The sequence below is a fragment of the Apteryx mantelli genome, chromosome 2, assembly GCF_036417845.1.
Source record: "Apteryx mantelli isolate bAptMan1 chromosome 2, bAptMan1.hap1, whole genome shotgun sequence".
Taxonomy (NCBI): Eukaryota; Metazoa; Chordata; class Aves; order Apterygiformes; family Apterygidae; genus Apteryx; species Apteryx mantelli.
Genome location: NC_089979.1, coordinates 93315744 through 93438023, shown reverse-complemented (window position 1 = coordinate 93438023; position 122280 = coordinate 93315744). Strand labels below are relative to the sequence as shown.

Sequence of the window (122280 nt, the reverse complement as noted above, 5' to 3'; positions counted from 1 at the left end):
TTTTATTGCATTATGCTGTTTCACTGGGGCTGTGAAGGGCTGTTTAACTCTAGTTGTTGCTTGGAAGAGAGCTCACTCATAAGCTTCGTAATGTGTAGGCAGAAGCAGCAGGTGGGACAGGTTGGTAGTAGGGTTAGCCACATGCAACAATTACCACATTTTAAAAGTGTAAACAGAAGGTAATTGAAGTCAGCTCAAATTGTACCAGACAGTATAATTACTGGTTGGAAATCACTGATTATGTGCTTGTCCATAAAAGGACAGAACAGGTTATCAGCAATACAGACATTACAAAGCCGGTGCCCTTAAAGAATCAGGGACCAGATTTTGCTCAAATTTCTATTACAGTAAAACAAACAAATGATACTGAAGACAAAAGTAAAGCCCAGTTTTACCTCAGCATAGCTAAGCACTTGCCCTCTACTTGCGCTCTTCCTCCTTCCCTCTCCCCACAGTGCAAATGTCTACCGAATTTGGAGAATCAGCATTTACTATCTTCTTTCTAACTCTTTGAAGATGGCTACGCCAACATGAGATTTCTTACTAACCTTCATAAGAATGGGGAGGATACTTCTACATTATCTTTGGCTGAAATGAGAGACTGGAAAAGTGACTGCAAATTCCATGTGTTTAACTATTGATTTAAAGTGTTAGCAGAATAAAGTAAAATATTTCTTTTTAAAATGCATGTCCTTACTTCACAGCTAAGTAACCATAATATGTCATACATATGTGATGTAAAAACTACAATTTGCATTCCTCTTTGGCCTATTGCTGACCTTATAAATATGTATTCATATCTATTAAGCACTCCTGATTAGAATTAATATTAGCACATACTTAGAACTCATTTAATGAGTGGGGGGAAAAAAAAAAGCTATACTCCTACATAGTCAAATTAACTATAGCAAAGATCTCTAAAACTGACTCAGTTGTAAGGTGGAAATGTTTAGGGGCTTGGAGTGGCGACCTGAATCCTGTAGGTATTCTTAGAATTATCTTAATTTGACTGTTAACTATTTTTTCCTGTATCTATACTTTACTTATTACATGTGAAATTATATTTAAAATTCTGATCAAAAATATTTAATGATATTTATCTTCTCATAGTTTCAGAATTTCATTCTTCAGTGAATATATTAAATGGCTAATGTAATGATAAAAGACTAGGTTAGGATACATACTTATTCAAGTGAATACAGTCAGATTGACACCAAACACAAAAGACAGCTGATGAAGCAAGCCAAAAAATAATCTTTCATCCACTTTTATACATTCATAAAATAAGTGAAAAGGTATTTTTGTGCTAACTTAACTAACACAAAGTAAAATCCTAGGCTGCCTGTGATGTGTAGGTATCAGAGAAGTCAGAAGGTCAAGGTACATCGCATTTTGTCTTTATAGACTTTACCTTTTGTGAAACATAGTTACTAATCCAAGGCAAAATCCTTATTATGATTTAAGGCACTACATTGTTAGTTAATGTAAAAGGTCATCCCTCTATTCCATAGAAGCAGGCTTAAATATCATCTTGCCTTAGCTGTTTACGAAGCAAAGGAGAAAGTATGAGGTATACCCTGTATAAGAGAAGAAGCAACAATCCCGTTGCAGCCTTTCAGCTGTGGAGCAATCACATGGTTCATCACTAAATAAATTGCCTAATTCACTTGCTTTTTTGCAAATCATTCCCAGTTAATCAGAACCTATTTCTTAACTTTAAATAAATGCTAAACTATTTGACAAGTAAACTGTGCCCTGTGGAGTTCTTGCGAGTAGTTTGTCATAGCTTTTGGCTAGTCATTACTAATGCTGCAATTACTCATTTAATCGTGTGCTTCTGTTGCTGTAGCCTGATTGGATCACTCAGGCTGCTCAGACTGAAAAGTAAAACGGAGAAAAAAGTGCTGACATTTTAGCAATGAGTGCTAGAATTTCACATGACTTCAGGTTTAAAAAAAAAAAAAAAAAAAAGCTTTTAAAAACACATCCTTAATCATCTCAGTATAGAATGTATCAAATACTATAGCTCCCCAAATAACAGATAGTCACAGCATACAAAATAATCTCTGAATAAAGATGATTTACTATTTAACATCCCCTTAAACTATAATCCCTTATCAATAATACACGTATACATATATACACGCTATATAATACCCATAACTGTTTAGCTATATAACTATTACATGACTGTATGTATGCCACCCTTCTCATCTGCTTGCTGCAAATGGGCTGTAGCAATCTCCTTTAACAAAGTGTTTGGAACCAACCCTCCCACCAAATAATTTTCTCATATGCCCACTCCAATATTAATTTGTGTAGGACAGCTTAGTTAGCGGAGTGCTGTTTACAGGACTATTACAACTGAGTGGTACTCATCACAAAAAAAAAGTCTGAAATTAAGAAACTAGTGTTAAAGAATGAAAACACTAAAAGGCAGCAGGCTTGTAGTCTTTCTTTTAAAAATGATATTGAACAAAGACTGGATATACAAGGGCAGAGTTACACCACTTGATTCACAACTCCTGAGAATCCCAAGAGAACCACCCTGCGTGTGGGCTGGTGTGCGGGGGCGGGTGTGTGGGGGCAGCGGGAAGGGAAGGACAAGCTGCTGCAGGGCACAGCTCCATCCCCTCCCCAGTCTCTCAGCCTGGCCAGGGGCAGCTCAGAGGCACGAGTGAGCCAACGGCAGTGGGGACCCTCCAGCGGGATCTCCCAGCTGACCCAGCGTCACAACACCCCCACAGGGCCAGTCAGAGGAGAAGGGCGGCTGCTGTGAGGGCCTCCCCGGGACAGGGGGATGCGGGGGGGGGGGGGGGGGGGGGGGCTGGGCGTGGCTGTGACACCGCCCCCTACTGCTGAGTGGGACCGTGCGCACAATAGGAGGCAGCCAGGGCACTGGTGAATGTCTCTGGTGGTGGTGGTGGCTGAGCAGGAGCTGTGTCTGTGGCATGAGTGTCCTGAGAGCAGCAAGAGCCTGTGAGCCACACGGTGTAAGAGCCGCTTCCTTCCCTCCTCTGCCCCACACGGACAAAGAGGCTGCAGGGAGCCGGGCTCGGGGCTGCCGGGGCTTCAGCATGGCCCTGCAAACTGGGTGACCAGAGACACTTTGGAGGAGATGAGAAGCGAGGATGCTCTCTGCTCTGTGTGCCAGCAATCGGCTGACTTCCAAGGGGAGGCTCTTCTCTGGGTTTTGGGACCTTCTCCGGGAGCTCCCTCTTACCTTTGGCCAGTCCTTGTGCTTGAGGGCAACGGGGCAAAGTATTTGCTGCCTAAAAGGAGAAGGAGAAAGTGTGCTGGCAGAAGGCCCCCGCTTGGGAGATGCAGAAGAGCTGGCCTTTGTGGGGCTGAGAGCAATCTGCGCTTGCGAGGGCAGGGGATGTCACCAAGGGTGCTATGCAAGCAAAGGAGAGGGTGGGAAGAGTTTTCCTGGGAGCAGGAGTGCCAAAGGGAGGGAGAAGCTGTTGCTGAGGAGGAGGGCTGGGGAACAAGGTAGTTGTTGAGGCCTAGCAGAAGCCAAAGTGTGCCAGTCCCAAAGAGTGGGTGCAAGTGTTTGCAAGAACACCTGGTGCCATGCTTGGCCGGAAGCAGGCTGGAGTTCAGCCTGCTGAGGAGAGGATGGTTGGTGTCTTCCCTGGGGTTGCTGGTGGGAGCTCCGTGTGTTTGGGAGGTGCTGGGAGCTCAGCAACTGCCTCCAGAGCCACCCGAGGGGGAAGCCGGGCAACAGTTTGTGTGCAAGAGGGAGCTGAGGGAAGCTTGTGAGCTGGCTACAAGCTTCTTTCTTGCTGGGCTTGCAGAGGGTGGAAAGCCAAGGGTGGGAGCAGGAAGGAAGGAGCCTTTGCAGAGCTCTTGCTGTTGGAGCCTGCAGCTGCGTCCCTTGGTGGGCAGGTGAGAGCTCTGCTGGGGCTGGGAGCGTGTTGGGCTGCTGCCAAGCGCCGGGTGGGGAAAGCCCTGGGGGCTGCTAGCAGAAGCCCTTTCTGCCCCTGCCCTCCCTAGAGATGCTGAGAGCAGGGACACTTGTCCTGAATCTTCTTGCCGCCTTCCCGCCTCCTGCCTTCTCCTTTCCTATTCCTTGGGCTCCTCCCTCCCCCTCTGCCTCCCTCTTCCCATGCCACTGGCAACACAGGTCCCTCTGCCATGAAGACCCTGGGAGAGGCGGCAGGGAAGTGCTGGATGGGAGTGCCCCTGTGCCTCCCGGCTCCGGTTGCCTCAGCACTGGGGGGCAGTCTGCTGACGGGCATCCCCCCCATGTGCCCCAGGCCGGTGTGCCACCCTCGGTCCCTGTGGACGGCATCCCGAGCACAGGACTAGGCGTCCTTGTGGGAGGGTGTTGGGTGCTGGGGGAGGTGTCCCTCCCCGTGCAGCACCAGCAGCCACAGCGGTGTGCTGGCAGCCCTTTGGCCCCTGTGAGTAAGAGCTCTCCCTGTTTTCACAGCCCACGTGCATCGTCCCCCAACCCACAGTCCCTGCAGGGATTGGAGGAGAGCGGGAGTGCACTGGAGCAGCTCTGCCATGCAGCAGGTAGTGCCTGGGAGGAGGGGAGGCCACCAGAGTGACCCGAGCATCCCCGGGCAGCTCCATGGTGTGCATGAGTGCCTGACTGGCCCTGCAGGAGCCTGGCAGGGGGTGGGCAGACAGAGAGGGCTCCTTTGGAGCTGTGGCTCCTTCCTCAGGCTTGTGCAGCGCATGTGTGCGTGTGTGTGTGTGTGTATTGAGTGGGTGCTGGTCTCTGGGCATGGCTGGGGAGTGCAGGGAGAGGCTTTTTGGGAGAGGCGGCCCTGAGCCCACAATCGCGCCTGCCTCCCTCCCCTGCAGGATGGAGAGGCTGAGGCGGAGGCTGAAGATGAGGACAGCCAAGATGTCCCCATGGCCAGTGGCAGATGCTGTGCAGCCTGCTGCTGGGGGAGGCTGTTGTGGTGAGGGGAGAGCAGAGACTGCAGCTCCCGGTGCTGAGGAGTCCTCGTGCAAGCCCACAAGGCGCTGGGCCAGCAGGCAGATGAGGAAGCAGCAGCCCGCTGAGGCTCGGCGCTGGTGGCAGGCAGTGTGGGGCTGCTTTGCCCGCACACAGAAATGTCAGGAGGCCGGCAGCACCCTGTTGCCACTAGTGTCACCTGCCCTGGCAAGAGGGCCCCAGACTGCCCGCAGCTCAGGGCAGCAGGTGGAGCATTGCCCCATGGGCTTGGGCAGCACCTCCATCCTGCACTCTGCTGCCTCCCCCGGAGGGGAGAGCAACTGCCTGGCCAGCGAGGGATCACAGGTGGTGCTGGTGACCCACATGGTGACCCTTTTGTTTTACACGGCCAGAGACATGTGCTCCCTGTGCAGCTGGGCCAGCTGGGAGAGTGAGAGCTGTTCCGGGGACTGCAGCTGCCCGTCCTGTGCAGATGCGGAGGAGCCAGACCAAAGCCATCACTCCAGCTGTGTCCTGGAGGTAGAGAGCGTGAGCACCTCTGGGTCCTGCAGCGACACAAAGGACCCTGTTGTGAGCCACGCTGGCAGCTCAAGCCCAGACACTGGTGGGGAAAGAAGCTCCCGCCTCCCCAGGGATGGAGAAGAGCAGGACAAGAGCCACAGCGCCAGCCCCGCTGAAGGCACTGGCAGGAAGTGAAGATGCCTACACAAGGAGGATGCAGATGAAGAGGATCATCACCCACCCCTCCAGCTTGGCCAGCGGTGGTGGTGGTGAGCGAAGATCCCTGCCCGGTGAGGAAACAAGCTGCGTGATGTTTGTCTGCGACTCCAGCTCCACCTTTGACACGGGCAGTGAGGAAAAAGTCCCTGGGCAGCTGGGCACAGCAAGAGCAGCATTGGGGACTGTGGCTTCATCTTGCCTGTGACAGGTGGGCATTGCCGCGAGTTACAGCAGAGCAGTCAGGGCCACCCTTGGCTACAGCACCCACGAGCTGGTGGTGTTGAGCATTGTGTGAGGAGGGAGCAAGGCAAAAAGCAGATGGCAGTCCTGGCCTTCAAGAGGGCAGACTTTGGCCTCTTCCGGGACCTGCTGGGCAGAATGCTGTGGGGTAGCCTTCCCTGGAGGGAAGAGGGGTTCAGGAGAGCTGGTTGATGCTCAAGGATCACCTCCTTCAAGCTCAAGAAGGGCCCAGCCCAGCAAGCAGGAAAGCAAGCCAGGAGGCCTGCACGGAGGAGCAAGGAGCTCCTGCCTCAACTCAGGCTGAAGAAGGAAGGCTACAAGAGGTGGCAGCAGGGACAGGTGACCCAAGAGGACTATGGAGACCCTCTGAGAGCATGCAGGGAGGGGCTTAGGAGAGCTAAAGCCCAGCTGGAGTTGAATCTTGCCAAGGGTGTGAAGGGTCACAAGAAAGGCTGCTAGAAGAACATGTGCAGCCAAAGGAAGGCGGGGGAAAATGTGGGCCCGCTGCTCTATCGAATCCCTGCTCTGCCTCAGTCTCGACTGATAAGACCGGCCCCCCTGGAATCCCAGGCCACGGAGACTAGAGAGGAAGCCCGAAGCAAGGAAGACTTGCTGTTGGTGGAGCAGGATCAGGTTGAGGCACCCTTCAGCGACCTGGACAGACCCGCATCCGTGGGCCCTGCTGGAATGCAGTCACGAGTGCTGCAGGAGCTGGCCAATGGCACTGCAAAGCCACTCTCGATGATCTTGGGAAGGGCATGGCGATGGGGAGAGGTCCTGAGGACTGGAGGCGAGCAGCTGTCAGCCCTCTCATGTTCAAGAAGGGCAAGAAGGAGGATGTGGGGAATGATGGCCCGGTGAGCCTCCCCTCGACCCCGGGGAAGGGATGGAGCAACTCATCCTGGAGATGATTTCCAGACACATGACACACCAGAAGGTTCTGGGCACCAGTCAGCATGGGTATATGAAGGGGAATTCATGCTTACCCAACCTGATGGGCTATCTTTTGCCTCTCCTCAGCACTGGTGAGGCTCCACCTGGAGTGCTGCTGTGTCCAGTGCTGGGCTCCCCAGTCCAAGAGAGACGTGGCTTTCCTGGAGCAGGCGCAGTGAAGGGCCGCACCGATGCTTGATGAGCAGGTTGAAGCCTGTGTCCTTCGAGGAGAGGCTGAGCGAGCTGGGGCTGTTCAGCCTGGAGAAGAGAAGGCTCTGGGCAGATCTTAGCAGTGTGCCTCAGTGCCCGAGGGGAGTGTGTCAGGATGCCAGACTCTGCTCACTGGTGCCCAGGCACAGGACAAGAGGCACTGGGCACGCATGGAAAGCCCGGAAATCCCACCTGAGCACAAAAAAGTCACGTCTGTCTTGTCAAACACTGGAGCAGCTTGCCCGGAGAGCTGGTGACATCCCCATGCTTGGAGATAGTCAAAAGCCGACTGGACATGGGCATCTGGGGTAACCTGCTCTAGCTGAGGCCGCTTGAGCAGGGCGGTCGGACCAGGTGGTCTCTGGAGCTCCCTTCCAAGCCCAACAATTCTGTGAGATGTGGAGGGCAGGATTAATGCGGAGTCCTTTGTGGGAAATGAAAGGCAAAGGGCAGAAGAGGACTCTTTCTGGACATGGGTAGGGGAGGCAGTTCTGTTGCTCTTTTCCTGAGTGGGGGGTTGGGTGGGGGGAGTTGTTTATTTGTTCTTCTTTCAACCCTTCTGTATGGCCACTACTGCTTGTTACCGACCAAGCAAGCGAGCAAGCAAACAAATAAAGCAACCATGAGGGGCCATGTCCTTCCGGCCTTGCAGTCCGTCTTGAGTTCACATCTCTTGAGAATGCCAAGAGGAAGCCAAAACACGCCCGTAATCCAAAAGGCAGAGCACAAGCACAGGGTTCCCCCAGGAAGCCAACAGCTGCAGTGTGAGCAACTGGCTCATGCCAAGGAGGATGCTCACCCCATGCAGTGGGTGCTTGCTTTCCTCACCACGAGTGGGCACAGCAAGCCCAGCCACACTATGTAGACAGGGCCTTCTTCCATTGCTCCTTCCTGATCTGTTGGGCAGGCCTGCCTTGCCCTGCAAGGAGGCGTGCGTTTTCCACGGCCTCCTCAAGTATGCCCAAAGACAAGTGAGCAGGACTCCAGTGAGTTCAGGCCCAAGGGCTGCCAGCATTGCATTTCTACTGCTGCTTGCCCAGGCAGGTTCCCCACTGTGTCCCTTCACCCCACAGCGGGACTGCTTTAGCTTTCTCATTTCTCAGGCAAAGCTTGGAGTGGCCAGCTGTGTGGGCACTGAGACAGGGCTCTTTTTCCCTGGCCTGCTTCTCTTGCCTGCTCTCCATGCCCTTCTTCCTTCCCTGGAGAGGCTGGCAATGAAGGAGAAGCCTGTGCCACAGCCTGCCCCGGGGGTCTGCTTATGGCCTGCGGCCAAAGGCATCATGGCAAAGGCCCTGAGTGGCACAAGGCACCCAGCAGACACACACAGCCTGGGGGGTGGTCCTGGAGGACGGACATGGGCCAAGGCAGATCTCGGAGGAGTCATCTGTGTGTCAAACCATGTTGGCACGGTGGGGACCTCAACTCAGAGCATCTCTGAGCAGAGGGCTGAGCCAGGGCTTGACGGCTGGAGAATTCAGGCAGAAAACGAGGTCCAACTTTGGCCTCAGCAGATGCTGGAGCCAAGTGCTGAGGCCACACCTAACCTCTGAGAAGTGTCCAGTGCAGCCGAGTGGGGACAGCACGCTCTGAAGAGCAAGGGGGAAAGAATGCTTGTGATTAAGCTTGGGTGAGTCTTGAGCAGCAAGGCTGGGCTGGGAGTGGCCTCGGGCCTGCCACTTGGGGCTTTCTGGACCCCAGAGAATCCCTGAGGACATGACAAAGTTGGGAGGGGCACAGAGCTCCCCTGTGATTCCCCCCCCAGTTGGGCACTGATGTGGCCCAAGCAAACTAAGGAGCAGAGCTCAGAGAAGCTCTCCCTGCAGGGGAGCCTTGGGAGCACAGCGCCCCTGGTGGAGTTTACTTTGGCTGTTTATATTTACATTTCAACATTTATATGTGACTGTTTATGTTTACATTTGAATGTTTATGTTTACACTTTTGATTTTTACATTTGGCTCTTTATGTTTATGTTCCAATATTTATGATCACACTTCAGTGTTTGCATCCAAATTTTTCTGTTTATGGCCCATGTTTACATTTAGTTGTTTGTGTTTATGTTTCAGTGTTTATGTTTATGGTCCAACGTTTGTGCTTACAGTTCAGTGTTTACATTGGGGTGTTTACATTAATGTTCCAATGTTTACATTTGATCACTTATGTTTACGTTCCAATTTTTTAATTTACATTCCAATGTTTACATTGGGTTGTTTGCATTTACAGTCCAATGTTTATGTTTACAATCAAACATTTACATTGGGTCGTTTATATTCACTTCCCACTGTTTATGTTTCAGTGCTTGCATTCCGCTGTTTTCATTCCAGTGTTTATATTTGGCTGTTTGCATCTGAATGTTTATGTTTCAGTGTTTACATTGGGCTGCCTGTGTTTATGTTCCAGTGTTTATGTTTACAGTCCAATGTTTGTATTTGGTTGTTTATGTTTATGGCCCAATGTTTATGTTTCCATGTTTATATTGTGTTGTTTACATTTGACTAATGTTTATGTTCCAATGTTTACACTGGGTTGTTTGTGTTTATGTTTCGATGATTAGTTCCGATGTTTATATTTGGTTGCTTGCATTCACATTTCAATGTCCACATTGGGTTGTTTACATTTACCGTCCAGTGGTTATGTGGTTATGTTTACGTATCAATATTTACATTTGGTTGCTTGTGTTTATGTTCCAATGTTTACATTTAGTCGCTTGTGTTTGCATTCCAATGCTTACATTTACATCCCAGTGTTTACATTGGGTTGTTTACATTTTGCAGATCCTGGATTAGCTGCCAGTATTAATGCAGCAGTGCAGCAAGTTAAATAGGACGATATTTATGGTTTTGGTCCAATTTTACATTTGGCCAGTTATGTTTCCGTTTCAAGGCTTACATCGTGTTGTTTACATTCCGATGTGTGTGTTTACATGGGTGGGTTTTACAGGTCAATGTTTTCATTTGGTTGTTTACATTGGAATGTTCGTGTTTATGTTCCAATATTTACATTGGGGTTTTTGTTTACATTCCAATGTTTGTGTTTAAGGTCCGATTTTTACATTAGGCTGTTTATGATCCAGTGTTTGTGTTTGCAGTCCAGTGTTTACATTGGGTCGTTTACGTGCACCTACCAATGTTTATGTTTATGGTTCAATGTTTACATTTGGTTGTTTATGTTCCAAAGTTTGTTTGCACTGTAATGTTTACATTGGGTTGCTTACATTCATGGTTCAATATTTATGTTCACTGTCCAATGTTTGCATTTGGTTGTGTTTACATTTCAACATTTATGTTTACATTTCTATGTTTACATTGTGTTGTTTCTGTTTACGTTCCAATGTTTACATTGCATTATGTTTACAGTCCACTCTTTATGTTTACAACCAAATGTTTACATTGGGGTGATTGTGTTTATGTTCCAATGTTCATGTTTACACTGGGTTGTTTAGGTTTGCATTCCAATGTTTATACTGTGTTGTTTGCCTTTACAGTCCAATGTTCATGTTTATGACCAAACAATCAAACATTTACATTAGGTTGTTTATATTTACTTTCCAATGGTTATGTTTACATCTCAATGCTTGCATCCAGCTGTTTTCATTCCAATGATTATATTTGGCTGTTTGCATGTGAATGTTTATGTTTATGTTTCAATGTTTACATTGGGCTGCCTGTGTTTATGTTCCAGTGTTTATGTTTGCAGCCCAATGTTTAGATCTGGTTGTTTATGTTTATGGTTGAATGTTTATATTTACATTCCAATGTTTATGTTTCAATTTTTATATTGGGTTGTTTACATTTGACCATTTATGTTTACATTCCAATGTACGTAGTAGTACTTAGTTATGGTACTTAGTTACTTAGTACTTAGGTACTTAGTAGTACTTAGTTATGGCTGGTTGTAGTTGCTAACCCAGTACTGCCACATTTCTAACACATCTCTGCCTGGGCTACTGTCAGATTATTCATTATCCATTACTCAAGCATTCTGGTAGGACTGTGACTTATCTCATGGTATCAGGAAAATAATATTCACTTTTGAACAAGATGCCCTTAAAACAGAAAAGTGTTCCATGTAGCAAATGACTTTCCCTGCAAATAAAACATTTTCAACACCACTCAGAGAATATCGGAGAAGTAGGTTCAGCTTTTGAGACTGATGGCCAATCTGGATTACATGGTTATTTACAAAGAAATTGTTTAACCTCTGATAGATCTCATTTGGTGTTTCACTGCACATTTTGAAAACTCTAGCATATAGTATGAAGATCATGATGAAGATGTTTAGCTTTACTCCTTTTTTTTTTAAATAGGAAAAGAAATGATAAAAAGAAATCTATTCTGCTCAGAGCCAGAGAACTGGTTGTTCAGAGAGTACATTGATGTAATTTATATATTTATTAGAAATTTGCTTAACATCTAAACTGTAAAATAATTTCTGGTAACAAAGTTTAATAGCAAATGTCATTTACTTCAAGAAATCGAGCAACTGATGTAGTAACACATTTATTGATCACTTTACCAACTATGGATATAATTTTATACAATCAGTCAGCAGTAGTAACATACTTTATGAGAAGCTATGTTTTAAAAAATGGTGTTTATAATATGGATTTCACTACAACTTTTCAAGCCAAGCTTTTACAGTGCTAATCAGACAACTGCTGTACTTGAACTTTTTCTCTAAACATCAAGAGTAAAGTTGTAGAACAAAATAGCTTTTCCATTGTTAATGTGGTTTTAGAATTTAACAAGACAACTTTAAAAGGTTTAAAACATCCATAACATTGTCATTACTTTAACATTCACACTGATAAAGTGATACATTTAATACTTTCTAGCATTAATAAACAGTGTAAAAATATATTGCATATATATATATATATATAAATTTGTTTCCTTTTCCTGAAAAAAACTAGTACAAACTAGTAGTATATGATCCCCTTTCAAGTTTCTTTTATTTATTTTAAAGATTGAATAGTAGTAGTTTTAAATTAACAGAAACAAAGATATGGGAATAGGGACTCACTGTCGTGCTCCCCCATAACCTCTGCCATGGTAACCAAGCACATAAACCCCTTGGCAACGGTGGTTCCATTTTTGCTAAAGCCAGTTAATATTTTAGCACAGTGGGGACAGGATTTTGTCCGGTGCACTTTGCACTGCACAATGTTCGGACCCCTTCATCAAGCGGTTAAAAATCTTTGCTTAGGATGTGTTTAGCTATTAGAGTTAAGATTAAGGAGTGCTATGCTCAAGTTGTTCATTCATAATAATGACAAAAGGTTCAGTGATAAATTAGTAGGAAAAAAAAAGTAAACTTGTAAGGTTAAATGATCTCATAAAGGTTTTGACCACATTAAAAATTTCACAGTGAACACAGTATGCTAGTACAGCTGAATGTTAATGTTTGCAATGTCTGCAATTATAAATATTGCAGGTAATTATTAGCACACAGCAGCTTCCTGGTTTTCTGGACCAAGATGAAAGACAAATCAAATAAGAACAAGAAATTGTAAAATTCACTGAAGCTAGTTATCATGCTGTACAGTGCTCCAAGGAAGACTATGTCAAGACCTATATCACATAAAACTATTTAACAGTTAGATTTTTATTAGTGCTGAAGATAACCAAAGACAAAGCAATTTTGCCTCCACACTTCATGATCAGGTCTTGACGGCATGCACATCCAGGTATGTGCAAATAACAGACCAAAAAATCTAAGCCAGACTAGAAGTGTATGTTGGACAGCATGGACAGATAAACAATCTAGTAAAGGAATAAAGCATAATGTGGATAAATAAATGGTTCATGACTGAAGAAAACCAACCTAGAACATTCAAAAATTGCTCTTCTATATAAATATATATATTTTTTCCTGCAATATTTAAATCTGTGATACTTAAAATCTTGCTAAGAAAAACCTTTAAGCTACTTATCCAATATTGATCATTTCTCTGATTTACAGAATGTAAAGACAAATTACTTGGTATTAGAAGCATTACACAAAAAAATATCTTCCCTGCTGCAGTAGTCTGCCAAAGCTGATATATGCTAAGCCCAGCACAGAGATAAACACAAACACACTCTTTTGTTGCATCCTATAACTTGTTTCTGTCTATGACCTTGTCATTTCATGCAATACGTTGCTAGCAAAAGTAGTGTGTCAACAGGTTTTATACATTACATTAGAGGTTAACTGCCCTTACACAAAGCCTTGGTAAAGAGCGAGTACGTATTAGCACGAATATTACAGAAATACAGCATTTCACAACCGCATTAATATAACTCTATTGAACAGAGCCCAAGCCGCATTATTTCACATTATATAATTACTTTGTTTAAAAATAGCACTTGAGCAAGTACAAGCCTACAGAAACTCAACTGATGTAAACTGGAGCTTACAATAATGCACCACTGTGGGGATACAGATTGCCTTCTTCCTTTCTTTTTCTTTTTTGCTAATCATCCATAACATCGCTCCTGATTAAAATGTAAAGATGGATGAAGTATATGAGCATATTTTTTTAGGGCTATATTTTTTAATTAACTTGAACACAACTTTATTCAAATTTGTGACCTATGCTGAAAAAAGTACAAAGTAATAGAAAAAATCTTGTATAGAGCTAACTGCAGGTAAGTGAGGGTTATCTTTAAGACCTTTAAAAATGCTTAGAGGAATTCAAGCTTAGAACAAAACCCACTTCCTTCAAGTGCCATAACTTTACAGTGATTCAAAAAAAGAGATGTTGTATGAATATATTTGAAAATGAGTTAATTGGCTGATTAGCTACAATGGAATGTGGTAAGTGCTTAGCATTTTTTAAGTCAGTTTAGTCAACTGGGAACTTCAATATCAATTTACAAATCTAATGTAAGAAAAAAAAGCCTCTTTTGTAGTTTTGTCACTCATATATATACTTGCCCCAAAATAGTGTGTGTGTTTGTTCACAAAAGACAAAGGGTTGGTCTTTTTATTAATCATTTCATTATTGCAAATATCTTTCAAGGATGCACAGTCAATATACTGCTTTTTTCTTTTATTTGTTATCAAGATTGCTCTGTTATAGCCAAAGCCTATCCAGAGTGTATGATCAATAACTAGTTTGAATGAAACAAGGCAATCCAAACGTTTTCTGAAAACAAAAAAAACCAGTTATGTCTAACTTCTTTTGAAAACCACCATCTCATTATGGGTTTCAAGCAATACAGCTATGGTAATATACTGAAAAACATGAAAAAAATACCAAGTATATTACAGTTATTTATCCCTGCAAAAACAAATCGCTTGGCTAATTAAGATTTGGAGGTTCAGTCTTTTAGCCTCCTGAAGCCCCATTCTTACCTAGGACATCTTTCAAAGCATTGCTTTTGGGGTTTAATGAACAAGCATGAATGCAACTAAAGGTCTCTCACTAGTTTTAGGATTCTGAAGACTTAAAAAGAACATCCCAGTCCATCTTTTCAAGCTTCTTATATTTAGTCAAGCGGGCACTTGGGTGCACAAAATGAGTAACTGAAGGTCTAAATGCTATTTTAGGGGCAAACACTTCAAATACAGGAGATACACATGTCAAGCTGAGGCACTCCAGATTGTGAGCATTTCACACAAGTCTGATATCTCTCATTATGCTTCAGGTATTTCATTTTGTTGATAAAGGTTTATGCAAGACACAAAGCCATAGGCATTGTAGGACACAAAGACTCTTTTTTTCTGTTCATCCTCCACGTACCATGACTTTGTACTTACCTGACTGATGATGAATTCTGTGTGTGACTGTCAACTTGGTTCACAAAGTTGGGCAAAGAAGTAGATAAGGCCCCCACAGGGCATAATTTTAAATGGTCTCCTGAGAGCACTCTGAGGAGCCGTCGCTTTCCCCCTGGCAGTTCTGCTTCCTCAATAGGAGGAATTCTTCTTGCCATAACAAATCTATATTAGAATCACTGAAGGGCACAATCAGATGCTTCCCTCCAAAAAAATAGGTACAAGGTAGACGTGTAAAAACACTAAAGCTCCTTAGAGCTCTACTGTCATGCTGTGGAGGAGTAGGGCAGCATCCCAACTGGCCAAGCTGAACAGCTCTAGCTGCATCAGGACCAGCGTTTGGCCCTACAGGATTTAAGGTTTGGATCAGCATTTATATGGTTTAAATATTTAGCTGGATCCAAAGATTATGTACACAAACACACGCACGTACGCATCTGTACACATCTTGTGTATTATATTACTTATTAACAACTAATAGAAAAGGCAATTACATAGTATTCACACTACAAACTATACACAAAGGTGTAGGTATTTTGGCACTCACTCAAGGCTAACAGTCATTTTAGAGGGCATGTACTAATAGTGCAACACAGTACTTTTTCTCCCCTGTGAAAATCTGAGTGGTTTGTTTCTTGGCCAGTGCAGACAGAGACCTCTTGTTCAGGGATGCCACAGGCACATGCCCCAAAATACATGCATCACATCACTGTAAGGCAGGGTGCTGCTTTTCAACAGCTGATCCTTATCATACAGGCAGGCACAAAGAATGAAACTATCCTATAACTATAACAAGCCTTGAGGAAAAAGCACTAAGTTTTCAACTGCGTTTGGAGAAAGATACACAATGGTTTTCTCTACAGATGGCTATAGATGGCTGGGATATCTATCACTTGCAAACCAAACCCATAGGAATCATTTACCTCCTAGTTCTGGGTTATCTACAAAATTCTAGCTGCCATAAAGAGTATATCAATTGACCCAACAGAGGAGAAATATGCATAATTGAAATGTTAATTCATTAAGAAAGCTTTCTATAATTCCAAAAAGCTGCTAGAGGAATTTTTAATTTAGGTAAGGTCAGTAAAATACATGGAAAATACATACTTTAATCCAAAATATCTTCAAAGGAGAATCTCTGTGCTGATGAAAAACACAAGTTGTGACATATGAGTTGTTTGGAAATCTTCCCTCCCCTTCTCCAAAGTAAAAGGTAAAAAAGATATTTGTATCATTGATAAGAAATCTTGTGGTTTAAAAAAAGAGTGGCTTGGTCTTGGCCAGACTGCCCAACATTCAACATTGCCTTTGTTTGTTCTTCCAAATATTTGATTAAAATTAATGACAATTGTTCACATAGAATTGTTGAAACAATGTATTTTTTGTCTGTTTTCAGTAAGGTTATTATGACAGCTTTGATAACCGTAAAGAACAGGATAATACTTTTTGTTACTGATATTTCCATATAGATATGATTGTTGGAAAAATCTCAACAAATAATTACAGCATAGAGAGTGATTAGAGGGCATTACTAAACAAGCACTAATAACAAAACCCATTTGACTTCAGCATATTTTATTTAAAACTTACAAATCACTTTTTTAAAAACTAGGATTATTCCTTTGTTTCAGTTAGCATTTTTATTTCTTGTCCTCATCCTGCAAAGGCTTGACAGTCATGGATAGTGCATAAGGTTAAGCCTCTGTGGAGGCATAGGTAAGACTGGGTTTTGTCCCAGTCTTTAAGGGTTTAATTTTAAGTGAACTGTGTAATTTGAGTTTGTTCTTAAAGGCAATTATTGCTGTCAGCTACCTGAACTATCTGATCACATTTGTCTCAATCTGATGCACGTTCAACTATAAGTGAAAGCAAAGACATGAGGAACAATAGTTTTTTTAAAAAAGATGTCTCATAAAAGAGTACTGGGTAGTATAAAATGCTGAAAATCAGATTGGATAGTTAGATGGAATGAGCTTATATGCCCAGGAGAAGGATACAAGCGTAAACCCTTTAGGGAGAGATGTCCTTACTTGGGACATGCCATTAAGGTACAGTCTAGAGCAATGGTGCATGAGAAGAGGATATCCTCTAAAATGCTTCAGAGGGCAAAACGGGTCTCCTCCTACACCTCCTCAGCTACACCCTTCCCATCATCTCTGAGAGAACAGCAGGGCTTGCTGTCCTCAGAGTACAGGAAATGGCAGACAAACAAACAACAAAATGATGGTTACACCACTTTGCGTAGCTCTCCCACAGACCTGAAATGTTAAGCGTGGCTAAAATTCAAGCTTGTACTTCGGCTTTTAACTTCCCACAGATATTAATGGGAAAGTAGGACCTTCGTTGGTGGCTGAAGCCTTAATACATGGCTGCATGTGATGCTTTCATTCCATAGCACATATCCCCCAAGCCAAATGTAGTAAAAAGTAAAAAATCTTTCCAAAGTACTATCTTTCCAGCCACAGCTTCCCTTCTTCACTCTCATATCAGAATGACTTCTTTTCATGCCTCCATTTAATTGGGTTTTAAAACTTTCTAACTGAAGAAAAGAAGAAGGAACAAAGTGTATTCCTTGCAATAAAATACTGCTATCTAAAGGATATTCTGAGGTCTTGATCCAAAGCTTACTTTGTTACCGAAAAACCTTTGCATCAATCAGGTCCATACAAAGTGCTTTGGTTCTAGCAGGGATTTCATATTGTCCAAGTAATGCAAAATAGACTCTGGCAGAACCCCAACTAGTGCCATCAATCTCTTTGTGTCAGCTTGGACCAGTCCCCAATCCCAGCTTTGTTGTATGCCTTCCATCTTACGAGTGTGCTGGTCTCTCCCATACCCTGCACTAGCCACCTGAAAAGTAGTTAAACTTTAAAACCTTCTTCCTGTGTGTGTGTGACTCCCCCCATGTAGCAACAGAGACACTCAGTATTTGGGTACATCAGAAAGCCTGTCACTTGTGCACCTTGGCTTAAGTATCTCCTGATGTGCCAACCAAAGCAGCTGGATCGCAACAAACAGCAAGGTGAACACAGCGTTGAAAGGGTTCTGCAGGATCCCGAATTTAGCCCCTCATTTGGGCTGCGCCCAGATCTTTTCAAATACCAGTGAGCTATGAGTCAAGTCTTAAAGTCAATGGGAAGAATAGGGACATTAGCTTTGCCTGTAACTTAGTTAAGGATTTGTCAAGGATTAGAAGCTTAGCCTTTTTATTCATAAAAATCAGGACCATTCTGGAGCCCCTTCCAGGTGCCCAGGCATCTGGGACAGAGCAAAAAGGAGCAAATTCTCTACAGCCAGCCAGTTCCTTTCCCTTCCACCACGAGGCTGGAATAATTCAGCCATCCCTTGTATCACAGTGCGCTATTTTCTGCATTTGAAAGTGTGACAGGTCACCAGTGCAACACAGAAGTGGATAACCCTTCCTTCCCTGGAAATTTTTCTTCAAGAACAACAGGTAACTCATGCAAAGGCTTCGCAAACCTGAAAGCTTCTCACCCTGAGCATCCTCACATACATCAAAACTCTTCCCAGGTAACCAGAGCCACCCATGGGAAAAAACAGCCATTTAAATCCTTATAAGAACATGTGCTGAGTTTTGGCAAACTTCTCTTCCTCCTCAAAACAAAAACCAAAACAAATTATAAACAAACAAAAAATCTCCAAGTCTATGAGGAAGTCCTTGCCTTTGTTTGTTATTGTTGTTTTGGTTTCAGGCTGATCTACGGGCTCACAGGGTCATTAGAGGCAAAGTTACAAGAAAGGCTCCCATTCAATGTCAGAAAAACAAAACATGAACTGTTCAAGCCAGTTCTCTGTCTCTAGACGTGAGCCAAATACAAGCTGCTGACCTGCATGGCACATGACAGCACATGCAACTCACCAAACACTGATTTTGTGCACTCTAAGTGTGAGGCTGATAAGGGCGGGGGGGGGAGAGCAACAAAGTTATTAACCTTTATCCAGAGTTGAGCATTAAAATCAGTACATGAGCTCGTTTTGAAAGAAAGTAAAGTAGAACTGCTGGCAGCTGTTTTTAAATACTCAAATCCTATCTTTCATAATTTTATAGAAGCAGTGTAATATATTAGGGTGCTTGTTCTGCTCTCTTGAAAATCTGGATCAGCTTTTTCTTTCCTTATAACTAAAAATGAGTGATTTTTATTCCTATTAGCCTGTTTTGGCATTCTGTGCCCCATGCAGGTCATGCTCAGCTGCCTGTACCTTAACTCTATGGAGCTGGTTCTCCTCCTACAGCAGTGGAAAGCCATTCCCATCAATACTCTGAAGTAATTCCAATTACTCTGGAGTCAGGCAGCATAAGTGAAAGGAGAATCGAGTCCCTTGGCTTCAGAAAAAAACTACCAGGCCATGCAGTCCAACTTTAGCAGTATAATTTGGGGGGCAAGTCACACCTAATTACATGGATATTAATTTTAAGTGTCCTTATTCCAAGGAGCCATAAACTTTCGTTACACCTACTATACGTTAAAGGGAATATGTTCCAATGTATGTGCATAAGTGTGCATAAGGACATTCACCTAACAATAGCAATCTGACTGGCAGTGTTTAGTCATAATTAATATTTTAAAGCATTATCTTAATGCCCCCTTCATTTCAAATGTGAGGCAGTGCAAACTTGAAAACACACTAAAAAAGGTTTTACAGACTTTCTTAGATATGTCTTGTGCCTCGTCTCCCAGGTTAGTACATAAGCTCCACCCAAATCCAGCCAGTCAGAACCATGCTACAGTACACACAGTAACTAGCAAGAAGTATAGACAGGAGGGAAATAACGGCTGGTATTTTCCACATCCTTCTGCTGACATAAATACATTAGAACCTAAATTGTCTCAGAAGGAGCGCTTTTTTTTCCGTTGTTCATAAATGGTATATGAAATGTACAGGATAGCACCTGTATATTACAACCACTTACTCCCCAATAGTACATTGTTGAATCTTTTAGGGGAGTGCCAGATCCCCTATAAAACATTGAAAAAAACTCCAAACAGTAGTCAATTTAAACGCCATAAATAAAAGGATGCTTTTCAGAAAGGCTGCTATAGAAAGACCCTCTTTTCAAGAGGTTCTCTTCTACATCTTCAGGGCAGCTGGACACTTAGGAATGTTTGAAATCTTTCCTTAGAATTGACAAAGTGTGGTATAACAGCTCTTGGCTTTGGGGTTTTTGTCTAAAGCTCAACAGAATGGTGGGGTTTTTTGTATTGATACGTTTATTTTTGCCAATATATGCATGAGGAATGTAATGAAGTGGTGTTGTACTGCAAGTAGCTCAGCAGATGTTGAAATCAGTTCCAGTTCCTGAAAACAACTTCTTGACAACATAGTCTTAGCATTCACAATAACTGAAACATGTGGGATTCACCTACATCATTCTTACAAATATATTCTCTCTCCCCCTCTTTTTTTCCCTCTGTATTGTAAACCCTCAGCCTTACTTGCTTCCTTGGACTTTATGATCGTATGTGCCTGCATGCTTATAGCCAGATACATATCCTGAAGCATCCACCAGATCTTCTCGACCCGCTTTGCCTTTTCCTTTCCCACTGGGATCAAACCTCTCTTTGTGAGAACCTGTGAATTTTGATGTATCTGTAAGGCGTGATACAGTTGGAGATGAAATGGCTTTCTATTGGAAGAAAGAAAAGACACACAAAAAAGCACATCAGAAAACAATTACTATTAACAATATAGACATTTGTACATGCTACTGACAATTTAAATCTTTGCTGCTGATGGAGAGCATGTAAATGTCTACTCAGTTCCAGCAAGAAGAAACAAGAAATGCTCGTTTCTTACCATTACATGCAATGACAATGATCATTATATAGCCAAGAACAAAATGGTGCAAGTTACATCAAAAAAGTTTAGAAGAGATTTTCAGTATCAAATATTTCAGATCAATAATCGAGTTCTAACTTTCAAAGATATGAAGAAGCCACAGGGAACAGACATGTTCAAAACCTCTTAACTCATCCAAGCATAAAAGCCAGGCTCCACTAATACAGAACAAACAAACCAATACATCTAGAATTCCTTGCTTTAAGAGACTGAAATTTATTCTAAAATCTAGGAGTCATGAGAGAAGTTACAAACTAGCTGGACTGAAAGTTATTTTCAGTGTTAGCAAATTAGCAGTCTGTGCAAAGCCAAGACTTTCTCCTACATTGTTTCACTAAGTCATAGCAGGCTACTCAAAATCAAGGTTTTGCTATAAGTGAGACAAAGAAAATTTGACTACACAAACAGAATGAAAAATACACTTCACAGAACAATATAGGAGTACACTAACTTGTGTGCTTGGACTGGGAGCAGTCTCTTTGATATTTTTTAATTTACATTTTAAAATCTGAAGAGAAAGGGCACTAAAGGACAAAGAAAAACACATAAAAGATTTTTATATTGTAGTGGAAATGGTCTTAAGATGAACAAAGACTAGTAAAATTTGGTTCTCTTTCTTACATGCATCACCCTATTTTAGCGTGTATTTTGGAGACCAAAGTGCCACTGTTCTCCTTGTGCCAAAGTAAATGCTTTGGTAAACTTGTCCTTCATCAAAAACCTCATTCCCCCTCTACCTATCCTCATCCCAAATGAGAAATGCTCATTAACCAGATCTAACAAACAGGTTTTCAAAATAACACATTGTATAAACAATTGGCAAGTAATTCTTCCATATGACAACATAGCTTGAACGTGTTTTAATGCCGGACATTAAAAGGTCAGAGACCTTGAAAAGATGCTTGCATCTGTACCAAAAGGAACAACATGCTTGGATTCAATTAGACCAAAACTAGTAATGAGCTCTATAATTGACACTTATCCACCATGGAAGCCACATGTCCTTTGCACCATTTAAATAAAGGCTCTTCTGAAGGGATTTTTCGATCCACGTACATAACTACTTAATGAGACTCCCAAGTTATAAGCTTCTCCTCCTCTCCCTCCAAACAAGCCCAAAACATGCTACATACAATAAGAAGTTCTGCAATTTTGCCTTCAGGCTGGGTCTTGAGGGGAAAGCAATTCATGGGCAAGGATTTGGTTACTAGCTGGAAGAACATGACTGTTGGAGCCTTCATTTCTCAAAATAACATTGCGGAAAGTCCTTTGGGAACCTTTTGCTCTGCAGTGTTATTTTTCTAGACTGAAAAACAGAAATGAAGATGATGTCTAGGAAGTAGCAGTCCTTCTTAATAAAAACATGCATTTTTCTTGTCCACTTTGGCTTACTAGCACCTTATAACCAGGAAACCTGTAATCACAGCAGAACTAATTTTAAAAATACACCCTTTGATCAGCAATTGTGTTAGCAGCCCAGCTAGATAAAACAAAAACACAGTAAGAATGTATAAACTGAGACATCATAAGCAGCAGAGTAAACTCCTGGCCTGGTGCCCAACCAGGAACTTATTCTGTCTGTTCTTCAGAGCATTAGTAAATCAAACAGGTTGTACACAAAGTCACATAACAGAACTAACAGATCATCTGGCCACCTGACATTGCTCTGAGATCTCAGGAAAAAAAAAATCACTCCTCCATGCAAGAGTACAGGTCACACACCTCCAGGGAGACAAGGCCCAGCACAACTATTCATTTCACTTTGGGCACAGGCACTAGTAACTCCATGCTGTATTAACTCTTAATTGTGAACTACTATTTTGTTTGGCAAGTGAAGGGAAACATGGGGGCTTGTACCTTTAACAAAAATTCTGGCACAAACCAATTGGAAGAAGCTTTCATACTGTGTAGTGTTTCATATTATGCAGTGTTCATCAAGAACAACTCAGCTGCTACACGAAGACAAGCTGTCAGACTGCTTGACTGAACAAGAGCATCTTCCAACAGCCAAGGACATGCAGTTTGGACAAAGCATCTACAGCAGTGGGCACTGTAGGTGTCTCACCTAACTTGTATAAATACAGGGGTTCTCCATTTCATTTTCATTTTAAAACCTCAATAGGTCACAACAGCTGCAGAAGTGTACTAGCAAAGGCTGACTGTAGGACAAAGTACATATGGGGAAAGTTCTTTATGCTTGATTACAACTAGATCCTCCTCTCTCCAAAAGGACATAGGATGTTTCTTACTGAAAGCATGTTCTTGACTATTAGCACACCACTTCTTCTTTGTTCTTAACATACGTATTAAGAACATCAGGTTTCTGTAAGTGTGCATACACTCTGCATTCTCACACGCAGAGAAAAGTCTCAGGAACTCGAGTGGGCTTCCTTTTCCTTTAGCAAATTCATTTGCAGGACAGACTGCTATTTTGATAAGTTGTAATGGTAAATCTAATTCAACTGGTTGGAAAAAGAAGGGCAAAGATCCATTTGTTTAAAAAGGGGTGGCATGATCAGTATGAAATTCACCTCCATATCCAAATTACAGTGAAGGTAAATAAGAATTTTGGTACAGTAGGGATTGGTAGCAAAAGTACTAAGACATGTATGAATGCAACCTGAATGTAAATGCATGGGTATGAAAACAACAGCAGAAAGAGCAAAACAAGGATTAACAGAATGGCCTGTGTTGTAACAAAGGATGTTCTCAGGACACTGTTCCCAGGACAGCATTCCCAGTGGCAAAATTGAGGAATGTGTTGTTTATGTCTAGACCAGAAGGCCCGCACTCTGATAAGACCACAACACAGATGACTTATCAGCAAGAGACCCTGCATCCTAACAAGAAGACTGTAGTGACAAGGTTGCAGCACACCACACGTGCCTTTCCTTTTCCTGTTGATCTACCAGGAAAAACAGAGATATTTCAAACCAACACAGGAAAGCAGAGGCTGCACAGCAACCTGGCCTACAATTTATGGCAACTGAACTAAGCAAGATGCTAAAGCAAAGGATGAAACTGTAACAACTATTGACTCTTAAAGCCTATATAAAACATCTATCCAAAAAACTAGTTTCTCAGTGTAAATCATGAAGATCCTAGGAGACATAGTGAGGACTCGATAGTCAGCACCTGTTGTCCTCTGTGTCCCACCTAGGTGATCCTGGCCAGACCACTTTTGCACACAAATCTTGGTGCTTGGGTGCAAGAGGGTGAGTGAATGAAGTCTATGAGAAAATGGATACATGTAGGTGAAAACTGACTGACTTAGAGATTTCATAAATAAATTTCACCTTCCTCTTCTATAAGGTCCTGCACTGAGGTTTTTTACACTAATTTCCTATGGTACTTCTTAACTTGAGTTTACTAGTCATCTGGCTAGAGACTTTTGCCATCCACTACTTTATCCAGGTTTCTATTTTGTAATGCTGTTACTTCCTCAGGAGGAGATTAATGCTAGGACTAACATGAAAGTGTTCTTTTATAACCCATTCTTTATCTGCTGGAGTCAAACCTGTTCCCAATGCAACAGCAATACAGCAAATGGTTGAAATGTGATAAAACAGCTCTATAGTTCAGCACCCCTTTCACATACCTTAAAAAAAAAGGATCACTTATTTAGCAGACAGCTGGGAGTATGGTTCAGATCTTTGGCATTCATATCTACTAATTGAAAGCTTTAAGCTCTGATGGGGGGGGGGGGGAAACAAAGTTCCAAATAAAGGCAATTAACACCACAGCGGGGAAAAAAAATCTGTTTTTCATCCTGAAAAACAGTAAAACAAAATGGAAAGCCCCAGCACAATGAACATCACAAATCCAGAGCAACAAAAACAGTAATCCCACATCATGTGCTCCTTCAGCCCAGGATGGGTCAGAATGCTATCAGCATCACAGGAGTCACAGTATATGGAATAAACAAAAAAGCAGTAGCTGTAAAGCTGAAATAATGAATATATGAATAGATTTTCAAACACCAAATGAACCAATCAAGTGCACTGTCCAAAGTATCAGGATTGCTCTGTCTCCAGGACTGCCCATTCTTCCCTTCACTCAGTTATCTTCATTAACACAAGCTAGCAGCTGTAATTTCAGGGTCTTTGCCTCCCCCAAAAGAGGAGATCTCTGCCCAAACACCTGTTCATTCACCAAGCTTGTATTTTTCACAGATATTTTGCTGGACCAATTTGCTCCCCCAAATCTCAAAGACAGGGAGCTTCACATAATTAAATGGTTGTTCACTGTGGGACTCCAAACCAAAGAGGTGGTTACACAACCTGTGCGCTGGTGGCAATGGCTCTCATGGGTCAGGAAAGGTATGTACATCCCTCTCTTACAAACAATCCTTCTCTCACACCAAAACCTCACTGAGAAGATCAGAAGAGGCTACAGTTTCTGAAGAAGCTAGGAGAGGTAAGAAAGAATTTTCTTTAGGTCATCCTAATTTGCTAATTTAAAATGATAATGTATTTTTTGTTAGTGGTTCAATATTTTTTCCCTTTTTGTCAGTGTGTTCAGAGAAGGGCCGCTAAGGTATTCAGGAGCCCAGAGCACAGGACATACAAAGAGAGGCTGAGGGAAGGGGACCTGTTCAGCCTCAGAAGAGAAGACAAAGGGGGGAGGTAAATCTTATACCAAAAGAGGGGTTACAGAGAAGACAAAGCCAGTTCAGAAGTGCATAGCAAAAAACCACAAACCAGTGAACACAAGTTGGGACATGGGAAAATCCAACTAGACATAAGTGAAAAAATTCTTCACCCCTGAGGCTGGCTAAGCACAGGAGCAGGTTGCTCAGAGAGAGTAGGGATTCTCCACCCAAGAAGACTTTCAAAACTTAGAATTACAAAAATCACATAACAATTAAGGTTGGCAGGAACCTTTGCATATGAGTCTGTACCCAGGGTAAACCCCTGCTCAGGGCAGGTCTCAAAGCAGGGTGCTCAGGGACTTCTCCAGGCAAGCCTTGAACGCCTCCAAGGACAGAGATTCTACAACCTCTCTCCGCAACTTCTTCCAGTATTTGACAACTCACAGGGAAAAAACCCAAACAACTACAACAAATCCTTACATCTCATCTGAATCACTCATGTGCCAACTTCGGTCTGTTGTCTCCCATCCGATCGCTCTGCACTTCCAAGAACAGTCTGGCTCCATCTTCCTCATGTCTTCCGGGCAGGTAGCTGGGGGCAGCAATAAGGTCTCCCCTTCGCCTTCTCTTCGCCAGCCTTCTCTTCTCCAGCCTCTTCTCCCTGCACGTCACATGCTCCAGCCTCCTGAGTGTCCTGGTGGCCTTGCACCTTGCTGCAGTATGTCAAGACCTTTCTGGCACTGGGGAGCCCCAGACTGGACACAGTACTTGGATGTGGTCTCACAACTGCCAAAGAGAAGGGAAAGATCACATCCATGGACCTGCTGCATTGGCCTTCCTTGCTGCAAGGGCACACTGCTAACTCACATTCAACTTCTTGTCCTCCGCAATTCCCAGGTCCTTTGGGACAGAGCTGCTTCCTAGACAGTCAGACACCAGCCTGTAGGGTTATCCCATCCCAGATCCAAGACTCTGCAGTTTCTTTGGTTGAACTTCATGAGGTTCCTGTCAGCCCCTTTTTCCAGCCTGTACAGCTCCCTCCGAATAGCAGCCACCGTCCTCCAGACTATTCCCCCTCAGGTTGCTGTCATCTGCAAACTTGCTGAGAGAGCACTCCGTCCCATCTTCCAGGTCATTAAGGAAGACATTCAATTGTACTGGTCCCACTACTGATCCCCAAGAGACGCCTCTACTTACTGGCTGCCAGCTGGACTTTGCACCACTGATCGCAACTCCAAGCACAGCAGTCCAGCTCATTTTCCACCTGTCTTAGGGTCTACTTAGGCAGCCCAAATCTCACCAATTTGGCAATAAGGAGACTATGGGAGACTAGCTCCAAGGCTTGCTAAAGGCAAGGTATACTAACTACATCCACTGCCTACCACCCCTTGTCTACAGGGCCAGTCACTTCATCAGAGAAAGTAATGAAGTCGCTCAGGCATGACTTGCCCGTGGGAAATCCATGCTGGCTGCTCCAAACCACCTTCTTGTCCTTCGTGTGTTCAGAAATGGCTTCCAAGACAATTCGCTTCACAGCCTTCCCAGCAACTGAGGTTATGCTGACTGGCCTGGATCCTCCCTCTTTGCCCTTCTTGAAGATGAAGGTGATGGTTGCCTTCTTCCAGTCATCAGTCATTTTTCCTCCAACTGCCATGACCTTTGGAAGATGCTGTTGGCCAGCTCCTTCAGCACACTTGGATGCATCTTCTCTGGTCCCATGGGTTCGTGTACGTCTAAATGGCTTAAGTGAGCCCTAACTCTGTCTTCCCCTACTGTGGGTACTGCTTTACTCGTGGGACAGACTCTGCTAGCAGGCTCGGGGACCTGGGAGCCCTGAGGGCAAGTCCTGCTAGGAAAAAAAAGAGGCAAAATATCTCAGCCTTTTCCATGTCCCTTCTCACTAGGCCCCCTGCCCCACTGACCAAGGGGACCACGCTCTCCATAGCCTTCCTTTTGCTACCAAGGTACTTACAGAAACCTTCCTTGTTCTTCTTCACCTCAAGACTTGCTACTCTCAGCTCCAGATGAACATTGGCTTACCTAACTCCGCTCCGTCATGCGCGGGCAACACTCCTCCCATGCAGCCTCTCCCTGCTCCCACCTTCTGGCTACTTTCTTTGTGCACTGGAGCTCAGCCAGAAGCCCCAGGTTCATCCAGGCTGGCCTGCTGCCATGCTTGCTCGACTTTCTGTACATTGCAGTGGACTGTTCTTGTGCTCTGAGGCGGCTGTCTTGGATTACCAACCAGCTCTCCCGGGCTCCTTTGCCCTCCAGGGCAGTTTCCCAGGGGATCCTGCCAAGCAGGGGACCCTGAACAAGCCAAACTCTGCTCTTCTCAACTCCAGGGTTGTAATTCTGCTGTTTGCCTTGCTCACTCCTCTCAGGATCTTGAACTCTACAGTCTCCTGGTTGCCCTCAGCCTTCACCTCTTTAACCAGTTCTTCCTTTTGTTTATGAATAGCATGTCCAACAGAGCATCTCATCTAGTTGATTCAGCCATCATCTTCATCAAGAAATTGTCTTCTGAATTGTCTACTCCCAGCCACTTTGACTGTCCAGCAGATTTTGGGATGGTTAAAGTCACCCATGAGTACCAAGGCCTGGGATTGTGAGGCTTTGCCCAGCTGCTGGGTACCAGGTCTGTATTAGGTACCTGCTACAACATGACCTGTGCTGGTCTGTCCTCTGCTCCTTACCTACAAGCTCTCTACTGGTTCATTACCTGCCCCAAGGCAAAACTCCATACATTCAAGCTATGCCTTTGCATAGAGTGCAACCCTTCTACACTGCCTTCCCACCCTGTCTTTCCTGGAGAACCTGCATCCGTCCACTGCAGCACTCCAGTCAGGAGAGCTATCCCACCACGTCTCTGTAATCCCTACGAGGTCATAGTTCTGCAACATGCACAGTCTTCTAATTCCTCCTGCTTGTTCCCCATGTTATGTGCATTTGGGTACAAGCATTTGAGATGGGTCCCAAGCTGTCCTCCATTTACAGAGGAAGAGTGAGATCCTCTGCTCTCAAGCTATTACCCAGGCACATCTGCTCTGCACTTTATGCCCTTTGTTCTCTTTGAGTTATGGTAACCCTCCACCTTCCATCCCTAGTTTAAAGCCCTCCTCACTAGGTTAGCAACCCTAGTTTGCAAAGACACTTTTGCAGCACCTTGTTAGATGTATCCCATCCCTCCTCAGCAGCTCCTCAAAGAGGGTCCCACGGTCATAGAAGCCAAAGCCCTGCCTGCAACACAAGCCATACAGACAGGTGTTGACCTGCTGGATGAGTCCATTTCTACTCAAGCCTTTCCTCCTCACTCGAAAGACTGAGAGGACATGGCCTGGGCCTCCATGTCCTTCACCCTCATCCCAGAGCTCTATAGTCACTCCAGGTTACCTCTGGAATGGTTGTTGGTACTATTGACACCCACAAGGAAGAGCAGCAAGGGGTCCATGTTAGAGGGCTGGACAAACCTTGGCAGTGTGTCTGCAACATCCCAGATCCTGCCACCTGGCAAGCCACAAACCTTCTGAGACATCAGGTCAGGTCAGAAGATAGGTCCTCTGCAGGATGGAGTCTCCAGTAACTCTCACTTGCCCTTTCCCCTTTTTGTGGGCACTAGGTTCAGGCTCAGCTGGCTCCAGTGAATCCCTGACAGTTCTTTTTTGTCCTCACCAGTACCCACAGATTCTGAAGCTGCAGATCTGCAGGTGGAGCAGATCTCCAACTCCTTCCGGCTGCCAGAAGTTACAAGCTTCCAGCCTTTTCCATCTTGACAGAATCCCTTTGCTATGGTCTCCAGCTGTCGCTCCTTCCTTGCCTTGCGTGGCTTGAACTTTCCACAAATATCATGTCAGTCCCCTCTTCACCTTCCCTGATGGTGCACAGCCTGCTGACCTCTTCCACCTTCACCTGGCACCTCAGCGTCTTGACCAGACAACATCTCCCACAGAAGAGGCCACTATTGCCCCCAGCTCCAGAGGTAGCAGGTGCTCTCCACAGCACAAAACCTGGACAGAGTGGGATCCTTCCTCTGGAGTTCCGTCTGGGTCAAGGCCTCTGATGGGCCAAGGGTGTTGGCACCAGTCTTTGAAGCAGGAGGTTGAATGAGATGATCCCAGGTCCCTTCCAACCTAAATTATTCTACAATTCGGTGTCAAGAATCCTGCTGCATATACACTGACATTCAAATGGTTTCATTTTAAGAAGCAGCAAATGTCCAAAGTGAATATCTTTCCACAGGAGGTGCAGGGTACACAGTTACAGCATTTGATACAGGGAAAGAGAGAAACTCAGTCCTGCGGCTCCTTTATGTTGGAGTGAGGGCAACTAAAAGGGCTGAGACCAGGTTTAGATGTCTGATTGTAGTCCTTAAATATGAGGAAATGACTGCCAAAGAAACATGACTTGCACTGTATATTCTACAGCCAGATCATTCCCACATGAGCTCCTAAAGCTATGGCTTAATTAACCCCCATTCCTTGCATGTTGTTTTTCTTCCTGTGTACCCAAGGCAACCATACACCTTCCATTGCAGATAAGAAATGAGCCCAAAATTTTACTCAGTCTCAGTGTCTGGCTGCTGAGCCTTCTCAATCACTTCAAACACAAGCAGTGTTTTTTGTATTTCCACAAAATTCTGAAGAAGAAGAAGAAGAAAAAAAAAGAGAAAGATAAAATCTTTTATCACAGCATACTCTATAGTCTTCACTGCCTTATGTCAAAATAAAGACTTTCAGACCATCATGCTAAAGCAGTGGCTTCCCCAAGCAGTCATTCAGCATAGACATATCCCCTCCCAACAGAGTCCAGCCAAGACCACACATAAGAAGATAAGGTACGAAAACCTCCAAATATTGCTAAAGCCTACTTATCCACAAGTCTCACTTCATCATGCTCTCCACTCCCGTCCAGACATATTAGTGTGTCAGTAATCTCAGTAAAACTTTCTGGCTGAAACCTGACCCACACCTATGTGACCTACAGGAGAGAGCTATACAGAGCAAGGCACGTACTACACAGAATGACTGACTTATCCTAGAAGAGCTTAAGAAAAGCTTCATATAACTCTGCCTAATCATGTAGAAAGCAGTGACTGTCCAAATTAAAATTTTCAGTTCATAGGCTTCCCAAAGCAAACAAATCATTAGAATACTTTTTGTAAGACAAATCTGTGAGTATGTATATAGATTTCATATCTGCATTACTGGGTTGCTGGTTTTTTTAATTTTTGTTTCTGTTTTTTACTTTGATGCCTGTAATATCCAAGTGTTAAGGTCATTTTTACCATCCAGGAACTAAATTAGCATGATAAACCCAAAATATTATTTGCTTTTTTCCCCTGCACTTCAGCCTGCAATCTGCCTGCATGAATGCATTTAAGCCCTGCCTCCTGCCCCTTTCCTTGCCAGTGGGCAGGAGAGAATACTGTGACTTGCACCATTTCTTCACATTTAAGAGCTCCCTCCATTTTTGGAAACTTCATTTCATCTCCACCCCTCCTCAGGACTGTTCATGAGCTTGAAGATTCACTGCAGACTACAGGCAAGACTCAGACTGCTGGCGCATATTCCTCCTCCCTTCCTCTCCCCCTGCTGCTGGTGCACTTCTATAGATACTTAGCACTTACATAACACTAGCCTGCATTCACAAAGCCCTCTCAGCACCTTGTCATTCATCTACAAAGAGCCTGTGCTTCTCTTAGCAGCCACTGATCAATCATTTCAGCAACTGACTGCTGAAATATCGAAAAGGAAAAGGAGTCTGGAGTCAGGCCAAAATGAATATGCACAAGTCAAAGGGAGAATCCCTGGATGGATGAACAAGTTATTCAAACTCACTAAAATAAGTGAAGGAGAAAAAAAAAATGCTCTGTATCAAAACTACCACTTGTTCCAAATGGGAGCACAGAGTAGCAGAGTCAAATCTTGTAAAAATCTGACAAATTGCACAACTCAGAAGAGATGTCTCCAGTTGACATTTCCACTGTTCATTTGTGCAGAACCAAATTCTGGAAAGATTACGTACAAGCAAATTTTCATTCACAGCTCTACGTTTAAATTCAGGGAGACAGCAAATTTTAAGCAGATGAACTGAATTGACAGGACCATTCAACTTCATGGTACACACTCCAGCATCTCCTGAATTACAGAGCAAAAGATTGCCCAACCCGAGCTTTTAAAAAGACAACCAAGGAATAAAATAAATCAAACCTATCTACACTATGCTTTATAAAATTTCTTTTCCATATATAAAGTTTAATGACACCCTGTCAATATTAAAAACAAAAATGAACAATATTACAGTTCCATCAGACATGGAACAAACCAAAACCAAACACCAGACCACAGAAAACTGGTATTTTTTCCTGATGTTCTGGGGTCCACATGGGGTATTAGATGTATTTTAAGTTGTCTTTACTTTAGTCTTTGGGTACTTTACACCAAAGTCTTAGAGCTTCTAAATTTAAATTCCCCTCCCCTACTCTTTTTGATTTGCATACACCTCTCTTCATGAACTTTCTGTGTTTTGACCGCATGCGAAAGCGCTCCTTTGATGGCTCTGATGACCTTGGTGGGTTCCTAGCAGAAGCAATGACAGCGTTGCACAGGATTGCACAGCAGTGCAGTACTCCAGGGGCTGCATAAGCTTTGCTTCCACTTCTAGTTCAGCACAGGCATTTCTTCCAGGCCCCCCAAGACACACTGCTTTGACTTGGGGTTTGCAAAAGGAAACAGGTAAGCACAGCAACATGGGGACAGAAGGTGGACAACAGTTAAAACATTCCAGCCATGAAAACAGTAACATACCGTTACTCCAGATATAATTGGGACTTTGCCTTCAATTAGTTTATGTATTTCTTGAACTGCTTCCTCATCGCTCTTGTCTTTAAACCGCTTCTTGGAGAGTTCCTGAAGAGCTTCCTTAAATTGCTCAAAAGTGATAGTTCTGGAAGACTTTCCCCTGATGAAACACACAGAAATTGAAAGAAATGACAAGAGAGCACAACAACCATTCCAAGAATAGCAGAGCGCTTTCAGTTTACAATGGAAACCCATAACAGAAAAGGAAGAGCCGCTGAGCCTATTTGGGGTGCCAAATAAAACAGCTCCCAGGGACATTGCATTCCTTATGCACATCACTCGGGCAGTGCTTTAGAAACTTTATTTCTCCATCTTCACTAAGGACAGGGGAATGAGAGGGAACTGGCCTGCTATGAGAAGACCTGCAGCTCATCACAGCCCCACAGGCTCACCGCACTGATTACCTGTGAAGCCTGCAGGCGTAAAAGACAGGAATTGAAGCAACTTAGGTGAGTTTAGTTACTGAACAGTTTTTATTCCTCTTTGAATAACTAGTTATGACATACAATTTGTAGGTCACTTTATTCATGTGTTCATAAGTAAATTAAGGAACAATCCTGTTGGATAAAGCAAATCATTAAAAAAAGTCACTAAAATTTGAAATTCCTCCTCCTTTGCTGAACACCGGTAAATTTTAAATGATAAATTTAAATTCAATAGCCATTTCCTCCTTAGACCATTGCCTTCATAAAACATTCACAGGTTTTTGAAAAACACAGTTTAACAATCTGATAAAATCATAAAAGCCCCAAAAATTCAGATCTGAAGACTTCTTTGTCCTTTCAAAACTAATAGGAAGCCCCTGTTCCCACACTGATGGATAGGTTATGTTTACTTCCAGTGGAGAAGCTTTTGCTATAGCAGTGCACAGTGGGAAGCCTGGGAAGCAGAGTGGGAATCAACAGTTTACAAACCACCTCTATTTACAGTCACTCCTGCAGAGGTTTTACACCTGTCAGGCCAGCGGGCTCAACTGATAAAGCACTTACAAATAAACTCAATATTTATTGCAAAGATGTGTTTAGCCAAAAGGAGATTCATGCAAGTCTGTTTTCTAGCATTTAAAAATATTCACTTTAGACAGGAGAGAATGTAGCAGAGCACACAGTTCCTTTCTTTTACCCAATATTAAACTATTTTCAGTGTTCCTCATTTTAAAATTGAGGTACAAGGCCACAGCAGCAGTGAGATTGCCGCACCATAAATACACACACATACACTATATATATGTATGTATAATTTATTTTGGTTGCTATGAATTATATCAAACACAAAACACACGTTTTTTTGTTTGTTAAATTACACATTCCCTGATGCTTAGAAGAAAAGATTTGCCATATGTTTTAAACTAAAATTTAGCAGATCAGATAGAAATGTTTCAAAAAGATGTTCTGATATTTACGCTGCTGTAGCCTTAAATAGTACCATCTTTAATAGCAAAAGATGTTTTCAATTGCTTACGACATTAGGAAACTCTCAAAGTCAAAGAAATATTTGAGGGTCCATGTTGCTGGGAAACATGCTACTACATCAGTTTTGTTTGCAGCCTAAGCATTTCTTTTTATGCCAATTTAGAGTGTGTCTCAAGCAAATTAGCAAAAAAACCCAGACCAGTCCTTTCACCAGTGACAGCTGTTTATACAGGAATAAACGATAGACTGCAAGGACAGAGAAAGTGTGCACTGGCAACAGAGAGATCAGGCTGGAAAAACTATGCATGGAAATCTCATTTGACTTTACTAACCAAGGGCCACAAAGAGCAACTCATCCACCTCTCTTCAGCTCCTATCTCACACACCTTCAGGAGTCAAATCACCCTGTCCTGCCTCCACTAGCAAAACAGGCAAGTAAGATTTCTCACTTTTAGATAGCAACAATTAGGGAGCAAATCCCAGTTTTTTATACCATAGTGAAATTGGTTATTCATAAGAAAACTCAGCACTAATGTAACACTTTTTATATGGTTCATTTGCATTATCTTTTACTCCAAGACAGCCCAACATGTAGCAAATTCCTATACCCTTCACATTCCCAATTTTAGACAGAAATAAACTTTATTTGTTTTTTTAACCAAACTTTGCTGCTTGCAACTACTTGCCTGCTTTAGGTGAAGCATGTGCTGGAATAGCTCATGGAATTAGCTAGTAGAAGACTACAGTGACAGCAGAAATGAAGAATATAATCCAATAATTCATTAATTAGAGACACATGAAACATACTGCAATTAACTACTTGGAATTTGTCCAGGACTCTCATTAATAGGATTAACATCCCTCTTTGGATGAAGCACACTTGAAGACTTTTACCTAACTCAAGAGATCAGAACTGCATTTTGTTTTGCTTCTCATTAAAAACAAAAAAACAAACAAAAAAAAGAAGCAGCCTGCACTGGCAATCACTGCAGAACTTTAGCATAAGGCCCCACCAAGACCCTTGGTCATTAGAGACTCGCAGCCAAGTCTGACACACAGACCTTTCAAATGCAATTTCAGGTAGGAAACAGGCTACTTGGAAGCCTCCAATCAGGTTTGCTACTGTTTAGCTTGGAGCATCAGTCAGGATCCCAGTGGGAATGGGAATGACCACAGAGAACTAGCAAAACCTGTGGTAGTTCATGCTGACTCCTTTCCAAAGGCTTTACATTCAGGCTTAGCTTCTTTTTTTGCTTTGCCTTTTTCTCCCCCCCCCCCTTTTTTCTTCTTTTTTAACATACATAGAATTCTTACTCCTGCATTTATCAGGTAAAAGATCAAAACATTTTTTTTTTCTGTATTGAAAGAAAAATACATATTAAGGATGGCAAGAGAGAAAAAGAACATCTCTTTCTGGTCAGAGACATGGCCATTCCCACCTCTCAGATTTGATCTGTTCCCTGCCACACTGATGTGGGAAAAGGGAAAGACATTTTTTTCCTGTCCAACTTAAGGTACAACCACAAACTGGATTATGTATGCACATAAAGCAATGTAGTATTGCTGCTGCAGCCAACAGAAAAAAGAAACATGCATCATGCTGCCATGATGCTATTCTACACCAGCAAACACCAGTCATTGGAGTGACAAGGGAAACAGGACTGGGGATGAAAGGAATTTTTGGAGATATACTCCAAATATAAATACCCCAAATGAAACAGCTTTCCTTCTGAAATACATTAACCTTTTCTACACTCCAAAAACTTCCTTCTGTATTACAATATTACCAAAGTCATTTGAAAAGTAGCATAATTCACTAAAAAATTCTACAACTACAATGAATATCAAGTCTCACAGCAAGACTAACTATAACATTGGAAAGCTACAGGAACATAGCACTCAGCTCCCAACATCTGTGGGCACTTGTGGACTGTATGCCAGGTAGCAGAGTACCTGACTCACCATGTAGTGATGCTGCTATCCTGCTGGTGCCTGGCGGCAGCTCTCGCAATCCCTCCAGCAGCTGCCCTCCTTGCGGCTGCCCCGCAGCACAGCACAGGCCGGCCTTCTGCTCTGCCTGTGCACTCACGGGCTCAACGTGGAGCAACCAACAGACCAAGCAGGTAAAATACAAACACTGCATGCTATGCAAGGCAGATACGCCCTCCGCTTATTCCTGCCATTTTTCTTAATGCCGTGTTCACATTAAAGATGAAGCCATTTCCTGACACCAGCCCACCAGGTCATGAAGTTAAACTAAAAAGAAAAAAAAAAAAAACTTCTCTTTAGTAACTGCTACAAAGAATCAGCCTCTTTGTGTATGTTTGTAGCTTGTTTTTAGAAGCTCATTATAAATAACTTGTTTCCATGGGAATAACAAAACAAATGTATTAACTTTCATTTTCCAAGTGTTACAAGTTCAAATGGTCTGACTCCAATTAAGTATGCCAAGGATGATGTCTCAGCTATTAGCACTCTTCCCTTAGACTTACTGCTCCAGAGAGTTAATGGAAACCTAGGAAGAAGATAAAATACTGTATATATTATATGTATAAAAAACCCCAAGAGGAATACAATAGTAGGAATGCGTGAACAGCTAAAGAAACACAATGACTAAATCAGATAGTGGAAATGCAGATTAAAACTCTCTGACCAGGGAATAAGACAAAACACAAAATGGTAACAACAGAGGGGAGGTGGAAAAAAAGGCTTTTACAAAAACACAGACAGAGTAAGGGTAGCTACCTCAATGAAAACAGCAAAATATCTGTAAGATGGACATTAATGATACAATTTTTAAAAGCTCTGTGCTTGCTTATGGCATGAAGGAACCTTTACATTTAGGAAAAATACATTCTTATGTGCCATTCTAATTTAAGCTCTGCTTCTTACAACAAGCAGAACCACTCTGATGCATCATCCTTGGGGGGAGGAAACTGTGTACTCATGATACACTCAAGAAATTTTGCTTCTGTTCCTACATTTGAGAAGAGACTGAATACATTCAGAAGAATTTTAGGAAGCTTTCCATCATCTCCCCTCTTTGATGGGGCTCTCCACACACCTGCTACAGGTGGAGAGATTCTGAACAGAAGTTTTAATTCCTCAGTTTGCTCTGTGGAGCCCAAGTTCACCTATGTAAAAGCCACAGTTTTGAGCTCGGACATCAACATACTGAACATAAAGTGTAAAGGATGAAGCACTGGCCCAGACTGGACTGTAACTGGAAATGCTGCAGTATTCATTTGCTAATATTCGTACTAACAGGGCATGGTGTTCACACGATGTGAACAATGCAACATGGAAGCTTACTCTTGCAACTTAATCCTTGTATACTAGCTGGACCCTTAAATCATCTCTGACAGCAAATTTTAACGGTTTTCCACAATTTTAGCTGAAAAGAAGAGAGAAGCTAGACAAACACAGTCCACGTATCCCATACACAAAATCCTTTGTCAGTATTAGAAATGTACATCTCTGTGGCCCTTGCGCAGTTCTGTGTAACACAGCTTCCACTTTAAGAGTCTTCCATCTTAACCTCTGAGCTCCCAAAAATCATCCTTTACCAACGCTCGCTTTTCCATTTAATTTTCTTAGATTGAAGAAGGGAAAGAAGATGCAAACACAGCCAGAAAAGCTCCCAATTTCTACTCCTGCTATTCACCTCCTCTCCTACCCACTGGGGCACTGGTGTCAGGGAGGATGACAGCAGCATGCACTGGCCAGGGCTCCCCGGCAGTGGGAGCAGTCCTCTGCCCCCAAGCTTGGCTCTGAGAAGTACAGCAAGCCTGGCAATGGCCTGCAGAAAGCACAACTAGAGGAGGGTGCTCAACATGTTTTTGCATAAACTTTTGCACAAGGAGTTTTGTTTGTAAGGTTTACATAGTCTAATTTCACCACTGGGCATCTCAGTTCACCCAGGAATTGCTTAAAACTTGACTGCACTCTCTCATGTGAATCACAGCAATGAGGACCGAGTACTCCCTATATTTACCCTCTTCCCAGAGAGAGAGAAGTATGTTTTTTTCTTAAACATATTTTATTTATTTTCCTTAACTTAAAAAACAGCTGGATCTTGCTTAACCTGTCTGGAAATTTTCATTTCTGAGGAGCAGTCTGCCAGACTGAGAACTCGCTACCACTGAAACTTTTCATTTTCATACAAATAGAATTTTCTGCTTTACAGCTTTAATAATAGCAGCACCTCTATCATCGTTACTGTACTGTTTCCCAAAGTACTGATTCCTGTTCATTTAGCAGCACTAACCTGCCATCTTTTCTTACTACTTGTGCTAAAACGCCAGGCCTTCTTGAGGCACTCTGTGAACACAACGTACATTAGCAGCAGTGCTTAGTAGTACTTGCATTGTACCAGATGGCTGCGAAAAGGTACCAGACAACTTCCTAGAAGCGACAAAGGTTTGTACTGGCCTCTGAAAAACACAGGCACTCATCTAACAGCTGTTTTACTTTTTCCAAGGATGTCTGCACATTACCAGCACAAAGCCCAAAATTAACATGTTTCACCAAGAAGCAGATTACACCATGCCTCATAGTTTCTTTTTTTCTTTCTGGTAGTTTGGTGGGTTTTTTTCCTTTCACTTTCAGCTCTTTTGGGGGTAAATAGCTCAGCATTTGCACAGGCCATCAACCCCACAACTAACAGTAGTCCCAAACTGAAGTGGGATCCTTGGGTAGATAAACCGGGCCGCTGGAGCCCAACAACACTAATGGAATATTGACATATCCTGTGCAGATCCATTTCTTGCCTTTCTTCGGTCAAGAATGAAGCTCCAAAAGTTAGACATTAAATGCAGAAGACTTCCAAATGAGGAGAACAATACACTTCCTGGATAAAATCTGAAGAGTGCACGACTAACCACAAGTGGGGATGTCAGTAGAAGTTTAACAAATATAACTGAAGAGAGAATGAGGAAAAAAGGAAAGATAGCGCAATACAACCCTTTTGGGTTCTTTCATTGCACTGCGTTATCTAATAGCCCTAAAGAAAGGCGCCAGTAATCAATAAAGAAAACAGATCCCAAGGTGTTGTCCTGCATCAGGAACTCCTGCCCCATTAATGGGGCAGAGCTGGGATGCTGAAATCAGACACCTGGATGTTGGTGTAAGCAGGAGATGACTGGCAAACAGCCTTAAGAAAGGAAGGAGGGCACCCTGAAGATATCCTTGGCAAAACGATCCTAGGAAGAAGCTTGTGTTCATAAAGTTCCAAGCAGAGATCTTTGGATAAGGCAGGGAGTGCTTCAGGAGTGCAAGAAGGAGTACCTGCGAGGGCATGGCTCTTCACCCACAGTCCCTTCCCTTGAGGGAAAGATTAGGACCAAACAAACAAGAAATCCAGATGGCCTTCATAATTACTCTATGAACATGCCTGGTTCCAGCACCTTGGCCAAATCAGGCATAAGGAGCTAAACCAAATGGCTTCGTTTACCCCACGATTGCTGGGCAATGCCACCACCAGCTTCCCCAGCACTGCAGGAGAGCAGAGCAACCGGAGCAGCACAGGCAGGAGAGCACAGGAGCAATGGGAGCCTTACTGACGGTGTGGACCCTTATCAGCACCAGAACTTAAATTGCCCATGTTCTCTCTGTACCAGAGTGATAGCTGTAAGAATTATTTTAGGTTCATCTCATGAAAACTTTCTTCTTTTATATTTTGAAGTTAACCATTCTTCTCCTCTTGGCTTCATTTTTGTAGCATTTCCTTCCTGTGTACTTCATTCATATTGAAAATTCATTTCCATTAAAATAAAATCTGATGTTAAAAAAAGCCAACCAAAACACATGAGCCAATCAGAAATATAATTAGGAAGGGAATGAAGAGGGAGACTGGAGAAAGAAAATAACTTGGCAATAACATTTAGTCACTAAAGGCTTCCAAAGGGGGAAAATAAAAAAGAAATAAAACAGAATGAGTTAAAGAGAATAAAAGAGATTAATGGGATTTAGGGAGGACAAGGAAAAGAAGAAAGTCCAGGCAAAAGGTAGGTCTGGTAGGTCCTTTATGCCAAAGGAGTTTGCTAATGCGTTTCCCATGCCAGGCATGTACCTGAGCCCAACAAGTTTGGAAACAGAGCGAGAAATGTGCACTCAGCAGCTGCCCAGCAGTACCAGGCAGTCTGGGAGCACTTCAATGTCTCCTTGTTAACTGGTGGCATCCAAAGAAAAGAGACATTTGTGGATTGACCTGATTGTGGATTTTCTGGACTCGACACAATGAATGGAGTAACTGCACATGCACAAAGCAATAGACAAGTCTCAAAGATATCAAATTTATCACAGGCACATTGCTGTTATGCACAGAGAGCTGTCTAGAGACTGGGAAAGAATCCAGGCCATGACATGCAACTTGCTGCCCACATCGTTCAGGAACACAAAAACCTGTCGTTGGGAGGTCTGGCACTACTTGTCAGCACCACTCAGACAAAGTTATTCCTCAGGGGATGCGGCTTGGGTGAGCGACAGCAACAAGGAAGTTTGTCCAGATGCAGAAAGGTGCAGGAAACGGACAGAAAAGAGGGGCTGGAGGCAGGTCTTGGACAATATGGGCAAGCACAGGCCAGTGCTGCAGCAGGAAGACAGAGCCTGAGAATCGGGCTTCTGCAGACACAGTTCTTCTTCTTCTTCAGAGGGTTCAGCTTATCTGCAGTTCTCTTTGGTTCCTGCTGTATTAATGACAGGTTGGGAACACACACACAGACCACAGGGGAAGCGAGCAAAAACTTGGAAAACCACATGCAATTGCATAGACCTAACAGCCTGATACAGTTGGCAGCTGCCACGGACGCTGCCAAGCACATCCAAAACATGAAAATCCACACGGATGACGTCATGGTGCTCATCAAGTCTGCTCCATACCACTAATACAGGGATGGCTGAAGATTTACAACCAGTCTTCAATAGCTAACATTTTATTTACCAGTCTGCCCTAGGCTGTGACTGGCTTACACAAGCTAGTGTTAAGAAACCCCTTTCTTATAATAATACTTAGCATTTAAATAGCACTTTACCTTTCAAAGTGCTAAAGAAGCTGATAGAGCCACAAAGGCTCTTCCTGCCGACAGAGGCTTATGGCAAAAGGAATTGCAGCTGAAAGGACAGGGTAAAGCATCAATATCACCTGTACTTTTTCTGCCAGTTCAGTAGTGCACATGTCCTTGTTCCTACATAACACAGGGAAATAAAGGTGGAAACTACAAATAAGGCATCTCTCTAGAGCTTACCAACAAGTCCATATGAGCTGACAAATCTCATCCCTGTCACAGATGCATAACGGCAGCTAAATTTATTTTGCTTCTCTCCCCAGCAGTGTGAAAATGTTTGTTTAAAAAGGAGACCAATCTAGATACACTGAAAATATGCTCAGTACAAACACTGCTGAAAGGCAGCTCCAGTACTGTCACATGCTGGATACGGCCAGCGCAGCACAGCCAAACAAGCCCTAAGCAGGAGGGAGCGCATTTGACCCCAAGCATGCAAACCACAGAAAACTGCTGGTGAGTATATGAATGAAAAAAATTCTCAAGGACAGCTTTCAGATAATTTTTTATTTTTCAGGACTTCTGTTATTAATCTTAATTTGTATAAATACATGACAATTGGAGAAAAAAAAAAAAAAGAGTCCTAACCCAATGAACATCAGAGGTGAACTTCACACCCAGCCCTCTCATCCAGCTTTTGGCAGCCAGTCACCTTGCTCACTGCTGTCCCTCCAATACAGTATCTATGTTTTGACTGCGTTGACATTAAAGTAAGGCAAGTCACCTATTTTGACGAGACCAGTTAACCAATTCCAAGAAAAGTACATGGGATTTCAGAAAGGAGAGAAAAATCAAATGTCCACAGTGGAAATCAAACAGTGCTATTTTAATTAATGAGACCCAGAACAGAAAAGCTCAGTACATCACTTAGGACGACTAGATATTATATGGTTATATGATATGACATCTTACATGATTTAGACAAAATTCAAACAGAACTATAGGCAGTCAGACTCAAAAAAAGAACAATAGCATTATTAAATAGGACCTGCCCTAGTAAGATCTTAACTATTTAAGTCTTAAGATATTAAAGCTTAATCCCCAGGTAGGATCTTCACATCCACCAAATGACCATTGCAGGTATGTTGGGCCACTCCACATTAAAGGGGTGTGAAAAGAGCAATGCACAATGGTTGCAAAGGGAAGAGTGTGTGCGCGCATGCATGTGTGTACGCATGTGTGTGTGTGTTGGGGGGCAGATTCTTAAATCACTACTGAGCCAAGTAAAACTACAAGTGCAATTCGAATATTTTGTTTGTTCCTATAGGGAAGAGTAATTGGTACACTTGGTTCCAGTGGGGCCTTTGACAAAAACTCCAGTTCTAGCTCAGAAGTTACATAGTTTAGTATTTAAAAAAAAAAAAAAAAAATCACTGACTGAAGACAAAAAATAATGAAGGGAAAGGGAGGGAAAAAGCAACCTTTAATTCACATACAGCATATTCACTGCTGCAGGCACTGCAGCTGTTTGTTAATGAAATACTGCCAACACACAGTGAGTTTATTCATATTTCACAGCCTAGAAATTTAGAAAGCCCTAGCTGAGAGCTCAGGTACCCAGCTCCCCTCCTGCTCCACAGGACATTTCCCCCTCCTCTCCAAGGGAATATTCCCACTTAGAGATAGGTTTGGGGCTTTTTTTTTTTTTTTTTTTTTTTGAAAGAGAGAGAGAGAGAGAGAGAGAGAGAGAAAGAGAGGGAGAGAGATGTATAATATCATTTAATACCATGCATAAACGTCCCTTGGCACAGTCATTTCTGAAACAACGCAAACAAAGCAACGCAGCTTGACGTATTTGGAGACTGTGATGGCAGTTCATTGCTTACAAAAGTGCTACTGTGGAAACGAGAGCATCAATCTGCTCTAATCCAAGGTGAGATTTTCCTTTAGGGTTTAGTGACACAAAACTGAAAACCAACAGACCTTTATCAGACTGGTCCAAATTGCTAATGCAAGAAAACATCATTATCAGATGGTTTTACACCAGCAACATTCTAATTTTTCCACAGGATTCTACAGAGTTGGAAGGTTCTCATTATTTTTTACATCAAATCATATACAAGCACAAAAGCAATTTCTAAACCCAGTGACAGTTCGATGAGAGTGAACCCTCCTGAGAGGTCAGATCGATTCAGGTAAGGAAAAAAAGTGTGTGTGTGGGGGGAGCGGGGAATGGAAAGACAGGCAGACCGCGGTCAAAAACAAGTCTCTCCAATGATTTACAATGACAGCAGGAGAATATTTTAAGAGAGATCCAACACGAAATCACCTGCAGCCAGCTGGATTATTTAAAAAAGGAAAACAGGAAACCTATTGTGTTTTGATGTGCAAAGCATTCCTCCTAATCTTAGGCCACAATTGAAGAAAAAAAAAAAACACACAGAAAAAAAGATAGGTTTTACACATATTTGAGATGTAGGCAATTAAAATTTCAACACTTTAAAATATGTTCTCACTTTGGGTGATCCACCTGAGCAGATAAAGCAATGTTCGATCAGCTACAAACTTGCAGAAATATCAAGGTGCTTCAACCAGGAACAAAGCCAGTTAGTCCACTCAAAAACTAAATGCACAAAAATTTGCGGAAAAAGTATTTTTCTAGCATTCAGAATGAGGGTGGGCCCCTCTCCCCCAGGAAACCTATGAGTACAACCTAAGTTTTGCTGATATAAAAAAATCAGGAAGCAAGCTGGATTTACACAAGTGTTGTAGGATTTTTTTTTTTAAAAGGCAAGTCTTGCATGATTTTATTCCCAGTCAAGTATTTTATTCAATCTTCTTCTTATGACAAAACAAACTAAAACCCAAGTGTACCCTGGTTCCAAGTTTTCCCAAGTAGTCTCTAAATTTGCTCTTACAACTTCACTTCTGCTTATTTGGCAGACAGCATGCTTTTTAGTTCAGATTATACACAAGTCAGCTAGAATAGTATGCACATAAATCCAGGCTTTGGAACAACAAAATTTTAATTTGCTGAACTCAGTATTCTGAAGAGCACATATGCAAAATTGCAAACAGCTAAGAATTTGTGCTGAAAATTGACTCTCGGGGAGGGGGAGGGTCTCAGAGAAATGTCAGAAGGCAAAGTCTATGTCAAGAGCACAAGCTTGTTCAGCTCACCTTTCACTATAGCTTTGATGTGTCCTTACCACAGAGAATGAATAGGGGAATGCAAAACACACTGGAATATAACAAAAGGCCCTCAAATTAACCTGAAACTGAAACATAGTGAAAAACAGCTCAATGCAAACAAACAGGCAGATATTTTTCAGAGAGGTGAAGCTGGAATCAGGTGACAAGAAAACAAAAAACCCAACAAACCAAAACCATAAATAACCATAAACCAAGGCTGCTTCCATTCAAATCAAAGAATAATGTAAGATAATTGCCATGACAACTGGTCCTTACTTAAGCACGGTCCTTTAACTTTTCTGTGTGGATCCAAAGAAGTTAATTTGGCTTTGGGTGGTTTAACTTCATACATATCCTGCACTCTTGGAAAAAGCTCAGTTGCAACACTACCATGAAACAACAAGGCATATATGTATTACAGAATTTTCTTCTCTCTGCTCACTCAAGCATCACTGTGGTTTCCAGAAAAATCTTTTTGTTATTTCGCTGTGAAATAACCTCTGTAAGAGAATACAGAGTGCTGAGTATTTACTGAGTACTGGAAAGTGCACGATTTTTCATGTAGAAGATGAAAGGGCCACTATTTTGCAAACACCTGTAGCTGGTCTTAAAACTTTACTGTCATGTGTGCCATGAAGATAAACACAAAGCAAGAGGGAAAGAGTGGCTTTTCTGCCACTGGTGCCTTCCGGTCAAGTACCAGTTCTCACCTGTTCCCCCCCTTATTAATTCCTCCTGTACCAAATTTCTTTCCTACATACTGAATTGAGGTTAGGCGAAGTTGTCAATGCAGATGGGAAGAAGTCACCAAGCTAAATTGTATAGCAGCAAAAGCTATCTAATACTTGAATATGAGAAAGGTAGAGTCTTATTTCCCCTATAGATGCCCAGAAGCCTAAAGACAATTTCATGTGTATGCTACTGCCAATGTAGAGAATATTCTTTAAGAAGCTCCTCTGCAATGTCGCTATCATTTCTCCTCATTGCAAGTGCCTTGTGCAGATATCCACCTTTGCACAGCTTAGGGGAAAAAAAGCTAATGCATCTGCCTACTTACATATTCCATATATCTCAAGAACCAGCTGGTTCATCTTTATGTGATTCTCAACCCTCACACAAAGCCGCAGTAAGCAATCGGCAAGGCCACCATCAATCTAAATGAATCCTGCAAGTCATAACAAGGAATTTCTTCAGGAAGCACAATGTACCTTGCAAGCCATAAACGCAGGCCCTTGAGCTCTGAGACCAAAACAGTTCAACACAGGAAAAGCAGAGATTGAAAAGAAAGAAACGGAGGGTTTACAAAAAACAGAGTTGTATCCGTTTCCTGATACATTGAGGGCAAACTCTGATGGAATGGATGTAGTTGAAAACCCTAACCTAACCCTAGCAGAGAAAATCTGCCATACAAGCAGATACAATAAAACGAACCCTAAATTTAGCTTCAAAAATAATCCATTCAGGTTCTTATACAGTCCTCAGGGTGATTTTGTATTTTTTTTTTTTTTTCTAAAAGGAGAGATCGATCTTCTCTATCTGCCCAAAGAGGGAAACATGTTCTGGTACTGGAAGTCTCCGTTGTACCAGGGATGCTGCAGAACCATCCATGCCAGCAATGTCTTGGCACTTTGTGAAAGTTATAAACCAACAGTGAACAAATTCTGCATGGAAGAGTATCTCTTCCCCTGGATTAAGAACTTGTTTACCGGTCTTTATGGTGCTGAGTGATGTGCATCTGAAGCTAAACCAATCCAAAAGAATTGCAGAAGATTATGACAGTTAACAGCAACACACATATTCTTTCATTTATGTCACAGTCCTCTCAATTCAGAATGAAAGTTTACAGAAAGGTTTACAGTTTTACAAAATGTTTACAGTAAATGGAGGTTTACCCACAAAATTATCCATCTTGAGGACATCACCACCATGAACCAAAATGACAAGAAACACTTGGGAATCCTCCAAGATGATGCTGGAATGAATAGTGAAAGCAGAGAGGAGACTACGAAAGAGCAAGTGTACATTCTTCTGGAAATCTGTGACTTATTTAGATCATCAGCTCCTGAAGGAAGGTATTGAGCCAGTGCTGGGACAGATTCCAACAATTTTTGAGATGTCTGACATAACTTGAGTGAGTGAACTAAGGAAGCAGCTAGAGTTACTGAACTATTAGGAGAAACTTCTGCCAAATTTAGCCTCTTACATCTGCTGCAAAATCTACTGAGGACAAGACCCCCCTTCATGCCAGGATGAAACAGAAGCTGTCTTTAGAAGAGTCCAGTTGAACAATGTTGTTGTGATCAGACACACCTAAATAATTAATAGCATTTAATAAGCTCGAAACTCATTAGAAGTCTTTCTTTCCAAAACAACTCACACAACATAACAAGCCATAGCCATTCCACACATCAAAAACCTTCCTGAAGTGGAAACAAACTCCCTTTCAAGCCTTCTCTTTTTCCCTCTCTGCAAGGCCACATCTCTCCAGCTTTTGAATGCAAACTGCTATATATGTGCTGCCCTCTCTACCTGTGCTCTGTACAAAGGGCACTTTGTTTGATTTCCAAACAGAAATATCATTAGCAATACCTAGCAGTTCTTGGATCCTCATTTGCAAAATTCAGAAACAAAGGCTTCACTTTTTTTTTTTTTTTAATTGTCTCAGCTATGAAGACTGGCATTTTCCTCAAGGCCACTGATTTTATCAGCTAAAGCAAGAAAGCCAAGTATTTCTCCAAACTGTCACTTGCTATTATTTATATGAAAATGTGGTATTTTATAGTGAGAAGGATGTTCAACACGGTACTACCTATTCTTGTAATGCACTAAACCAAAGCACATTGCCATCACAGCTGTTATTAACTCAAATTCCTTAAAAAAAAAAAACAAAGTGATCTTACATATTCAATGAGATATGTTTTTTAAAAAGTTCACTGCCAGGACACATACTGCAAACAGAACGTCAAACCAGACTCAAGGCCAGCAGTAGAAAGTCCACAGAACAACAAAAAGAAAAGAGAAGAAAAGATCATTCAAAATAATAATGCTATTACCTAGGTTCAGAGTAAAAAGATCCATTGCATAAAGGACCACAACAACAGTGGTTTATTTTCCAGAGCAGAGTGTAAAAGCCAATGAACTTCTGTGCAAGAACACTAAGATATAACAGCGTTCTACATGCATCCTCCCTATTTCCTCGAAGGCACAGAATCAGGTGTGTAACAATCACTTCCTAATGTGCCTTCAGGAATTACTAAAAATTAGGTTTGGGTCTTTTATGGATGACATAAAAGTTAAAAATACATCAAAGAAAATATCTCCTTATCATCCAAGATGCCAAATTTACTCTTCCAGTGTGAGCATGTATTCAGGTGTAACACTTACTGACCTGATGCCTCTATGCATGCAAATAAAAACCTTTACCATCCTCATGTCCTAAACTGAACTTTGCAGGAGGTAATCCTGGTAAACAAAAAACAGTCACTTCAAAATTCTGAATCCAAGCACTTTTATCTTTTCTGTGGAAATTAACTGTGATTTAAATGCTACACTGGAAAATAGGTTTCTAGCTTTGCAAACTAAACCAATTTCAACAGGCCATAAAGTCTACAGCTGTCTTATGTTCCAATGATAATTTAAGACCAAGACCACCTTTGATGAATTTTACAATTAAAACAAAATGCAATGGCCAAGTAATACAAGGGTTAAGGACAGTTCGTATGGGAAAGAAAATTAGAAATGGTGGTACCGAAGAATACAGATTCACAACTGAGCAAAACAAGATTAAGCCAAGTTCCCAATATAAATGGTACAAGCCTGCAAAGTAACTTTTTGCAGGGAAGCATGGCACTGGGATTCAGTTCAATAGGAGGAATCAGTACAAGACAGTGCCAATATGTTTTCATAATTACAGTAAAACACATTACCTAATCAATAATTACTTTATATTGGATTGCAATGACTCCTGGATTCTCTCAGACTGTCAGTGTCAGCCAGCACGATCTCCAAAAGGAAAAGCCCCCCCTCAGCCCAGCTGACAGCTCCTGTGCCTGCACAGCCATCACATGTGGTCTTGCTGGCACAAATCATGCCTGTTGACTCTCCAGTAAACCATCAGGAAGATCAGAAAGATTTATTTGGGTTAAAAACCCAGGGAGGGGAAGACCTGATGTCAGCTTTATGCTGGTTAAAGCCATTTGCAGAACTACAGTGTTACTTGAATTCTCCATTTTAAGTCTGCAGGTGAGCAATTTTCTAACTTGCGGCCAGTTAATGCTGTAGGTAGTGCTGTAATTCTGTGCTCTTATTCCAGGGCATATGTCAGCAGAATATGGCCTGATGTACCAGATCCTTATATAGCTATTCATTTGGAACATTTGAGTGATAACTGATGGCTTTCTATGGAAGCCTGATTCAACATCCCAGCTCTCATACTCCACTAGTACTGGCTGTAAGGTAGATTGCTATTTTAGAAGCAAGTTGAAAATATCCTCATAGTCTATGTAGCAAAAGTGCAAAATGACTGCTGCAGGAAAACAATACAACATAAAAATAACAGATTAACACAACATCATGTACATAAACACTGTTAAACTCAGCGTGCTGTGCAGCACATACCAGCCTGTGCAGGTCTAGTGTGGGAACCTCCCGTAACAAGCAGTGGACAAACATCTTTCCAAGGCCACGTGCCAGTCATTTTTATCACAAAGCCTCTATTTGAGGTATGTTTATACTACTAGTTAAAGTAAAACTAGTTTGAGGATTTGACGCAATTATTTCTAGTTGAATTAACTTCTCACAGTAGTGATAGCAAAGCCAGGAGGAGCTCAGCAGCAACTGCTTCAGGCCAGCGCTCTGCTTTAGCTGCTACACCAAGACTAGAGTCAGACACAGCTAAAGCAAGCTCCATGCACTGCTAAACACCTTGTCCTACACCTTTTAGCCCCAAAGGTCAACATAGCTCTGTGTGACCACAGCTATAAATACGAAAATGTGCCTTTCTACCCTGCAACATAGGTTGGGTGTCCACCTATTCAGAGGCATCTGAAGTCAAATCTGCTCAGTCTTCACAGTTCCAAGAAGTCTGACCAAAGGAAGAAGGCTCACAAAAGGAGCTCTACAAAGACGATGAACAGAAATGTCAGCCAGAATTTTTCTGAGTGGGCAAATCAGGCACATTTTATTCACTTTATTTCCTTTAACGACAACTTCTGGCAATAAAGGCAAACTCAACAAAGCTGTTGACAGGGTAGTCAACACTACACTTCCTTGAAAAGTCACCATGTATGCAGGAGATGCGGTGTTGGCCAGTAAATGATTTTTTTCAAAGATTAAGAGGTAGGACTTGCAACAAGCACATATAGGGATCTGATCAACATTTGGCATAAATCATTTAGATAACTGTCTCCAGACAATACATGTTGTCATCTTCTTTATCTCAATGCTTTGACAAACCAAGTTGAAGCACTTCCAAAAAGTGCAAATATCATGGCAGATAACATCAAGCCAAACTTACTTCAGTGTCTCTAACATTAAAGAAATCCAGTTCTCTATAAGCAGTCCCCAAGTCAGACAGCCCTTCATGTACTTATATGATTTTCACTGAAGCACCCCCAGCAAACTTCAGGTTACTGTTTCATGTTAGATGGTCCAGCTCCCCTATGCCTTTCCAGAGTTATTACTGAGTGTCCCTAGAACTTGAGGAAAGCCAAAGACTGAGACACTTTGTAGCAGCTAAAAGGGGAAATCTCCCTTGCACACAAGTACAGTATTGAGGGCCTCAGAACACAGGACCAAATCAGAAAAGAAATGATTAAAGCCAGACCATATTGATTGAAGCTATAGCCAGGTAGATTTGGAGGTCAAACTCAGAAACAGTACAATACTATTAAATCAGCAAACAGACTTCATGTTATCAGTACAGCAGGATGAAAACAAAACAACTTATTTAACTGACTGCTTAGCATCCCTTTAGAAGAAAGTTCTACACACTTTCTTAATTTGGCTGGAAGAGAGACAAGCCACAGTCTGTTGTCTTGACAGAAAAGAAGATCAAGCTAGTTCTGTTCATTTTCTTTCAACTACTTTCCCAGCTACTTCATCCACTTCAGCATAATGAATAGCTTTTCCATTATTCCCATTTGTGGAGAAGTGATGAAAGAAAAGCAACATGCCTGAAAGAGGATACCACAATTCCAGCTTTTCTTCAAAACTAAGTAATTTCTGTTGCAAAAAAATCAATTCATTTTTACTATAAAAGCTTAGAAAACCAACAATGCTATTTGTGGTTATGTTGATAAAGGATGACCTTATATACTATATATATACGCTTTTATATATGTACATATACACACACATATGCACAAAAATATAAATATACATATAAAAAATAATATCAAATAAAGGAACACAGGGCAAATGTATTGGTTCTCTCAATAAAGAATTAACAAACTGAATACTCCTCATTGTTCATTTTCAGCTAGTACCAGCACTTACTGGGAACAAAAATGTTTAATCAGATTATGGTCATTACCCTCAGATTTGCATGTACACCACTCATTATGCTTAATTATTAGAGTAAAAGTGTCCTAGACTCAAATCACAGACACTCTATTACCATATTCATCCAACATCTATTTTTAGTACAATGTTGAAAAAGTTTCAGTGTTCTTGACTTTTGGATACACGTTAAGAATACCATCTAATAGATTGGCTATTAGCTACCATATAGGATATATATTTTCTTTCATCGTAGCTACCTTTCAGTACCTTCTCCTTCCAGTCCAACTGTAATTATTGTTTTCTTAGATTTGAAACTCTACCAACTTACAAAGCACTTCCGATAAAAAAAGTAAGACTCCTGAAATGCCAAGTCACTCCCTTTTTTACTTCCCCACCTATAATTTCTTTAAAGAACATCAATTCATCTGCTAACTTCTTATTAGCCACATATTGCAAAACAAAACAAAAGAGTACAGCTAACAGAGGCAGCAAACAGATGCAGCGGTTTGCGCAGCAGTTTGCACAGAAGGGCGCAAGAAGGCACCTTCGTTTCCAAACCTAGTAGTGTACCCTTCCTCAGATATGGTCATGACATGCCACAGAGCACATTCCCCAGTAGCTGTTGGAGTTGCTGCATCAGCTGCGTCAGAGGCTTGGACCCAGACAGACCCTCTGACAGCAGATGCAGCTCTACAGGTCTCAGGCTGCAGGGAGCACCTGGGGCCTTTCTGTGAGGCCTGGGCTGACAGTCAGCTCTCCTGCAGAAGGTGTGCTGTTGTTGGTAAGTTGTGTTGTCAGGTAAGGGAGTTACAGGAGGAGATCAGTAGGCTGCGTAGCATCCAAGAGGATGAGCAAGAGATAGACGGGGTATTCTCAGAGACCATACAACTCTGGGAGTCCCAACCTCCCACAGCAATGGAGTTGCCGGAGGGCTCTGTGCCATGTGAAACGGTACATCATAACACTGTAGAAGAAGGCTGGAAACTGGTCACTTCTTGTAGGAGGAGAAAGGCTCTTACTCCTCCTGAAGGCTTGCAGTTGAGGAACAGGTTTAGTGCCCTCCAGGATGAGGAGGAACTGGGCATGGCTTCAAGGGAAACAACTGGGCTGACAGACCCTGTGCCATGTGGGAACACCCGGAAGAAGCGGCAAGTGATTGTCATGGGTGACTCCCTGCTGCAGGGGAAGGAGGCACCTATCTGCCGACCTGACCCCTTGTCTAGAGAGGTTTGTTGCTTACCAGGGGCTTGAATACGAGATGTCATACAAAGACTGCCAAGGCTTGTCCACGCATCTGACTATTACTCTCTGCTGCTCTTCCACGTGGGCACTAATGATACCAAGGGCAAACTGGAAACCATCAAACAGGATCTCAGAACTCTGGGGATGGTGATCAAAGGTCTGGGAGCCCAGGTCATTTTCTTCTCAATCCTGCCAGTGAGGGGGAAGAATGGGAGGAGCAGGAGACGGATTTTCCAAGTTAACAACTGGCTGTGCTGCTGGTGTTGGCAACAGGGTTTTTGTTTCTATGACCATAGGACCCTGCTTGAAGATCAACAACTGATGGGGGGAGATGGGATCCACCTCACTAAGTGGGGCACCCGTGTCTTTGCCAGCAGGTTGGCCAGCCTGGTAAGGAGGGCTTTAAACTAGGAAAGATGCAGGAAGGGGGGAAGTTATACAGACAGTGCAGTCAGCAAAATGTGGCTCAAGTTGGGATGCCACCAGCGGGTGCATGCAGCCAGGGAAGTGCGCACAGGACATGACTATGGAGGATCCTCTTGCACCCCTCCTGGGAAACCTGCATGCTTGATTACCTCTCTGAAGCACCTGTACACCAATGCATGCAACATGGGGAATAAACAGGAAGAACTAGAGATCTGTGTGCAGTCGCAGGGCCATGATCTCATTGCAGTTACAGAGACATGGTGGGATAGCTCGCATGACTGGAGTGCTGTCATGGATGGCTACATGTTTTTTTAGGAAAGACAGGCCAGGAAGGTGAGGTGGTGGAGTTGCTCTTTACGTGAGAGCGCAACTGGAATGTATCAAGCTCTGCCTAGGGGTGGATGAAGAGCAAGTTGAGAGCTTATGGGGAAGGATTAAAGGGCAGGCTAGCATGGGGGACACTGTTGTGGGTGTTTACTACAGGCCACCTGATCAGGAAGAGGAAGTTGATGAGGCCTTCTACAGACAGCTGGAAGTAGCCTCACAATCACAGGCCCTGGTTCTCATGGGGGACTTCAGCCATTCTGATATCTGCTGGAGAGACAACACAACTAGGCACAAACAGTCCCAGAGGTTCCTGCAGAGCACTGATGATAACTTCTTGACACAGGTGGTGGAGGAGCCAACAAGGAGAGGTGTGCTGTTGGACCTTGTACTAACAAACAAAGAAGGACTGGTGGAAGATGTGAAGGTTCAGGGCAGCCTTGTCTGCAGTAACCATGAGATGGTGGAGTTCAGGATCCTGCAAGGAGGAGGCAGGGCACTAAGTAGGATCGCAACCCTGGATTTCAGGAGAGCAAACTTTGGCCTCTTCAGGGACCTACTTGGAGGAATTCCATGGGGTAGGGCCCTAGAAGGAAGGGGGGTCCAAGAGAGCTGGTTAATATTCAAGCATCACTTCCTCCAAGTTCAAGAGCGGTGCATCCCTATCAGCAAGAACTCAAGCAAAGGAGGCAGGAGACCTGCATGGATGAGCAAGGAGCTCCTGGCAAAACTCAAACAGAAGGAGGAAGTATACAGAATGTGGAAGAAGGGACAGGCCACTTGGGAGGAATATAGGAACGTTGTCAGAGTATGCAGAGATGCGACGAGGAAGGCCAAGACCCATTTGGCATTAAATCTGGCAAGGGATGTCAAGGACAGCAAGAAGGGCTTCTTCAAATACATCAGTAGCAAGAGGAAGACTAGGGAACGTGTGGGCCCGCTGCTGAACGGGGTGGGTGCCCTGGTGACGAAGGATGCAGAGAAGGCAGAGTTACTGAATGCCTTCTTTGCTTCAGTCTTTACTGGTAAGGCCAGCCCTCAGGAATCCCAGACCCTGGAGGCAAGAGAGAAAGTCTGGAGAAAGGAAGACTTTCCCTTGGTCGAGGAGGATCAGGTTAGAGATCACTTAAGCAAGTTTGATACCCATAAATCCATGGGCCCCAAAGGGATGCACCCACGAGTGCTGAGGGAGCTGGTGGACATTATTGCTAAGCCACTCTCCATCTTTGAAAGGTTATGGAGAACAGGAGAGGTGCCTGAAGACTGGAAGAAAGCCAGTATCACCCCAGTCTTCAAAAAGGGCAAGAAGGAGCAGCCAGGGAACTCCAGGCCAGTCAGCCGCACCTCTAACCCTGGAAAGGTGATGGAGCAGCTCATCCTGGAGGCCATCTTCAAGCATGTGGAGGAAAAGAAGGTGATCAGGAGTAGTCAGCATGGCTTCACCAAGGGGAAATCATGCTTAACCAATCTGATAGCCTTCTATGATGAAAGGACTGCCTGGGGAGATGAGGGGAGAGCAGTGGATGTTGTCTAACTTGACTTCAGCAAGGCTTTCGACACTGTCTCCCATAACATCCTCATAGAGAAGCATATAAGAAGTGTGGGCTAGATGAGTGGACAGTGAGGTGGATTAGGAACTGGCTGAATGGCAGAGCTCAGAGGGTTATGATCAGTGGTGCAAGGTCTAGGTGGAGGCCTGTAGCTAGCAGTGTCCCCCAGGGGTCAATACTGGGTCCAGTATTGTTCAACATCTTCATCAGTGACCTGGATGAAGGCACAGAGTGCACCCTCTGCAAGTTTGCTGACCATACAAAACTGGGAGGAGTGGCTGATACACCAGAGGGTTGTGCTGCCATTCAGAGGGACCTGGACAGGCTGGAGAGGTGGGCAGAGAGGAACCTCATGAAGTTCAACAAAGGCAAGTGCAGGATCCTGCATCTAGGGAGGAATAACCCCAGGCACCAGTGCAGGTTGGGGGCTGACCTGCTGGAAAGCAGCTCTGCAGAAAAGGACCTGGGAGTCCTGGTGGACAACAAGTTAACCATGAGCCAGCAATGTGCCCTTGTGGCCAAGAAGGCCAATGGTATCCTGGGGTGCATTAGGAAGAGGGTCACCAGCAGGTCGAGGGAGGTGATCCTCCCCCTCTACTCAGCGCTGGTGAGGCCACATCTGGAGTACTGTGTCCAGTTCTGGGCTTCCCAGTACAAGAGACATGGAGCTACTGGAGTGAATCCAGCAAAGGGCTACGAAGATGATTAGGGGACTGGAGCATCCCCCCTATGAGGAAAGGCTGAGAGAGCTGGACCTGTTTAGCCTGGAGAAGAGAAGAGTGGCCGGGGGGGGAGGGGGAAATCTTATCAATGTATACAAATATCTGAAGGGAAGGTGTCAAGAGGATGGGGCCAGACTCTTTTCAGTGGTGCTCAGCAACAGGACGCGAAGCAACGGGCACAAACTGAAACACAGGAAGTTCCATCTGAATATGAGGAAAAACTTCTTCACTCTGAGGGTGACAGAGCACTGAAACAGGTTGCCCAGAGAGGTTGTGGAGTCTCCTTCTCTGGAAATATTCAAAACTCGCCTGGATGCAATCCTGCGCAATGTACTCTAGCTGACTCTGCTTGATCAGGGGGGTTGGACTAGATGATCTCCAGAGGTCCCTTCCAACCTCAACCATTCTGTGAACACAGAGGTATGCTTCAGATGGCTGTAGACATGTATTTGGAGTCACCTACAACTTTCTCCCAAGATGCCCATGTAGAGCTGCAAACATTAATCAGTGCATCCCATCTGCAAGTCGGCCAAACCTTCCACTGAAATCATGCCAGCTGAGAACGCTGCGATACATGCTGTTTTGCCCAAAAGAGCACATGGATCCCCACCTACATTACAAGTGCCCCAGGCATCTGTTTCTATACAGCATCCATCTTAGTGAGAAAATGTAAATAGCTCATGTCCAGGAGAAAGGTTGACACTATCTGCTCCAAATGAAGACACAATGAAGAGCAGGAGCATCAAAAGGATAAGCATAAGGAGCGTCAAAATGGGATTCATTACGTTCCCCCAGTGTCACAAACTAGCCTGGCATGCAACAGCTAGTACTATACAAGGGGAGGTGATTGGACAGGGCGGTAAACAGTGCAGTCACCACCTTTCCATCTCATACCACAGAGCCTCATTCTTGCAGAAGGGAGCACACCCCACCTTTTTGTGAAATACAGACTGCAGGTGACAATGACCCTGCAGCAGCCCATTGCACTCCTGGCAAGAGCTGCCTACCTGCCAGGAATCCTCACTTCTGCAGCCTCTCATATCACTCTCATCCTGGTCTGAGTCAGAGTCAGCTAAACCCTCCATTCTCAGCACTATCAATGCCATTAACAGACAACAGCCCAACTGGAGTAGCAAATACCTTCAAATGTAACAAAGCAGACAAGCCCTGGACTAACTGGGATTGCACTGGGAATTATAATGAATATATCTGGAGATCTTGTGTAACTGAGTTAGATTCCAATCATTAAGCACAGACCTACCACACTTTTTCATACTGATTTTTCAATTGTGGTGTAATAAGCTACTGCCATGTTACAGAATCACTGTGCAGCTTTTCTGTTCTTAGCTGGAAAAAACAAAACAAACAAAAAAAGCTTGTTCTTGTACACTCTTTGATGATGATACAAAAGCCATGAGCTGTATCTTTTGCATAGCCTAAGAAAAATACAGCCACTATTGCACAGCAACTGCTCCTCTCATTAGCTTACTTTCTTTTTTTAAACAAGATTTGCAACTGTAGGGCACAGAATAAAGATACGAGACATCTGGGCAGTGAAGCAAGTGCTGTCATGTGTCATGGGAGTCACCGCCTAGTGCCAAGAATCACCACTGCTCTGCAGCTGCTGGTACTCATGACCACAAATGGCACTAAGTAACACAAAGCTAGCTGTCTCAGCAGGGACAAAGGGATGAACAGGTCTACAGGATTCACTTCTCCCACCACATGATGGTGGCTCATCCTCTTCTGTAGGGCCTCATACTTTTAGGGCTGCTGCAGCCCTAAAGGGCTGCAGGAACCTTTTGGAAGCACACACATCCACAGATAATAATGAGAAAGTTTCTTCTGGCTTCTTCAGAGTACAGAGACTTTCCTGGGCTTAGGGTACTCAGGTTAATAGACTGCCTCATCATTCTTCTCACTGTTTCATCTGCTAGAAGAAGGCCCACTCAGAGAACCTCGCTAACAGTTCTCAGCAGACTTCCATTTTCCTTGGAACAGAAACAGCCCTCAGACCAAAGACAGGAAGTAAAAGCTGTAGTTTTTTAAACACAGATACACTTCATAACAGCGCAACATGCTTCCCTCTTTCTTTCTTATGAAAGTTTTCTCTGAGAATGCTGGCAAATCTTGCCTTCTCCCTCAAGACAACAGACACATCGGAGAAGAGAGGTTAACAGAGCAAGGAGAACTGAGAAGGGCCAAACATCCTGTTTCTGCAGTCTTGAGAATTATTTCTAATGAGCTATGGAAATCACTACCAATTCTTATACAACAGTAAGGAAGTATAGTTAAAAGGCAATGAGGGCATAGAAATCAAGAACACACATTCCCCCAATACTACTGCAGAAGAACATAGGAGTTTGATGAAGAAAAAAATGCATCCACTGAAAGCCATGCACTTTCACCGGTTTGGCCTGTTTGCAGCAGAAAACTTGGCCTGTTTGCAACAGAAAAACTGCATCAGTGTAGTTAAGTGAACGTGAATTTTCCGGATTCAACAGGACCTCTATGTCAACTTTGGCATCAAAGGCTTAGAAGCATCCTAAAAAATTTGTATCACAATCTTGCAAGTCGAGTAACGGTGCAAGACTAAAAGATCAGAACAAGGCACCATACCCCAAAGGATCTCCAGAATCAATTAATGGGAATTAATTGCAGCAAGAAAAGCTACTGGACTTCAGTAATATTACACATTCGAAACAAATGAGGTGAAATAGTTTTCACAGTGAACTCATCTCACCACTGAAACAACTTATTTGACAATATTTTCTACTGCTTGCCATCATTGACAAAGATATTCAGATTTGATTTAAAGCTGTTCAACAGCTTAAATAGAAACTTACTGGCTTGATGCAAAACATTGCAATAAGTTTTTTTGGCCTGAGTTACAAAGAAGGTCAAGACAGTACTGTAACATGCCTTTCCTGCCTTAGTTATTGTGTCTTTTTAGTAACAATGAGCCAAATGAAATATTGGAGGCAAGCATTACTCGACAAAATGGCAGACTGAACACTGCTTGTCCTCCCTGCCTTAAATATATATATATAAATAAATAAAATAATAAATTAAAAAATAATAATAATAAAAAAAGCATCTTTTTCCAACTCGCGCTAAATGATACTAGTGATAGGAAAATTATCAAAATTACTCAAGATGCACTACTCAATGGCTACTCAAGATACGGGTATTACTCCTCACAATCACTAGTAGCCCAGTAACTGTAGTTCTATGTAGGGAAGCAGCAGCAGCATGCTGGGAACAGTTGCGCTGCTGAAAACGCTGCAATGATGGGCATTAGACAAAGTGATGACAGCATTCCTTACCAGAACAGTATATGTTTTAACCATGGTATTCCTGGTTACAATCCATCAATTTTAATCATCTTTCCTTAATTCTTCATTTAAATGTTTTCTGTATGTGCTCCCTTTACACTTTAGCATCTAATATTATTTACTCCCAGAAAAGGTTGTCATAAAGATTTGCATATATAATCAAAATGTTCTGGGAGCCTTCAGAATCAGCAGTGTTAGCAATCTTAGCACGTTTCTTAAAATTATTTATTTGATGATAATATCCAGAACCTTAATAAAAAATGAAAGCCTAAAACCAACTATTAAATGAGATTTTTTTTTTCTCCTCAAAGGAAATTCTATTTCTTTTTTCTTTGATTATATCAGGACTCCACATCAAAACAATTTCTTTTAAATTCATGGACATACAGGCACATACCTAAAAACATTGCAGAAAGTCAGGAACAGAGATCAAACTTAAAAGAAACATCTAGATTTCATTCATGTTTCTTCAGCTTAGCACAAAACAGAACAAAATTTGGAAGTGGTAACTCCAATCTAATAAAGTCAGGGTGATGACTTTCAAAGGAATAGTTTCTAGTAACATCAACTTGGGTGTTTTAACACTGCAAGCCCTAACTCTATATATAGCACCCAAACCTTCTCACTGATTAGTAGTCACACTGGAGCATGATCAAAATACATTGAGAAGGTGCTTTCTATCTGACATCGCTTCCAGTAACAAGTTCAAATTAGTAAGTTAAACAGTGCCTGATTGGCCTAGGTCTAACACCATCAAGACAAGATCACGTAGTGCCCAACTTTAAGGGGCAGATCATGTGTTGCACACTTAGCATTTACAAATGACCCTTTCCATTCCTCCTCTGTAATATCAGCCCCAGGCTCCAGCTCCCTCGCATGCCAAGCTCCAAGCAACCACAAATCATGGCATCTAGTAGACTGATTAACATGACCTTTCATAAAGTTGAAGATAATATGCCAACACTTCTCTAAGGAAGAGTTCTACATTCATATTGGTGATGAAACAAAATGGGGAAGATGTACAGTACAAATTCCCTAGCTTTTTTTAAGTTGGAGTTTTGGTGAGTCCTTCTTCTACATAATGTTACCAGAACTCTTTGATGAAAGTTGTTCTGATTCAGTTGTAAAGTAGTCCTCTCAAAGCCCTAGATAATATGAAGAGCACAAGAATCAGCAAACTGGTTTAAAAAAAAAAAAAATCCACAAGAAGTTGAAAGAAGATGACAAACTACCTCAAATTCTGTGTCCTTCTATTTACCAGCATCACACTTTCCATTGACCTAAGTGGACCACATCTTAATTCTTTTAGCAGCTTTATGCACACAGGCATCTTAAATACATCTTAATTTCAGCATTAATGCTTTATTAATCTTCTTTAAGAGATGGATAATTTCTAGTCAATGTCCTTATTCTGTGAGTCAAAACACTGTACATACACACACACACACACTTTGTTCCTATAAAGTGTCCCCTCTAACTTCAGAATAGAACTTAATTATGGTTCTATATATAGGAACAGGACGAAACATGCATATTTTTGGCTGTCACAAGCACTCTTACATATAGTACCATATGGCTGCAAACTGTGTTGTTTAGCAATGTTTTTCTCAGGGTCGTTCAGAATAAATACAAGTGCAAAAGGTAGTCTATCAGTAATAATAATAAATCCTAGATCAATAATCACATGTAGCCTATCCACATTTATGATCACTGCCAGTAACACTCTAGTCAACAGTTCAAAAGTGACATGAATTCAAGCTTTTTTTCCTTCTCTAAACATAAAAATCACAGTCATGCTTAGCAATAGAACAGCAATTACTACTTTTGACAAGAAGTGGTCACAGAGAACAAAAATAATAAATGAGAGAGGCAAGCTACCTGCTCAGAGTCAGTCCTAGTAGATTCTATACTCATACACTAATGTCTGTCAAGTTCTTTACAACACAGTCAACACTGATTTATTTAGAACCATAAAAGTCATGTAACAATTAAGGTTGGCAGGAACCTTTGCATATGAGTCTGTACCCAGGGTAAACCCCTGCTCAGGGCAGGTCTCAAAGCAGGGTGCTCAGGGACTTCTCCAGGCAAGCCTTGAACGCCTCCAAGGACAGAGATTCTACAACCTCTCTCCGCAACTTCTTCCAGTATTTGACAACTCACAGGGAAAAAACCCAAACAACTACAACAAATCCTTACATCTCATCTGAATCACTCATGTGCCAACTTCGGTCTGTTGTCTCCCATCCGATCGCTCTGCACTTCCAAGAACAGTCTGGCTCCATCTTCCTCATGTCTTCCGGGCAGGTAGCTGGGGGCAGCAATAAGGTCTCCCCTTCGCCTTCTCTTCGCCAGCCTTCTCTTCTCCAGCCTCTTCTCCCTGCACGTCACATGCTCCAGCCTCCTGAGTGTCCTGGTGGCCTTGCACCTTGCTGCAGTATGTCAAGACCTTTCTGGCACTGGGGAGCCCCAGACTGGACACAGTACTTGGATGTGGTCTCACAACTGCCAAAGAGAAGGGAAAGATCACATCCATGGACCTGCTGCATTGGCCTTCCTTGCTGCAAGGGCACACTGCTAACTCACATTCAACTTCTTGTCCTCCGCAATTCCCAGGTCCTTTGGGACAGAGCTGCTTCCTAGACAGTCAGACACCAGCCTGTAGGGTTATCCCATCCCAGATCCAAGACTCTGCAGTTTCTTTGGTTGAACTTCATGAGGTTCCTGTCAGCCCCTTTTTCCAGCCTGTACAGCTCCCTCCGAATAGCAGCCACCGTCCTCCAGACTATTCCCCCTCAGGTTGCTGTCATCTGCAAACTTGCTGAGAGAGCACTCCGTCCCATCTTCCAGGTCATTAAGGAAGACATTCAATTGTACTGGTCCCACTACTGATCCCCAAGAGACGCCTCTACTTACTGGCTGCCAGCTGGACTTTGCACCACTGATCGCAACTCCAAGCACAGCAGTCCAGCTCATTTTCCACCTGTCTTAGGGTCTACTTAGGCAGCCCAAATCTCACCAATTTGGCAATAAGGAGACTATGGGAGACTAGCTCCAAGGCTTGCTAAAGGCAAGGTATACTAACTACATCCACTGCCTACCACCCCTTGTCTACAGGGCCAGTCACTTCATCAGAGAAAGTAATGAAGTCGCTCAGGCATGACTTGCCCGTGGGAAATCCATGCTGGCTGCTCCAAACCACCTTCTTGTCCTTCGTGTGTTCAGAAATGGCTTCCAAGACAATTCGCTTCACAGCCTTCCCAGCAACTGAGGTTATGCTGACTGGCCTGGATCCTCCCTCTTTGCCCTTCTTGAAGATGAAGGTGATGGTTGCCTTCTTCCAGTCATCAGTCATTTTTCCTCCAACTGCCATGACCTTTGGAAGATGCTGTTGGCCAGCTCCTTCAGCACACTTGGATGCATCTTCTCTGGTCCCATGGGTTCGTGTACGTCTAAATGGCTTAAGTGAGCCCTAACTCTGTCTTCCCCTACTGTGGGTACTGCTTTACTCGTGGGACAGACTCTGCTAGCAGGCTCGGGGACCTGGGAGCCCTGAGGGCAAGTCCTGCTAGGAAAAAAAAGAGGCAAAATATCTCAGCCTTTTCCATGTCCCTTCTCACTAGGCCCCCTGCCCCACTGACCAAGGGGACCACGCTCTCCATAGCCTTCCTTTTGCTACCAAGGTACTTACAGAAACCTTCCTTGTTCTTCTTCACCTCAAGACTTGCTACTCTCAGCTCCAGATGAACATTGGCTTACCTAACTCCGCTCCGTCATGCGCGGGCAACACTCCTCCCATGCAGCCTCTCCCTGCTCCCACCTTCTGGCTACTTTCTTTGTGCACTGGAGCTCAGCCAGAAGCCCCAGGTTCATCCAGGCTGGCCTGCTGCCATGCTTGCTCGACTTTCTGTACATTGCAGTGGACTGTTCTTGTGCTCTGAGGCGGCTGTCTTGGATTACCAACCAGCTCTCCCGGGCTCCTTTGCCCTCCAGGGCAGTTTCCCAGGGGATCCTGCCAAGCAGGGGACCCTGAACAAGCCAAACTCTGCTCTTCTCAACTCCAGGGTTGTAATTCTGCTGTTTGCCTTGCTCACTCCTCTCAGGATCTTGAACTCTACAGTCTCCTGGTTGCTGCAGCCAAGGCTGCCCTCAGCCTTTACATTTTCAATCATCTTCTACCTTAATTCATACAAAATGAGGAACAAAGTCTATATTCATGGTCAACAATCTTGCTTGTTATTCAGTAAAACATTTAACTTTGTAAATAACACAGATTTTACATAACTTCTTTTACAGACACGTAACAGGCAATTGCAAATGATGGTGCAGTTATATGAGTAAACTAGGCTGACTTGCAGGAAAAAAAAACCCATGAGGCAAGATCTCATACCAGAGCCCTACTTCTACTCTAAACCAGTAAGTCCTTGTTGCCCACCACTAGCATATGTGACAAATTGTAGCAGATTCCAAGTGAGCTGGTATATGATACTGTGTACAGTATCATATAGCATCCCAAACTGACTGGGAAACAAAACACCTGCCAGTGTATCTCTAGGTTTTAATGTGCATATGTTTAAACACAAAAAGGTGTTAAAAATCTGCAGCAACATACAGCACTTTGGTGTGACTGTTCGCTTGCTCAGGGTTTGGGCCTAACAGACAGCTCATGCTAAAGCCAGATGTATGCTGGGAGCAGCACCACTGGGCTAACGCAAAAGCAACATGTACACTGGATACTCAAGGACACAAAGAACAAGGCCTCCTGTCCTTGTGGTTTTATAAGTAACTGCTTGTTAATACCTGATAAGACCGAAACTCTTTGGAATTCAGTAGTGTACTGTAAATTTGAGAGATCACAATGAACTGTGATACTTTGGGCAGAGAACTTATCAATTTTACATGCACAAAACAAGCCTGCACAGCAGCAATTGAATCCAAACCCATCTCTTTCTTTTCAAGCGATCACTGTTATACTTTTAGAAGTTAGGTCACTTGGCAGGAAGGGGAGAAGGGCTGCTTTGTTTTTACTCATAAAGAATCTCTTCAAGGCTAAACCACAAAAAGCAACCTTACTGTTTGCTTCTTGGACAAGAAAGGAAATTGGATGCTAATTTCAATTAAAATAAAGCATAGATGGTATGGTAAAGAAGAAAATGTTCCTTGTTGTAACTTACCTACCTTGTCATCTATAACTGCACTGCTTTGAAATCTGCTGGAAGTGAGAGAGTTATTAGCACAGATTATGCCCTTGCATACTGTTCTGTACCTACGTAACACTTATTTCCTGACACAGACATACTAAAGTACCCAAGTTAACTGTTCTGTCTACTTCATGCATAACAAAGGATTATACAAGCCACATTCTGGGCCACTATTAAAAGAATCCCTCCAGTAGGGAAGTAAAATACAACTTAAGACTATACTATGCTTCATATATTTATAAACACCAATTCATACATCACACTGCATCATGAAATGTACTTAAAAATTTTAAAAGGGACCTCAGTAAAGCATCTATTAAACAGAAGACGCTTCAGAGCAACTTCATGGGCAGATACCTGTTCTGAATGAGCTCAGGTTTCAAAGTACAAGTCCTTTCCAATACACAAAGAAAGGAAGAAGTATCGTTATCATTCAATATAATAAAAAGACAACAATTGTATTACAGCTGGCAAATAGCAAAAGCGTATACTCATTCTTGCCAATAGTTATCTTGCCAGCTGCTCAGTGCAAATATCATCTGTTTTAATTCTTCCACAGTCATACAGCAGTGGTGCGCTGCTACTGAATTAAGACATGGCCGGTCTCAGCCAGAGGCATCGCTGCAGCAACCTGCCTCGTCCTGACTGTGGGAACTAGGTAGACCGCTGGCTGTCAAGATGTCCTCAGAACAGAAAACGGGTGGCTCCCTACAGGAGTCAGGGCACAATACAGTGTGTTGTGAGGATTCTCCATGGAAACAAGAACTTCCTTTCTTAAAAAGATGGAGGTAAGTTTTCCGGACTTTCAAACACATGGCTTCCTCAGCAACAAGGAAACATGTCAAAGCAACATAAGAAACTATTACTGGAATTTAAGGGGACAATTATGCTTTCACTTGATCTTTTCCCAAAAATATTTTTAGAGGGTAGGGAGTAAGGTATATTTACAGAGCTTCTGTAGATTAACTAGTCTTCAATAACAATCCAGTATAGAACCACAAAAATTTGTCTAAAATTTAACACATAGTAACATCAAAACAAACAAATGTTTCCATGGAGACAACTACCTAAATAAATGCTCACAATGGATCCAAGGCGTGACATCACCCAGGCCTGCCTGCAACCATAGCAACGTGCCAGTATAAACAGAAATATTTTGATTTTTCAATCTAATAATGTCATAGAATTAGCAGTTTTATGGCAGTGCTTAAACCATTTTCTTGCAGTGCTGAGTGGTCACACTTCTAAAATAAGAGCAGAGGTATTTATATCAGGGATATTACTATTACCCTATTAACTGCATCCAACAAGTGGAGTATGTGCATGGCATAGCTAACATATCAAATTGCCCAGAGCAGTTGTTGACCCCAATAAACAAAGAAATTTATGTTCCTAAAGCAACACGCCAATATGCTGGTCAGAGATCAGTAACATCTATTCTTCTCGGATATTCTGCTTTCCTTAATACAAAAAAATCAAGTTTTTAGATCGATGTGTTGTGTCTCACTGTCTTGCTGGATTAACAAGAAGAATGCAGCCACATGTTGCTTTTCATACCAAACTCAGAACATTTCTGCGCCCTTCTCCTGTGTCACCAGTGAGCTTGCTTTCTGCAAGGCAACAAGATTCACTAAACCCATATTATACTCTGCAAGCGCACTGCAAGACGCACAGCCTCCAAACTTGTACAACTCTGCCATTAGCAATGGAGGAGCAATATAAAAGGAGCAGTCAGTTAATGAGGAAAATTAGTAAGGAGGAAGGCAACTGCTTCAGCTACGAAAAAGATGCCCACAGAATCCCCAGTCCCATGAAAAATACCCATTTCCAAATGCTGCTGCAGGTCTGCAAGTTATATGTCTCTATATTCAGCATGTTCAGATTGAATTACCACTCTTAATATGCCAAATACAAAAGAAAGATGTCTATATAAAGTTCAGCTAGTATATGAAAAAGGAATGCTTTGAGAGAGCTAATATTACCAAGATATTTATATCAAAACCCTGTGTTTTAGCAGAAGCCTGAACTACAAGGAATAATGGAGTTGTTACAGTTACAAAAATGGTGAAATACTATTTTTGTTTCATGAAAATTTCACATCTAATAATCTGTGAAATGTTTCCTTCTCCTAGAGCATGACTGCGACTTCAACCTGTCTTCAGGTACGGCACCAAATGCACTGAGAAATTAGGGACCAGTTAAAAAAACTACTTTCCACAAAGTATTTTCAACCTTCTTTTCTTACCTATGGTATGAGCAGATTTCTCAGAGGAGAGGTTTGCTTCATTTTTGCCACATTAAGGAGAGAAAGCTATCTTGACAGGAATTAGCAAAAAAGATTTTTACATAACTTTAAGCAAGGAGCTAGCTTTGAAATGAAAATGTACCCCACAACCATTCTGTTACTGTTGTATGCAATCCAATGAGGATATGAAGAAAAGAGTCTAACATTTCAAGTTTTGACTGTGAAACTATAAAACACAACTAGGAAAGCTTACTATATAATTGCATTTACAACCATATAAATTTTTGTTGGTTTCAATGCGTTTTTTAATAGATTTAATTCCATAAGACACTGTAAAGCTTTATAATTCACTAATCAAAATTTCTTTTGCTTTTCCAGATGCAATATGCATAGAAAGGTAATGATATTGTGTAGGGTATCTTTATATGTTCTTATGACATACCTAAAAAAAATTTTACTTTTCTATTTGTTATATATTTGCCAGTCTATCCCAACGTTATTAAGTTAACCCAATTATTTGACATAAATATAGGTGGTTTTCCTCTGAACAGAGGAACTTATACAAAAAGCAACTTATACAAAAATATTCATCAATGTGGCCACTCTCTAAACCGCACTTCAGCTGTTCATTTCAAGTAATTCCAGTGCAAAATTCACTGCTGCTTAATTTTTTTTTATATTTTCTTAGCTGACAATATAAAGCATTTTAAATAGAAAAACAACAAATATGCAGAAAATGACACATCCATTAAATGAAATTTTAATATAGCAATAGCTTTAATAGCAATATGTATTAAAATCCATCAAATTGTTAGGGGTTGTGAACACTTTTCTTAAGAACCTCCAAATCACTGTTGAACAGAAATACTTGGGGGGGGGGGGGGAAAATCACACAATTCACTTCTTTTCTTACCAAAGAACACTTCCAGCAATTCTTCTATTGTGCCTACTACTGTGCATTCTTTTCATTAGACCATTTCCTTGCTCTTATCCTAAAGTACATAAAAATGTCATACTTATATGAAGACTTTCAGTGAATCTTTTATGCAAGATGAACAGACAAATCACACTTCAGTCTGATCTCATGAAGAGGAAAAACAGCATACTACAGCTATTTTCTTATTTGTAGCAAAGCTACATCAGTATTTCCTCAAACTTTATAACAGCATAAACTTAACCTTAATTGAACTAAGGGCTGAAAGACAGACACACACTTCCAGCTTTACACAAATACCATGGGCTAGTCATAACTTTCAGAAGTTTAGTTCACCTATTCCAGAGGGATTTTGCATCTGGAAAAGTGTTCATTATTTCTCAGGACTGAACTGATAAACTCTCTTCTGTAGCAGAAAAAGCTATCAATCAATGAATTAAAACCATCTTTTAGGAGCTCTTGAGTAAATGTATCAGTTGCTAATTTCCAGAAACCAATCTTGGCCCTATCAGCAACACAGTTCCTGCCTAGCGTTTTGATAGGATCTGTAGCAGATCAATGCATGAAACCAGGGGAGGTTAGTAAGATGACAAAGAGAGGCTTTACACATAGACATAATTCATAAATCCAAAGAACAATTTTACAAGATTAATTATTTTCTAATGTTCAAACCACATGTTCCATTCTCATAAACAACAAGTACAGCTGGCCAGCAAACAAGCCCTGCCAAACATGCTGGTTTCACAGAGAAAGACCAACTGAAAACCTGTTTGGAAAGTCTACCACCATCCTAGATGACAACTGTAATTTGGGTATGACAAACATCTCTTCTGATCTAGGGGCTGTGTTCCCTGACCAGACTACAACTCCCAAGATCCACCACAATCCCATCACTGAACCATCATGACTGTAAGAATCCCAGGCCAAAGTCCATCCTGCAAGATGGACTTTGAAGTCTATCTGAAGAACCTAAAAACAGCAATGAAGAATAGAGCTGTAAGATACCCATAAGCATAACTCATACTGAGGCGAGGAAGCACCATTCTGCTAAACAGGATTTTTTTGCTGGGGTGTTAGAGATTCTTTTACAGAGTTTAATTAATGTTCTTCATGTAATACAGACAGTGAAAAACTTGGGTTGTCAAGAAACTCTAGTGTTCTGCTAGGAGAAAGCTGCTTGTGAAACGGAAACATGTAAGAGTTCATTTTGTGAGTAGGCCTTTCTTGATGCATCACCAAATTATCCTTATCCTATAGCTTTGAGTTAAATGTGAAGCAAAACAGAAAAAAAGGAAATGCAGTTGTTTGAATATACTCTAGAAACCCCCTATACTCAGCTTATACGGAAGCCTTCTAGGATGTGGCATATCACCAATGCTTGAACAACCGAACCCATTAAATCTTTCCTTGATAAAACTTAAAATACTATATGTGAAATCAATGTGATTTGGGGTAGAAAGAAGAATTGCTAACATATGCTCTTGAAAACAAAATCCTAAAATACACTTAAGAAAATCTGGAAATATATCTATTGAAAGCATGAACACAAAAACCAGACGCTCCTAATAAAGTGTGAGATAGCAAACCTCAGCTGTTGACAATTTACCTGTCAAACACTGAAGTGTTATTAATTAAAAAAGAACTTAAAAAGAGAAGAATGTAAAATACATGCTACATGTGCAGGTAAGAAAGAGACAAGTAATTATTAAACAATACATTAAAATAACTTAATCAAATGCAAAATTATTTTTGTCTTCCAACCATTAAATATTGGATGGAGAGAGGAAAAGATAACATGCTTCTTCAGACAGAAATGACAGAACTTTCCAACCATCAGGAAACAAAGTGCTAAGAAAGCATCACGCCTGCTGTACAGACATGGCCCCAAAGAGGCAGAGACAAGGACCCTGAGCTACACAAACATTGCAAATATTACAATGGAGACCCTATATGCTGATGTTCCCCTTTGGCCACAGGTCCCCAACACTTCCCAGCTCACTCTTGTAGAACAGAGCTGGATTCATTCTGTACCAGAAGGCATCGAAATGGACACTGCTTTAAATCTGCTTGCACATTTTATGCCATACCATGGGGCTGCTGTATTACTAACTTGCCCAGAACCTACTATGACAAAGTAGCTCCGAGATTTGTTATTTCCTGTGATGACAGAAACAGAGAAATATTTAAGTTGATGAAAACCATAGAATATTTGAAAATAAATGCTGACATCTTCCATCACAAGTCAACAAAGAATCAAATAACCCTACAACCTACACATCCCATTCAAATGAGCTAGTTCACTGACAGTATGCTTAGCTCTGGCGATACAACTTTCAAAAAAATATCAGTAGACACTCAAAGGAAAAAGAGACTAATCCAAGAACAAGAGTGTTGGACTGCGCACATGTAGTGTTGTCAATGGCCTAGATAAGATCCTGAGGAAAAAGAAAGAATGAAACAGCTGTGAAAAGTAACATACTTGCCACAAACACCACATTTTTTGGCTCCAGAGATGACAAATGTTAGGAAAAAATTACGGATGAGGTTGTTATAAACAATGTAGTCATTACCAAATCAATTAAGTAATGTCCTGCTAACCATGCATGTTACTTTGGACAATTTGTGAAGGTCAAGGGCCTTTTCTTCTTTGCCTTTCTATGCCTTGATGCACTCTAAAGGGTCAGTACTTGTAGCAGGTTTTCCTAACAACTCTTGTAAGCAATTCTGTTTGCAAGCCCTCTCCTCAGCATTACACCACAAGGATTGAGAGCACAAGCCAAATAAGTTTTCCTACAAGATGCAAATACAATTAAGAAGAAGCATGCCTCTAAATACAATGAGGCATGGAACAATTTAAATAGTTACTGTGGTAATAAAAAGCAGAAAAGGCAAGGCTACCAGATCAGTTACAGGGTGGGGTGTGGGGGGGTGAAAATGATCCCGTCATATAAAGTGAGAACAGAAAATGATTTGGGGTTTCATACAGAATACACTGAAATAGCTGAATGTCTTCCCTTTGACTTGAGTACTTTCTGGATCAAGTCCTGCCTAGGTTTTCAACTTGGACAGAAAGTTTCACTAAAGCTCCAGCCTACATGCAAGAATATGCTGGGACCACTAAAACAATACTAACCAATGAATCACAGCCATGGGGGTATGCATCCCAACCTCACCATCAGTTTGGTGTCCCTGGTACCTTCTACTTCAAACCTGGGCAGGTGTTGTGCTGGACATCAGGACTGTGCTTGGAACTCAGGCCTTAGTACATATCCAACCTTAGCCTCAGCCTTTTGAGGCTGAGTTTTGGAAGGACATAAGACTACAGCCTGACTTGCTTCAGATACCCTTCAGCAAACATTCACAGCATTTACTGCAGTCAAAAAAAGCATGTGTCTCAGAATAACATGCATTTGTCTTGATCATATGAAACCTCTCTCCACACCTTAACACCTGCAACACTGAAGTCAGTTTAAGATATCAGGACAGAAGCTGAAAGGTGTATCTTCAGGTGAAGCAACACAATTTCAGAAAGGAACATGAAAGACAGATTGTGACAAAGGCATACAGTGCACAGCACAACATCTGTGAGCAAAAGAAGATAAATTTAGATGACGTCTACAAAACATGTGGGAGGACATAAGAAAATGATTGCAGAAAGGAACTTACTTGATTTTACTGAAGACAATATCAACATCTGTGATTGTCACATTCTTCCCATCTATCACATGACAGTCCTTGCATAGCTTTGACCAGTTCTTCCCATGCATTTCTTTTCCTGTGGCTCTTGTATCGCCATGGATGGCAAATTTTCTAAAAGCCTCTTCCAGAGCACTTATTTCTCCTGCCACAGCTCCCTCATGGGAGCTGTTTGAGTCATATGATAATCGTTTTGCTGCTCTCTCCTTTGCTGGATCTGAAGGAGACTTTGGAGGAGTCTTATTCGCAGGTTTGATCGACTTTGCTTTATTGTCAGCCATTGTGCTACAAAGAAGAGGGAAAACTCATTACATTAATTAGCACTAGTTTACCTTTTACTAAGCTGTCTTTGAGAACAGGACAGGCTACAGTCCATGTCACAACATATGAAAAATAATTAGACTATAAAGTTAGCAAGAACTTAGTGCCCTCCACCATCCAACAACAATTATAGCTATACACAGAACTACATGTAACTTTCTGCCCATCTAGACAAATATTCCAGTATAAAAAAAATTGACCAGGAAACATCTGACATTCCAAAATAAGGCACAAATCTACTTTCACCACCATTTTACATCAGTCAATAAGAGAACACTTACCAGCTGTGGGGTTTTTCTGTTTTTTTTTTTTAGGATGGCAAGCTGAATTCACTACAGTTCAGATACTATCCACCATGGCACCCTAGTGGCTTGAGTAGAAGTTTGCCTTTTACGCAGTATATATTACAATCTAGGTTTATTTTCCAAGGGAAAATAAACAACCCTTTATTTTCTGGACTGTGAGTTTTTAACAACTATTTATTGAAAATGGAAGTTGCAGTGAAAACATTAATGTTTCAAAGGGCTAACAAGTAAGGAAATTCTCAGAAATTCTTGGACAAAACTCTCTTGTTAGCAAAACCAGTTGTTTCTCAAATTTACACCCACAGAACTGTAGCTTCAGTCCCTTGGAATGAACACCTCCAGAATGAAGTAGCACTAAGAAGGGATGTCACTACTGCAGAGAACAAACTTCAGATTACCTCATGTTCATATTGGATAGGTTTGCCCTTTAAAAGAAATCTTAAACCAAGGAACAGAATGCTAACACCTATTTTCAGGTGACATCATAAAATGCAGGAAAAAAAGGAAGACTGAAAAAGAGGAAGACAATTTCGTACTCTTCCTTCATTCATTCATCCATGGAAGTCACTGTCTGCAGAAGAAGAAATGTACAATTCCACCAGAGCTGAACACTCTTCACATGAAGCAGTGATGCCCAAAGGACATACTACAGCCCACAAACATGCCATGAGAGCACCAGCAGCATGCCACAGAAGCCTATGCATTCTGCCCATCCACTCACAGAATGGCTGAGGTTGGAAGGGACCTCTGGAGATCATCTAGTCCAATCCCCCTGATCAAGCAGAGTCAGCTAGAGTACATTGCGCAGGATTGCATCCAGGCGAGTTTTGAATATTTCCAGAGAAGGAGACTCCACAACCTCTCTGGGCAACCTGTTTCAGTGCTCTGTCACCCTCAGAGTGAAGAAGTTTTTCCTCATATTCAGATGGAACTTCCTGTGTTTCAGTTTGTGCCCGTTGCTTCGCGTCCTGTTGCTGAGCACCACTGAAAAGAGTCTGGCCCCATCCTCTTGACACCTTCCCTTCAGATATTTGTATACATTGATAAGATTTCCCCCTCCCCCCCCGGCCACTCTTCTCTTCTCCAGGCTAAACAGGTCCAGCTCTCTCAGCCTTTCCTCATAGGGGGGATGCTCCAGTCCCCTAATCATCTTCGTAGCCCTTTGCTGGATTCACTCCAGTAGCTCCATGTCTCTTGTACTGGGAAGCCCAGAACTGGACACAGTACTCCAGATGTGGCCTCACCAGCGCTGAGTAGAGGGGGAGGATCACCTCCCTCGACCTGCTGGTGACCCTCTTCCTAATGCACCCCAGGATACCATTGGCCTTCTTGGCCACAAGGGCACATTGCTGCCTCATGCTTAACTTGTTGTCCACCAGGACTCCCAGGTCCTTTTCTGCAGAGCTGCTTTCCAGCAGGTCAGCCCCCAACCTGCACTGGTGCCTGGGGTTATTCCTCCCTAGATGCAGGATCCTGCACTTGCCTTTGTTGAACTTCATGAGGTTCCTCTCTGCCCACCTCTCCAGGTCCCTCTGAATGGCAGCACAACCCTCTGGTGTATCAGCCACTCCTCCCAGTTTTGGATCATCAGCAAACTTGCAGAGGGTGCATTCTGTCCCTTCATCCAGGGCATTGAAGAATAAGTTACTCTTAGCCTGGCAGAAGTAAGAGGCCCTGGAAGGCCTAGGTATAGGGTCCATGGTGTGCCTGCCCCAGCAACTAGATGCAGGCTTTTACCAATTTTACTACATAAAGAGGTGCTCCAGGTATCACAAGCTTGGCAAACACTGGCATAAAGGCTGGAAAGTCCACTGTACTACCTCATACACCCTTCTGAAATCACAAATGTCTCTTTAGCACACAGTCTGTGGTTAATATATGCAAAGATTGGCATGTACTTCTAGTTAACATTTTATTTCTGCATCAGATGGGAAGTTCTTTTGATTTATATACTGTACTTTGATAGAAGTTCCACAACTATGGAAACAATTCTCAACTTCTACCCCCTCTGATTTTGCTTAACCTCTATTACTTGAACAGCCAAGACATACTCCTTTCTTCTTCTATTCAGTCCTGCATGCTGCAAAAGAACTAGCCATTCTGCATCCACCAACTACTGCTTGCTATGCAACAGTTATTGCTAAGCTTGAAGCCCTGAACATGGAGAGACCTCTCCTTTGTGATCTTTGACTGTAACATGAAATGGTTGGACCACACGAGAATACATGATCAACACCAAAGCATCACACTACTAGCTAGAGTCTTCTATCTTAAGCAAATGAAAACAGAACTCAATTTTGGAACAATAACTCCACCCCCTTCCTTTAGACTTATTGCTATTTTTCCCAGAATATAACACTGAAATCATGTTTTTTTGAACAGTCTGTCTTAATTCAATTCCCAGCCAACAATCACTATGTCATCTCCAATTTGACAGTGGAATATTCTACTTTTTAAGAACATGTACTTAAAATAAAGCACTGGCACTGGACCAGATGAATTCCTAGGAGCTCCGCTATTATCTTGGCATCATTAACAACAACCATAAACCCATACTTGAAGTATTATAATCTACTTGTACTGAAAAGAGAAACTCTGGTGAAAATAGGAGTGACAACAGTCTGAATTTCCTGAAATGAGATTTACAGTCCATAACTAGAAACACCTTTTAATAAAAGTTACTTCAGTAAAGGACCTTTGTCCTTTACACTTGAGCAAATGCAGCACAGCCAAAGCAGTACTGCATATTTTGAAAATGTTTAAGTAAATGCTTAAAAAGCTAGTAACATATTAAGCCTGGGGATTCTTCCATCTTGTTTATATATTCAGCACAAGTTCTGGCCAAAAAACTGAAATTCCAATTTAAAATGACAGGAATTTACTAACTGTACCCTGAGAGTTATATGTGCACCTATAAAATAATAAGAAAAGCACAGAATCAGATTGAATAGTTAAAACTCACTAAAAAGCTAAAAACTTAACCAGTTCCTACTTCCCTTACCTTTTCACCCTGTCTGCACTTGGAACAACTAAAATATTTTTTGCTGAATGTCTCCCAGCACTGAAATTCTAAGATAATAAGCACCTCCTGGGTAAACTGTAAGCTGGTACAAGCATTACATTACATACAGATGTATACTTTAAATATATATATATATATATATATATTTTTTTTTATATATATATATATATAGTGTCTAGACCAGCCTAAACTTTCTGATTCAAATGGCTACACACATTCTTTTGCTACCAGAACAGGTCATAAGATAATGTGCAAAGAAAACAAAAACACTGCTGATATAAGTTATGCAAAAGAAATTACATTAAAAATCAGATCATAAGACCTATAAACTACCTCTGTCCTGTGGAAAGCAGGACTCCAAAAGCAGAAGTCTCTTCAAAGCATACACCATTTCAAATCCATAGGAGCTGGAAACTAAAACAGAAAGCCTCCAGGCTAACCTAACTGGCTAGACAAAGGAAGAGAGCAAGCATCTGCAAAAAGTCTGTATTTTAATGTCTGTATAGGATTTTAAAAAACAAAGTTAACTCCATAAGCAAATAAGAGGACAAGAGAAAGTAGAGGTCTGCTATAGTAAGTAGTCATATCAGTTAGCAAACTCACTGTGCATCAAATAAACCTTTCAAGAGATTTTCAGGTGAAGCCTCCTCTTGCTTCCAGCAATCCAGTCTAGAAGCCATGCTCAGCATCAATACACTCAAAAGGTAACAATTGTATAGTTTACAAACTATAAGCGAGAAAACCTCCATGCCACTGCAAATATCTGAAACATATTTTTTCAAAAGCATCTAGTGATTTCAAATAATCAGATGAAACACTTGAAAGGGTTCCGATTTTCTGAACCAAATGTAATTTCTAAATCAGCTACTTTTTCTCTGCCTGTACTACTGTCTTATACTGTCTGCAGTATGATAGCTACATCTATTTAAAAGCTTTTTTACTCGTTTTCAGTTGCTGCCTTTTCCCATGCCCATTTCCCACACCTCGAGACACCTACCCCTTAAATTAGATGTCTAAGCAAGCAACATGAATTTCCCCATAGCATTAAGCATACATAAGAGATCAAGCTCATACAACTCTGTAAATCCCTGCTTAGCCCAGCCCCCAAATTTCACGTACCAAACAACTTCTGCAACTATTAAAAAAATTGTGTTTTCAAACTTGCTAGCACATCATAGACAAATATAGAACTAAGAAAATTAAAAGCTTATAAACTTGGTATAGGAAAATGCTTAAAGGAGCATATTTGGCCTTGAGAAAGTTCCCTTCTAGAATTAGTTCTCTCAGCCACCAATAAACCAACTTCATATGAGTGTGTTGTGAGGAGTTCAGGGTGGGGGGCAGTACCCTGTAGAGAAGGCTTCAGTTTTGACTGGTGAAATCTGATATGCAAAACAGAGTCATTTCAAAGAAACCCTCACTACCTAAAGCAGAAGTTAAAGGCTAGATTCACCAGGGTTCTGCTCTTCCCCTGCAGCTGGCAAAGATTGTTACAGATGCTCTTTGTTTTGTTGGACCATAGTTACAGTTTGTCTGTTAAAGATCCCAGTAATGGGATGGACTAGATGATCTGCAGAGATCCCTTCCACCCTCAACCATTCTGTGTTTCTGGGAAGAGGTATGAACAGATGATAAGAACTCAGGAGGCTCTGTCCCAACTAACTGAGTTCCAGAAATCCCAGAACAGTCAGGGAACTGGAAGATGTTATGTTATGAACTGCTGTGCATAGTCTGTACCTATAATACTCCTTTATTCATATCATAAACCAACAGTTTTTGTCCCTTCTCTCACTCTGCAATAGGTGAATACTACAGCACATTATACAGAGAGAGACATAAAGCTAGGGATCTATCTGATGGAAGTCATGCTAAAACTAGACTGAAAGTGCATATCTCTGTTCTTAGGTGCACCTCCATGCCACTAGAAAAAGTTTCCTCATATCACTGAGCTTCCTTTCAGCCAGAGACTGCAATATCTACTCATCTGCAGACGGACAGCTGGGCAGAAAACTCCCCTAGATTAAGCCATGCACTAATCTAGAGTCCTTCAAAAATCAGGGGACCAGCAGCTATTGCTTCTGTGAATTCCCGTTTGCCAGTTCTCAATAGCTGTATCCACACAAGGAGCATAAATAGGCCAGAGCCTCAGTACTGATAAACAGTCAGCTCTATAAAAGGATTTACATCAGTTTACATTCTTTCACTTTATCCACATCTTCTCCAGGTGGCAACATGTTGTGGGAATGGCTTTGTTTTAGATTTGGGGGAACTGCTCTTGGAAAAAATTCATCCCTCTCAGTACCAACAAGGAAGATCTGAAGACTTTGTAAAACCCAAAGTTTCTTTGCCAACAGTTTCAGTAGCTTACACACCCTAAAATATCCATGGAGTTAACTTGGTCTTCAGATTTTACTGCAGTTTCTGCCCTGCCCAGTCCATGACTGTATGGAGTGCTTAGAAGACCAATGCTCGTAGTACAAGTTCATTGACTCTACGGACGCAAAATAGTCTCACTAACTGGCAAGGTATTACCCCAGTTTATGATCTCCAGACCAAACAATGCTTTTCTAAAAATTAACAGGGAACCCTCCCAAAAGTCAGGGTGCCTAGGTTTTTGGGGTGTGCCATGTACTTTCTCATCTGCTTTGTCTAGCTAGCCTCCAGCCTGCTGGGAACATGCTGCCCATTCAGTAAGCTGAACTGCTTTCACTTGCAGCATGTGTTACAAAACCAGTTTTTAATGGAAGCCCTGTTGCATTATTAACTGCTACAGAAACAAGTAAGAGTGCATTCTTCTCCAACAGCACAAAGGACTAGAATAAAACAACTTATCTGTTCTGCTAGCACTACAATAGAAACTTATTAAAGCCTCAGACATAATCCAATCAATAGAAAAGGTGGCAAATTTTAAAACCAGGTGTTCTTTAGAATATTTACGAACATAACCAATTGGCTAAGATGATGTCAAAAGTCCTGTGAACTAAGCAAAACCTTCAGTTCAAATTTTATAAAGAAAGAAAGAAAATTTTAAAACAAATATAAAAACATACAAGCATCAAACAGACTCTATTCAGGAGACTGCTGAGATTGACAAAATTAAGGAAAAGATTCAATAGCACAATGGCAAAGTTGCAACGCAATAGTGGTATTACTAACATCTACTCCTTCCTATAATGCTGGCTTTTGCATATGCCAGCCTTATTTCTCACCTGCAACACCTAGGTCCATTGAAACTTGCAACACTGCTCCACTGGTTCCCATAGCCACATTTATGCTGAGCATCACGGTCACCCTCAAGCAGCTCATCCTGGACACCATTTCCAAGCATATGAAGGATAAGAAAGTGATCAGGAGTAGTCAGCATGGCTTCACCAAGGGGAAATCATGCTTAACCAATCTGAGAGCCTTCTCTGATGGAAAGACTGGCTGGGTAGATGAGGGGAGAGCAGTGGATGTTGTCTACCTTGACTTCAGCAAGGCTTTTGACCTTTGCTAGTCTGGAGCCAAGAATCACCATGAGGCTCTTCAGACTCTGTAACAGGTATTCAGAGCAAAAAAATTCCCTAGTTCATGCAGAAATTTCACCTGACTGATCCTCCTTGCATCCTCATCTTCCAAAGGCAAGGTAAGAGATTGACATAGACCTGCAAAAGCACCTGTATATCTATTTAGTTGGCCAAGAAAAATAGCATTCTACATTCAGTCAGGTGGCATGCTTGTAACATGCATGTAATCATGTCTAACATTTGAGTGAATGTTCAAGAAATCAGTAGCCATAAATCTGCTGACTTTGTCAAGAACCAGAAAATACAGTAGGGTGAGAGGAGAGAGATGGCTGATCCCTGGCAATGCAGTTAGCAGAGCCAGAAAGTTGAAATAAATCTGTAATTACCATAAAAATTCAAAGCACTGTTGGTTGCTAACATTAATAATTCTACTTTCATTTTAACCTCATAGTAAGATTGCTCTTTCTGCTTGATCCTCCTATCATAAATGCATCAACCTCTACCTCTCCACACCTACATTCTCATCTTCTGGGCCTAGCTGAACTATAAGCATTCATATTTCTTAGATGGTCTTAAACCTTAAAGGTCATTTACCTTTAAAAAACAGGTAAATCACAAAGAACTCTGCCCACAGGCACACAGCCTAGTGGTTTTATGTTAACTGTTACCTGTTTTTACCTTCCATTCTCCTTCTAATCCTTCCCTCCTATCAAGTGTTGGTAAGGATGTAGTTGCTTAAGGTTCACTTTTTAATCAGAATCTGTTTCTGCATACTTGACGAAACCATTTCGAACGCACCAAAAATAGGTACTATCCAATATGTCTAAGATCTGCCATTCAATCCAAGTGGAAACCAAGGTGACAACTTTTCAAAGAGCATGAGAGGTACTACTTTTGTATGAGTGAACTGGATTCATAAACATTAGCAAACTGCAAAAGGCATTACACTTTAAGTGTATCTGTTTTATTTTAGTACTTGATCTATGTTTTAGATCAAATTTTTAAAAGTGTTAAAGAATTAAAGGGAATTCTCATTTATTTTCTGTACATAATTATTTATGCCAAATAACAACAGCAGAGACAAAGCACAGCAGATGGAATCTTTTTCCCACATTTTTGCATAAACATTCAAGCTGAGGAACAGAATAAACAGCTGGAGAAATGCAACTTCCTCCTAATAAGATGTAATGCTTTAGACAATGCTCGTAAAGCTTCCCTTAAACTTTCTGCACAGCTATCAGTAGGAATCAGAGTTAAGGTGCTCCTTTTTTGAGTTCTGCTCTGGGCACATTTCTCTGTGTGTGGTGTTCAAGTGAATGAGAACCACGCATCCTCCCTAGCACATAACACAGAAGGAAAAAGAGCAGTGGACACTGCAGACCAAGCAAAGCTATCAAAATTTTATCCAAATCTACTTATCTATATTTATTTATACAAAATCAAATCCTTTCACAGGCCTTTTGAGGAACTGCATGGCTAAATCATTTAAGAGTTCTCTTAACAACATGCTTGTATCTAGCACTATGGACAGGGCAAGGCTGCCTAGATTATAGAGCTGCATTAAGACTTTCACCTGGATACACACACAGTTACAATAAAGCTGGTTACTCAAGTTGCCCAATGTTTTTCTTCAGCCAACAGTATTTCAGACTCTGATGAAGTTACATATGTCATTAAAGGAACAACCTTGGAAAAGACATTGTCACGCACAGATTATTTTGACTATTGACAACAAGCGGCTCCTACCTTTTTATTATAAAAGTTGTTGCTATTCACCTATATAGTCAATGCTACAAGATCACTGACCCACAAAAACTAAGTTTATTTCTTAGTAAATTACACTCCTCCTCTCCAAAAGACTACTTCATAAAAATCATCTCTTTATGTATGCATAATTGATGCACCTATACACACATGCACAGACCATTAAGAGCAACAGTTCCATTAGAATATATTTTTAAAAACATGCTTTCACCCACCAACACTTACAAACAAACAAAAATTCTTTCTACACCTGAATAACTCTTAATTAGCTCTATAATACGCTGTAATACCAGCACATCCCTTACATAAGGTTTTAACTATGATGACAGCAGCATCAACACATGCATCCATCAGGAATGATGTACTGGCGAACTCTATCCTGTTGTTGTGGTTTTTTTTTTTTTCTTTCTTTCTTTCTTTCTCCCCATTATGTAGCCCTATACCATTTGAGGATCCCACTTGCTAGGTATTTATTCCCAGCTCTGCTGGGCTACCATCTTTGTCAGATGAAGAAATAAGCAGGTCCCAAAGATTCTGCTGTTCCACACACTGGCAAGGATACAAGCCAGTGTCCAGAACAGTCCTCAGAGAAGAAAGTGAATGTGGCACTTTTGAAAAGGAAGAAGAAGAACTTCACACTGATTAAAGCAAAACACAAGAGAGGCCTCAACTGCTTAGACAAGATATTTTCTCATGGCCTATCAAGAAAAGACTGGGCAATCAGATGTACAGTAGGGAGATCTCCTCAAACACCAGTAAGACAGGGAGCCATTGAATAGCACCTGCAACTAAACATATCAAGAGAACCAAGCTGATGCCATTGGCAGAGAGAAAATTTGATCAGAGGAAAATTGAGTTTACAGACACTTACAGGGACTGAAAGCACCCTGAGACTTAATACTCACAGCTGACCACAGCTCCTAGACACTAATGCAACACAAATGATGAGCAAACTGTCTTCTTTTAACCAGCTGGCAGAGGCACCTAAAAGCATTTACGCCCAGGCTCAGCACATAGCACAAGCCTGAACTGAGGGGAGAACAAGTAAGTCTTAAGTCCAAAGAGAGCTTCCACTGCTGAGAAAAGGGGAAATACAAGAATATAACAGTACTAATACTTAACCACAGCTGGGCTACAGTTTAATAGTGCTATAGTCCCCACTATAGTTCTATTAAAACAAATGTTAAATGTAAGTAGCTGAGAATTGGTAATTCACAACAAGCACAAGGGATCTTAGTTACTTCTTTAAGCCTCTAAAATGGAATAGTCACACCAGTATGACAGAGAAACACTGGGGATGAGAATTACACACCTGCATTTAATTTCAGTCAGGCACTCCAAAGAAAATGGCTTTGGAGAGAAAAAATACCCCTGTAATTGCTTGCCGAAAATCAAGAGTCTGTTTCACTTATATAGGGCAGCAAGCAGCAGTTTTGCACTAATAAAAAGGACAATACATTAACAAGTGACTACCTCACAGGAAAGAGTGTTCTTGCTACTTCTTCAATGCAATGACACAGTCTTGCAGATACAGTCACGTCCTCACGCTGAAGACTTATATAATCCAAGCATGCAATGAAACAAAAATATTTGATGGATTATTTTAACTTATATCTTAGTCTATTATCTAAGAGCAAGCTAGCAAGTTGAAACATTAAATGGTTCATCCTCTAATGAACTCCTAGATACGATATTAAGTAAAATTGGCTGTCTCTACATGCACTCAGAATATATTTATATTAACATAAATAAACAAAGCTGCCTGCCTCCCTCCTTCCTTCTTAAAAGAGCCTTCTTTTCTAATTAAGCTCAAGCTTCAAGTAAAACAATTTCTATCATACAGCTGCCTACATAGAGAATAACTGGAATGAATCTATCTATCATTTAAAAAAAACAAAAAACAAAAAAAACCCCACTATTTTTCAGCACAGTCAATCCACAGTTTAAATCAGGCACAGAAACAACTGCTAGATGTATATTTCCATTTATAAAGACCTTTTCTCACATTTACAAGGGTCAAGTGAAATCACTGCAGGAGATTCCTATGCGAACTTTATCTGCAATTTGATTCTTGCAAGGCATGCTGTCCAAGCATTACGCTGTGCTATGATTTAACACTGGACATACACTTCAGCAGTTACAAACGACAGGCTATTTGCAGGCATATGACTGTTACGCAGAGAGGCACAAAAGCATTCAGTACAGCTTTCTGGTTTTTGGGGGTGAGGGGAGAGGTCATGGGGGGGAAGGATCTGTAAAAATCTTAATTAAAAATCTTAATCTTTTCTTAATAAATATAAGGATATGCAAGCCTCTGTCAAAACAATAAGAATTTCCCCCACAATCCTGCCCATGCAGACCATGCAAAACATCAATAGGAAAATCGCTTTGTCAGCTGGCAATCAACTGCGAGATTCAAAACTGTCAATGTTTAAGACACATGTTCCACATGTGTATTCAGCGTCTTACAGTACATCCCCAGCTTGATCGAGGAAGAATTGCACCCAGGTACAATAGTTTTCACCCAGGATTGAAGGAATATTTACAACTACTGCTGATTTGCTTTTTTTTTTTTAATTTGTTTTCAAACTAGGCAGCTGCGGTTGGGGAGAGCAGATTAATTCACAGGATTTTATCTTCCGTTTTCCACCCTAGAACATGGTGTGTGGCTTTACACCTGCAGAGCTCACACTGCAGTCCCTAAACCACCTCCCACACCAGATGCTGGCTTGCATGGAGGACGCCATCAGGAGCGCTTCGGGGTGGCAAAGTCCCTTGGACTAACACTGCGGGTTTTTTTGTTTTTTTGTTTTTTAAGGCAAATCGTCTTTACCCATCGATCTCCCTAAAAGGGGACCGCTGGCTCCGCACAGAAGGGGAGCGGGGGGGCATGGTTTGGGCGGCGGCCGGGCCGGGCCGAGCCCCGAGCCTCCCTCCTGCCCGACCCGAGGGCCGCGGGGATGGCAGAAGCGCCTCCGGAGTCGCGGGTGGGGGGAGGGCGAGAGGCAGGCGTCGAGCCCGCAGAAAGCAGCAGCCCCCGCCCGCCGCCCCCCGCGGGCGTTATATAACGGGCGCGCCGGGCGCGGCGCATCTGCCTCCGCGGCGGGGAGAGCCTGTCGGGGCGCACCGATGCGCGCAGGTGGCGGCAGCGCCTCCAGCACGCCCGCCCCCTCCCCTCCCCTGGCGCCTCAGTTAGCCGCGGGGGCATTAATTAGCATTAATTAGCCACTCCGCAAAAAAAAGAGGGGGGGAGAAGCGTCCCCACCACCCCAGAAAAAAAAAAAAAAACAACCACGAGAGAGGGACTCAGCCTACCTCTCCCTGCCTCACCCACCCGGCGAGAGGCGCCCACTTACCCTCGGCTCTCCGCGGGGCGGCGACTCCTGCAGCCCGACCTGACCTGGCTCGGGCTGCAGCGCAACTGCCAGCCGCTGTCAGCCCGGCTTGGCTCGGCGCGGCACGGCGCGGCGCGGCGCGGCGGCCCCACCAGCGCCCGCCCCCCCGCGCCGCCATTGGCCGGCGCCCGCCCTCTCCCAGCCGCCTCCTACCCCCATAGGCCGCCCGGCCCGTCCGGCCACCGCCGCGCCCGCCTCCCGCGGCGGGGGGAGCGAGCGCCGCCGCCGCCGCCGCCGCCGCACATGGCTGGCTGCGGCGGGCCTCCCCGCTCCCTGCTCCGCGGCAGGTACCGCACACAGGTGGGGCAAAGCGCGGAGCCGCCCTGCCCGGCAGCCGGCCCCCCGGCCTGCCCCTCCGATACTGAAGCCATTGAAACAAAATAATTTTCAAAAAAGGACTTGCCCGCGCAGGACGTTAGGACCGCCGCAACCCCCGCGTCCCCGCCCGCCTAGGACCGCGCTGGGGATGCGGGCAGCAGAGGAGCACCGTCCGGCCGAGCTCCTCGTGCCCCCACACCACGTCAGGGGCCGGCGGCATCTTCACGGTCACATTCACAGCCGGGCTGCAGCGGCCAAGCAGGGCTCGGCGGAGCACAACGTGGGAGCTGCTGCACTAAAATGCTGGAATCGAGCTAAAACAAACCACCTACAGAGGTGGGAAAAGAAAAAGACTGATCCAGTTAGTGTGTGGTGGATTCTCAGTTTTTCAAATGTGCAATAGGTATATACTGACTTTTAAAAAATAATCATATGCATATATTCTCCCTAAGATCCTGGAGTAACAGTAACTGGCATAACCCAAAACTTCATAAATGCTCTAAGGGCCCTTTCATGGTTGGATGCACTAAAGACAAAGGTTTTATGGTAGCGTATGGCAAACACTTGTGATCTCTCTTGAGAGCTCAATAAAAAATCACTCTGTGCTTTTATTCCAAACCTTCTCCTTCACTTGGAGGTCACAAGGAACCCATCCTTTGTGAAGCTCGAGCTAGCCTGAAGTCAGGAGAAGTCCCTACCACCCAACTGAAAAACAGATTAGGAGAGGTACAGCTTTAAATCAGAGAACAATTTTGAAGATAAAATGGACGTCATACGGATTAGCAGGAAACAGGGTATGGTTAGTAGCCCAACAGAAAGCCCTCTCCTAATGCTTAATATGAGGCAGGTCCTACACTATTTTCAACTATTTCCCTTACCCCACACAGTTTGGAATCTGATTTTCTGTTTCTCTAATAGGATTTTCCCTCCCATACCACACCAAGACCTTTTTGTAGGATCAGTCTGAGAAAAACATGCAGGATCAGAATTAGCTGAATTTGATTCTGTGATAGAATTTTGACCGCTTTTACAATTTAATCACTCTTTATTAAAAAAAAAAAAGTAAACAAACTTGTTAGGGGTTGCCAAATCCCAAAGCCCGATGGAGGTGAGGCTGCTGTAGCTCCATGCCCCCACATCCAACCAGGAGTGAGGCTGAACATGTATTCCCAGTAGGAGCACACACAAACACACATGTGCAACACATATACATATACACACAGCCAGCTAAACAGATCAGCACCAGCTGAAACACTCAGCATTCACACAGACAGCATCTCTTTGGGTGATCAGGAAGAAGGTCCGTTGGTGGGAAGCATATACATAAATACAATGTGGATCCCTCCAGCAGCTGGACTTAGACACTCAGCCTATCCAGTAGCTGTGCCTGGATCCCCAGTCTCCCCTGTTGCTGGCACCTGGGCATGCCAATCCCAAAGCCCACAGCCCCATGGCAGCTGCTGGTACAGCTCCCCTTGCACGCACCCGCATGCACACACGTGCACAGAGGTGCATGCACTGTGAATCCCGCCAGCAGCTGGGCTTGGGCATGCAGTTTCTCTAGTAGCTGATCTTGGATCCTTGCTGCCCTGCAAGGAGATGCACCTGCAAATGGGTCTCTCAGCCAACCTCCAGACCTTTCGGGCTCTCCAGCAGTTGGTCTGGCTGGAGCCAGCCAGTAGCTGCCAAGTCCCACCAGTAGCCAGCTCCTCTAGCGGTGTCATTCCCAGAGAAGCATCTGGTTCCCAAGCCACTTGACCTACTCACTGGCTAGTCTGGCTTGATATTCATACCCTCACTTGCTCCAGCAGCTGGCACCACAGACACAGAGTTCCCTACAGCCGGTGGTCTAAACATCAGTTGCTGGCCCTCAGACCTCCATACACACACATAAACACAGAATAGAGAGCCCCCTCACCCAGGAAAAGAATTAGAAATGAAGTTTAAAGAGAAGACAGGAGAGACTGCACTGGTGAGGCACAGGGCATGGCCAGACAAGCATGCTGACCAGCCACTTGTTCACATCTCACCAGTCCCTTTTATCCCCTTATCCCTCTATTTTCCCACACTTGTACCTCCCCACTTCGATTCCTCTCCTGAGTGTCCCATAATGTCTTGTGCAATCCCAAGATGCTCTTCCCCTGCATCCCAAAGTGTGTCCCAGACCCCAAGGCAGTGTCACCCCCAGCCTGGAAGGTGCTCCAGACATCCATTCCCCCAGCTCACCTGGCGGCTTTCACACCGCGACCACGGGGCTCATGGCTCTCCCCATCCTGGGAGGCGCTGGGCCAGGGACTCCCTTTCTCTGAGCAGGAACTTAGGGATTTAGTTCCTAGGACTAAAATGTCGAATGTGCACTACTGGAAAATGTGCCATCATCCAGTTTTGGTAAAGACAAATGCCTTACAAAAATAAGTCAAGGATACCTCAGGGCAAGCATGTTCTGCCAGCCTAATCCTTGCTGGCCTCTATTCTGCATTTCAGTTTGTAGCCAGGTAGCTCACCCTCCAGGGACTAGGGTGGGGTGGGGTAAGGGAATCTATGGGAAGAAGAGCTTAATTTCCTTCTTTGCCTGAAGTTTGTTATTCAGGACCCTTGTCTTTTACAGCTCTCAAACTAATTTTAGAAAAGTCTAGCATAAAAACCTGCCAAATCCATTTTTTAGGGTTATCACACTACCTCAATAATGTAACTTTGGGTTCATTTTAATCCTTCGTGTAAATTAACCCCTCCCATACTTGAAAGCAGGAGAGCAGACATTTGCATTTATTTTCATTTGTAGCTCATGCTACCATCAAATGCTGTGTGCCTTGGACATATCTTCAGAAAACTAAAATAATGTAAATGCCACTTAACATCTATTTTGTGGATTTCTGCAGTGCTCAGTGCACTCACATTACATGAAAAAATTACATCAGTATAGAGAATTCCCTAAAGCTCCCAGAAGTCTTCTTTCCTCCCTTCACAAAGAATGAGTTTTCTCCAAATAATAATCTCTTCAGTTTTACACTGATAATAGCAGAAATGCTCTGTCACAGAAAAGGAACTTGCAGCAAACCCTGAAAATAGTCCAACCCTTGATTAGTCTCATCTCTGCTGGAAGTCCATTCATTAAAAAAAAATAAAAAAATAAAAAAATCCTCAACCAGAAAAACATGATCTTCAGATCTCGCCACCTCATCCTAAGATTAGCTGCATTTCCTCAGGGGGTTAGTACAGCTGTGTTTGTAGGCTGTAGTTGGGTTATACTTCCTTTTTTCTAAGCACAGGTCCCTGTGTAAGTTCAGTTGTGACCTGACCTGAAAATTCACTGGTGTGACCTAACATTTTAAATCTTCTTTTCCTCTTGTAAATAAACATTTGCAAATATGACTGATGCAATGTCATTTCCTCTCACAAACTCTGGCTGTACATTCCCAAGCTATTGCGGCGGGAGCTCATTCCCTTAGAAACTGAGCAGAGTGCAGACACCAGCCATACCCCAGGTCTTGCAGGGCTCTCCGAATGCAGAATTCCTTTTCAATACTCCTTTCTACAAGCTGTGATTTAAGGATGGTCTGTCTGGCCTCTGGGCTGATGGCTACAGAGGCTGGGAAACCTGGCCTGCAGTTTCCCTCTTCAGATTTTCGCAATAAGGAAAACACAGCCAGATTTCATGCTAAATTCCAGAATATTATTGATCACACCAATCTATGCAAAATAAACTGGACAGACATTTTCCTGCATCATTCTCCCCACCAGCTAACATGCTAGCTCTTCTTTCACCTCAAGACAAAGTCTTCTGAGAGTGCTGCAGACCTGCTTCCAGCACTTGGCACAGCTTCTCTTCAAAGCCATGGAGCTGTCTTTGGTCATACTTTCCAGTATGAAATATTATGAGCAGTTCCATTTATATGACATTATATTACTATTATATGATATTATATGAACGGCTCCATCACTTCCTTTTACCTTCACCTTTCCTCAAAGCAATGTTTTGCTTCCTGCTTCAAGTTGCAATGCTTCTCACCTGTCACTGTTATTTCTGTAGTGTTTATCCTCATATGAATTCTTTTTGAAGGTTTTGTTATTTTCAGTGTCTTTTGACCTTTTCCTCCTTCCTTCTGTAGTCCTCTATAAGAAGAGGATTGTCTTTATTGTTCAGACAGCTCCTTTACTAATGTGCAAAGCTGTTGCCACCGGAGGAGGAGACTTCTATGGCCAACATTAATCCCTGGATCGAGGGAGATGAGCTGCAGCTCTGACAAACACGGCACAGGTCATAAACACTGAGCGTTCAATGAGCCAGCATCATCATAACTTGAACCAGCATCAAGAAAGAGTAAATAAAAAGCTTTTGCAAGTCATCACCTGGGTAGTAAGATGTATCATCGAGATTGCACTATTTTTATGAAAGGTTACTTTCTACTTGCAATTTTCAAAAGTGACAAATTTTAGTCAGAAACTTCCATGAAAATGTCAAAATCCTTTTTAAATGCCCCATTCCACTGAGAGTCACTCCACTGAGAAAACCTGTTGTTGTTTTTTTAACCACTTCTTGGAATAGTTACAGAAACTAAAAGTTTGTCAAGAGTCTGCCCCAGCATTCTTTCACTGGGTGAAAATCAAATACAATTTTCCAAGCTATATAAACAGTCATATATATATAATCATTTGTATATATACAGTATAGATATTGTCAATATGTTACACATAGCCAATATACGTACAGCTACATATATAGTCACAGTCATTTACAGGAGGGCAAAAGTGACTTGAACCTGCCAGAGCTCCACTAGCAATACAAATACGTTTTCATAGATAAAATTGCAAGGAATATTTAGCTGTATAAAAAACACGGCAGCACTTCAAATGGGTGGGCAAACCAAGCGTAAAGGGCCAGTTTCATGCGCGGGAGGTTGGGCTCAGCATGTTCTGCATTTTGCAGTGTGCTGTTCTGTAACTTGGTATAGCAGCTAATGCAACTGTGTTTATGGCACCAGCGCTGCTCAACAGTTTTACTGAAATACAAATTAATAATAAACTGATGCAAATATAGGAGCCAGAGCTCCGAAGATGTGCACATGCATTAATGGAATAACTTAACAGCACTAACAATGCAGGGCACAATCCTGCAAATGGCTGGCCATGAGGGAGTTCCTGAGTTATTTGTCAAAGCTCTTGTGAGAAAACAACATTAATCACAATTTGAGCTGGAATCAAAGACCTCAGAATTTCAAAACCCACCAAGTTAAACCCAGCCTATATTACTGACTCTTGTGTTACACAGAGAGTCTTTTGGGGAGTACCTTATTACATGCTCTTTCTTTCATATGGGATGTTATTCTAATTCACATTGTGTCCCCCACCCCAAGAAAGAGTGGAAAGGAAGGAAATAGGGCAATGTAAAACAGTTTTAGAAAGGACAGGCTTCTGCAACTAGTAAATCTGATCAGGGTTTAAGAAGTCTAGATTCCAGCAATGCATTTGGTATAGCAATGAGCAAAATGCTAAATCTCCCTCTGCTTCTGTTTTGTGGTATAAATTAGAGATAATCCACTTTAACAGTAAAGATATCTGAGAGGCACACAGAGATTGCAGCACAAAACCATTACTTAAAAGGAAAAAAATCTTTATCAGGGAAGCAAATTCAGTGATGTGAAGCCAGATCTTAGCTCTACATGAAGTAAACAGCCTGTGACTTAAAGAATGCACATTCAATTTCAGAAGCCCACAATTCTAAATATCGATAGTCTGTATCATAAAGATTAAAGTAGTTGCTGCAACATTATCCATTTTCTGATTTTTTTGCTGTTAACAATTGAAAAATATTTTGTTGTGGCTTTGTCATAGTTTATTCTATTTGGTGCATGTACTCCCAACTTCACTTTATCCTTGCTAACTCAACATTTCTGATTTTCAGAGCCTGAAATACTCTCAAGAGGAGACTTAAATCACCCTTTTCTTTCGGCTGCTAGGAGGGGAAGTGGCCAAGAAGCAAACACCAAAACTGCAGAGAGACTAAGCATCAGTGAAGCCCAAAACCACAGATTTCAGCATTGCAGTTAAGAATAAACAAAACCTGACAGTATTCATATGGAAATGGATACACCAACCTATTTTCTTAGTGGGGGATTTTTTCAGCACTGGTGATCTGCATTCTCAGATGCTTCAGGGAGAGGTGGGGAAGTCAAAAGTTAAAAACCTTACCAAGATTTCCCACAGAACAGAAGAGGCGCTTCAGGTCCTCTGCAGCAACTAGCTGCTCAAATCTGGGAAGCTGGTGCCTGTTTGCTCAGTTTAACTTAAATTACTTGTTTCAGCAGCTATGAGAATATTAGAAGCATTTCTTAAGCTCACCAGCTTGTTCATCTCAAATCTTGCTAGCTGCCCTTGGCACTAAATTCCGCAGCTTGTGTGAAAGTAAGAATTCTTTTATTGTTATATTCAATAGCACACTACTGCTACCAGGCATTCATTGATTAGGAAATGAAGTGATAGGGATGCAGATTTCTGTTAAAACTAAGTGATTGTAATCCAGGCAACTACCACGTGTCATTTCTTTTTCTTAGCTAGAGATAATAAGGTAAGCCTAGCTAACAGTGTTAGTTGTGATACTTTCTTTTTCCAGCATGTTAAGACAAACAGAGCTTTGCTAGGGCTCACCGTATCGGCATGAATATCCACTGGTGCAGCAAGTGGGCCTGCTGTCATTCAGTCTAGATTCGGTGCATGATGGTCTAGCCCCACTGAAATTAAGAAGAGTTTTACCATTAACATGAAAGGAGTTAGCACCCCATTTGCAATATCCACCCTTCCCTTACTTCCCTGTGTACTGTTACTAAATAAAGCCAGAGAAAAGCTGGGTAAAAACCAAACCAAACCAAACCAAACCAACCTGATGCCTCCCACCCCCCATCTATGCTGTGCTGTTAGGAAGCATGTGGTTCCCCATAACAAGAAGCAAAGAGCCTTACACAATGAAGTATTGCTAAAGGTTCTAGTTTTAATGCCATATTTCACCACTTCATGCTGATTCTGTAGAAGTATTTGAATAGCTGAGGCCCCCTCTTTATCTGGGGCTTCATAGATCACACACAAAAGCCAAGCAACTACAAAATACAATGCAAACAGTCAGCTACAGTCAGAGCAAGCAAACAGGAGAGCAATTTGGAAACAGGGCCTGAAATGCTCTGGGATGCTGTAGGGTGGTTGGACAACCATAGCAAAAGAACAATGCACCTTTGAACAAGGGCAGTGGCAGACTTAGAGATACCTATTTCAAGGCAGAATTAGTGTGTCTAAAAGTTATTGGCATGACTTCATAAAGGAAAAACAAAAATAAAATACCTTGCATGCACTGCAGTGCTCCACTGTCCCAGCTGTTTGCTTATGTGCAAAAATAAAGGTTTAGATGAGTTAAATAGGAAAGAAAATTACTTTCAGGTCAATAATGAGAGCTAATGAAAAGTTTTTTGCCTCCCAATGGAGTTAAACATTGTTCCTTTCACAATAAAAGGCACAGACATACCCTCTGTCAAATTATGCTGAAGCTGGTCAAGATATCCTTAGACTTCTGCTACTGTTACCACCACTGTAAGAGCGTGACAGAGCAGAACATTCATCCACAGCTCAAACACCCACTTTCATACTGTCATATGTCAAAGTGCTGCTGAAGGCAGGTACATTTGTGCCAGGCTATTTCATACCTGAGGCACGGAAACATGCACTGCAGCTTGCACCCAGGGAGTGGAAAACTGCAGGTGGGTGTAAGGAGGAAAAGAAATCAGGCATTAAACTGCCCCCATCACGAATTCCTAAAGGACCTTCAAAGCCTCAAATCTGGGTGTCTTCTGTGTCACTACTTTTTTTGGTGTTTTTGTGTGTGGTTAGAGCAGCCATACAAGCCCTGTCTCACAAACAGTTAATAAGGCTAGACCTTTTACGTTACCAGTCTCCAGTATGGGATCAGGCTTTTCCTAAAATAGTCTCAGATCACATTTAAATGATAATGGTTAAACTGGATTTATACTGGATTTAGGCATTATAAGGATAAATACCGTATTTAGGCATTATTGGATTTCTCATTGTATAAACTCAATCTGGATCAGATGTGAGCATAAAAATCACATTTGAATTGAATTGCTTAGAGCAAACAGTACATACTTTGTCAGCTTTGTGTTTTTATGTTGGATATATATATATCATCTAGGAGAAAAACAATAACTAGTGCTCTGATAGAGATATGAAGATGGATAATACTTGATGTGCTATAAAAAAATGCAGTACTAAATTATGAAATCAAAAAATGTTTGAACATTAGAAATCTGTTTGATAAGCCCCCACAATCATTAGGATGATCCTTCATTACAGCAGCAGAACTTCTCATGGGAGCCAGAAAAAGGGATTAGTCTCATAAAGCAGGAGGTGTAAGAATAACTGGAATCAGGGCTAGATGAGTGTAATGCACTCTGGACTGAGAGTTAACAGTTATCTTCCCAAGCACAAAGCTATGTTGTTCAGTCTAAAAAGCTCTGGCACTGTGGATTGTTACACTGCCCTGTATGACCATGATTTATAAATAATTGGCTTGATATAATATTACTTTGGCTTAATAAGTACAAGTGGAGAATACTGAAAAAGAGCACAGTTGATCCACCAGTTGGATAAAGCAGAAAAGTGTTAAACAAAAAACAAAATAAAATTTAAGAGTTAAAAAAGAGCAGCATGCATTATAGAGAGATTTACTGTGAAAAATATTCGACAAAGTGTAACGTACAACACAAACTACTTTGTTTCAAAAAAAAAAAGTCAGTATGAGCAATTCAAGCCACTCTATTTTGCACTGTCATTCTTTATACATTGCACTACACTCAGAAGCATCCAAAAAAATCAGATTATATAATGACTGCCTCAGAACACTTCTGCCGATTACCCATGTCTAATACAGTCTTTTACAGTAATAAATCAGAGAGCACTATGTTTCAGGGCCACCAGCCTGAAAATCCAATCTTGTGCTTCTTCTGATAGCAAGAGTGGAAGATGGGGTGCACTGACTGGTGCAGCTCTGTATTTTGGGTTTTAGTGGTATTTTAACTAAAGAGACAGAGCTCTAGCTTCAGAATTACATATTTTAAATAAAGCCTCTCAGAGAATAAACCCTTATTACTGTGTATCTTTTTCTGAGTTGATGGGAATAAAAGCATTGTGTGAAAGAGAGAGAATTTCACCCTGTCTTTCCTGAAGCAGCACCTGAATGCAGCATTACAGATATTTGTAATAGAAACATCAAGGCTGGTATGAATTAAACATGAATGAATTGTATGATAGTGCTTCTGAGTATGTAAGTATGAAAGAATGGGTATGAAAGAATGAGTTACATGTATGAGACTGAGCATGAGTGAAATGAGCTTTAAAATAAAAGTCACCCTCCCTTCCTATATGCTCTTGCATAGAGTTTTCTTATAGTAGTTGCAACATCAGTTGGTCCTGCACTGAACATTGCTAGTGAAGATGCAACAATCTATAACAAACAGTGGCAAATATCCCCAGCTAGACGTCTGTGTCCTTTCCTGGTGTGGTTTATCATAGGAAGCCAGGTCTAACTGTGCTGTACACGGCAGAGCATTGTGCAACCAAGAATATCTGAACAATCGCATCCATGTTGTTTCAGTGACAAGTGTCCACCTTAGCCTCCACACATCTGTGCCCGAACTTCTCCATACACCTATAGTTTTGTTTTGTTTTTTTCAAAAAGTTCCTAGACAAAGTACTTTAAAAGAGGAGGTGGATCTTATTTTAGAGATAGATAATAAAGAGAAGGGGAAAAAAAGAGAGAAATGGTTTCTTCAAGATCACACAACAACAACAACAACAACAGAAACAAAAACATTTTATTTCCTGCTCTGCCCTTTAATTAGACCCTTACAGATGGTGTTCCTCTAAGCTGGGTTTTTGAGTTGCCATGTTTAGTAACTGAGGCCCAAGAAGTGGGAGTGTCCATGTGAAAAGACGAAGTTGAGAGACATCATCAATTTAGAGGAGGATGATATAAAACAATAAAACCAGATGACTGAGAACTACAGTAACAGGATACAAATGGACAGTACAAAATATGAGAACTCCAGGCGGGCACTAACTGAAGAAAAACTGAAAATGATTTGGGAGCCAAAGAAAGACAGATATTAGCTGTCAGTAGACCAAAAACATAGCAAGACTATTGAAAAGGCAAATACATCCTAAAACTGTGTTAAAATAATGTTTTGCAGCAAAGACTGTAAAGTATTCATAGCCATTCCTGCTTATTATTGAAACAAAAAGTGAACCCAAATAGAAGAGAGAGAAAGAAGGACTACTGCGATGCTCAGGGGAATGGAGAGCTTGTCTCACAAGAGTATTAGAAAAACATGGCTGGGTTAGTCCACTGAAGCTGTGCATCTGACTGCTTCCCCTCCACAAACATAGAGTAATGCATCTGAGATAGAGAAGAGCTCTTTAATGTCACACACTGGCACAAGATCAGGCAGAAACTGATCATGAAAAAAATTAGGTAGATGTTAGAAAAAGGTTTCCAACCAGAGAGCTGACAACTGGGTACAGCCTTCTGATGGGAGCAGAGGGGATGTGCCCTACCTGCACAGCAGCCCCCACTAACACCAAGACTATGGACTGGGAAGAGCAGGAAAAGCACACGTGTGGGTCTGAATGGTCGAGCTGGCCTGATCAATGCTGTTGCTGAGCCATGAGGGCACATCTGCCTTATGTTGCCAGTGCTCACTGCCCCAGCCCCACACACTGGGTTCAAGCTGGCTCTTCATTCTCGTGTGATGCTGTGCCTGACCGCATGCTTGTTCCTACGCTGCAGTGCGCTGGGAGAGCACAATGCAGACGTCTCAGCGCTTCTCTGGAAAGGCAGCCCCAGCCAAACTGTGGATTCCACAGTTGGAATGGACCAGAGCTGACTATGTGGAGCCTCCATGGTATCTTTGCACCGTGCCTCCACTCAGCACCCCTCACTCCAGGAACACCTTGTAGAAAGGCAGAGGGCTTCCCCTTCACAGATTCTACTTACATCTGACAAGGATTAGTTTGTGAAAGTGTCTGTCTTAATTACTGACCCAAGCAGACTTAAGAAGCAGCGTAGCCACATTTGGGCCACACAGTGTGTGAATATCTGTATTTACAGCACATTTAATCTGCAGCTCAGAGAAACTGTGCTCCGATAACCGAGAGCTAATTTTAAAATGGGGCTGAGTCAGTTTGTCACAGGGATTATGTGACAAGAGCAGGAGACTGGAATCCATGTGCCATCCTGGTCTGTGCTCTTGTCTCCTTACACCATGCTAGTGTCCTGGCTGCGCAACTGAGCTGTCCTCCAGCCACACCTATAGGAAGTCTATACAGGATTTTGTTGGGAGCATACAGGCAAACATATGCACACCTCTAGTACATCTGTGCTCTGCTTTCCCTTCACTTACTTCTGCAAGGCCATCAAGGGTAGTTCTTCTTAATATTTCAACAAAATGAATTAAAGAGAACAGCTTAAAGAGAGCACTGGTAGAGATTTGCCTTCTCTTTACCCACAGACCGGTTCCTGTGGGCATCAGATCACAGCACCATACTACACTTCCTTGACACCTTACTACAACATGGAAAATGTAAGGCCTATGGTCCAGTGTGCGTAACATGGAGACTTCCCTGCATGAAGGAAGACTGTCTGCTACTGGCAATGCTGCTTAGCCCCACTCCCTCCCCTGTTCTGCTGTACTAGGTAGTACTTTCTCCAGTTTATAAGGATTCAAATGGCAGAATAAGTACTCTCCACTCAGCTACGCAGAGAACAATTCAAGTTATTGTTTATTTGTTTGTATCCATGACATAGCATGGTTCTAGAGCCAAACAGCTTTGGCTAATATTTCCCCTTTAAAAAAAAAAAAAAAAAGCAAAGAGTTTCCAGGGGCTTGTTTTAGCAACCTATCTACCAGTGAGAACACTTTCTTCCTTGCAAAATTCCTTTTTCTTTCCCCGCATGAAATCTCCTGCCTGAGTTACTACCTAACCTCAGCATCAAAGATTAGGGAACTCTACTGCAGCAGTTTACTGCTCTACACTATCCTAGTCCTTCATGCTAACAGGAATTGGACTCTGACCCCTGAGTCAAGAGACAGCTCCATATACATTAACCTATCACACTGCAGAAGAACTGCAACCTACCTGCAGAAATTTCATTGTGCTCAGCCTCTGTTCTTCCCAGGTTTCATTGTCTTTCCACCAGCTTCAGCTCTTTCTTCAAGTCAAAAGACTTGAATGTCCCTGTCTCACACCCCCAGGGTGCCAACATGAAGAGAGGAGGGAGAACTAAATATATAAGAACAAGCCTCCTTGTCGTGGCAGTTAGCACAGCAGGATTCCAAGCGCTCAGAGAGAGGCTAGTTTAGCCCCTGTAGCTTGGGAACATCTTTCAATCTTCAGTTTCAAGCTTTAGCAAGTCTTCCAAGCATGCAGAAACAGATGTGTTATCAATGGGCAAAAGTCCTCTAGCATCAGCAAAACATACTACTCTAGTATCGGGGAAACTACCCTTCTCTCCCATTTCCCCAAACAGAAAAGCACTGACAAATGCAATCTTACAAAGAAAAAACTATAAAATGAATATAACATGGGCAAGTGACATCTCTCCTTTAATCTTAGGAACACACAAACTCTTTTACTGGATTCTCCCTATGAAGGATTGGTATCAGTAACCGATATATATTTCATACAAGATTTCAGTCTGCATGATTTTACAGAGTCACAAGCTATTGAAAGCCCAGTGTTGTTATGGAAAGTGCTGTGCAGGCTACAGTTGCTGCTTATTACAGCCAAGGCATGTGTAACCTCCTCACAGTCATAAAACAGAACTGGAAAGAGAGTTCACATCTCCTGACTGGAAGCTCCTATGGATACATGATGGGTCATTTTGTCTTCCTCTGAAGAAGCAGTCTGTGCATGCTGCCCTAGGAAAGAAATAAGAGTGTGATCAATACAAGATTAGCTAATTCTGTCCCTTTGATTTCCTTAGCTGTCCACACACATGCAGTACATTAACTCTGGAAAATGAAATTACATTATGCTTTTCTCTACAACACATAAATGCAGGTTCTTACATGGGACTTCAAATATTTATGGTGACCAGAAAGACAAATGGGGGGCATCTATGTTTATTGTTTATTGTTTCCATCCCAATTCATTTCTGTGAGGCAAAACTCCTACATAAGAAGTTAAAAATCTTCACCCAGCAAAGTCTGGCAAAGAACCTCTTCCAAACACAGACGACAAAGCAAATAAAGAAATGAAAAAGAAGGTGGAGAAAGGTCTAAGGGTTAAACTGTACTATCTGAGAAATAATTAACATGGAAACTCTCTGCCTTTAGTGACCTTTTTCCATCAATTGATTGCGCACCTCCTAGCAACGAGCATATACACTGTAATTACATTGGTCTAAACCAGAAGATTTAAGTGATGCAACCAGTGGTGTTTCTATCCTGGATGAAGATAAGTTATGTCATTCCAAGAACCATTACAGAATAAAACTGTGCTGTAAGACGACTGTGCTCCTGTAAATAGGTTGATTTCTAAGACAGATCTAACTATAAAAAGCTGACAATGTATGAAGTCATCTTAAAGGTTTGAGTAGTGCAACTATCAGAGGGAAAGTGGCATCTTTCCATTGCTCCAAATTCTACTCCTCCAGTTAAAGTGATCCACAGAATTAATGCTAGCTGCCACCGAACTGCTTAGACAGTAGCTCACTTAGTCAAGTGGTAGGAAGTTGCATGCTTAGCTGTACTGGCAAACGTGTGAACGGTGAAGCTACTTCCAAATCTGTAGAGCACAATCATTACTTCTTCCTTCCCTCAGGTGCTCTGTCTCTGCAATTTCCAAGGAATTATCCATACAGATCACTGTCTTGGTGTGTCAAAGGGAGCAGGATTTGCATTCCCTGTGCATGGGGCACATGACTGCTTAACCATTACCCCACACAGAGCTGGCTTAAACTCAAAGCTTCTGTTAAAGTTGACTGGTTGGAGCCTGGGTGCTTCGGCCACAGAGGAAGAGGAGCTAGGGCAGATGAGTCCTGGAAAGCTATACCTGCTGTTCCTACTATACCAGGAAGATGGCCTTCTCCTCTCACAACCTGATTCTTTTCTGAATAGAAGTGATAAACAGCAAAAGCTGGCACTACCCCCCTCAGTTTGACTGACTGTGCCAGAGTTGTGGCATGCGGCAAATCGCAAGGCACGAGCCATTTTGCCATCATGGTAATCTGCTAAGCAAATGCCCGTTTTGCACGTGTCAAAGCAGACCTGTTGGTCTATTGCCTTTAGTGTGACTTGCTCTTCCTCATTAAGCCACTATGAGTGAGATCCTCAAAAGCTTTTGGTCACTTGGGCACAGGAGAAGTTCATATGCAGATCTATCTTTCTCCGGCTGTCCCGTTAACCATTACAAAATAAAAACAAACACTGGTCAAGATGTGCTACAAAATGGCCTAAAGCTATGGAAAAATTCTCAGATTTAGATTAGCCAGTTCTGAATCTATAGCACAGTGCTATTTTGTGCACTCCCAAGAAAGCCAGTTGCTTAGAGGGAACTCTGAATTATTGTGTTTTCCATCTTTCTAGTTTTGTATGGCCATCCTTCCATTCCTTAATCATAGTAGCACAAATTAAAACCAGAACAAAGTTTTGGGCTTTGACAGTCTTAATCTAGTTCTCTTCCTAATAAAACAAAAAACACTGCAACTAGAAGACACACTATAGGATATCAAAATCTATACCTAAAACATAGACCTTAACATCTGAAAAGAACTCCTGCATAAATATTAAAGAAGATCAATGTGTTTGGATATATTTTTGAAAGATTTGGGGTAAAATGAATCTGCACTCAATTTTGACACCTATAACATTTTATTTAGGAATATCTACTAGCAGCAAACAAACAGATCATAAATATTGTCAAATAACTCCAATAAGTAATCATTTGGACACATGGCTTTTCACTCTTCTCCTCTCGCTATTGCATAACTTGTTCTTCTCAAATTACATAGTATTCACACATAAAAGCCAAAACATTTTATACATGTTACAGGGACAAAGCTAACAAAAGCTATTCTTTCAAAGAAGAGATAAAACTTCTCCAGCTATAATGTTTAGACACACAAAACATTGTGAAGATACACAGCCATTCAAAATAAGCCATGGGAAGTCTGAAAAAGACATTTTCCATGGTATAGGTCCTTACTTTCTCTAATTTGTTCAGGAAGCTAGTCAATGAAATATAACTTGATTAAGCAGCAAGGGTATAATGAAGGCATACACAGGAATACAGCAATAAAGAAAAATTTTAAAAGAAAATCTACTAGCTACTATAGCTGCCATTAGCATTAATTAGGTTGGGGGGGAGTTTATACACTACAATCAGATTGGTAAAAAATTCTAAAATAGGACATTGAAATCTTGTGCAAGATCAAATAGAGCAAAAGACATTTTAAAGCAGGTAACTCAACTGGTACAGGAGTGATAAATGGAATACTTAAGAATATAAAATTCCAGTATTCCACTTCTGATACCTAAACTAATTAGAACAGATAATAAAATGAAAAAGGTGTAAAAAAAATTCAGTCTGGTCCCTTGTTCTCTTACATACTAATGAACATGCAATACAAGCCCACTCATTTTAATTCTTTGCATCTTTAAACAGTAATGTTCTCAATGGTCAACTGAGAAGACTGCTAAAATTATTGTTCCCAATAACATAAATTAAATTTCCCTTGAGAAAGGGTGTATTCACATCAGTCATAAAATTATTTAGGCTGGAAGGGACTTCCTGAGGTCATCTCATTCAACACTCATGACAAAAGTAGGACTAAGCTCAGTGTTAGATCAGGTTGCTCAGGGCTTGGTTCAGTCAAGTTCTCCACTATCTCCAAAGGCAGAACCTCTCTGCAGAACCTGCTGCAGGGCTTAGCCACTCTCACCCTCACTCATAAAGTTAAAGTATAGTTACAACTATTACTTTATCAAACAATGAAAATGCATAAAGGAAGGTAAAGGCAAAATTTCAGTTATGGTGAACCCTTAACACTGACCAAAAAAGAGTAGTGACACATACATGATTCCCATGCTGGTCAGGAGTATGCCTGGCAATTCTAGGGAACAGGGCAGATGGGAAATCCCAAGCAATCCCTGCATGACACCACCTTCACTATTCTGCTGGAACAAGTCACCTGAACGTCTCATGTGAGCCATAACAAATTTATTTCTCTTTTAAATGCATAAACAACCCCCGATAGCAACAAAGAAGAACTGCACTTACATGTGGCCAGAGTTTGCCTGGTGTGTACAGCCATATTCACACTCTTGTCTCATCTACTACTGAATTTTATTCTTGCCAAAGCCAGTCAGCCTCCCCACCATCTCTCACTTCCCTCCTTTGGATGGAATGGGGATATAACAGGGTACAAAACAATGCTGCAGCTTTGAGGTGAATTTTTGAGAGAAATTGAAGCTGCAACCAGCACACCAAGTCCACATAATACCAGATATCACAGCCTGAAACGAGGATGGAAAATGCTGTGGACATCAGTACTTCCCTAAAAGCCTCTTAGCTTCATGTGAGGACAGAGAATGGCCAAGAGTTCCATTCTTGAAAACACTGTTTCCTGATGCAGTGCCATCTACCTTCAGAAAATCTATGCTACTTTCTCATATGAGGTTGATTTTAAGTTGATTGACAGTGAAATACAGAGACAGTGAGAAACTATGGCTTGAGAAATGTCCAATGTATCAGATACGGGGAAACTAGTATCTATTTCTGATCACTTTGACATCAAAAGCATTGGTCAGTTTGGAAGTATTTATCCTCCGTAAGCCCCACGTCCATTTTAACCAGCTCCTTTTCCAGCATCCTGAGCAGTACCTGTAACTAAAGGGCATTCTTTATAGAGCCACAGCACCTTCAAACCATAAGCATGTAGCAACTTATCACTTACCTGGTAGGAGAACCAGGCCTGTTCCTCTGACCTTTAGCAGCTTGCCTCTGTAAGAGACCCCTGTCTTCCGTCTCTGCACAGGACACTTAAAGAAGTTTCCACAGTAGCAACCATTATATTGCTCTCAGCCCAACAAAGGAAGCTAACTGTCATGTTCTAGCTCAAAGCTATCAAGAAAACACAAGAAGGTGGATCCAGCTGTCTGTATACAGCCTATAACCCACACAACATACCAACAGATAAAGCAGACTCAAGACGATATGTTGTGAAAGCAGTCTTTAAATCCTCCCTCAGTTCATCCATGACTGTCAAAAACTGTACTTATCAGGTATGATGACAAGTATGTCAAACTCTTTATATGATCTGTTAAGGCAAATACCAGTCCAAAGAACATAGTAGAAAATAGAAATATTAAGATCTACCAGGAAGGGAAGACAATGACCAGGAAGTTCAGCACAGCTTGAAACCTCACAGATGCATGACAGTGTAGTATCTTTCCTGAAAGTCTCAGACCTGTGAGCAATCTGACAGAGGAGGTCACTCAAAAAAGAGTGATAACAGTACAAGCAGTTTTTGCAGCTCAAAGACAACCAACTCCAACTGTTCTCTAGACAAAAGACTTCAAGTTGGCTAAACACAGAAAGTCTGTGGGAGTGAGGGTACCTCTACAGACCAAGGTGGGAAGAAGTCAGTGTCATCTGCTCATCTTCATGTCTTGTGTCAATGGACAACACACCAACCAAAACGCAGTGAAAGGTTACAATAATAGTTATAGCTCACTAAGCAAGCCAGCTATTGTCCAGCAACTGCTCCTTTTAACACTGTTTCTACACACTCCCAGAGCTGATGCTCTTCTAAAGCATTATGATAGCAGCAAAACAATTTGGGAGTCTCAGTTTTGCTGACAAAAAGGGTCAAAGCATCTCCGGCAACTTCCTTTACACTAAAGATTAATTTCAGGAGAACAAAAAAAAAGTTAAGCTTTATTACCTTAGATACCACCTAGCTCTGTCAGCACATGTACCAGGTGCTGCTAAGGTGGTATGTGCCACATTTATCAGGAATATGTAATATTCACACTTTTCATTTAACAGGGAGAGTCATTGGCCTGCTCACCAAAAACAAGAAGTATAGCCAGCTCCTAGACTGCCACTCAAGTCATTTATGCAGATCCAGGTTCATCTTGTAGCGGATAATGAGCCTTTGCAGAGCTGGGATGCTGGCCTGCATGTCTGCTGGAAATGTTGAATATGTAGAAGATCACTGCCCTTCTCACAGTGGGATTTTCAGGGGTCTTCTCAAGCTGAACCCTATTGATTCCAATGCTTTTGACTGACTCAAGACCACTGGACAATATTTTAAATCTTCAGCTACCTTTAACTGCTATATGATTGTTATATAAATGCAGTTGAGATGTTCAAAGCATTCTGAGAGATTTGGACGTTCTTCTGCTACATTCATATGAGGAAGTGTCTAAATCTTCTAATTTGCTTTGAAACTACTCAGTTTCTTATGTGGTTCCAGGAAAATGAAATCCAGACTGGTGTTAAATATATACATAGGTAGATAGGCCAGAACAAAATATGATCATATTTGGTTAATTGTTGGCAGAACACGAGGGAGAAACAGGGGACCAAGACAAAACCCTGACTGCTGAGTTTGCAATCAAAGAAAAATAATGCAGTAGGTGTCAGGTTTTTCATAGCTTCTCCCATTAATCCACAACAATCAGCTCTGTTTACATTATAGCAGCAATGCTGTTCAGCTGTGACAGTCTAAGGATGTAAGAGAAGCAAGGCTTATAAGGAGAGATATTATCTCATCAGATTACTTGGTTCACTTACAGAAAGTACACACACTTTCAGAGCTGAGTCTGTTCCTCAGGTCTGCAGCTGATCTAATGAAAATATAATATCCTTCCTGACAAGTCTTGTCACATTTCTTACAGCCTGGCTAGCACAGTGAAAGACACCAAAATGTCAGCACTGCAGAGGACTGTGCCTGAACAGGAAGAGCCCAGAGGCTGAAAGGTGCATCTCAAGTCCCCTCACCAACTTGGTGACCCTCAGCTGGACTCTTTGTGGTTAATCAACATCTCTCTTGTACTTGCAAGCTCCAGAACTGGACAAAGTACTCCAACTCTGGCCTCGCAAGTGTCAAGTGGAAGGACACAATTATTTCCCTCGCCTTGCCGGCTATTGTCTGGCTGATGCACCCCAGGAAGCAGCTAGGCTTCATTGCTGCAAGGGGTAAGAACCGATCCTCCATGGCAGGAGAAAGCTCCATGAAACTCTGACAAGAAGGATAATTTCTGCCTTTGGGCAGCTCCCTCTGTGTGGTGAAAGCCGCACAGAGGTTATTTACCCTGGTTTTCCTGGTACAGTGAGAGTCAGAGTGAGGAAGCAGCTGGCCAGGTTAGGGAGCAATCAGGCTGGTGGTAGCATCAGACTTTGACACCAAGCTCTTCGAGAAAAGAGGTGGGGTAAGGAGACTGGAGCTAGCAAGCAGGAAATTTGTACTTAGATAAGCAAGCAAAGGGTTAAAACACGCGGTCAAAACTTAGCAAGAAAGCTGAAAGCTGTTTTACAGAAGAACCAGCAAAATACAAAGCACCTCCCTGGCATTTCTCACAGGAAATCAATTTCTATAACTCTTTTGCTTTTAAAGTCACGGGGAATCTATTTACAAATATTCAATTAAATAATGCTGCATTATGCACAGAAGAATTAAATCCTTTCTAGCACAGTTTCTCAGTTACTCACCTACACTCCAATTATTCACAAGACTGAGCTTATAAATAAAGTAAAATGCAGTTATAGGTGACAACAGTAAGGGTTAGAGAGCCTGTCCTGGAGCCAGCATCAAAGTGCACTTCAAATAGCAAGGGGAATCCTCTCACTCCGTATGTTCATATATTTGTACTGAATGGAAAACCAAAAGCGAGGCCCCACCTGTGCTAAGTGTGTAGGCCACAGAGTCCCCCAACAGCCTGACAGGCAGGCAAATCTCTCGTCTCCCAAAGGAATGCTCTGGTCTTTCCTTTGACCCAGCCCAGAAATGGTTCACGAGCACATTATGTCATGCTGTAAAGCTGCTGCTCCAACGAGCTGTGTTTGGCTGCCAGGCGGTGACAGCCTGAGTCCTTCCCAAAGGCGACAGGGCAGAGAATATAATCTACCACACCATGCCCTCAGCGTACTAATGTTCAGTAGTAAAATAAACATACAAATGCATGCATTATTTCCCCACAGAACTCATCTTAAGCTAAAATATTGAAAAAAGCCAAAAAAAGACAACACTGAGTGCAAAAAGAAGCCAATATTTTTTTTTCCTGTAATAGTTTGAGGGGGATTGAGGGAACTCAGCAAGGTTTTCTATCATTTTAAAGCAAAAGAAGTCAGCAGGATGCCAGGCAGCACGGCACAGATTCAGGACACTGCTGGCAAAGACAGTGTGAGCGCAGGCTGAAATGAAAAAGGGACAGGGGAAAGAAGTGCCTCACATTTGGAAAAAATACTGTGTTTTTTCACAAAGGTATTTACTTAATTAAGAGCTTTTTAGGGCTTGGGAAGCTTCTACTGATTTGTACAGTTCCTTAGGGAGCATCCCCATCCTGGTAGATGTTAATGAAGAAACAGTTCTTATAAAACTCTTTGTGTTCTTCCCAACAAACCCTAGAAGGATGGCCATGAATGTTCCTATAATATCCTTTTAAAAAGGGGGGTGAGGGAGGAGGAAGGGAAAGCAAAAGAAAGTGAATTGCTATTTTCAGGATTGCTCAGATTTTAATTTCAAGAAAACAGCAAAATGAATGTGATATGCTTACTTTTCAACCTGATATAAATTCTCCCCTTGTTTATCTGATTAAATGTTGGTGTGAAATAACTCCAACTTCCTCCTTCCTTTAAAATACAGCTAGATAAAGTTTTGGACATTATTTGAAGAAAGAACATATCTCTTGGCTGTTTACATGCCATTTTGGGGCTGTGAATTTGTTCCAAGACCCAATATACAGGGACACTGTATTGCCATCTTCTTGCTAAAGTTAGGAAAAACATTAGGAAAAGCTTCCCCTAGGAGGGGTTGTGCAGCATTGGAACAGGTTGCCCACAGACGTTTGATATCTGCATCCTTGGAGGTTTCCAAGACTAAGCTGGGCAAAATCTACTGACCAGACCGACTGACCTCCAGAGATCCAGCATTTCTATCATTCTATGTAAAGGGGAATCTGTTGCAAACAACAATGAAAACAGGAAGAAAATTAGACTACAGGCACTGGAAGAGAAAACCTCACTGGCAACCCAAGCAATTTCAACAGAACTCCCACAATGACACCTCGATCTGTCCAAAAATAAAGTTAAAGATTCTCTCACATCTTGGTTTCAGCTTGTTTGACAAACAAATGCCTGTTAAGATTAAGAACTGATAACATTGTCAGCTGTTTTCAGCCACATCAGTGCAGACAAGAGGTCTTTTGGAACTGAACTGCGTTACCTGCTACCTTTGTTGCCTCGGGATTAGACATAGGACTGCTCATCAGGAAGTGGATGCACCTCTAGGAACTTAAATCTTCAATACCTTTCTTGCAGAAATGCTTCATTTCTGATGGTGGTTCTTGAGCTCTCTTGTTTCAGAGGAGTATTTTTAAAAGATTAATAAATATTTGAACTTTAACAGTGGTTAGAGCATTGATCTGGTAGGGCACTGAATTTGGCACTCTTTCATACTCTTCAGTTAAATCCTATCGAACAAGGCAATGGTTCTCTTGGACTAAAATTCTGCTCCCACTGGTCATTTACATTTCAACTTTATCTTCATATTCCAGTATGGTTATAATTCATATGAGTGAATGTTTCAAGCTAGGAACTTAAATCTTCAATGCCAAGGAGGTATAATAGTGAAATAGTCAAATAGTCAAATGATTCTTAACAGCCATTTCCTGACCAGTGACTACAGATGTAAAAACCAAAAATAATCCCGAGATTGCTTTGTCACAAACCAGAAATTTGGGGCCAATAGGCAATACGGGGCCCGGAACAGAGGAACCATCACAAGATAACTGAAAGGTCAGAATCTCCTTTTTAAGACAGCATCTTTCAAAGATGGCTCATTTTTTAATGAAAATTCCTTATACCACTGCATTCATGCAATGAAAAATTGAGAAACACATTAAAGCATTTTTAAATCTAAATCTCCCATCTATAGCATATTTTTAAAAGAATGTTTTGTATGGATATTTCTCAGCTTTGTAAAACACCCAGACTTGGCATTTCAAGATAGAAAGTACTGTGCACGTCACCACACTGAGCAATTGTAACAAGCCAGTGTATTTGCATCCTAGTATAACAAGTTGGATTTCTATGAGAGTTTAAAGCCCTGTGAGCCGTTCTGGTCCTGACTGCTGGTAGCAAAAGTAAGAGCAGGATCTTGAAAGCAACTTAGCAGTCAGCTAGCTTAGAATACAGCCAAAAGCTAAACTAATTGGGTCAAGAGAGGATTGATTCAAGTCATGAACAAACAAGTTTTACAGTGAAGACATGGGACCAAAATTACTAAGTAGAGAAAAACAGAAGATAAAAAGGGCATCTTGGTAACTCACAAACATTAATAAACTCCAATCCCTTGTGTTAGTCTGCTACCTTCTTCTTTTTTGTTGTTTTTTTTTAATCTTTTTTCAAGCGCAGAGAGTAGAGATTTTTCAAGAAAGAAATCCTGCCTTCTGTCTTTGTGCAGCTCCTAGAATGTGTTTTGACACCAGCTAATCAGTACCGAAGATATGTTTTGAGTTAGCTGAGAAAGGGCAGTCTTCTACAATCTCCAAGCACAGCTGAAGGCAATGAGATGTATGACGTGCTTGTCCAGTGACTAGGTGGTTAAATGACTGTTTCTTTTAAGGGCCAGCCTTGTCCGGAAGTATAAAAACTTGCCTTTCTTATGAAGACATTGTGCCTACAACAGCAAGTAAGAAGATATCACATTGAAGGACATTTTCCTTAATTGGAGTCAATAAAGTGCATATAAACAAGGCAGGTCTTTATGATCCCCCTGAGATAGGTGATAATTTGTTACATCAACTCGGGAAGTGATTTTATGATGAAACTAGGCGCTAAGCACGGGCTATCAACTCGTGAAGTGATTTTACCATGAAACTAGGCGCTAAGTACGGGCTATCACCACAATGATTGTACTGAGCCAGCAGAGCGATATTGCATTGTGAAATGTATGCACGCGACCTGAAGGGCACCACGCACAACGCAGAGGAAGACCCCAGCCTTCATCCCGACCCCCCCCCCCCCCCAGCAACAGCCGGCGCAACCACAGAAGTTACAGGCATATAAGGGGACTGTGAGCGGGGGATTGCGCGCGTCGTTTGGTGGAGCAGGAGACTCCCCGGCCGCCCAGCGCTGTTTTGCTTACTTGTGACTTGCTCAATTACTCTATTAAATTGGAATTTATGCAACCCGGCCCGAGTGGTTGTCAATTTGTCGCGTTTACCTATAACACCCCTGCTGTAAGGCCTTCACAGATTAAACAGCTGAGTTATGGACTCCAACATCCCAACTAGATTTAATAAGTTGTGAAATGGTTACATGGACTGCATAAGATATTTTCTCCTAGCTTTCATTTTCAGAGCCAGTGCTAATCAGATAACTGATGAGGGTATAGTCTTTAACCTTGTTGTCAAGAACAGCAAAGACATGTAAACCGTAACCATGGGACTGGGTTATACTGTGATATCAAACACCCTAGCAACTGAGATCTTCAAACAGCAGCTGGAAAACACATTATTATTTCACTGAATTATTTGTTTTTACATGGAAAATACTGCATTCATTTACAGGGATTTTTCTCCTTCCCCCCCCCCATGTAAACAATTCTCATTACAAAGCTCATAAAACAAATATTTCAGATAGAGATGGGGAATTTAGTCCTGGAGAGCTGCCCCGTACAGATGTAACAGAACACAAGGCCTTATCTCTGTCGGATAAGGAATGATGTCAACAGTAGCTATGTTAACAAAGAGGTCAATAATGACCAGTAAACATAACCCAAACAATTGAGTAAGTGAAGGGTACACCATGAGGGGTTGAAGAGAAGAGAAGCTCATGCTTTTAAAAGGCCTTTAGAAAAAGAAATCTGCATTGCTTTTGTTGGGAAAATACAAAGCAGGAATGATCAGTTTGAGTCAGCTGGATTCTTTCTTTAACCATCATAGAGAAATCTTAATTCTCTTTACACATATCCCACAGCAACCCACTTCCAGACACTACTAACCCCGAGCAGTCATCAGAAAAGGTGGTCTGACTGGCATCTGAGATTGCATCATGGATGTACAAACATCCCCAGGAGGACTTTGTGAGAGACAGTATGGGGGAACACACATGAGAGGAAATTAATAGAAAGAGCCAGCAAGGATGGCAGTGAAAATACAGAAAAACACTGTGATCTCAATAGGTCACAATATAGAGTAGCAACAGACAGTTCAGGCAAGAAAGAAACTTTATCTTCATTCTCTGATCAACCTTGGACAGTTTTTGAAAAATCTGTTGGCTTCCCATTCCTGAGCTCGCTGATTTTATTTCTTTTTCTTCATCTACTTCTTTATTTCAACAATTCTTCCTTCTAAGCACCTTCTCAGTCTACACTTATGGTCCCAGAGGGTACCTGGGCAAGAGAGTACTTTTAAGAAAAATGCTAATAAATATCTCATCATTATCCTGCCTTGCAGCCTCCATCTGTAGGCTATGTGAGCTGTGCATACTAAACAGCAGTGGGTTGAACAGCAAACAGATGATTCTATGATGCATTTACTTGAGCTACTGCCAGAAACCCACACCTTGCACTAATGCAGGGCACCCAGTACTTGGGGAAAAACAAACAAACAAAACCTAAACCAAACCCAATATCAAAAAGAAACGCACCAAAAATCTCACCAAACAAAATTTCATTCTATATTGGATGTTGAAAAGATAGACTTTGGGAATTCTTATAAAAAGTACTTAAAGGGGAAAAAAAAGTTAGGAAACAAAGAAAGTTACATTGGTTTATTTATTCTTTCAAGTTCTTTCCTGTGTAAAATGTTTCCTGAGTCCTTGCAAATATAAAACAAACTCACTGAACTCAGACATGTACTTCAGCAGTCATATGTAAAGTATGTAAATTCAGACCTGAACTCCTGAAAGCATCACCATTCAGGAAACCCCCTAACTCCAAGTGCCTACAGCTAAGTGTAAACCAAAAGGCCCATCTGGGATTACACACTTGAAGTGCTTTTCTCAGCTGAAGCCTTAAATGACCATAAAAAGTGTCACTGAGACCCCTGGTGGCAGTTACTCCCGTGTTACATACACCTGCCATCAAAATTTAAGTATGATCAAAATAGCCTTAATCCAGTTTAACACTTATTTTACAACATGTTTCATTTTTAACTAGAAAGGACACAGCCAAATGCCCAGGAGCTTTTAGACTAATCTCACCAGACACCACATTAAGTGTTGTGGTTAGCCAACTATGTTTACAACAAATACCTGTATAATTAAACAAACATTGACAACCATGTTCGATTCAGCGAACGTCCCAGCCCGTTAGGCTCTTTGCAGGATGCCTTGTGAACACAGCAAATGCTATGACTGTGGAAAGAAAATTGATTGATTGATTTGAAAAGTGAGTGACTGATGACACGTGATGCTTAGCAGAAACCACTAAAAATTTTCAAATGTATTTGTGTCTGCTCAGAGGAGTTACCTGTTAAATATCAATGATCCAAGTATGCATCCATTTTAGAGGTGGTGGTGGGCATGTGTTGGTGCACACATGCAAAGTGTGTCACAACACCCTCTGGACAGAAATGGGGAAGGCCAGGATGGTTATCTTGTGCAGTAACCCAGGCTGCAAAAACAAGTTTGGCAACTTCTTTACCTAGATACTTGCAATCTGCTGGGGAGACAGTGTCCCCCTCCTCACAAGCCACACGCTCTAGGTGAGCAAAACTGTGTTGAACCACAGTGAAGGCTATAAAAGAAAGGAATAACCACAATCTGTCTCAAGCTTTTGTTAGCCCTTGTGAAAATACCTATACAAGCACTCAAGCCCTGCAGCCTTCAGGTTAAGAGTAACACATCCTGGAGGGAAGAGCATTTATAGAATACCATTTTGCAGTTTCCAGAATTAAGTAACTTCGCATATAAATATTCTTAATCTTGAATCAAAGGTCTGGAGAAAAGAGAATGCACCTGCTCCTTCAGCTTCATTTGTTGAAAGAGGATGCAGAACCTGTAATAAATCCACAGATTAAGAAAAACATTTTTTTTTAATACTAGCAAGAAAGTACAGCGTTTTCACAGGATGCTAGCAGTTTATAAGCTTTTGTCCAAGATGTTTATGAAAGCTTAGCATCTAATGTTGCCAGTGTTTTGCCACTGTCTGTATGGAAAGCCTCTCTGTAATGGTCATTACTTACTTTTCATTTTAAAATAACTGTCCTTTTCTGTTTGTCCTGGCTTTGGCGAGATGTGGGGAGAAAAAAAGGGGGGAAAAAAAAAGGGCACACAATTGCGCTCTCAGAAAAAATAACTCACTCATGAAACATGCCTTCAGTTTAACAAGGAAACTTTCAAACAGTTGCCAGTAGCCCCAGGCAGAATAAAGAATTTAGCAAACAAATCTGGGCCTCTCAGATCTTCAGCGGATGGTGCAATGTAAGCAACAAAGATCAGAAAGATTGTCGTGTTGGAAAACCACTGCCTTGTGCACACATACATGTGAAACACACACTACCAGCTTGATTCACAGTTTCGGAAGACCCCTGTGCAGTTCAGTTGCCTGCCATTGCCCACCACCACTGTCTCTTAACTCTTCTGCTGTATGAAGTGGTTTCTTTAAGCTGAGAAGCCCATGGAGATCTCTTGCATGAGCTAAAAAAGTGTTTCCAAGCTTTGCTGAAAAAGTGTTTTGAGGACCAGCCAAATCTTTTCCGGAAAACCAAAATGCACCAATGCTTTTTTCTGCAGTGTTGCCACTGTTTTTTTTCTACTGACAGTAATATGAAACTTAAGCTGAATTTTGAACACTCTTTTCTGAATTTTTTTCCTACTCTCTTTCACCTGAGTACAAGAATGCTTTTGTACGGTATTTAATATTTCTTCCCCTCCTCCTCTTCCCAAGCAATGGGTACCATTTTTTCAAATATTTCTGCCCACAAGTTACAGTGTTCTGCATTTGTGGGAACAAGAGAGAATTCAGGGAGAAAGATAAGGGGGCACACGGGAAAAACAGTACGTGGCAGCCAAAGCACACCACCCTTTTGCAACATGAGTAACGAACTAGCTGGTGAAGGCCAGACAGTTTGTTCCAGCTGCACGGCAGAGGTGGGAGCGATATGGAGGTATCACGGTCCACCCCTGACCACAAAGGGTTGCATCCCAAAAAATAATTGCTGCTCACAGACTAACTGTTGACCTATAGTACCCCTACATTTCCATTAATACCTAGATTCTTTCCATGTGGCTTTTACCCTTTACAGAGGGTATTTAAGTAGAGATATGAGCATAGCGTGACAGCTTCAAACCTAAGTTTTATCACAGAAAACTACTGGACATTATGTCTGTCCAGTTTCCTTTGCAGCTGTAGGCTTCTTGGAATTTTTCCCCAAATGATGCAAAACCCTTTTGAAAGTAAATCCGTTCTTTTGACCAAAATATGGGCACATGTCATAAAAATAAATCAAAAGACTTCTCTATTTAATTGGCCTTCATTTAATGAGAACAGGTAACAAGATATGTCTGCCCATGATGTCAGCCCTATTCCCACAGCCTCTCTGAATCTCCTGGGAGCTGGCTGGAGGCTTCTCAGCAGTACAGGCAAGGCTGGCACAAGACAGGGCCAAGCGGCTTCTGCCACAACAGGCTGGGCAGGAGGTGAAGACGCAGGCAGGGCCTGGAAGGCTTGGCTGAGCCTTCTCCTGCTGCTTGGCAGAGATGGAAGCTGGGAGAGGTGCTAACAACTCACTGCTTGTCCCCCCTCCCTTGCCATGATCAATCCTACAGCACAGACCTCACCATACCTGCAGACAAACTCCCATCCCAGCAGCCCCGGGGTCTCCACTGTAAGCCAAGCAAGTAGCAGGACCATGACTGACTGACCATGACCAAGAGTCACCTGCTGACAAACAGCGCTGTTGGCTCGTTTCCTCACCTTTTTAACACAAGTGGCAGATTTAACTTTGTCAAAGATATTGCTTCACTAACTTCCTCTCTTTGTAAAACTGAAAGTAGTTTTGGTGTGTAAAGAGGTTTGAATGCCTTCCCCCGCCCCCATACAGGCTCACCCGCTCTCTTGCCCTTCAACAAGGAGCTGAAGCATCCTAGGCACTAGATCCAGAAAAGGCAACTAATTTATTAAAACATGAACGTTGAATGATAACAAGCCAGGATGTCACGTCCAGGCCATAGGAGGCTTTTGTTCTGATTTTTGGATTGCTTCCACAGCAGGAAGTTGCTTCAGTTGTTGCTTTAAAGTTTTCTCAGAATCACGATAGCAATGGAAAAAAACCTAAGCACAATTAAGCTTTCTGATTTTATTATAAATACTCACTGCTTTATTGTTTTGTACAATGACCACAAAGTTACTATGAGATCATGTACATGTTTCCAGCTAGATTCTTTCCAAACTGCTGCATCAGTCTGCGTAAAAAAAAACCCTCTTTCCCTGTGCTGTGCATCAAAAAAGTCACACTAAAAAGGAAAAAGCTAAGCTTCATACATTTATTCAGGTGTTGAAAAATAATCATTCTTGTCTTAGTAAAATCTGCTGTAGATCATATCTACTAAAATATAGTGCCAGATTACAGAAATTATAAGAGTTAGCACTTCAAAAAAAAAAAAATCTACCTCTCCTATCAGAAAAACAACTCATTCCCCATCAGCTGCTTCAGGCAATAAATAGGTTACATGTTGTCTGAAAGTTAAACCTTGGCTGAGCTGAGAATTTCAGGGGGATGAGAAGGGAGGTATATTTGCTTAAAAGAGTGGAATTTCATTCATTCTGTTTAATGGAGAAGAGAGTACCAATTCATAAAATCTGAACTTTGTTTTAAACTTACATTTCTATTTAAATATCAAGTGAAAACCTTAATATTATCTAAAATAAAGCTAAATATTTTTGTTTTAAGTCAAATAACGTTTCTTGGTTGATCTAAGACTTTGCTTTTCCACTTTCCAGAGAAAACTTAAAGAAAAGACTCCCTAAACCCATGTGGTTTTAGTAGATTTTAAAACTTCCTCTTCCCCTTTCATTTTCAAATGTCGAAATCTCTCTTTCACTCAAGGATAAGTGAAGCACTGTGCTAACAAATCGCCATACATATGCTTTTATCACCTATATCTTTTTTCATTAAAAATGCTACTTTAGAACCTGTAATCACACATTTGTGAGATTTTTATCTTCCATCATGATTTTTTGTTGCATAGTTTGATTGTCTGGTTTAGTGTTTTGCTATTTTGCAGCTGAGGATTTTCCTGAGAAGTTGTCCGCACTAGCCCCAGATACAGCTAGCAATGCCACAAGAAAGGCCTTAATGAGCTTTCAAATGCTCCTATACTGCAAAATCGGCAAAAATTAACAGCAGCTAAAGATCTTCCTCAGTTCTGTCAGTGCACCAGAATGGAGTACGATAAGAGGGTTCTAAAGAAAACTGATCCAATATATGCTACTTCCCAAAAGACAAATTAATTGAAAGCTAGCTTTCCTTCAAGAATATCTAATTCACAGATAGGAATTCAAATTGAGAAGAGGATTTCTTTTTCTTTTTAATACCAATAAAAAAAATCTAGAACTGAAAATGATGGCAAGGAATCCTTACAACACAGAAGATCATAACAAGCAGATTAATAAAGATCATTTTGATATTTGTAAGTTAAATCTTGAAAACAGATGTATTCAGTTAAGAAAATACCATGCCTTTACAGTTTCTCAATTTGTTTTCTTCATCCTAGAATAAAAAAAAGGTCTTCAGCTGAGTGCTTTACTACAGAAACTTGGTACTTCTGATTTGGTTTAGAACTTTGATAAAACCGCTTACTTGCAGTTGAATTCTTATGCAAGTGTGGGGGGAAATGGCAGATATAAATCTTATGTTGAATTTATATCTTCCTCTTCCTTCTCATTTTTGAAACAGTGGAAGGAAGGAGGGTGGTTTTTTGTATGTTTGCTTGTTTTTTTTGAGATAAGCCATGTTTTAAAGGAAGGTTATTCTTCACGTTCATAGATCAGAAACTGAATGAATTCAAGTCATTTGGTTCCATTTGGGATCAGTTTATGTCAACTTATACCATCAGTAATCATCAGTCAGTGAAACTCTGCTTAAATTAAATATTATCAATGCTCAATCAGTTGCAAACGGACCAGTATCCCATGTCTAAAATACATGTTGTTGCATATTTTCAAATGGTATGTTTTTCCTAAATTGGAATATACAGAAACATGGTAATTCAGAGTTCATTAAGAGGTTTTAATAGCAAACAAAATGAAAATAATTATTCAAATAAACTAACCAAAAGAGCAAGTTGCTCAGAATATAACCAAAGAGGTCTGACAGAGGAGCAACAAAACGACACAATGGGGGAAGGGAGGTCAACATACAACAGCCTCTGGTTGCAACTTTCAAGACTTAAAGCTGTAGGTTCAAGAATTTGATTTCATTTGTGATACACTTAATGAAAATCAACTTACCTACCTTCAAGACCTGGCATATTACTCAGTGGGTGAATATACTTCCTCATTGCTTGGCTGCTCTGATCCTGATTACAGCCCCCATTTCAATCTAGCGCCCTTTCTCAATGCCTTCCAAGCAGGCTCTGTACTAGCATTGGCTTTTTCTCCACAGCTGGGCGGCCTCCTTCTCCTAGCCAGCTCTTTCCGTGCGTTACTCATCTCCCCTGTTAGAGCCTCTACCAGCTCCATGCCAACAGTTTGCCCCTCAGTCTCTACCATCGGCCATCTCTTGCGACTGATTAGAACCAGATCACAAAAGGCAACTTGCTGCAAGAGCAAGTGCTCAGTAACTCCAAAGAAGGGAAGAAAAAATAAAAATAGCCTAAGTTCAAAAGTAGCTGGCAACACCTGTTTGTGTTGCATTACCCTAGAAGAAGTCTTCGTAGACTGGTGCCCCAGACTGTTCTCTTCCAGTCCCTTCCTTAGTAAAGCTCTGGAGAAGGTAATTACTAACTAGGATGGCTTTCTTCCCCTTCGCTGACCAGAGAAATGTACAACCTTGAATTCTTCTTATGGATCTTGCAGCTTTTCCTTTTAATAGTCAGCTTGCAGTATATCAATACTATAGCTGTTTCTTAGATCAAAGAATAAGGAGAATCAGACTGAAAGGAGATCGGGTGCTTGTTCCTTAGAGGCAGTTTTACTGGGTGAAGAAGAGATTGCGGTCCCACTGTGAGACATTTTGGTGCCTTTTATTGCCCAAGATGTCTGTTTGCATGGAGAGGCAGATTCCCTACGAGAAGTATCTGGCCTCTCCCCTCAAGTGTTACTGAGGCCTGGCCAGAGCTGGCAAGACTATTTGCTTTCACAGAGCACATCAGATTGTTCTTGTTTGCTGCAGCATTTTCCGAGAGCTCTTGCAGAGGCAGCCTTTCTTTGCTGCTGTCAAGGCCTTCCTGCAGGGACTTGTTCAGTGACTGACTGGGATCAACCTGTAAACCTGCTGTACAGAGAGGAAACAAAAACCTGAATTAACATTACTGTAATACTACATTTTATAGATTTGCTGACAAAGAGCATTAGTCATGGATGATAACATAATGTTGTTTTACCTTTGCTCCCAAAAATGAAGGATCAAAAACAGAAATGGGAATACTTTGTTTTAGATGGGTAAAAGTAACTCCAGATTGCACAAGTCAGTGCAATCTCACTTAATCACTTACAAATGCATACATTTTGTTTTTACCCTCAAAAGTCTCCAGAGGCCAGGCTTTAAAATGTTGTTTTACACAAGGAAAATCATTATAATGTAAGCAGTGAAAACGAACTGTAGTATCTTTATGATAAGTTGCAATGTTTTCATTTTGAGACACAAAATTATTACTTGAAAACACAAAGAATACTGATAGATACAAGTGGAATACTTATACATACAAATGGGAATTTCAGGATTTTGGATATTAGAAGAATCAGACACTCAATCTCCAGAGAAACAGTACTGTTTTGCTCCCATAAATACACCTTAGTAAGAAATGTGATATACAAAGTCACATAGTCAAATATACAAACTTAAATAAGTGCAGCTCTCCTGTAGTACTTGCCACCCCATCTAATAAGACAAAGATATAACTGTGGCAGCTTCTTCTTTTGAGAGAGCGATAGCATATTTGCACTGAAAGTTAAATTCCAAAGAAAAAAAATGTTAGGCACACAGAGGAATTGCATAAACACAGATATTCAACCTTGGCAAAGTCATCAATGAAATGAGTGCAAATCTGCCAAAGCCAGAGCTGCAGAGTTTCATGCAGACTTCTAAAACTTTCTTCTGAAAATAGTTGGAACATGTTAATTGCAGCTCTTTACCTCCACAATGTTAGAATATTTAAAATTTAGTTAAAAATAAAATTAACTTATAAGAATATCAAAGCAATTGGCAGCAGGGGCAAATGAGCAAAAATTCTTTGCACAGAGAGAGAGGGGAAAGTGTGCTCAAAGTAAGTTACAGTAAATACAGCACTTTTAAAAACTGGGATTTACAATTGGTGGAAAGCCATTTAGAGCTTTCAGGTAACTGAATGCCTAATAAGTGTTATAGCAACAATCAAAATATTTAATTGTCACAGACATGGTTTAACTGAAAGGAACAGAGCATTAATTATATCGTAGACTTGTCTGCAATACAAAGGAGTACATAGTACCTTAGCACAAAGAAGCTATGCTCCCACTGTATCAAGCTTAGGCCAGATTAAAGCTGGAAAGTGCAAAACCTTCTGTAGATAGAACCAAATGTTTCAAGGCCTCTTACCACAGTTAGTTATTTCAGTCTCATTTACTCCTTTGCTGTGCTGGATACCATTCTCACAAGCAGTCACCTTGGGGTTTCTCGGCACAGTCTACCAAAAAACAAGTTTGTAAATTAATTACAGTGACATTAATTCCAAGTCCCTTGGCTGAGTAGGTCTGATATGGCAGGCTCTTCTGCTATACCAGTTTGAAAAGCTTTCTCCAAAAGCTGAAGGAAAATGCAGAAGAGTAATTTTGGTTTAGAGGCTTTCTGCCAAACATTTACATGAACTGTCATCTCTCGCCACCTTCCGTCCAGATAGCCATCTTCAGAAGTTAGTGCACCAGGAAAGTAGGTGCAGAGGACTCCAGACTAGAAGAACAGATGATCTATTGTATTTGCTGGGTTCTGCCTGACAGCAGTCACCACTGAAAGATGCAGGAGAGCCTTTACATTCATCGCAAACCACTGCAGACACACTGTTCATCGACAAAGACGCATTCTCATTGTATGGACTAAAGAACCAGACCTGTTCCCTGTTAAGCTACTGCCAGTTATTTCCGTCAGTAGCATGGAAGCCTTTCATTTGCAGGAGAAGCTTTTGATTTTATAGCCACGATTTAGGGGTTCTGACTGGCAGGTAGAAAACTGAGCATTTTCCCATTTGCTCTACTATGGCCACCATGATCTGCACTGCAGTGGATAAACTCTCAAGAGGCATTAAGCAATATAATTCCTAGGTTCAGCAAACATTAGACATGCCAACAAGAAAAACAAATTGTGCTACTTATCAGGGCAATGATACAGTTTCTAAATTGGGCACTGCAGGTCATGAATTGAAATGTCTAAGATGCTGCACACAGCCAATTTGACTTTTCTATGTTCAGTATACCAACAATGCCTACAAAAGACAATAACATGACTATGCTTGACGATTCTGAAAAAGTACCTGGGCCTCCAGAAACATGTAAAGTAGCAGACACAACTGAATGTACTATAACTAAATATTACAAGGTAAAAAAAGGCCAAATGTTAGGAAACTTTTGTTGTATTCTCTAGTATTCCCAGCCTTGCATCCACTTTATAAATGGATAGAAGAGTCAACAAAAATCAGCGCCAGAGCTCGACTACAGAATACCAGCTCTTGCCTTAAAAAGTGCTATGGACTACATTCAACTTCCCTCCAAATGTTGTATTAGTTACAATTCTACTATTCCACAGTTGTACCTTAATTACAGTTTTACCATGCTATTAGCCACAGCACCCTTCTGCTGGCTTCCTCTCAGTGTTACACCAGCAGCTTAGCAGAAAACTATGACTCATCATACTACTCAGAAAAAGAGATGCTGCAGAATAGATGGCTACTAAGCTAGTTTGTTTAAAGTCAGTTTTGCTGTGCCCACACTACAGTGGACACCTGTGACAGGTACCACAAAAGGCTCCCTTTTTAAGTATAATATTTTTTTTTTCTGTCAAAATGCTTCTTCAAGAAAGCTCTGACTTGGTTGGTTTTGCTTACATTCAATCTATTGTATAGAAACTCTTGATTAAAAGACAAGGTTTCTACGTGCACCAAAAAGATTTCTTCTGAAAAGCAGTTTTGATAAAACTTCCCGTTCAGTCAGGAGTTGAGGATGGAACTGCCCTAAAATGGGCAGGTGGCAGTATTTGAAAAACTTGGTGGGAGCTGATAGAAGATCTCTGAAGACCAGACAGCTTTCGTGGGAGTTTAACTCAGACACAGTGAGTCACTTTTTTTTTTTTTTTTCCTCATGAGAGGGAGAAGAAACAGACATGAAAAACATAGTACAGTACTTGACGAGAAAGGCAATCTAGCAACTGCAAGTAATTGTAGAACTACTACTATAGTTTCCTAGTTTTAAAAGTTTTGACTAGGCTTTGCAAAATAGAATTAAAAAATAAACATGGTCATAAAAATAAACCCTATTTGAAGGAGGGCCTTCATCTCATCTTTCTGTTAAGCTGAAAATACATTTGTGGTAGTTGTCTACATAAGACATGTTTAATCGCAGCCTAAGCCTACACATACAGTTTACAGAGTTTGTTTTTAAAAGGTATGCAAATCAGTTGCTGTAGTTCTGGCCAGTTGCTAACTTATCATGCCAAAAGTACACAAAGACCAAATAAACAGGATGAAGTCCAAAAAGTGCAGTTTGTTAATATGTGGCATAACGACACTTAAGTACTGTGAAGAATCACATTTTAAAACCATAGGAATAAAAAAAATCAATATTAGTGCCCTAGGTACTTTTCTTTCTCCTTTTATAAAAAAGAATAAAAAAGAAGACAGACATAAACAGCTGCACCGTTATTTAAGGAAGTAAAACTGCAGTAAGAGTATAGACCTCAATAAAAGCCTCTGCTTAGCAGCAATAATTTACCAGTTTCCTCCTTAGAAAGCAAACAATGACAACTGAGATCTTATAATAAAAACTCCTGATTAGAGGCTCTCTGAACGCTCAAGGGAATGTTGCAGGGAGCTGTCTCATAAGGAAGGTCTGCTCTAAAGAAGAGTGTGTCCCTGTTCAGTAGTGTTCTTTGTGTGTTAGTATACAAGAAGAAGTCCAGACAGATGTTTCATAGGTGTGCTCCAAGAACCAACAGGCAGAGCGTTTTCAGTGTACAGAGGCACAATTCAAAAATGAGCAGTCCAACAGAGAGAAAGAGCAAGGTGGATGCTTTATTTTATGTATAAACACACACACACACACACACACACACACACGTATATACAGCTTTTTTTTTTTTAAGTATAACTAGGAAATTTCTAATTCCAATAAAGGAAGAAGATACATATATTTTTAAGGGGCAAATCTACAGTGGCCAACCACCTAAAGTAAATACATACGGAGATAAAAATGAAACACTAGTAAGTGTCCTAGACAGAGCAGTGATGGGCTTCCAAGGAGTATCGTGACCACCATAACAACCAGGATTCCAGCTGCTGTCACCTCCACTGGAATAAATGGAAGAAAAGTCAACCAAGTGTTGTTTCCCTGACTCCTACTGAGGCAACATAAGGGGAAAAAAACAGAATGTTTTATCCTTCCATTAACAAAAACAAGCAGCTCCCGACTCCCACTGTATTCCAAATAAGTCTCTAAAAAAAATTTTTTTTCACTTTTCTTTCTCTCTCTCTTTGCTTCAAAAAGTCATTAAACTTCTTCAAGGCCTAAATCCTACTGATTTTCAATAATTTTAAAGTAAATTGGCATAGTAGAATCACAGAACCACAGAACAGTTGATGTTGGAAGGAACCTCTGGAGATCCTCTGGTCCAAACCCCCTGCTCAGGCAGTGTTAGCCAGAGCAGCTTGCCCAGAACTGCATGCAGTCAGATTTTGAATATCTCCATGGATGGAGATTCCACAGCCTCTCCTCTCTGGGCAACCTGTTCCAGTGCTCAGTCACCCTCACAATGGAAAAGTGTTTTCTTACATTCAGATAGAATTTCCTGTGTTTCAGTTTGTGCCCATTGCCTCTTGTCCTGTCACTGGGCACCACTGAGAAAAGCCTGGCTCCACCTTCTTTACACCCTCCCATGAGATACCCATACACATTGATAAGATCCCCCGAGCCTTCTCTCTCCAGGCAAAATAGTCTCAGCTGTCTCAGCAGCTCCTCACATGAGGACTGCTCCAGTCCTTCAGTCATCTTTGTGGCCATTGATGTACTTGCTCCAGGAAATCCAGGTCTATCTTGTACCGGGGAGCTCAGAAATGGACACATTACTCCAGACAGGGCTTCACCAGTGCTGAGTAGAGGGAAGGATCATCTCCTTGGACCTGCTGACAGCACACTTCCTAATGCAGCCCAGGATATTTTCACGAACTTTTCATGAGTAATGAACTTCCATGCTTTTGAAACATTTATCCTGGAGCCCAGCAACTTCTGAAATATAGATTCATGTCCTGATTCAGGTCAGAAGCATCTTGACTAAGAAGATCAAAACCCACTCTTCAAAGCAGAACTCTGGATCAACATGGTCCAAAAATCTGTGTGCCCAGGGAAGTCTGTCAAAAAGTGCTCAGTTTACAAGATCCCAGAGTTCAATCTATATGGCTTTAAAACTAGTAAGGTGACCGTATAGATCAATGGTCACCAGAAGTCCCACTGCCATTAAAATCTATTGTTAAATGGGCAATGTCAGGAACAGAGTAAGCTAAAACTGATGAGGTTGGCCTGACTGTTGAAAAAGAAATTAAAACCAAAGAAATTAACTCTCACAAATCCACACTAGCTCTGTGCAGGGCCAGGCAACAAGGAATTAGCAGCAAACCCTGAGCAAAGGAGCAGTAATTAGTTACAGAACAGGAGGTGGGAAGACAGCAACAACCCCAACAACCCTAACAGTGCAAAAGCAGGCATGAAACTATGTGTGGGACACAGATCTCCTGAGGTGAAGTAACAAAAAAGCAACTGAAGACAACAGTCCTAAAAACAGGGGAAGGACCAGGAACTATCTTTCATCTAGAGAACTACAGAAGACCAACGGAAGAAAACCTCATTTATTGCTCCTCATTCACCACATGATCGCTTTCACAGTCCATTTTGCCCAGTACTACACCACCATTAACTTCTAAATGAATCTCAGCAACATACATTTTCAAAAATTTTGAATGGACAAAGCAGGAAAAAGTTTTATCTAGGAGAAAATAGTTTTATAAATTGTATAATAAATACACATATAAAAATGCATTAAGTTAGTAGAGAAATAAATACTTTCAAATGGAGAATCTGTACAGAGTTCTGCTGCATTCAGAAAATATTGGGTGAATATACAGAGGATAACCAACATCAAGAGGAAGACATCAAGAACAGCAGAAGCAACAGCACTGAAGAAAAACCTAGGTTAATATATATATATATAGAGAGAGAGGGACAACTAAATATTTCTTTTTTCAGAAGTTTTATGAATTTCTGCTGATTTAAAGAATTGAAGTATCTGATTATTTACATGCAAAGTAATGATACAAATCATTGCTCAGTTAATTGAAATATATTTTTAGCCCAAGCCACACATACTAACTCAGCAATTTCCACTGTTCAAGTGTCCACACTTTCAGCGTAAAGCCTGTGCAAACATATTTTTTCCCACAGCAACTGAAGGTCAGACAGCTTCTGTTAGTTCAAAGGTAGGAATTACAACCTCCTGAATCTATTAGAACCCCATCTACAGCCAACAAATACTGCAACTCAACAGCTTATTTAAATCCAAAGTTCTCCAAAACTTTGTGATACAAGCATCTGCCATCTTCTAGGTAGGCAGAGTGGATGCGAACTGCATAGGACCTGATACTCAAGACGTGAACACCTTGAGTTGATGGTGTATCCAGATAAATCAGGCCCAAAAGCAACAACAGTGGCCCTGATAAAGGAGATGGGGGGGGGAGGAGATTTTCTCCATTACAGACATTACTCAGACTGTAAAGTGATTGTACTTGACCTGTTGTTTCTGTGAGGAGCAGCTTGTTCTTCTTTCACATGTATCACAAGGTCTCTGTACGGAAGCAGTAATCTGCAAGCATTGCAAGTTCTCTGCACCTACCTCAGCAGAGAAATCCCCTATGGAGAGTGGAGCTCATGTGCTCTAATACTGAGGAATCTTTTTCAAAATATTTTGAAAATCTCTTGGCTCCACCAATCTGTGCCTAGACAAATAAAATAGTTGCAGATTAGTGGAGCCAACAGATTTCCCCCCCCTCCCCCCCCACCAAAAAGCTCCAGGTCAAAGGAATGAGCTGTAAATAACTATGCGTGTGTTCATCATAATCAAAACTTCCACTATTGATTAACAAAAGCTTTTAACTTAAATTTTAAAAACAAAAGTCATGACAAAGCTCCAAAGCTACAGTACTACCTGCAAATTTTCTTTCTGAACATTCTGATGGATTAAACATGCTAAGTATTGATTGTGGAAGAATGGTTAAGCGAAAAGGGGCATGATCTCTTAGAAGTGAGCAATCCTGCCTTCACAATGGAGGGAGGGCCTCACGTGTATGCGAGCTGTCCTTGAACATTCCTAGACCGTTACAGACAGGGGAAGGCAAGTAGTGGTAAACAAGTCAAGGAGGGTGCCAACAGACCCCTCCACATGAACAGCAACCTTGCACCAATCATATATCCGCTTTAGGCGCATGAACAGAGACTGTAAACCAATCATACAGCTATTGCTAGTGCATGCTCTATCGCCTGTCTATATATACTCTGTAAAAGCTTGAATAAAGGGAGAACGATCATACTCACATTGAGACTCCATCGTTACTCCGGGCCCGCCTCCCACTCCGACAATTGATTGTTAGCATTCTCTATGCAATCTCCATTTCTAGGATGTCAGCTGTAATTATAATTAAAAATTATGTGAAAACTGGTCACTGCTGTTTAACTAAAATCTGGTTATTCTGTCCTTTCTTTGCGTTTCTGGCAAGTTTAAGGAGAAGTAAACAATTGCGAATTCTAGCAATGATGTTACAAGAATCTGAAATTGTTTCTCTGTCCTCTCCTGTTGGGTTTAGTATCAAAATCCTTGCTGCCAAACAAGGCTTTACTGATTTTTTTGGACTGAAAGACAAGGGCACAATTCAAAATGCTGAGAGCCGTAGCAGAACAAGCATTAAATGGGACAGACTTTGTGTGTCCATTTTACCTTCTTTGCCGGATGTAATTTAGGCATGCAAAACCCCAGCTAATATTTTATGAAGTGGCATTATTCATTTTATTCCATATAGTTTGGTTACATTTTACTGCTATTTAATTTCTTTAC

The 122280-nt window shown here is 41.9% G+C and overlaps 1 protein-coding gene across 1 annotated transcript; it reads right to left on the bottom strand.

The window, feature by feature from the left end:
• Window positions 1–11420: 11420 nt before the first annotated feature.
• TPPP (tubulin polymerization promoting protein) lies at window positions 11421–82215 on the bottom strand. Its single transcript, XM_067291058.1, has 5 exons — window positions 82136–82215; window positions 69832–70146; window positions 32030–32183; window positions 20230–20420; window positions 11421–12774 (listed from the first exon to the last, which is right to left on the bottom strand). Exons 2-5 carry the CDS (start codon window positions 70140–70142, stop codon window positions 12726–12728), a joined length of 705 nt encoding a protein of 234 aa, XP_067147159.1. The 5' UTR covers window positions 70143–70146; window positions 82136–82215; the 3' UTR covers window positions 11421–12725.
• Between the last annotated feature and the right edge of the window lie 40065 nt (window positions 82216–122280).

Bases quoted from the DNA above. Each gene is read 5' to 3' on its own strand.
- TPPP (XM_067291058.1), bottom strand. From the start codon at position 70,142: ATGGCTGACAATAAAGCAAAGTCGATCAAACCTGCGAATAAGACTCCT. The intron at 20,421-32,029 runs GTATGTTACTGT...TTCTTCCAATAG, and splicing joins CAATTATATCTGGAGTAACG to AAAGCCATTTCATCTCCAAC. The intron at 12,775-20,229 runs GTAAGGCTGAGG...TTCCTTTACTAG, and splicing joins CATAAAGTCCAAGGAAGCAA to ATTGTTTATCTGTCCATGCT.